This window comes from Mauremys reevesii, linkage group 1, assembly GCF_016161935.1.
Source record: "Mauremys reevesii isolate NIE-2019 linkage group 1, ASM1616193v1, whole genome shotgun sequence".
Lineage (NCBI taxonomy): Eukaryota > Metazoa > Chordata > Testudines > Geoemydidae > Mauremys > Mauremys reevesii.
The window spans coordinates 123,354,175-123,498,353 of record NC_052623.1 but is presented as its reverse complement, the minus strand read 5'-3'; the positions used below and the strand labels follow the sequence as shown (position 1 = coordinate 123,498,353).

At 42.6% G+C, this 144,179-nt stretch overlaps 1 protein-coding gene and 1 long non-coding RNA gene across 7 annotated transcripts; both read left to right on the top strand.

Moving 5' to 3' along the window:
- Positions 1-1,024: 1,024 nt before the first annotated feature.
- On the top strand, positions 1,025-24,413 carry LOC120405579. 3 transcript variants are annotated; one of them, XR_005598701.1, is made up of 4 exons: positions 1,025-1,768; positions 6,563-6,648; positions 8,701-8,714; positions 15,110-15,495. It is a non-coding gene; the product is annotated as an uncharacterized LOC120405579 (long non-coding RNA). The 3 variants fall into 3 exon arrangements; XR_005598702.1 differs by lacking the exons at positions 8,701-8,714; positions 15,110-15,495 and adding an exon at positions 24,044-24,413; XR_005598699.1 differs by lacking the exons at positions 6,563-6,648; positions 8,701-8,714; positions 15,110-15,495 and adding an exon at positions 24,044-24,413.
- A 20,992-nt stretch (positions 24,414-45,405) lies between these two features.
- UBE3A (ubiquitin protein ligase E3A) lies at positions 45,406-143,348 on the top strand. 4 transcript variants are annotated; one of them, XM_039539206.1, is made up of 15 exons: positions 45,406-45,768; positions 74,340-74,407; positions 88,615-88,761; positions 89,411-89,525; positions 90,022-90,087; positions 93,303-93,347; positions 111,566-111,876; positions 119,912-121,167; positions 131,628-131,772; positions 134,965-135,170; positions 137,185-137,349; positions 138,603-138,758; positions 138,853-138,926; positions 142,146-142,289; positions 142,606-143,348. In XM_039539206.1, coding segments are annotated over exons 6-15 (2,580 nt in total). In that variant the 5' UTR covers positions 45,406-45,768; positions 74,340-74,407; positions 88,615-88,761; positions 89,411-89,525; positions 90,022-90,087; positions 93,303-93,345; the 3' UTR covers positions 142,727-143,348. The 4 variants fall into 4 exon arrangements, with proteins under 4 accessions (XP_039395140.1, XP_039395145.1, XP_039395127.1 ...); XM_039539211.1 differs by lacking the exon at positions 88,615-88,761; XM_039539193.1 differs by lacking the exon at positions 90,022-90,087.
- The last annotated feature ends 831 nt before the right edge of the window (positions 143,349-144,179 follow it).

The following is a 144,179-nucleotide window of genomic DNA, read 5'->3' as shown; positions in this document are numbered from 1 at the left end:
GATATACCAATCTCCTAGAACTGGAAGGGACCTTGAAAGGTCATCAAGTCCAGTCTCCTGCCTTCACTAGCAGGACCAAGTACTGATTTTGCCCCAGATCCCTAAATGGCCCCCTCAAGGATTGAATCATAGAATCATAGAACTTAAGATCAGAAGGGACCATTATGATCATCTAGTCTGACCTCCTGCAAAATGCAGGCCACAAAAGCTGACCCACCCACTCCTGAAATAATTCTCTCCCTTGACTCAGCTGTTGAAGTCCCCAAATCCTGATTTAAAGACTTCAAGTAGCAGATAATCCTCCAGCAAGCGACCCCTGCCCCATGCTGCAGAGGAAGGTGAAAAACCTTCAGGGCCACTGCCAATCTACCCTGGAGGAAAATTCCTTCCTGACCCCAAATATGGTGATCAGCTGAACCCCGAGCATGCGGGCAAGACTCTCCAGCCAGACACTTGGGAAAAAGACTTTCAATATTCCAACATTGACCCTTGGTACTAATTACCAGTGGCGGCATGTTATTGACCAAATCATGTTATCCTATCAAACCATTCCCTCCATAAACTTAATCTTAAAGCCAGAGAAGTCCTTTGCCCCCACTGTTTCCCTCAGGAGGCTGTTCCAGAATTTCACTCCCCTGATGGTTAGAAACCTTTGTCTAATTTCAAGCCTAAACTTCCTGACTGCCAATTTATATCCATTTGTTCTCATGTCCATATTGAACTCATAACCCTAGGTTTCACAGGCAAATGCTCAAACCACTGACCTATCCCTCCCCCCATATTATAAGATATGTAATGCCAGGTCAGTACATGGAAGCAGAGGTGGCACTAGGCATAAGCAGATTAAGTAATTGCTTATGGGCCCCAAGCAGCTCAAGGTGGTCCCCTCTTATTAGTATGTGTTGTGGGGCACCAGGGCAAAAATATTCCTGCTTAGGGCCCCCAGTGGCCTAGCACTGGTACTGCATAAAAGGCCTAGCAGCTTCAGTTTCTGTTCAGTTCTATTCAGTCTGTGATGGGACCTTGAAGACCTAAAGACAGACAAGACAGAAGGTTTTCAGAGGGTGAAGTGAAGCCCTTTCTCAATCCTTGTATTAACAGCGGTGAAAGCAGGGAGGATCCTGGTGAAGAAAGGACTATTGAACTTGGTGCCCAGGAAAGGGCCAAGAAAGAATCTGTTTAGCACAGGGAGATCAAACTACTCTTGATATCAAACACTGCATCAGCAAGGCAAAAGCTGTCACCTGAGAAGGGCAGTAGGATTATCAAGCAGCCCTACACTAACAAATGAAGGACTGTGAACCCAGGCAGGGTTGAAGAATTGTTTCTGTTTGGGTTTTTAATTTAAAGTATTGTCCTCACCCAGCACTAAAAAACCCTCATGATTTCAAACATAATTTTGTGTCCTTTTTATTGGCCCTCTGGCTTCTGAGCCTTTTGGAGTTCAGTTGTTTCATGTATTCAAGCTTCTCAGCAATCTTGAGGACTAGAAACTTACCATTTTAATTATAGATGAGCTTCTCATGCAGTTGCTTGATTCCAGCAGCTGGGGCTTTCAGGAAAAGACCAAGATTTGTGATTAAATAGCAAGAGTTGGCAGTACTGTATTTTCCTCAGAAAGGGAGGACTCTGATTTGGCCACAAGGCAAAGTTATGTTACCAGAAGGGACAAGGAAGCAAAAATTAACCTGTTGTCAAAGGGTGACCATTTCCAGTGAGAAAACCAAGGAAGCACTAATGGGGAAACTGTGGCAGCAATGCCCAAAAGGTAAGTGTCTACTATAGTGAAATCTATTGTGTATGGCTTGCTTTTCAATATTGTACAGAGTATATGTTTCTCCCTTTCTTCTGCTCCAGTCACTTGTTATCCATTTCTAAGCATGAGCTCTTGGTGAGAATATTATTGGGAGGCTACTCAAACTATATTTTTCTTATATGAAACACCTGTAATACTTTGTGTGAGGAGGCTGAATTATCTGTAAAATTCCTTTACGTGTGGAGTTTTTCAATATATTTTGTTAGTATTCCCCTCTCTCTAGTCTGCTTTTGTCTATTCATAGCACTAAAATGATTTCACATGTATGCGGTGATCACAACAGGCACTCTCCACTCTAGATTTCAAAGTTACTGTAGTGCTAATGAGCACTCAAGAGGCTGGCAGGTTGAAGTGATAGCACAGCACTACTGTTAAATGCATGAACGTTCAACTAGGACTGAATCTTGAAACAGGTAACAACACAGCCACTCCTATACTAGCATTACATCATCTAGTAGCATAGGTCATACTAGTAGCATGACATGAGTCTTATGGTGACACTTCCATTGTTCTGAGGGGTTTGAGTCACTCATCTGTATAGTAACTAATGTGAAAAGTACTGATAGAGAAATCTGCTCTCTAGCATAGCCTGTGGGGATGTACACACCACAGGTACTGTTGCTCTACTCTTTACACATATTCTCTAGTCTAGTACAAGTCTTGCAGCACTTCCTCTAGGGTGTACTCCTCACAGGTACTATGATCTATGATACATGGATTCTGGTGTACAATCTATCTCTTCTACAAGGAAGGTCATGTTGTGGTAAAGAGTTTCTGGCTCTACAAGGGACAAGATCATAATAGAAACTTTTTGTTAAATGTTAGTGTTAAACAGTTAAGTGTGATCCATGTTAAAGGTGTTAACATGATACTGTCACCATCCACTATTAAACAGTCCTAAGCATCGTTCAAGGTTTAGTTTAGAGAGATTAGTTTGCTAAATTTCATAGTAAACACAGTAGGAAATTCATGCCAGAGTCTGGACATTTATTTGTTCCACTATACCTGAGAAATGGGGCTAACACAAGTTATAAAGCTCTTTAAAATTGAATTCTTATGTAAAACAACTTTAACCAAAACCTCTCTCTTCTATTTTGCTGGACACCCCTTTGTAGTGGGGAGAAAAGGGTTAATGGTGTATCTCAGTTCCAAGATGTGAAAAAAGTCACTTTTCCTGTTTTTGATAGAGACACACAAGGAGAGAGACCAGATAGTAAAGGTGAGGGAAATACAGCTTCTGTTGGTGTTCTCACAATTCCAAGTGGCAGGTCAGTCACAGATGGATGCTCTGGATTGGCAGGTCTGTGACAACAGCCATTGTCCTGGGGTCAGGGTCATCTCCTGGTCTGGGACATCATCTGGCTAATCTAGACCTTTAAGAACTGGGTAGAGCTGGTAAAGGAGAGGGCTGTCATCTCACTGTGCTGATGCCATATGGTACAGTTGACCTCAGGATCAAACGGAAAGCCAAGAGACTGGACAGGAGGAAAAATAGTGGAGCAGAAAGGAACGCACAAGGGAAGGGGAGATAGAGCAGACTCGTGTGTCTCTGGCTGGAGCCTCCGCTGTTGTGGTGGTGGTGGCTAATGTGCCGAGGTTTGGATTCCATGATGATGTATTGATTTTCGGGATCCATAGACAAAATACAAGTCCCTGGAGTGGAGCAGAAGCTGGAAAGCCTTCCCTCTCCTCCACGAATCCCTAAATCAGTCCACATGTTCCTGCCCCTCAAAGTCTCTTTTTAAGGGCCCCGAAAGAGGGGTGATGTGTGGAATAGTCCACCTTTTCAGTATTGGGTTCACCAGTTAGGTCTAACTCCAACATGCCAAGTTTGGTCTACAAACTTCCAGTCCCACATGCTTCTGACTTACCATGTCTGGCCTCAGCACAGTCTTTGAGTTATATGGGTAAAGACTCTTTTTGTTTAAACTAACTCCAACCTTTCTGTTTCTCACTTTTACTGATCTTTATAAACAATTCTATGTAACAGGGTGAGTTTGGACCTCTTAGCTTTTCCCATTAACATTTGTTAATATGGGTGACTGAACATTTCATATTCTTCCATCCAAAGAATAGCAGAAGTAGAAAATTAGCTAGTAAGTTACAGGCATAGCACACTGGGTATGTCTAAACTGCAATTTGACGCCCACAGCTGGCCGGTGCTGGGTGACTCAGGCTCATGGGGCTTGGACTAACAGGCTGTTTAATTGTGGTGTAGATGTTCAGGCTCATGCTGAAGCCTGAGCTCTAGCACCCTATTCCCTGGCAGGGCCCTATTGTGAGGCTTCAGCCTGAGCCTGAATGTCTACACTGCAATTAAACAGCCCCATGAGCCACGGTCAGCTGACATGGGCCATAGGTGTCTAATTGCAGTGTAGACATACCCTTAGAGGTCTGAAAACGTATCTGCTTCTAGCTTGCCTTTCTGCTCACTGCACTGTTGCAAAAAGTGCAGTTGTTTTGGCTGGCCAGACTCATTTTAGACAGACAGAAAAAAAAGAGAAGGAAAATGACACTACTACAGGTCTATTAGCAAAAACCTAAAGGTTACATCCCAGACACCATTCAAGATTTAGCCAAACCTGATGGGAGGTAGTGCTGTCATCTGGTTCCATTTCTCTCTGGCCAGGAGTGAGTATGTCTTTCAGCTACATGGCTGGGAACCTCATCCTGTTAAACTAGCTAATCAAAACACACTCCTTTTGATGATTTCAAATATAAACACTTCTCCCATTTCCCAATGCCAGATCTGAGTGAGTCGCATTACAACTTGTGTACAGGGTCATAGCACCGCTCAGGTCTGACCTGGCCATACCTCTGTCATGACAAGGGGAGTAGTCAGGCCAAAACTGAGTGAAGGTGGGGGACCCTTAACTTCCATATTGCACAGGGCACCAACATTCTCTAATCCAGCCCTGCTTCTCTTAGCTTCAAAAAAAATTTCTTTATTGATTTCTATATTTTGGAACAATAGCACCTATTCACAGAAAAACAGCAACATCAAAAGCAAGATACAATTTAAAATCTCTTCCAAAGAAGTAAGAACGAAGGCAAACATGATTTGTTGTTAACTAGCTATACATATAACTAAAATACACAGTAAGTATTTAGTATCCAGCACCACTACTGGTGGTGAGTGGCCAGTCATACAAACAAATAGGACACGTTTAAGCAAGAAGATTGAATCTGAGAGACAAATTATACTGTCTGTCTTGCAGCTGAAATAGATGACCCTAATTAAATAGAACACTGCCCCTCTTTCCTCTGTTTGTGACAATAGGTTTTTTGTTTGTTTTTTGTTTTTTTCCAAGGAGAAGTCTTTGTTTAACTAACAACCAGTCAATAGTAGTGGCAGGATGTCTTGTATTTCTAGCGTAAGATAATACAGCTCTTGATTAACTGCAAAGTAATGAGTGAATTTGATTTATATTTGTGCAATATAATACATTAAGTGCAGATAAGGGAAAAGCTGGAATTACTGGGAGGCTTGTTGTTAATTATCATTCTTGGTTGGCTTTCTTCGAGGAAAGCCAATGAAGGACATGTCTAAAGTAGAGGTGGTAATAATCGCTTTCATACAATGAATATAAAGAATTGCCTGTGGGTGGTATGATACCTTGTGGAGGGGAAGGCAAGGTTAACTTTATTTAGCACACCCAAAAGCATAGGCGCACATCTTGTGTGTGTGTGTGTGTGTGTGTGTGTGTGTAAATTTTTTTTTTGAGAGAGAGAGACTGGTTCTGCTATATTCAAGGCTTGTCTTTAGAACAAGAGAGACATTAACCCTGGCTTCCCCCTTGGGTTCAACTCACGCAGATAACGTGATAAGATACAACTTGTCCTATGTGCACTAAGTTTTAAAACTTACTATCCAACATGTTTATAAAAAATTATTTTTGCATTGTGATGCTCTTATTGAAAAGAATAAAGTTGAACAATATAAACTTAATTACCACTGTAACATATAGCATACCATAACATAGTTATGCAAAAAACATTTAACAACCTTAATGTTAAACTATAAAATATATTGTGATTGCATGAGGGCAAGACAAGGTTTTCCCGTATATCCCTGAACACTGGCAAGTGTAGCATTTGCTGTACCTGGCTGATCAGCTTCTTGGCTGCGTTCTGACACCAGATGTTAAGTGAAGGAATACTGGCCAGGACTGGTAACAATACAAATATTGGCTTCAATATGCCTGTGATAATTCTCATGGTATGCTTAAACTGTGTGTCTACTAGTCTAGTGTCCCAGAGTTTAACCAAATTGGGACACTGTATTTTCCAACTGAATAGTAGACAGTTTCTGTTCTTGATCTCTTGCGTTCCTTTCATTGGACTGGAAGGGACCTTGAGAGGTCATCTAGTCCAGTCCTGTACACTCATGGCAGGACTAAGTATTATCTAGACTGTTCCTGACAGGTGTTTTGTTTAACCTGCTCTTAAAAAAAACTCCAGTAATGGAGATTCCACAACCTCCCTAGGCAATTTATTCCAGTGCTTAGGAGTGTTTCCTAATGTCCAACCTAATCCTCCCTTGCTGCAATTTAAATTTAGTGAGATGGTATTTGTTTGTGTGAGTAACCCCTAGATAGACTGGTGTTGGATCATGTGCCAGCCACTGACCATTCAAAAAGATGTTGAACTCAAGCTGGCTCTGAGCATGATGTAAGTGGAAGCATGTTGATACAGTCTTTGATGTACTTAGTTTCTGTCTCCATTCCTTGTCATATCACTGTTCAGGGTCTCTTCGTTACTTTGGAGGTCACTGTCCCTTCAGGCCAAGCAAATATTATCAGTGTACATGAACCATCTGGAGACTGTGTTTGGTAAGTCATGTTGTGATAACTGGGCCTACAAATTTACCCTAAATGTGAGCTCAACTGTTTAATAAAAAATAAAAAAAAGTTTATACAGTGTCACCGTAACAAGAAATGCTGTTGGCTGAGGAAGTGGGGAGTGCAAAAGGGAGACAGACTGAATTAGTCCAAACAAAAAGGCCTACTGATATAATTCAAGGATTGTGTTAAGATCATGCCTGGTGGAAAAAGAGGAAGCGGAAATTAGTAAACCAAAATTGGTATGTTGGAAATTAGGTCTCAGTGGTGAACAAAATTGAGGGAATGGTCTGTTCCACCCATCATTCCTTTTTTGGGGTCCTTTTTTAAAAAAATAAATAAATAAAATTTGGGAGGGGGGGAAAAAATGCAGACAGATGAAGGCTAACATAATGCTGGCTGACTGAAAGTAGGAGAAAGAGTGAGCGTCACCATCCTGGCTGCCACCGCCACTATCCCTTGGGTTCCTGGACCACCTTTGTCCTACTCCTGAGAGCTGTCCTGAGCAGACTGTGCCAGAGAGGGAGCCAGACAACATTGCCAAGTCTGGTTAAATCCCAAATTACCACCTGGGTGTGAGATGTCTCTCTCACACCCCTCCAAGTGTCTCCTTTTTCTTCCCCACCTTTTGTTTTCTTTGCTCTACCTTAGTGTTTTTCAAACTGAAAGCCCCTGACGGGCCGGGCTGGTTCGTTTACCTGCCCCATCCGCAAGTCCGGCCGATCGCAGCTCCCACTGGCCAGTAAGTCCCTCAGCCCGTGCCACTTCCAGCAGCTCCCATTGGCCTGGAGCAGCGAACTGCAGCCAGCGAACCAGCAGGGCCGCAATAGGCCACACCTGTGGATGGGGCAGGTAAATACACTGGCTCAGCCCGCCAGGAGCTTTCCCTACACAAGAGGTGACCTCAGTTTGAGAAACACTGCTCTACCTCCTCTTTTGTCATCTATCTAATAATAGTCTGGAGTAGCCAGCCAAGACTGCATATTTTGCAACATTGCTGTAAGCCTGTAACTAGAAAGGCAGTTAAATGCAATACACTAAACAGCTCGATGCTGGTACAAGTTTGCCAGTCTTGGAGTAGTTAATAAGACCATGTGGTGTGCTTGTTTTTCCAGTAGAAAGGTTGTAACTGAGAGTCAACACCAGAGACAGAGGCTTAATTTTTTTACCTTTTTTTGTTCTTGTCTTTCCCTATGTGTGTCTCGCTTCTATATTTAGGAAATGGACTCAGACTTTAACAGCAACAGCAGGTCTAACCTATCTCAGCTAACTTCTCTTTTCCCTAAAACAATGGTTGTGACCATGTTTAACACCATCTAAAAGACTGTCAGACAAGTGGGGGTAGTTCTTCCTGAAAACTTTTCAGTTAAAGGGAAAGAGGAGAAGGAATGTTGTTAAAGTGAAAGCTTTAGTAAACATTTCAAACACTTTAACTGTTTTTTCTTTTCTTTGTTTTTAATAAAATGTTTAAAGGACATTGTTTAATGGGATTTACCATGGTACTAAGCAAGCTGAGGTCTCTGTATACCAAATCACAAACGTTATTCAAAGCTGTTGAATGTTTGACAATCCATTCTTCTGGAATCTCTAGGTGCTGACACTATGGCAAAGAGCCACCTGAAAACCTCTAATTCAGTTGCCATGACAACCTGTCTAGGAAGAACTCTTGACCTCTTGTCTAGCATAAAATTGTCAAATGGTGTCATAGACTGTTTTAAGGTAAAAAAAAAGACAGCTCCAGTTTTTTTTCTCTTATAAAATCAAATAAGTCAACTCTTTACAACTAAGGGGAGAACAACAGACAATGCGGGCGGAGGGGTGGAGAAAGAAGGGAAGGAGGTCTGGACTGGCCATTGGGTGTTCCCTAGTCAAATATTTCTAAAATTAGAGCGGTGAAAAGTGACCCTTTCATTGACCACTAAGTCAGAGGTCAAAATAACATTATTTCATTTTGTGCACTGATTTACTTTTCCACCTCTACAAAATCACTTGCTTCATGACCATGGCTGCTCTTGGGAACCATGAACACCGTGCTGACAAAAGACCAAAATTTGCAGGTAAATATCCTAATGCATAATTTTATCCTAGTTTAGGCAGGCCCTCCGAAGAAAAAGCACTTGGCATACCATGAACAGTACTGATAAAATTCAGTTGCATTGCTTTATTTTATATACTCAGGTCCCTCAAAGCCCAAAAATAGTGCACACAGGTTGCCCTTGGGAACAAATGATCCAGTACAAACTTAACAAATTGTGGCACAACTACCTCCAGAGGCTTAATAGTTCCAGCCCAGAATCTACCTTAGACAATGGCTAGCCTTGTAATAGCTCGTAAATAAAACTTCACTTAGAATGTTAAGACAACAAATAGAAAACCCTTTGTTATCCAAGCCTTATTTGGATGGGGCTAAATGTTTCATATGTATCTGAAGCTTTGGTATTAGGAGATGGCTGTTTGGTTTTATCTCTGGTTGACATGATGGTGAATGAGAAGAGGGCAATGTAGAAAATGCTAGTGCCAGCTAGGTTAATGTCATGTATTGGTGAAAACATAGAAGAGAAAATTACTTACAAATGTGCATCATTCCAAATTGGGGTCACAATGGGAGGGCCTGAGTTTATGGCCCTCATAGAAGAGGGAAAGGCAGTAGCCAAGACCTCTTTACAGGCCTCTCTGGACTCGGCAGACGCAGCAGTCAGAACGATCGCCTCAGGTGTGGTGATGCGGCTCGGCATTGCTTCAGGCTTTTGGCCTCCCACCAGAGGTCCAGAATACCCTCCAGGACTTCCCCTTTGAAGGGTCTGGCCTCTTTTCGGATCAGACTGATGCCAGGCTGCATAGCCTCAAAGGTAGTATAAGACATCAGCAAAAAAGCTAAGATGGTTGAAATGTCATTCTTCTTTGAGTGCTTGTTCACGTCCATTCCACATTAGGTGTGCATGCCCTTAGCGGCTCCCGTTGGGTCGGCTGGGGAGCCCCCTAGATTGGTGCCTCCATGCCGGTGCATATATACCCCTGCCGACCCGACTCCCCTTCAGCTCCTTCTTACTCTCCGTGTCGGCCTTGGAACCTCTCTCGCGCGCACGCAAGTGATCCCTTAGCACAGTTGTAGCAGTTACCAGTAGTTAGCCCTTCTTAGTCTTTAAATAGGTAAGCTTCTTTTGTTAGAGGTGTCTGGAAGTTGGTTCCAGCACCAGCCCCGGGCTGTGGGGCATGCCACAGGCCCCAAGGGTTTAAGGCTTGTGCCATGTGCCGCAAGCCTATGCCGGTCAGTGTTCCCCACGACTCCTGTCTCTGTTGTTTGGGGGAATCGCACCAGACTGAGCTCTGCAAGATCTGTAAGGCTTTCAAACCCAGGACTAAGAAAGAAAGGGACTTTCGCCTCAAGCAGCTGCTCATGGAGGCTGTGCTGCAACCTTTGGCCTCAGACCATCCGGCTTTGGTACCGGCGTCCTCAGTGCAGAGTGCCCCGGGGTCAGTCTGTGATCCAGCACCTGTGGGGCACCGTAAGCATGCAGTGCCGAGGCAGCAGGACAGGCCCCAGCATCACTCGACCTCTCTGGCACGGTCGAAGGGGCAACCAAAAGGCAACAGGGGATGTTCCCCTCATAAGAAGATGGCGCCTTCCAAAGGGCCAGGCACTCAGTGGGGCAGTGCGCCCCCAGGTCATTCACCGGCACCGGTGGCTCCAGTGCCGCAAGGCCCGTCGAGCCACAGGCTAAGTAGTTTAAGTGCCGATGAAGGTCTGGAGGAGATCTTAGAACAGCCCTCCATGCCAGACACCTTTGAGGTGGCAAAGGACCTCATCATGCTGCCAGCAGCAAGTCCCCTCCCTGGCAAGGAGAAGCCTCCGGTACCATCACCAAGGGTGCTGTCCAGAGGGAAGCCGGCAATGGTGCACCGCTCAAGGTCACCGCCCCAGCACCGGTCAAGCTCAGCCTCCATGGACTCCCAGATGCCCTTGACCCAGCCAGACTTGGTGGCACCGGAGCTGAGCCAACATGCAGCACCTGCCCCATCAGCTCACCACTCCCCAGTGCCGTCACTAGGCCAGCACTGAAGGGACGTAAGGCCGAGATCACCGGGCCACAGGCAGAAGGCACCGATGCCAGTCCCAAGAACATCAGTACCGATCCCAGTCAGTGAGGAGCCGTTCTCCAGCCTCCCGATAACACCAAGCCATGGCACCGCCTTGGCCATCGAGGTCGGCATCCTCTGAGTCTGAGGTCGACTCAGGCCTCTCCATCTATGTACACAGGGCACCGGTGGGCAGGGAACCCCAGGCTGCATGGCAACCCCACTGGGAACTGCCAGGACAATGGCCCTTTTGGACCCCGTAGACCTATCATCAACAGCAAGGAATCTCCTCCAGAGCTTCGCGGTCCAGCTATTCGGTGCATTGGTCCCAGTCCCCGTGCAGGCACCCCTCGACAGCTAAGGAGGCCAGGGTGTCCAGGCTCTCCAGAGCACCGGCAAGCGGAAGTGGCGCCAAGCCTGGTGCCGTCCCGGGGACAATCAATCTGGCAGGACCCAGACATGCCCCCTGCCTATGAGGAGGAGCAAGAAGGGCAGATGGAGGAGGCACAGCAGCTCCTCACCTCCTCATCCCCAGACGAGGCTGTAGTGGGCACTGCAGTGTTGGGGCCACCTCCAATCGACCACAGGGCGTACCAGGAGCTGTCCCGCAGGGCTGCCCAGACCTTGGGCCTACAGGCAGAGGAGGCAGTCAAGCAGGAGGATCCTATGGTAGACATCCAAAGCCCTGAGGGTCCCTCCAGAATTGCACTCCCGCTCATAAAGACAATCCAGACCAACTACAAGATGGTCTGGCAAACCGTGGCCTCCAGCGCACCCACAGCCAAGTGGGTAGAGTGGAAGTATTTTGCCCCTTCCAAGGGTTATGAGTTTCTCTTGTCATCTGGCCCCCTATTCTCTGGTTGTCTCAGCCATTAATGAACGGGAGTGTCATGGTCAGCAAGCCCCCCAGGCCAAGGAGGCTAAATGTTTGGACCTCTTCAGGAGGAAGGTCTACTCCTCTGGGGGCCTCCAGTTATGGATTGCAAACTAGCAGGTGATCCTGAACAGGCACAATTTTAATTCCTGGGTGGCAGCTTCAAAATTTAAGGACCGCTTGCCCCAGGGCTCTCAGCCTGAGTTTATGGCCCTCATAGAAGAGGGAAAGGCAGTAGCCAAGACCTCTTTACAGGCCTCTCTGGACTCGACAGACGCAGCAGCCAGAACGATCGCCTCAGGTGTGGTGATGCAGCGCTCGGCATTGTTTCAGGCTTTGGGCCTCCCACCAGTGGTCCAGAATACCCTCCAGGACCTCCCCTTTGAAGGGTCTGGCCTCTTTTCAGATCAGACTGATGCCAGGCTGCATAGCCTCAAAGATTCCTAGGCCACCCTCAAGTCGTTGGGAATGCAGACCCTGGTGACTCAGAGGAAGCCATTCAAGCCTCAGCCACCTCAGCAGTGGCAGTACCAGCCTCGTCCTAGGCAGGAGCCTTATCGCAAGCAGGGCAGGGATGATAGGCGCAGGCGGAACAACGTGCCTAACCAGGGCCAGGGCAAGCCCCAGCCCGGCAATAAGCAGGGGTTTCGAAGGTGCACTCGAGGACAGCGTACCGACCCAGCTCCCAGATCCTTCCCCATGTTTCTTGAACCAGTTGTCCCACTTCTACCATGTGTGGTCCCATGTCACATCGAACCGTTGGGTCTTACACACAGTACAAGTGGGATACACGCTGCAGTTCTCCTCCTATCCACCCCCTTCCCTGTCTCTCTTTAGGGACCCCTCTCATGAGCAGCTCCTTATGCATGGGATTCAGTCGCTCCTCGAGGCGGGTGCAGTGGAGGAAGTCCTTTGGGAACTAAGGCCTGGTCTACACTGGGGGGCGGGGGTCGATGTAAGATATGTCGACTTCAGCTACGGTATTCCTCGATCAGGGTGCGTCTGGCAGACATCTCAGCATTCCATCCAGGGGAATCCAGGTGTTTGGTGTTTTCTAACCCTATGGTAGTGTGGTTCCTCAAGGGACTAGAGAGAGTGCTCCCTTACTCACGCCTGCCACTCACACCTGCCACTCCCACTCTGGAACCTAAATCTGGTCCTCTGTTCGAGCCTCTTGCTCTCTCCTCCACCTCTCCTGGAAGGTGGTGTTCCTGGTGGCCATTATGTCCGCAAGGAGGGTGTCCAAGTTGAGGGTCCTCACCTCAGAACCGCCTTATACAGTCTTTTATAAGGACAAGGTGCAACTCAGGCCGCATCGTAAATTCCTCTCTAAGGGAGTCTCCCAATTTCATATGGGCCAGGACATTTGTTTGCCAGTGTTCTTTCCTAAACCACACACGGACACGAGTCACCGTAGCCTGCACACTCTGGATATCCAAGGCTCTGGCGTTCTATTTAAAGTGGATTAGGCCTTTCCACAAGTCGACGCAGTTGTTGCCATAGCCAACGGAATGAAAGGTTTTTCCGGTCTCAGCACAGCATATATTGTCATAGATAGCATGTGCGAATGCAGTCCGCAATGAGCTCACCAAGGTTCCAGCCCCGGCGATCATGGCCCATTTGACCAGGTTGCAAGCATCTTCAACAGCTTTTCTGGTGCAGGTCCTAATCCAGGAGATTTGTAAAGCAGCCACCTAGTCATCGGTGCACACATTCACAGCCCATTATGCGGTCAATCAGCAGGCTAGAGATGACTGGAGAACAGCCCTGCCGACTGCCATATCAATTGTTCCATGACTCCTACTCTCCTCCTATAGTAAGCTTGTGAGTCACCTAATGTGGAATGGACGTGAACAAGCACTCGAAGAGGAAAAAGCTACCTACCTTTTCATAATTGTTGTTGTTCGAGATGTGGTGTTCACATCCATTACACTTCCCACCCTATTTCCCCTCTGTCGGAGTCACCGGGAAGAAGGCGGGTCAGGTCGGCAGGGGTATATATGCACCAGCATGGAGCCACTCTAGGGGGCTCCCCAGTCAACCCAACGGGAGCCACAAAGGGAAAAAGTTTCCGGCGTCCATACACGTGGCACATGCACACCTAATGTGGAATGGATGTGAACAACACATCCCGAAGAACAACAGTTATGAAAAGGTAGGTAACCATTTTTTATTAGGTTTTGAGTTTTTTCTAAAATACAAAGTGATTTAACTTTAAAATTAGTCATTAAATATTCAAAACCACTGGAAAGATCTGGTGTGAATGAAACAGCAGTTAAAATTGGCATGAGCAAAGATTGGATGAACATGGATATTATACCTAACATTCTTAAGTATTACCAGCATGCATGAGATTAATCCAGTCTCTTGACCTTATGTAAGCCTGGATCAGACATTTGAACTCAGTTACATCTGTGGCTTCTATCTCCAATTTAGTCTCAGAGGTTCCTAGAATGTAGGTGGGGTTTTTTCACCTTTTTGAGTTGTTGGTTGTTTCGAAGATACAGTTAATGGACTTTGAAAATCAGCCTTTTAAAAAATATATATAATATGAGGTTTTCTAGTTTAACTCTGAGGATTACAATAAGGAAAATACTATGAGGAAATGAACACTAATCTTGTAAAATGAGAACCCTGAAGCTTTGGTTCATTGGGTCAGGATTGCTTATACCATAATCTGAACTCCTCTTTCCCCATCTATCAAAGTCTGATGACTTAGTTTGTCAATTTTACTGATGATTTTATTAACAATATTAATACAGAGTTTTTCAAAACAGAATTTGCAAACACTTTTCTCCCAAACTTAGTTACTACTATTTAACTGGTGAAAGATAAAAACACACACACACAATGTACAGACTAAGGCATACAAAGAGTACTTCTGTTGAAAAGAAACAGTGCAAATTGTGGTCTGTTGTGCCAGCTAGGCACAGTGCACCGAAGGGGCAGTGCAGAGGCACACCCACCCACCCCATTAAATGTTTTGGGGAGGAACCTGAGGCAGAGTTCCCCAGCACATAGGGGAGCAGATCTGTTGCTACACTCATTTATTGGCCTGCTCATGTGCATGGGTCCTGTTCCCTAAGCTGATGCTAGGGTGGAGTTGGGGGAACAGGGCAGTAGCCTTGTGTATCCTCTGTGCCCCTTATTTAGGGTGCTGTTCACTCCTGTGGGTGTAAGGAAGGAGCTGACCCTTCACCTTCTTGAGTGCAGTCACTGCAACTGTTCCTAGCCCTTGCAGAGGGTGAGAGGGAGGCCTCCAACATGAGTACATGTAAAGACAAGGTTGAGTCTGACACTAATGGAGACAGAAAACTCTGCAATAACATGATTCCAGACTATCAGTGTAAGATGGCGTGCGGTGGGTATGAAACCTACTTCACAGAATTCTCTAACAAATTTCAGACTTTCTCCTATGGATTCCATAAAAGAGAAATGTTCCACTTAAAAAAAAAATGCTTCACTCATGCATAGTTAATGCTTTTCTTCTGGACTTCCCAGAGCACTAGCAGTCTTCCACCTGGGTGAGAAAATACCACCCTGGCCTCTGTATGAAGATTCTTCTGATTTTTTTCCTGCATTCTGGAACTTTCTCCCAAAAGCACCTACAGCTAAATCAGCGGGATTGCATCTACCAGCAGAATTTTCAAGTTGCAAAAATGTTTGGATCAGGGATCAAATTTCAGGTGCCGTTTGAAGAATTTCTTCTCCATTCATCCCCAAATGATGCTTTTGAGTCTACTTCGCACATGACTTAGCCTGCTCAGCTACACCATGAAGCCAATGGCTTAATGATTCAACAAGCATAAACATCTCATCTCCATGAGGTCCTTGAATCCAACTTACAGCTCTACCAGGATGTGTGTATATTAGACTGTTTACCCATATTTGACCCTCTTTGTCTTTATAATGTAAAACATACAAAAATCATCTTGACGAGTGCTGCTTCTGTGAAATCCTAGAAAGAATTTAGTGACTGTTCAGCTGGGTTGCTTTACCACGTATTGGCCTAAAAGTTGTGGGTGCTCAGCACTACTCAGGATGTTTCCAAAATAATTAGTACAGTCTATCCCTATTCAAAGGGGTATATACAGGTGAATTTCATCTTACGCAGGGGTTCCGTTCCGCGGTTAGCGTGTAAAGCGAAAACCGCGTATAGTCAAAATTACATTGAGTTGAATGGCGGGCAGAATCGCCTGCACTACAGAAACAGTATTTAAATTGTTATTTTTCTCTTTTTTTGGTTTTTGCCTACCCCATAAAGCTGAAATCGCTCATGTTAAATGCGCGTAAGATGCGACAGACCTGTATTGTATCTGAGGGAAGAAACTGGTGTGATCTAGGAAGGAAAAGGAAATAACATAAAGGTAAAGTGAGTGTTTTAAAGAATAAAAATAATGACCTTGGGGCTTAATAGAAAGCAGGGAAGCTTTGAAGAAAGATTTTCAGAGGTGGCATATGGTCATAAATGGCTAGGAAGTGCTGCAGTGTTGATCTTGATTAAAGTCTTGCAGGCTGTTGCCATATCAACGCAATGTAGAAGGTGATGGAGTAGCAGCTTGAGCCATGAGCGAGAAGGAAAGGCATTGGCTTTTTATTATTCAAAGTGGATGTGGTGCTTGTGAAAAGTGCCACAATGACAAACCCAGAGACTCGGGTTCTTTCTTTATCTCTGGAACAGGTACAGGCTGCCCTGAGCAGGGGCAGTACACTTGTAATTCTACCTGTCCCACACCATCGGGGGGGGAAACCCCCTCTGGGGCTGAGATGGTACTTAGGTCTCTCTCCATTCAGTTAACAAGAATGTCTAAATAGTCCTGGCAGGATTCAATGTTGCTAAATGTTGATTTCAGCTGCCACACACTGAAATCGATGGGGGTGGGGCAGTTGGTAACAGTGCAAGCGTAGCCCACCCCCTTGCACCTGCAGGGATGAGGTGTCACCAGCCCTGTGGCAGCGCAGAGACCCCCTGCAGCTCCGCTGTCGTGGCCCCGCTCCCTCACCCCCAGGGCAGCAGGGTTACAGAGGGCTCCCTGTACTGCCGCAGGGCTGCTGACAACCCATCCCTGCAGGAAGGAGATGTGGGGAAGGCTGCAGTCCTGGCACAGAGAAGCAGAACCCCCCAGTCAGGACTGGGGGGAGGAGGAGGACAAGCTGTGGCTACATCAAGGCCATCCCACTGCCAAATGGCTCTGTCCTAGGCAAGGACCATTCAACAGCAAGGTGGTGTCCCTTGCGGCCTGGGGCTTCTCCTTCCAGTCTTTCCTGGGACTCTCTGCTCTGCTGACCAGGACCACAGCCCCCTCTGCACCTTGCGACCCAGTGTCCTGGGTCTCTCGGCTTTGTAGGAAGCCGCCTGCAGCCCCACTGCCAGCACTACCCTAACCCCAGCCTTTCCCCTCACTTAATTTCCAGCAACTGGGGGAAAACAAATAAATAAAACTAATTAAAAATCAAATCTTAAAAATAAAAATCACTATGAATCATCAAAATTAGGCTTGGCAGAGCCAAAAAATTTTTCCCCCAATGTATAAACCTGTGGTGATGGTAGGCTTTGGAATGTAGACTAGTAACCATGCTGAGATCACGTGGCTGTTTCACAGAGATTGCCCAACAGCCATAGGCAATGATTTCCAACCCATATATTTCTCCTGCCACCACAAGTGTCTAAGAGTGAGTCCACAGCTCCCAGAATACTCCAGTTTAGGGCTGAACTTTTCTTTTTAACTAAGTATTTTGTAAGAATGGACAGGATAAATGGTGGTTGTTCTTCATCCCAACTGTCTTGCCAAGAAGCAGTATATGCGTCACTCCTAGGAAGGGGCCAGTCCGACAATGCATTTCCATTTCCCCTCTCCCCCACCTCGTAGCAAGGCCAGTCACCTCATTGGTTAGGCAAAACTGTAGGTGGGAAACATGAACTAAATTAATTCTGCTTGAAATAATTTTAAGAGTGGGAAACCAGTGGGATAACTAACATGTCAGGTGTAGAGGTGGAGAATTCCACAAATAGCTTCTCCTGTAGGTAGCGTGCATCAAGTCTGAGATGAAACAGGATTTGTTTAATATAAAGGGACTTCTTTATTAAGGCTGTGTGATATAGATTCAGTGTTTTTACAGTACCTAGTACAGTGGGGTCCTGGTCCATGACTAGGGCTGCTAGGTGCTACAGTGGTGCTATCACTAGTAATTCAGCACTGTCCACTAACAGTGCCTCCTCCTCCAGAATAAGCAAAGATGGCTTGTGCTGCCCTGTGTAACTGCATAGAGTTTCCTTAAAGATTGCCTATATGGCAGTGCAAGCAGCCTGGGTAGTAAACTTGCGGACTGGACTTGCTCATCTATGAGTATAAACTCTACCTAGTTGGTATTACTGAAACCTCCTGGGATGATTTGCATGACTGGAATGTTAAAGTCACTGGGTATAATTTATTTAGGAAAGATCAAGTGGGCAAAAGGGGAGAGGGACTGGCACTTGGTCAAAAATGAGTGACAAGTCCAAAGAAAATATCTTGAATGCTTATGGATCAATAATGAATAAAGCAGAAGATAGGAAATGAGCCGGTGTCTATAATCCACCAAATCATATTAGAGAACAGAATGAACAGCTCCTTGAGCACCTGTGTGTAAGGGGGAAAACTACATGATCACGGGACTTCTGTCTGAGTGTCATATGCTGGAGGTCTCATGCTGCTAGTACTGAAAACACCTTGGAATTTCTAAACTATTATAGATGAAAATTCTATTTCACAACACTCAACAAGTGTTAGAATGCCCCTGGGTTGGATCCATTTTAGATCTCATCTTGACAGATTAAAGAAGAATTGTTCACAGAACTAAAAGTTAGTGGTTGCTTAGGTGCAAGTGCTCATGACTTGATGATTCTGTTTTTGCCCACCACAAATGTAAAATCCCAACCAATTATATATACTTGGTGCTTTAAAAGGGCCAGTTTCACAAAGCTGAAAACAATTATGAGGCAAATCAGCTGAGAGAAAAAAATTGGACATAAAAATGTGAATCATAATTGGGAATTATTTATGAATATTTTACTAATGTCCCAAAATCCGTAATCCCACAACTGAGAAGACTACATGGGTTAAAAAACTGGCTTAGAGCAAAAGTAAGTGTGTACATGTGTATGCACAAAGGGGAGAAAGAAGCTGATCGTGATGAACATAAATTGGAAGGTAGGAACTGTAGAAAGTTGATAAAGGAAGAAAAAGGACATGAAGAGAAATCAATGGACAGCAGAATTAAAGACAAAGATTTTTAATATATAAGGATCAAAGGGAACCCTAAAAATAGTATCAGTACATTATTAGATAATTCTACCCTTTATATCAATTGGAAAAGGCAAAAATATTCAATATTTATATTCTGCATTTGGGGAAAAAGCCAGACACTAATATTCATATATTTCCATTCCAGCGGCAACTCAGGAGAACACTAAACTGCAGCTTCTAAAATTAGACATTTTAAAATCAGCAGGCCCAAATAACTTGTATCCAAGAGTCTTAAGACCATGGCCAAGGAGCTCTCTGGACCACTAATGCTGATTTTTTTTTCTCCCAAATAACTCATGGAAGACTGGGGAAGCTTCAAAGGACTGGAAGGACTCTAATGTGCTAATATGTAAAGAGGATAAATGGGATGACTGAGTGTGGTGCTTCCCATGAGTACCCAGGGTTGTGAGGCACATCACTTCCACCTGTCCTTAGAGCAAGGAAGCTTTATCTGTCCTTGCTGGGGGTCTGTTCCCCAGCTCCACAGGCAACACAAGCACTCCTCTCTAGACCTCGCCGGCCCTAGTATTACTCTACAGGTTAGTTATAGGCATGCCCCAGCCCTCTGAGTGTCTCCCTGGAGTGTCCTGCCCCTGTTCTTCTGGACACTCGTAGTATTCACAGATTCATTGCTTCCAAAGAAAGAGCGCACCTCCTCTGACCCATTCCACCTCAGAGCGCAGCTCCACTTAACACACAGCACTCCGACATGTTTATAATGAAATCAAGTGTATGTTTATTTAACAAAGCACAGAGATTTCAGTAGCAGCAGTAGAAGTATTGGAAACAAATGGTTACATGTGAAATAAAATCATAACGTGCATTCCACAACCTAGACTAAATTAACTAGATACTCATGTCTTGTAGAGTATTGCCCACCCAAAGTCCTCGCAACATTTTACAGCCAGGCTTGGCTGTGATCTGCCTTTCATGAGACAGGCATGCTGTCAGCTTGTCTCTTCAGTGAAGGACCCCATAGGTTCTTTTGCCTCTACAGATATACCCTAACAATCCTTTGTCTTGACTCATAAACAGGACACCCCTGCCTGTTTGTTTTATCTTGTGAATTTCCTCTTGTGTAGATTTTGCAGTCTCTTCTTTTGCCTGGGGCTCATTTCCAGTTTCTTTTGTTCCTGAAACCTCATGCTTCAGAGTTTCATCTGGCCACCTGCAGAGGTCAGGAAAGGATTTCCCTTCCCCAATGTATTTTTAACCTTCTTCTGAAGCATCATGGATGGCCTTAGCTGGAGATGGGACATTTGGCAGGGGAGGGCAGGGCTCTGAGATGGCACTGAGTATGCTTTTTCTCAGGTGCTTGGCTGGTTGGTTCTTGCTCACATGCTCAGGGTCTAAAGGAATTTTGCTGCAGGTCAGATAGGTGAAAAAAACCCAAAGTCACTTCCATTCTTTGCAGCACGTAGGTGCAGGTCCCTTACCAGGATTATCTGTGTATATCCCATTTACTCATTTCCCTTCCATTGCAGGAGGCGGAGCTTCAAGCACTGGTGCACTTCAGTCCCTCCTGTTCTTTCCCGGCGGCCGATAATTGTCTAGTCTCCTGTGGGTCTCATTTTCTTTGGTCTCACTTCTGTGGTTGGGTTTAGTGTGTGGGTGCTGGTGGCTTGTGATCTACAGGAGATCAGCCTAGATGTCTAGTGGTCCCTTCGGGCCTTAAACTTTATGACTCTGTGTGTGTGTGTGGGTGTGTGTGTGTGTGTCTATACACACACACACACACACACACACACACACGCCTACAGTATGAGGCATATAATACCCAAATGACCAGATGGGAAGACAGGTGTCTGCTAACTCCTAACAGACAGGACCATTTCCAAGGTATGTCCTGGTGACCTGCCTTAACTCCAAGATCTTTCTGCACAATTTCCAGTATAAAAATAATGCCTTAAATATTATCCATAAATACATTTTGTAATGACTGTGAACTAGTGGGCTATTGGCTCTCAGTAGAGACTTCACATGCCACCCTTCGGTGAACTATTATGCATATGTCCAAGCTAGGGGATCCCTATACGCATCCCTATGTACTTCCTGTATTCTCTGCTAGTTGGGGCCAAGAGGTCCCTGGATCAGCTTGGGTAATTATTATGCCTGGGATTGATGTCAGGCTGACAGGCCTATAAAGGAATGGCCAGTATAGGATGTGATTAAAGAAGAGTAATATAATTAATGGCAATCTACTTGGGTTTACGGGAAATTGATATTGTCAAACTACTTAGATGTGAGGGAGCAGGCAGTCTTGGGATTACATGTTTGATTGAAAAAGGAAATGCTAATGATTATAGCACACTTATTCTTCTGTAAGACATTTGACTTGGTACCACATAACATTTTGATGAAGAAACTAGAATGAACAAATTCAACATGGCATACAATAAATGCATTAAAATCTGGCTAAGTGATAGGTCTCAAAATGTAATTGTAAACAAGTAATCATCACTGAGCGGTTGTGTTTCTAGTGGGATCCCACAGGGATTTGGTTTGGGCCATACGCTCATACCTTCTGGAGGCCAATTCATTCGAGTTACACAACACAGTGTGTACAGTATCCCCATGTCGACCCATGGATGTCGAATCAAGCGCTATGCCTCTCGCAGAGGTGGAGTACAGTCAACTTTACAGGCCACTTAGGTCGGTGGAAGGGACTTGGTACTGTGTAGTCACAGACGTTATTAGATTAACTTAACGTGGCTTATGTTGACCTAAGTTTGTAGTGCTGACCAGGCCTTAGATTCTCATGTTTTCCTTGGTTGAAAAATTCACAAACCTCCTGCACTTCACAGGAGTTTTGTGTCCCCTTGCCCATCCCCCCAAAAGTGCTTGACTTCACTGAACTTGAATTTTTAAAAAATGAATAACTCTTTTTTTGTTTAAAAAAAAAAAAAATTAATCCAGCTCTAGTATAGAGTCTGTGACTAGTCCTCTGAGGGACCACTGTGGTATTTCTACCGGGTTTTATTTAAGGAATATACTTTAGGAACAATTCCAATGGAATAACTGAGTTAATCCTATTACTGCTATACTGTAAGATTACTGTGTATTTTCTATAGCATGTTCTGACTAGAGGCTAAATTTCACTACGGGCAAGTCTCACCACAAAATTAAGTCAACCTAAGCTACAGTGATGTATAGCCACCACAGTAATTGAATCAGTTTTACACATCCACACGTGGATCAGCTCATGTCACTTAGTTGTATGAGCTTACATTCCTGATATACACTATTTCTTTTGACTACTTATATACAGGTATTACGATTTTCAGTGTATTTGGGAACAAACATTGACATTTTAACATTAACTGTGCTAACTCCAACAAAGTAATCATTAATTTCATGCATTTGCTAATTACTTTTCAAAAGGTTAAAGGTCTTCTGTTCTTCCTTCTTGAAGAGGAGCACACCCTCAGAGTTCTTTTGTTATCATAGAATCCTATTAATATCCTTTATTTGCCTGGAAAGGAATTGCTATTCAAACTACAGTAGAACCTCCGAGTTAGAAACATCTCAGGAATGGAGGTTGTTCATAACTTTAAAATGTTTGTAACTCTGAACAAAACTTTATGGTTGTTCTTTCAAAAGTTTACAACTGAACTTTACTGTGCAGAAGAAAAATGCTGCTGTTAACCATATTAATTTACAACCTCAGAAACAGTTTCCTTATCTTGTAAAATGTTTTTTTAAGCTTTCCTTTTTTTTTTAATAGTTAATGTTTAACACAGTACTGTAATGTTGGGTTTTTTTGTTGTTGTTTTTTGTGAGGGTTTGGGGTTTTTTGGTCTCTGCTGCTGCCAGATTGCGTACTTCCAGGTGTGTGGTTAACCGGTCAGTTCGTAACTCTCGTGTTTGTAACTCTGAGGTTCTACTGTATTTCCATACTTCTCCATATACTGTTTGCACTATGCATGTACTACTTTTCTCTGTCCTGAATTTATGATGTGCTATACTGTTGTTAGCCATGAATGGTGCAGTTATTCTTGTATTAACTTTGCTTAGTATTTTGCCAAACGTTGAGTGTTACAGGTCTTTAAGCAATCAGTTTTCCCTAGATGACCTCTTTTAAAGGACTGGATGAAATGCTATTACCTTGATCAGTCTAGTTATACACTCTACCTGTCTGTTTTTTGGGTAGCAAATAGAAATTATCTTTGAGTCAAACACTCATCTTCAAGTAGTTTTCCATTCTCTTGGAGATCTATTCCCTTGTTCATTATCTGTTACAATTGCTTTTGCAAATAACCAGATAATTCCCCCTTGATCCATGCACAAAGTGGACCCTCTGTATACGAGTAGACCCTCTTCCATAAAGAAGGGCAGCTCAGCTGCTTCTGAGCATGGTTTCCCCCCTCCCATTCTCAATGTGGTACAGTATCTGTGTTGAGGGAGGAAGTGGAGATAGGATAGTATGGAGGAAAAATAGACAGGCTCAGGAATGTGAATGGAGGAATGTACATCACTCTCCTTTGGGCACTTTAAAATTATTCAGAAAAGAGAACACAACTGAGGGCCACCTATTCATCCCTCATGTGAATTTTTCCATGAGAAGCGCTGGTCTGGGCCAAGGACAATTATGAAGAAGTTCATGACTTCTTTCTAAGCAATATAGGTATTGGACAATGACCAGCCCGTAAAATAGTTGTCTAGGCCTCAAGTAGATATAGAAATATTGCACTGTCAAGTGGCATGCTAATGAGAATAATGTTAAGTGACCTGTGAGCTCACTCGTGGGTGTTGCAAAATCTGATTGAATGTATATGTGGGACTTCTAAGAGACAGAAATAAGAAGACTCGGGCTGAAGTGCTATAGGTATTCTGATACTTGGCTCTCTGTGACCATTTCATATGATCTGGATGGTGGGGTTTCACTGTTTTCCTAAAGTTTGCCTGAGACTGGAGCTTGGATTAGAAACTCGGTTTAGATAAGACTGAAGTGGTCCTGGTAGATGGAGGAGATGGGGGGGGGGGGAATTTGAGGTGATATCACTTCCACTATCTGCTCCTTCTGTTGAGAGAATATGCCATCTTCTGCGACTTGGATTTGCACTTTAGGGGTCTTGCCAAAGGAGTATTTGCTATTTGGTTCTCCAGAAGTAGCAAAAATGACTAAGACTGTTCTTTTTCTATCTGCCAGAGACACTGCATATCGTCCCACTGGCTGTGGCACCGTTTGTACCCTGTGCATAATAGAATTCTCTACCTAGTAGACCGCATGATTCATTAATTAAGAATTGAGTGAGTATGTCACATGTCTAAAAATGAACCAAGCTGGCCACCCATCAGCCTGTCTCTTTAAGCAGAAAGGACGAGAAGGTGAAGCTACGACTTTGAAAACCAGAAGGCAAATATGAAGAAGAGAGACTGTAATGCACCAATTTGAAGAGAATGCTCATTGGTGATTGTGAAAAGAAGAAAACTATTTTTTTTTAATGAGTCTACAGAAAATATTGAAATTTAGTCCCTGCATCTCAAATAAATAAAAAGATCCCATTTCAAACAGGAAACTGAAAAACAGAGCTATTTTCTATACATCTCATTATCTCAATAATATCTCATTAGACTTTGGGGGTGTATCTTGGATCTGTTGAAGTTCATAGCAAACTCTTATTCACTTCATTGGGATCATAAAGTGACTTTATTTTCAAAATCAAAAGCCAGGACAGTTTTGTGACTTTTTGTGTTTGTTTTTTGAAATAGTCATAGAAAAGACAAAAATAGCCTGCTTTTTTTTTAAGTGTTTGTGCTTTCACTGCTACCACTTCTGACTCAATAGTGACACATACATATTCCTCATAGTGGAGGTGTTTCCCCCCCAGTAACTTAGTGTTCTGAATGGGTATATCACAATGACACGTTATTGGTGTCACTGCTTCACTCTGAGCAAAAGGAGATCTTTACATTGCCATTATTGTAAAGGGGCCTTGTATAAATGAGAATCAGGCCCATAGTCCATTTATGGGAGCAGGACTGAGCCTTTGTATCATGCATCCATGAAAACTGCAAATACATATCAGTAATGCGTAGAGAGATTGACCCACAAAAATCCTTTGATGTCAAAGGATGTCACAGAGACCAGACACAACAGTTGGAAAAATGCAAAGGAACAAGCTTTCTTACATGAGCGTTGCCTACTCAGACTTCTCTGCTGAAGCTGGCAAGATATTGTGCAGATTCAAAACTAAAAATGAAATGAGAAGTCGGATCTCTTTAGTTCAAGAGCTTTCTGCTGTTTGCCTGGCACCCTGCCTACTCTTTGAGCTTGGCTATGCCCTTTAGATCTGCCATGAAAAGCTTGATGTGAAAGTTCAAACTCTTATCTCTCTGTACTGGTAGGAAACTCAAATCCCAGGATCCAAGAGAACTGCTGAAACAAAATAAAATGGAGGGAGAAAAAAAACTGCTGAGTGTCAATAAGTGGATAAATAACGTCAGCCCTGGGCTGGACTAGTCTATATTAGTGAGAGGGAGAGCAGAAAAGGAAAAGCTAAAAGGAAATTAAAGAAATTTACACTCAGCAACAGTGCTGTTTTCAGACGCATAAAAGAACTGGACAGTCACTTAAGGAAATTAGAAGAACCCTCTTTATGCAGAAAGTAATTAGTATGGAACTCATTAGAACAGACAACAGGCTGCAACCACTGTGGGGAAATCCCAAACAGTGGTAAACTGGCAAAGTCAGAGGAACTCTGCTGATTTACTTTATCTGAGGATGTGGCCCTCAGAGCGTGCTAGTATGCTCTGATCAGGGGCGGCTCCAGGCCCCAGCACGTATGCTTGGGGCGGCATGCCGTGGGGAGGGCGCTCTGCCAGTCGCCGAGAGGGCGGCAGGCAGGCAGCCTTCGGCGGCATGCCTGCAGAGGGTCCGCTGGTCCCGCGGCTCCACCGAAGCTGCGGGACCAGTGGACCCTCCGCAGGCACGCCTGTAGGAGGTCCACCAGAGCCGCGGGACCGGCGACTGGCAGAGCGCCCCCCCCGCGGCATGCCGCCGTGCTTGGGGCGGCGAAATGTCTAGAGCCGCCCCTGGCTCTGACTGCTTATTGCTCTAGTAATAATATTCTCAGTGCTACCTTATGCTTCTCCATCTGTTTGTTGTATCCACCTGTGTCTCTCATCATATGTGCACTGTTAGTTCTTTGGGGCAGGGACTGTCTTTTCATTATGTGTGCACAGCACCTACCATAATGGGAGCATGATCCCTGATTGGGGTTGGGGAGAGGGTTGACGCACTACATACAAATAATAATCAGAGAAGATTCCAGCAAAAGTCACTCTCCTGTCTAACCTTAATTGACACGCAGTTAGCTTAGGCAATAACAGTGCTTTCGGTGCCAGGCCAAAACTTTGTATAGATAAGCACCTTTTTTACACGGTCCAGTCAGCTTTTAGAGAGAATTATACTGCACAGTTCACTTCTAGAGCCAGGATTTCATCTGCCGTTTCTCTGGCCATAACCTGCAAATATGTCTCAAACTTTCCCTTGTCATTTGCCACTGTTTGCAGGGGTGTGCATGTAAAGTATGTATGAAAGTTGCTCAGGTGTGAACCCGGAAAAATACAAAGAACTTTCTTGTGGTGTGTTTAGTGTTACTATGATATTTAAAAACAGAATACAATATTATGGATAGTTTATTCTAACATGTTTATGGCCACTTATATGTATATATCCTAGTTGCCACTATACTTCACATCATGACCACTTGGAACATCTTGATGCAGGCAGGGATAGAATTCAGAGCCTCCTTTTCAAATAGCAAAAACCCTCTACTACTGGATCAGGTGGAGAATTGTCTTTAACTCTTGGCAATATGGGATCTATGGCACAGAGCTGTTCTTGTACGCAGTATAGGACAGTGGCACTTGCACACGCAGTAACCAGTTCATTACAGTTTTTTTAAAATAACCAGACTTTGTTTTCCACTTAAACAAAATTACCAACATTTGAAAATCAAAAGCATGAAAGATCAAACATCAGCAAGGCCTCTACCATACTCCACTTCTGTACATGTAAAATTGCATGATCATATATTTGTTCACACACTTAACAAATTCTGATACCTGATATTCCCAGAATTTCTCCTGGGGGTTTCTGGACACCACACACTGGCATGATGGCTACATCACCTTGAGAGAGGGTGCAGAATGGTTCCTTCATTGTGCCATCCAACAAGGTGGAGATTGGGTCATGATGACCCTGGACCCAGCACCAGGCCCCAAGAACCTCATCCTCTACTTCTTAGGGCACTACATGGAGCAGGAGTCCCTGCCTCCTGAAGACAGATGGGTTAGGCTCCTCCTGTCCAGAACTCTATCTCCCCTCCCCTGTCCGATAACAACCTTCTCCTGCTGCTAGCTGATGTAGTTAGTCCTGGTTTAAACACATTTTTGTACCCATATAAACAATTTCAGTTCATAGAATATCAGGGTAAGACAGAACCTCAGGAGGTCATCTAGTCCAACCCCCTGCTCAAAGCAAGACTAATCCCCAGACAGATTTTTGCCCCAGATTCCTAAATAGCCCCCTCAAAGATTGAACTCACAACCTGGGTTTAGTAGGCCAATGCTCAAACCACTGAGTTATCCCTCCCCCCACTATTGTGTTAGCTGCAACACCCTTGCTATAAGACCCTGTGGCTTCACCCCCTGCTCCTCCTCAGTGAAGTGCCAGCCTTGCCTCCTTCCCTCCAAGGCCCCAGCCCATGGCCATGTCAGAGGCCAGAAGCTGGAAGCCAGAGTCAGGCAGGGTGAGGCAACTGCTGCACTAGCTGATGTTATGGTGCAGACAGCTGCAACAGTTCCCCATCTTGTCCTCCTGCCGCCCCAGAGCTGTGGCCACCCTTCGACTGCTTGCAGCTCATAAGAGCCGCCCAGGTGCAGGGCCTGGCTCTGGGGCCAGCACAGTCCTCTGGGAGTAAGACCCAGGAGCCCAGGCCAGAGCATGTCAGTCCAGGATGCTGTGCTGAGCCCTGGACCCTTTGCCAGCTGGTGCACACTGGTGGGCAGACACACAGGCTAAGGGCTACTCTTAGCCCCACTGCTCACGTTCTCTGAAGCAAGCCAGAGTTGGTAGAGAGAAGAACTAGAGTGGCATGACCAGGAAAGCTCACCCAGGCATGTTGAAGGAAAAAAGCTAAGGCCTGAACATCCTTGAGGTAATTTTTTAAAATGTATTTATACCATTTAGTAATAAGCACAACCTTTGATGTGGATGCAGTTATACTAGTAGAATGGTGCCTTTATACTGGTATCACTTATTCCCCTTCCCATACAGGAATAAGCTACACTGGTATAAATAGTGCAGAGGTATGAATGTGCTTGAGCCCACACTAGGGAAATTATGCCACTTTAATTATACCAGCATAGTCAAAGCAGCACAACTTTTGTGTGCAGAGAATGCATTTACTCCTGTAATTCTGGTGGTTGCAGTCTGTGTTGCAGTGCCAGAGATTCAGGTTTCAAACTTTGATGATTATTCATGATGGGGAGGTAGTTACAGTAGCAAATAGTGGAATTTTTTTAACCTTCTCTCCTTTTTAAAAAACAATACCTAGGAAATTACATACAAACCCCCTCCCCCAAAGATCTCTGACCAGGGACCAGCTTTTTGTTATGTGTTTGTGCAGCACCTAGCACAGTGGGCTCTTAGTCCACAACTGGAGCTCCATATGTGTTATTTCAGTATGAATAAAAATGATATGTTAAAGTTATTTTGTTTGCAATGTGAAGCACCTTAAGTCAGGAAATACAAGACTTATGGTTCCCATGAAACCTTAATTTTACCCCTTGAACAACTGCATTATGATACAGGTTCTAATCCACAGAATCCCTGTATCTTTCAGTGCATTGATTGGATGCACAAGGGGGTCAAATTAAAGTTGCACAGGCAACTGTAAATCTGGTATTTCCTAATTTATGAGCCCTTGACATGGTGTGCTTGATAGGGCTTTGTAGGGTTTTCATTGCCCCTTGTTAAACTTCTGCAACCAAACTGAAGAGATGGTTGTGATGAATTCTCTGCTAATGATGGACTGTATCCACTCTTGTTAGCTAAATCAGGCCAGACATTGTTTCTATCTCTGAAACTCATAAATATTTCAGAAGAGCAATTTTATTTTTTGCCTCTGGAATAAACCAGATTGCACCACGTGTCAGGTATTTTCAATACATTTTTCCATGGGAGGATACCTTTGTTCGAAGTCTAACTTCCTTCCCACATTTCAAATTACACAAATTGGACACGTTGTACTATCAATATATTACGTATAGTTTTCAGAAACAAGGTGTAAATGTTGCCAGCAATAAGTGCAGATTAATGTGTTTCTTTACCACACTGATGGCTCCTTCCTTGGTTATAAGACAATGTCTTGTTTATTTTATTAGTTTTTAATAGGCAAAAAAACCACAACAGTTTCCCCATTCCTTGACCCCTCCACACAGTCCTGAAATAAGGGTTTAATCACCAGCTAAGGTGAAAGGATGCGATGAGCACACTTTGTTGAAATACAGGCAGCACATCAGTGCTGTCCTCTGATATATTGCTCTTATACTCACACGATGACTTTCATCCAGCTGCATCCTAAAATACTTCTTAAAAATCAATTAACAGAACTACAGGCCATATCATCCTCCTTCCCATCTACAGAAGTGAAAGCAGAATCAGGCTGGTTCACATGGAAGGAAGGCAGTAGTGTTGAAATGTCATCCATTCCCCACTCTCCTTCCACCAAATCAGTACGTGACTCTCCGTGCACACACCACCGGGTTGGAGTTGTGGCTTTGGGATGAGGGGGAGTAACCGGATGGCAGGCTGATTAAGTCAGTTGTAAGAGCACTATGCAACATCATTCCCTCAGACATTCCAAAGAATTTAAATTGGAAATTCCAGCTGGAACTTAATACTGACTTTTACTGTATTATGTCCTCCTCTTTTGGAGGAAAGGGGTAAATACAGGCTGGAAGCCAGTGATAGTATGGTTGTTTTAAAAAACTTGCTATCACATGAGAAGGTGTCCTAGACAGCAGTTGACAGGGACTGATCCTTTTTCTGCATAGATGTCCTAAGATCCATGGGATTTTTCCCACAAAACCTGAGACAAATGCATATTTATGTAGACCTGTAAACCCATTTCCCCTGTGGGGGTGATGTCTTGAGAAACTCTGTGGGGGTGAAGTGCATAGAGTTCTCAAGTAACTTCTCCCACTCCTTCATCCCCCCCACCCACTGCAAGATTTCCCATAGAAAGGGACAATTTAATCATATTGTTCATGACTGAATTACAGGCAACTAAGCTGCATGAACTGGGGCCTAATGTGAAAACAAGGCCTTTGGTACTCTTACAAATGTTTGCTAATTCTCTTCCTGAAAATTCTAGTCACCTCAGTTGACCTACTCTTGCAATGTACTGGATGTGCTTTTGGCCTTGAGCCATATACCTAGGAACCATTTCTTATGCCACAGAAGATATTAGTTAACTAGATATTTTCATACCCTGCATAACGTGCTAGTAAATCTAAACTGAGGGGCCTAATGGTGCAAACCTTATTCACGGGAGTAGCTCTACTGACTTCAGTGGACCTCCTGGTGGGAGTGAGTGCTCTCCAAAGTAATACTTTTTAAAATAGCATAGAGCAATTGCAACTCTGGGTTGCTGGGGATGGGCACCAGAAATAAAAGGAAGAAGCTTGTCTTTCTTGTGTTTTCAATTACCCCCCTATGGACCCCAGGCAACGTGAGGGAGGAATATGCCTGATTCAAATGCAGAGGGGAAAAGAGCAAGACTTGGTGGAAGGACACAAGGTGGGGGGGTTGACTAGATTGGGACAAGGATCCTGGGAGGGGATGTAGGGGACATGTGACTGGGACTGGAAGCTGGGGGGGTAGAAAGATAAATGGGAGTTGGGAGGAAGGAGGAGACAAGGGACTGGGAACCAATGAGATGGGGGAAGGATGTGGGGAGGGGAAGAGACAGATCAAATGAAGAGCAGGGGCTGAAATTAAGATTTGCTGGGCAAGAAGAGTGGGGACAAAGAGCTGGGGGTGGAAAGAACTGGAATGGTTGGGAAAGGAAAAAGTCTGACTGGGAGCGGGGAAGATAAGGCAGAAGGGATCACTAATTGCAAGGAATGAGAAGAGAAGTTTGTGCACACTAGAGAACACTGTCTCCTCTGAAATCTCTGTTCCCTCCTTCTGCCAGAATCTACTTTTTCACTTCAAAGACTTCCCCTTTTCAAGCCTTTTGGTCTATTTTAGCTGTAATCAAAATACTAAACCACTCTCTAATCACAACAGGGGTTGTTATATTTTGAAAAAGCAGTGTGTTTGGGTGCTTAATAGTACATGGCTTTGTGCCTTGTGTCTAATAACATCCCCAGGCAAGCTTCCCTGCTTCATTAAAAGATTAATGTTAAGGGCATTCTGCACAGACATCATAGAACCTTAAACTAAATTATAAGGCTGGAAAAAAGCCACTTGGGTCATTCTGTCTGAACCCCTTTAAAGTCCAGGAAAATGTATGTTAGAAAGATGTGAAGGAAATACTTCTCTTACATAATCATTGCCAGCTCAGACTTCTCCACTGATGCTCTCAGGACAAATTTGAAATTTTACATACAAGCTATATCATTGCCAGGAATAATTGATCTAAGATCGTGTTTTCAAAAATGCTCAGTATTGCCCAAATTATTTTCCCACTGACACCAAATGGGAGTTTTGTTAGACCAACAGTTTTGGAAATCCCACCCCAACAGGGCCTCCCAGAGGATTCAGGGGGCCTGGGGTCTTCAGCGGCGGGGGACTCCCGCCGCTGAAATGCCACCAAAGACCCGGAGCAAAAGAAGCTCCGGGGACCCGGGCCCTGCGAGAGTTTTCCGGGGCCCCTGGAGCGAGTGAAGGACCCTGCGCCCAGGGGCCCCAAAAAACTCTCGTGGGGGCCCCTGCGGGGGCTGGGGCAAATTGCCCCACTTGCCCCCCGCTCTGGGCAGCCCTGCACCCCAATCTCTTTTTGACTATCTGCAGTGCTCCCAACTCAGCCATTGCTCTCAGCGGTCTGTTCCACGGCCCAATTGCTCTGATTATGTAAAAACCTTTTCCTAATTCTTCAACTAAATTATCCTTCCTTAACTTCATACTATTATATCTACTCCATTACTCTGAGAATCTGAATAATACCCTTCTTTGGTCACTTCTATCACATTTGAGTAAGTATAGAACAATCAACCACTATGATGTGTCACAAAAGGATGAGCAATCAAAGTTTCTCAAAGGAACAAGAGCCTCTGCTTGACAAATGGGAAAAATCAGGTGGAGTGTCATAGAGGCTGGTAGGGGCAGTGTGCTGGGAGAGAACCTGAGCCCTGAGTAAGGGGCAGGGCTTCTCTGACTAGGGGTCCTATAAAAGGTAGCCAGTCAGGCAGAGGCATAGACAGCTGCAGCGGCACAGGAGCCAGCAAACAGAGCTGTAAACAGGGAAGAAAAGAGCCGAGGATTGGAGATGCAGGTGGAAATACTGGTTGAGTTTAGAAGGGGGTTTGAGTGGATGATGGAGCAAAGACCTGAGGAGTCCAAATGGAAAAACTTAGACTTGCAGATGGAAGCAGGACCAAAGAACTCTGAGGGGAGACTGCTGGGTGAGGAAAGTGGACAGTGGAAGCACGTGACTAAGAGAACCAGGCAGAGGAAAAGACGGGCTAGTGAAGGAGAAATAGAGCTCAGGAACAGGTTTGCAGAGTTGGAAAATGAAGAAGGGGCACAGCAGAAGGTCACTGAAGGTGAGAGGGCAAAGAAGAAGAGAAGAGCAGCTAGTTCTATAAGAAGACGGGAAAAGTCAATGGAGACAACACCAAACATGAGCCCCAGGAGGATACGGGATGGGTTGCGGAGGATTGCAAGGGTGAATAGGAATCGAGAGGACTTGAAGCCAGAGGGAACAGGGGATAGACCAGAGAATCGCACTGTCACCAGGAAAAGACAGGTCTACGTGATTGGAGACTCTTTACTGAGAAGAACAGACAGGTCTGTAACCAGAGCTGATCCAGAGAACAGAAGGATGTGTTGTCTGCTGGGTGCTAAGATACAGGATGTGGACCTGAGGCTGAAGAGGATCCTAATGGGAGCGGGAAAGAATCCGTTGATTGTCCTTCATGTGGGAACGAATGATGTGGCTAGATTCTCGCTGGAACGTATCAAGCAGAGGTAAAAGTAAGCCGGTCCGGTCCGGCGTACTGGCTCCAGTACGCCGTGCCGGCCTGCATCGGCTTCTGCAGTGGAGATTTAAAGGGCTCGGGGCTCCCCGAGCCCTTTAAATCCTAGGCCGCAGCTCCGGCAGCTGGGCTGGGGCCGGGATTTAAAGGGCTCCTCTGGGCTCCCCGCCATGGGAGGGAGCCTGGAGGAGCCCTTTAAATCCCACCCGCAGCTTTGGCAGCCGGAGCTGCCGGCCGGGGCCAGGGCCAGAATTTAAAGGGCTCCTCCGAGTTCCCTGCCGCCGGTCCGGGATTTAAAGGGCTCCACCGGGCTTCCCGCCACGGCGGGGAACCCAGAGCAGCCCTTTAAATCCCAGCTGCAACTTTGGCAGCAGGAGTTGCTGGCCGGGGCCGGGATTTAAAGGGCTCCTCCGAGTTCCCTGCCGCCCGGCCTGGCTGCCGCGGCGGGCTGGGATTTAAAGGGCTCCACCGGGCTTCCCGCCACGGTGGGGAGCTTGGAGGAGCCCTTTAAATCCTGGCCCCAGCCCGGCCACTAGGCCGAGCAGCGAGGAGCCTGGAGGAGCCCTTTAAATCCCGGCTGCAGCCAGGCTGGGGCTGGCATTTAAAGGGCCCAAAGCTCCATGGTGGCTGGAGCCTTGGGCCCTTTTGTTCGCCCCAGGGGCTACCAGCCACCTCTGCAGCTGGGAGCCCCCTGGGTGATTTAAAGGCCCTGGGACTCCCAGCCACAGCTGGTGCCCCAGGGCCTTTAAATCTTGAGGCCACGCCTCTTCTGGTTTAGGCCACATCCCCCAGGACTCCAGCCATACCGGTAAGTCCTGTGAGTTACTTTCACCCCTGGTATCAAGGAAGACTATGCCAGGCTGGAGAAGACGCTTAAGGAAATCAAGGCTCAGGTGATCTTCAGTGGGATTCTGCCTGTTCCTAGAGAAGGGCAACAAAGATGTGACAAGATTATGACGATCCACAGATGGCTCAGGCAGTAGTGCTATAAGGAGGGCTTTGGGATATATGGCCACTGGGAAGCATTCATGGACAGAGGACTGGTCTCTTGGGATAGACTTCACCTGAGTAGGGAAAGGAAATAGACTTCTAGGATGGAGGCTGGCACTACTGATTGAGAGCTTTAAGCTAGGAACTGGGGGGAGATGGTTGGGAGATGTCCAGGTAATCTCCACGCCAGATTTTAACACGGAGGGAAAGAAATGAAGTAAGAAAGTATGCAGCCGTGGGAAGGAGAATGGACATATAGAGGAAGGCTAGTGTAGATACCAGTCTAATAGGTGATACCGGCAGTAGAATATCTGTGCCTAATCGGGTAAAGAATGTGAGCGAAGCCAAACAGCAAGAATTAAGATGTTTGTACACCAATGCGAGGAGCCTAAGTAACAAAATGGAGGAACTAGAGTTACTGGTGCAGGAAGTGAAACTGGATATTATAGGGATAACAGAAACATGGTGGAATAGTAGTCATGACTGGAGTACAGGTATTGAAGGGTATATGCTGTTTAGGAAAGACAGAAATAAAGGCAAAGGTGGTGGAGTAGCATTGTATATCAATGATGAGGTAGACTGTAAAGAAATAAGAAGGGATAGAATGGATAAGACAGAGTCTGTCTGGGCAAAAATCACATTGGGGAAGAAAGCTACTAGAGCCTCCCCTGAGATGGTGCTTGGGGTGTGCTATAGACCACCAGGATCTGACTTGGATATGGATAGAGACCTTTTTAATGAAGTAAACACTAATGGGAATTGTGTGATCATGGGAGACTCTTACTTCTCAGATATAGACGGGAGGACAAGCGCTAGTAATAATAATAGGGCTCAGATTTTCCTAGATGCGATAGCTGATGGATTCCTTCACCAAGTAGTTGCTGAAGCTATTGAAGGCAGGGAAGGATGCCTCTGACCCAAAGAACTTCAGGTCAATATCACTCCTATGCCATCTTTATAAACTTTATGAATGTCTTATCCTCAATCGCCTCTCACCTCATATCAAATAGAACGAGTACCAGAATGAGCCAGATTTAGACCAGGAAAGTGGCCAAATAGTAAATATCAACCAGCATATAGAAGACGGATTCAAGAGAGGGATGTGTGATGGGTTAGACCCCCGTTCTACATCTAGACCTGATGTATTGTGGTCCCACTGAGCCTGCTCGTTCCACCAGCCTGGGCTTGCTCACCCTGTCCTTCTGCGCGCGTGTGCACACACACACACACACACACACACACACACACACACACACACACACACACACACACACACACACACACACACACACACACACACACACACACACACACACACACACCCTAGCTGTAGAATCACACAAAGTCTGCAATCAGCTCTATGTGGAAAGACTCAGCTCAGGGAATTTCCCAGCACTCTGGTGCACACACCCTCTGGAGTGTAAACCCAAAATTTTATATTGTCTTATGCTGTGTAGGTCTCTATACAGTATAAGTTCATGAAATTTGCTCCTTCCCTCAATGTGGGAGAAGATATGCACAGCTTTTGCCCCTCCCTCCCCATTAGGAATTGCACAAACTGGTTATAGAATAAACAAAAATGAGTTTATTGACTACAAAAGGTAGATTTTAAGTGATTATAAGGGATAGCAAACAGAATCAAGATCACTCAGCAAATAAAACATATAAACTAAACTTATTACATTAAAGAAATTGTCTACAAATAGTAATTTTTCACCCTAAATGTTTGTTCTATGCAGTTGCAGAGTTTCTTTAAGGTAAACTTGCAGCTTAAATCTCCAGGTAAACCCTTCTCAGGCTGACCTTTCTCACTTGGGCTCAGCCCCTGCCTCCCTCTCCCCTATCTTAGGGTATGTCTAACCAGGGTATGTCTGATTGGCGGGTAGTGATCGCTCTATTGGGGATTGATTTATTGCGTGTAGTGTAGACACGATAAATCGATCCCCGATCACTCTCCTGTTGACTGCTGAACTCCAGCAGTGTGAGAGGCAGAAGCAAAGTCGACGGGGGAGCCGCGGCCATCGATCCAGTGCTGTGAGGATTCGAAGTAAGTAATTTTAATTTGATCTAAGATACGTTGACTTCAGCTACCCTATTCTCATAGCTGAAGTTGCGTATCTTAGATCGATTTTCCCCCGTCCCTTCCCCCCCCCAGTGTAGACCAGGCCTTAGTTCCTTTGTTTCTTGGAGTGTTTTCAGCAGTCTTCCTTCTTGGGTAGGGAGGCAGTGGAGAAGGGCCAAGATTAACTCACTCCCCAGACTTAAATAGGATTTACATATGGTGGGAATCCTTTGTTTTCTAGTTTGACCCACCACCCCTTTCCAGTGGAAAAATACCAGAAGTCCAAAATGATGTCCAGTACCAGGTGATATGATCACCTGACCCTGCACTGTTAAAGCAGCATCCCAGGAAACTTCTCAGGAAGGTGGGAAATTAGCATCTTCAAAGTCTTATTGTCCTTCCTAAGGGCCTATCCAGGCTGTTTGCATACTGTCTGGTGGGCATTCCCCAGGTGAAAACACAGTTGTAATTATTACATAGTCAATATTTCTTACTTCAGACACAGAAATGACACATGCATACAAATTGGATAATCACATTCAGTAAATCATAACCTTTCCAATGATACCTTGCATGATCCATCTTGCATAATACATATCTTAGTTATGCCTTATTCATATCATAAGCATATCTCTATGAAGAATACAGGGTGTAGGGTCAGAGGATAACAGCAGCATACGATACAGTCAGCCATCAAAACTTGTTTGGCAAAGGCTATGATGTGATGCATGACTACTACGTAGTGCAACTCACCCAATCACCTCTGGAGACCAGACGTTTTTACATAAAACTGTGCAAGAAACAGAGCTGCCAGAGACAGCAATGAAATAGCAGCCAAAACCCCAGAGCAGTGGGGTTCCCGCTGCTGGCCCCTTGCCAGCTGGGGTCCCGCTGCCAGTCCCACTCAGCGCCCGCTGCCAGCCTGGGTGAAGGAACCCCAGGCTGGCAGCGGGCTGAGACCCCAGCTGGCAGGAGCCAGCGGCTGAAACTCTCAGAGCTGGGGCGGGCTGAGCGGCTCCGCGGGCTGAGCTGCTCAGCCCGCCGCCACTCTGAGGTTCCCGCTGCTGGCCCCTTGCCAGCCAGCGTCTCCCACTCCAAAATCCCACTTGGGACCTGTTGCTGGCCTGGGGGAAGGAACCCCAGGCTGGCAGCAGGCTGAGACCCCGGCTGGCAGGAGCCAGCAGCTGAAACCCCAGAGCGGCGGTGGCAGGCTGAGCCGCTCAGTCACTGCTCTGGGGTTCTGGCTGCTGGCCCCTTGCCAGCCGGGGTCCCCTGCCGCAGCCCCACTCACTTTGCTTCCGGCTGGAGTTCCAGCGCAGGCCCTCTGCCAGACAGGGTCCAGGCTTCTGGCCCTGCTCAGCCCTACCAGCCGCCAGCTCAACTCACCTCAGCTGCCGATCTGGGGTTCCAGCCGGTTAACAAGTGATCACTCAGAAGCCTGTGTGCAGCTTAAAGTATCTAAATAAGTGCCAGACATTGGAAAACTCAGCAAGGAAAAGCAAGGGCAAGGATCACACTAAACTGATAAGATCTGCATTTTAATTTAATTTTAAATAAAGCTTCTGAAACATTTTGAAAACTTTTTGTTTACTTTACATATAACAGTAGTTTGGTTATACATTATAGACTTACAGAGAGACCTTCTAAAAACGTTAAAATGTAGTACGGGCATGCGAAGCCTTAAATTAGAGTGTATACATGAAGACTCGGCACACCGCTGCTGAAAGGTTTCCGACCCCTGATCTGCATAAATAGTCTATAATTAAATTGGCATGTTATATAGCTCTTGTCATGGTGAGTACACCTTTTCATTGAACAGCACAATAATGGTAATGTAGAACATACATGAATTGTCACTGGGCATCACTTACTGAGATGGTCTGTCCGCTTTTCCCTTGGTGTAAATAACACATGACGTCTGTGAAAAGGAAACAAAGGTGGTTTGCTTTGTGGGTTTTTTAAATGACTAATGTTAATGATCTTTTGTTTCTTTTATGAAAATTCTAGATGAAGAATCGTTCCATTATCCCTTCCTATCCACATAAACATGACTATTGCCAAAGTGGGACTGAGGTCAGCTCAACAACTGGGGTAAATCAGCATACCACAGATATGGCCCTGAGTGTTTAAAAACAATATTAAAATTAGTTTAAAATGACCTTCATTGCACTGAGACATTCAGTTCACGATTTCACAAATTGACCACAAATTCTGCCAATGAGTGTTCTTTCTGAAGAATAATTTAGACATGGTAGATACAGTATTCTGGATAAATATTTCCTATCTAGTAAGTAATTAACCCATATGGCTCACTTATAAATACTGTATCTATAAAAGTATTGTTGCCAACATTAAAAAGTAAATAGTATTACATCCAGTTTTCACAAGTGATTACAAGCACTTGTTATGTCAAGCAAATTTTAACTGAGAACTCCTATTTAATTGTAATTATGGTTTTGGGAAATTGGGAGCCTTGGCAAAGAAGTCAAACCAAAGCATTTTAATTCCTTGGTAAAGATTTGTTTGTGTGTACATCTCCTTTGGGTCCAGTAAGGAAAAAGCTAACTTTTTTATTTTGGGGGGGTTGTTTTTTCCAATTTCATGTTGAAGCATATAACATTATCAATGTAAACTGAATTAATCAGAATAATAATTGAGAATCAGGGAACATTTCATTTAGCAAAATAACAACATTGAATATAGAAACAGTAATTTAGATATTTTTGTTAATGAATGAACTGTACAAAAGTAAATATTGACCTGAAACAATGTATTGTCTTATTCCTCACCTATCATAGAATATTAGGGTTGGAAGGGACCTCAAGAGATCATCTAGTCCAACCCCCTGCTTAAAGTAGGACCAATCCCCAACTGGCCCCCTCAGGGATTGAATTCACAACCCTGGGTTTAGCAGGCCAATGCTCAAACCACTGAGCTATCCCTCCCCCCACCTATGACAAAAGAAAATCTTTAGCATCATCCACTTGTTTTGTTTTTAATTTCAAGTGAGACAAGATAGTTTACACTGTGGAGTAGAAAATATCAGTGTAAAATAGACCTGCATGCTGTCAAATGGATTGATTCATGAAATACATTTTTCTTGACTTTGACCCCAACAAGAAGCTCAATCAATGTTTACTTTTCACCTCCCTTCTTGTCATTACAAGCAGCAGCTTTTGGGTTCAGAATCATTCATATGTAGATTTACCAGTGCTTTGGCTGACCTTTTTCATTTTTGCAAGCATTTAATTGTCCTCATGCAAAAAACAAAAATGCTGACTAAAAATTAAATCCACCACTAAACTTCCATACAAAAACTGAAAGTAAATGGCTGATCTCTGGCAATATAATATAGCTCAGTAAGATGTTCTTCCAATGCTGGTAATGTATACATTGATTTTCAACATCTGTTTTAAATTAGTGAAGCTTCCAAATGAGGTGCTTGTTAAATCCCTGGCCACTTGTGCAGAAGCACTAGTCTATTACCTGCTGCCTCTCTTAACAGAAGGTCAACTTAACCTTTCAGGGTTATGATATAATCCCAAAGGCACAGAATCACTTCTGGTCTGAGTCATATCAGTGCAAACATGGCAACAAAGTGCTTCATATTTCTGTCTGTAATTGCTAAGCTTTAGGGGGACTGAACATTTACTGGTCAAAATTGACTATGTCACAATTAATTTTTACCATATTTATTTGGGCCTGATTCTTATTTACACTAAGACCTCTTTACAATGGTCATTTTACATCTACTTAAAGGCCCCTTTACACTTCTAGAGTGTTAATGAGTTTCAGTCCCATTTATTTCTAAGTACTGCAATGTAGGTTAGTAAAGAAGTTAGCCTGTAGGTTTACTAGTATCAGAGGGGTAGCCGTGGATCTGTAAAAGCAGCAAAGAGTCCTGTGGCACCTTATAGATTAACAGACGTATTGGAGCATGAGCTTTCATGGGTGAATACCCACTTCGTCGGATGCATCACCCACGAAAGCTCATGCTCCAATACGTCTGTTAGTCTATAAGGTGCCACAGGACTCTTTGCTGCTTGTAGGTTTACTGGTACTCTGGTCTTTAGCTACCAACTATATATAAACAAAGCTAAATCAGTATAGATTTCATATTGATTTATAAAAGCAGGCAAGAAAGCTTGGGATCTCTGAGGAAACAGAGATTGATTCTATGCATCTTTTTTAAATACAGTAACTGCGCATGAGTTCATTTCAGAACTGGACACCAAACTGAACCGAGGTACATTTCCTAACTTTAGGAAAATGTGTGCCATAACACACTAGGCAATGGAAAGACAGTGAAAACGGGGGTTGGAAGTGTCTGCAGCACTGGCATTCTATGCTAATACATATCCTCACTGCACACTGTATGAGAGAGAAGGCTGAATAATAGTGAAGCATTTACAATTCATCTGCAAAGATGTCCAAAGAAAAATTTCTGGGTAGTCAGCCATGAGACTTAAACCTTGTCTACGGGGGAAGGATTTTGAAGAAGCCATCACTCAAGGGGAAGTATAGGAAAATCTGTGCTCTGCTCTCTCAAGCAGTATTGCTGAGATGAGGTTACTCTTCACATGTCAGGTCTGCTGCCAGAGAGAGGTGGGTGTGAGCTACTTTCTCTGCCCTACCTCCCAAATGTGGTGGTATTATTTGTATTACAGTAAACCCTAGAAGCCATAACCAAGATCAGGGCCCCAGTGTGCTGGCACTGTACAGAAGCATAGTAAGGAATAGTCTCTTCTCAAGAACTCACTTCAACAAGACAAAGGAAATACTGTTGCCTCCATTTTACAAATGAGGAATTGAAGCACTGAGAGGTGAAGCGACCTACCCAGCATCAAACAAAATCGGCAGTAAACTTGGGAATTGAACCCAAATCTCCTGAATTCCAATGCAGTGCCTTACCAAAAGACCCCTTGTGTCCCTTGGGTGGGGGTGGGGGGTAGGGCAGGGTTTCTCAGGGGTCGCCGCTTGTGTAGGGAAAGCCCCTGGCAGGCCAGGCCAGTTTGTTTATCTGCCGCGTCCACAGGTCTGGCTGATCGTGGCTCCCACTGGCCGCGGATCGCTGCTCCGGGCCAATGGGAGCTGCTGGAAGCTGCGGCCAGTATGTCCCTCGGCCCATGCCACTTCCAGCAGCTCCCATTGGCCCAGAGCAGTGATCCACGGCCAGTGGGAGCCGCGATCGGCCGGACCTGCAGACGGGGCAGGTAAACACACCAGCCGAGCCTGCCAGGGGCTTTCCCTACACAAGCGGCAACCCTGTTTGAGAAACCTTGAGGTAGGGGAATAATTGTTTCTTAGAGTCGAGATACCTGCAAGAAATACATACAGGATACATTCCCTTCAATGAGACTTCAATTCTTCAAGATAGAACAAAGACACAATTAATTCAGCTACTAGGGTAAGGGTCGTAAAACTTTCTCCTGACATCACTGCTGCTGTTTCATAAGTTTCCCCTTTGCAGCAAGAAGTTAGGCTAATTGGAGGCTTATGTGACAGAAGCAAACATGCAGCTCAGTTATAGAGTCAGTACATTTTCTAGCGGATACACGTATCAGCCTTGTGTGTTCCTAGGCTGTATGTTCCTATGGTTTGTACAACAAAAATTGTAGCAAGTTGATGGAGCTTAATCTTTCTATTTAGTATACTACCATACCATCTTAAAGGTATTGGTTCCCCATATAAGAGCTTCATATGAGCAGCACAATCAAAGGGGTGTCTGATCTGATTAAATGTGGGAGTCAGAGCAAAGCTACAGAAGCTACAATGGAAAAACAAAATTAATTACAGCAGAAAATTGATAGGACGTTAACTGTTTCAAGTGGCATTAACCTGCTATTGGAAAAATCTGAATCTTGTGGCAAAATATGAATGCTTCATTGCATGTGAAATCATATATGGACCTTCTGCAAACAATGGGAACATGGGCTTCATCTCAGACTCTAACCAGCTTTGAAAAGTTAGCTGCACATTTCCTTACGTTATGGCTTCTTGCTTGTCCCAAACTTGCTCCCTCTGAGATGGAAGACCAAGGGTCCAGTCCCCCTACTCTAAAGACTATTTTATCATATACCCCAGGGGTCGGCAACCTCTGGCACGTGGCTCACCAGGGTAGGCACCCTGACGGGCCAGGTCAGTTTGTTTACCTACCGCGTCAGCAGGTTTGGCGGACTGTGGCTCCCACTGGCCGCGGTTTGCCGTCCCAGGCCAATGGGGGTGGCAGGAAGTGGCACAGGTGAGGGATGTGCTGGCCGTGGCTTCCCGCCACCCCCATTGGCCTGGGACAGCGAACCTCGACCAGTGGGAGCTGCAATCAGCCTAACCTGCCGACGTGGCAGGTAAACAAATCGGCCCTGCCCGCCAGGGTGCTTACCCTGGCGAGCTGCGTGCCAGAGGTTGCCAACCCCTGATATACCCAAAGTGGAACAGCTTCAGCAGAAGACATTGAGAAAGCCCCACAACAGAATATCCTGTAACATAGGGGTTAGCGCATGCTTGTGAGAGGTGGGAGACCCCTGTTCAAATCCTTTCTATCTATCAAGCAGAGGGGGGAATTGAACCTGGAGCTTCCACATAAGTGTGCTAATCAGTGAGCTAAAAGTTATAAAATGGGCACTACACTTCCTCCAGCTGATTTGAATGAAACAGGCACCTAACTCCTCACAAGAAATGTTTTAGGTGTCTAAAGTACCTCACTCCAGGAGAGAGTTTCCTGGCTGTAGATCACTAGCAGAGTTAGGTGCCTGGATTTAGGCACCTGATTCCATGAGAGGCAGGCCTAGAACACACTCCTTTTGTCAACATCTCCCACTGGCTTGTTTAGGTGGGTCCATGCCTAGTGTGTTGGCTTTTGGAGATCACATTCTTAGGCATCTGGCTCCCCGTGCATTGTATAAAAAGCCTAGGCACTAGGTTTTGTGGAATGCAGTGTTGTCCCCAATGATTTTTTGAGTGCATAAAAGTTAGGAGTTGTGACACTCAGCACTGCAATGCCTAAGTCCCTTTCTGGGCCTAAGACCCGGGTATTGCTTTCACTAAAGTCAATGATAAAACTTATAGCTCTATAGCTATGAACAAATACATTCAAATGGCAAGGAGCCAAAGAATGGAATCCTCATCCCTAAACTTAATATATTCAGATTATGTCTGGTATAAAGTGGTCACCATTGTTAGATGGAAATAAGGGGAAAACACGCACAAAATAAGAGACAGTGCTTTATTTTAAGGGACATTTTAGGGAAACAGCATTTCCCGTAGCATACCATGTATTTTTCTCTCAAGGATACATTTCTACTGCCCTCAAGTATGCAATGCAATTATCAGAAGCTTCAATTTAATGTTTAAAATGATACTTATAAGTTTTAATGCAACAGAACAGGGCAATTATCAAATGATCCATCTCCAGACATGCCAAACCTGTGGGAAAAAATGCAGAAATTGGACTTGTTTTTGGCTTGTCTTGTGAGTTGCATGTTGGCTAGTTTTTAGCTTGTTGCTTGTTTGGCTTGTAGCTTGTTGCTTCATTTTTTTGATGGGCTCCAGGTAAGCAGGGGCAAGAGAGGGCAAGTGGGGCAAGGGGCAAGCAGGGACAAAGGGCGAGGAGAGAGTCAGGGGTGTACAGGGGGCCCACCACAGTCCCAGACTGCCGGGAGATCTAGTCACATAGAGTGTTGAGGTTCTTAGGGATTGGCTTGTTTTGGCCTTGTTTTGAAATGGGATTAGCTTGATTTTTGGCTTATTATGAAAGTCGGGGTGCTTATTTGCTGCATGAAAGTTGGCAACTGCGTCCATCTCCTGTTGTCCAGTCCCAGCTCCTGGCAATCAGAGGCTTAGGTTATGTCTACACAGCAAAGAAAAACTTGGGTTTGGCTGGACCCCCTCAGGGTCCTAGAGCCCAGGCTCCAGTGTGAGCCTGGAAGTCTACAGAGCAATGTAGGACTGCTGTGGGTTTTTCTTTGCTGTGTTGACATACCATGAGGGACATCCAGACCATCTTGGTTAATAATCATTTATGGACCTATACTCCATGAACATATCTAATTCTTTTTTTAACCCAGTTATACTTTTGGCCTTAACATCCCCTGGCAATGAGTTCCACAGGTTGACTGTACTTTGTGTGAAGTACTTCCTTATGTTTATTTTAAACTTGCTGCCTTAACTTCTTTGGATGACCTTTGGTTCTTGTGTTATATGAAGGGGTAAATCACACTTCCCTATCCACTTTCTCCACACTATTCGTGACTTTATAGACCTCTATCATATCCCCCTTAGTCATCTGCTTTCTAAATTGAATGGTCCTAGTCTTTTTAATCTATTATGTGGAAGCTGTTCCCTACCCTTAATCATTTTTGTTGCCCCTTTTTTGTACTTTTTCCATTTCCAATATATCTTTTTGCAAGAGCTTTTCCCACTCATTTTCCACAGCTGCAGACACTACTAGGATGACCAGATGTCCTGATTTTATAGGGACAGTCCTGATATTTGGGGCTTTTTTTTAATATGGGCTCCTATTACCCCCCACCCCGTCCTGATTTTTCACACTTGCTAGCTGGTCACCCTAGACACTACGTGGCATTTCTGCTGCAGTTGGTCCCTTACAGTTACCCACTTGGGGTGGGAGGGTAGCAGGATTTGACTTCACAAAGCAGGCCAGGGTCCTGCAGACAAGTCTCCTTCACTCCAGGACCCATGGTAAAGCACTCCCTGCCTGAGCACTAACTGAGGCAGGAGGCCCAGTGGAAATAGCTTCTGATCACCCAGTTGAAGGCTGAAACCTAAGGCAGCTGCACTGCGGGGCAGGTAATTGAGGCTCATGGTTGGGTAACCTTAATCCTGGACCGTCCCTCACTGTGCAGGGATCGAGCTTGCAACCCTGTTACGGCGCCTTCGTGCAGCGCGTGCGTAACACCCCAGAAGCGCTGCCACAAGCCCGCGGGTTTTACACCCCCTCTCGAGTGGGGGGAGGGGCTGGCCCCAGGCTGAACCCTTGGGCTTGGCAGCCCCCCGGTCTCTCTTTCCCCTTCCTCTGCCGCCCAACGCCCCTCCCCGCCAAGGGGGGACTGTGGCTCCACGGGGCGGCAGGGAACTGTCCGACCCCAACATGGCCGCCAGCGCGCGCTGCCACCTAACCGCTGCGTGCCGACAGCGTCCGCCGCGAGACCCTCGGCCGCCTCCGCGCCCCGCCCAATGGGAAAGGTGGAAACTCTATGGTTCCGGGCGGAAAGTAGCGCGCCCTGCTCTCGAGCGCGGTGCATGCCGGGATACCCTGCTATGCCCGCGAGTCCTCCGAGGCTGCGCCGCGGCGATATTCGTGTTTCTCCCAAGATGGTGGCGCTGGGTTCGGGGTGAGAGAGGCGCAACGCGGCCCCTGCCCACCTCCCCGACCGAGCGCCCCCAGCCCGGACCGGACCGCCGGCCTCGCCCTCATCCACCGCCCTCCGGAGCCCGCCGAGGCCGCAGCCCCGGCCCCTCGCCGCAGACCGGCCCGGCACAAGCAGCAGCGCCGCCTCCCTCGCCCCGAGAGCAGCGCGGGCCCCGCATGAGCCCGGGCGGCAGCAGCAGCGATCGCGTCAGGGCCGCGCCGGGGAGCAGGCCGCAGCGCACAGGTCCGTCCGCGGGGGTTGCGGGGAGGCTCGGCCCGGCCCGGCCCGGAGACAGGCGCCGCCGGGCCCAGGCGCGGCCCGCCCGCGTGTCCCTGCTGGGACAGTTTCGGTTTCGCCGCTGGGGTTTGCGGGGATGGAGCGCGGGGCGGCTGCCCGGGTGCCAGGAGATGGGGGCCAGTGGTGACCCCCGAGACGGGGTAGGTGCTGGTGGGGCCTCCGTTCTTTGGGGGGAGGTGCCCCCGGGGCAGGGTACGTGGGTACTCTGGGGCACACGGTGTAGGAGGTCCCCTTAACATGGGCCCACCGCTTTGAGAGCAGGGGGTGGAGAGGAAGCATGACCAGTGCTTTGGGCATTAGCTGGGGAGACGTCAAGTCCCTGCTCTGTCACCAACTTCCTGTGTGACCTTGGACACGTCACTTAGCCTCTCTAGGTAGGTCTACATGGCATTTTGGAACCCACGGGAGCAAGCTTCCGGGCCCAGGGCAATGGACTTGGGCTAGCAGGGTGGCTCTGGTGCTTTAAAAATGGTTGTGTAGACAGCGCTTTGAAGTTGTGGTATGGGCAGGAGCTGGGGTTCTGAAACCCTGGCCTCTACCCTGAGCCGCAACTTCAAAGGGCTGTCTACACAGTTACTTTCAGAGCACTAGCAGGAGCCGTGCTAACCTGAGTCTGTGCCGAGGCCGGAAGGTTTGCTGCCCTGGGTTCCAAAACACTGTATACACTGTGCCTCAGTTCTTTAAAGTGTGGATAATAGTACTTCCCTATCTCACACAGTGTTGAGACTTACAAATATTTAAAGATTAGGAGGTGCTCCCATGGTACTGTGATGGGGGCCATATAAATGTGGTAGGCCATTCAAGGGGGTAAGCTGACTTGCATATGTAATATGTCATTCTGGTTGAAGAGTTTGACTTCTCGAGCTGTAAACAAGCTGCTCTTCAGTTCACTTTATTTAGTTAATGTTGATTGCAGGATTTTTTTGCTTTTTGTGCCAGTATTTAGCATAAAAAAACAAAACAAATAGATTGGCTGGATTCTGCTCCTTGGACTCTTTTTGATCACGTTTCAAGTTATAACATAACTTAGTTAACTATAAGTTATAACTGTGGTGAAATGTTCTGAAGTTGTACCAGTGGCTGAGGTAAATGAATGGAGCTGTGGAAATGTTTTTATTAAATTGATTAGTTGTAAGGTTTGTAAGTGTTTATAGTGTACATATGCTATCTTGTTAGGGTTGTTACAGTCAAGGAAAGCTTTTCTTCACTTTCTGTGTAATACCCACACTGCCCCTGGGTTCTAAGCATCTTTGGGCTGGAAATGTGTTCTAGGCACCATTCTTGTGATTTGATGCTTGCAAGAAGGCCCGGTGTGTATGGACTTCTGTGGGACTCTTTACAGATGCAAGGATCTTCAAGGATCAGTTTGCTGGATCTGAGTCTTATTTGGTGCAGGACATCAACCCTACTGTATCTATGGCAAAAAGTCAGTTTTAGGGAAGAGACCTTGGGTTTTTATTTTATTTTAATGAGAAATGGCTAGCACATTTTGTGTGCTACCAAAACAAATAATTTAATACATCATGTGCATTCCAAAAGCAAAAAAGCTGGGAAACAGATTTAAAGATACAGATTCTATCACTTCGTAATACTATGAACGTTAGTGTTTATTAGTGTGTGTGAACTGTAACCATATTCATCTTCTAAATTAAACCTCTAAAGTGTGTATTATAAAATTAAAAACTTTCTCGCATAACATCCATCATATTGACTTATATACCTATTCAGATTTTGATTATTCCTAGTTCTGGTCACTTTTAGCTGCACTTCTCCGTCAGAACAACTGTAATTTTGTGTCAACTGTTACAACATTAACCAGTCTTAGAAAAACTGATTATCACAGTATTAGGTAATATATGGCACTATTTATAACACTGGAATTTAAAAGAAAATACTTGTTCTGTCTACTCCAGTGTTTTCCATCATTACAATATGAGTACCTCCCAATAATTTAAAAATAAATAAGAACAGCCATACTGGGTCACACCAATAGTCCATCTAGCTCAGTAGCCTGTCTTCTGTCAGTGGTCAATGCCAGGTGCTTCAGAGGGAATGAACATAATAGATAATCAAGTGGTCCATTCTGTGTCGCCTGTTCTCAGCTTCTGGCAAACAGAGGCTATGGACACTTCAGAGCAGGGTTTCTCAAACGGGTCGCCGCTTGTGTAGGGAAAGCCCCTGGTGGGCCGGGCCGGTGTGTTTACCTGCCCTGTCAGCAGGTCCGGCCGAAGGACTTACTGACCACCACTTTCAGCAGCCCCCATTGGCCCAGAGCAGCGACCCGCAGCCAGTGGGAGCCGCGATTGGCCGGACCTGCGGACGGGGCAGGTAAACACACCAGCCTGGCCTGCCGGGGCCTTCCCTACACAAGCAGCGTCCCAAGTTTGAGAAACCCTGCTTTAGAGCATGGTTTTGCATCTCTGCCCATCCTGGGCAATAGCCATTGATGGACCTATCCTCCATGGACTTACCTAGTTCTTTTTTGAACCCTCTTTTAGTCTTAGCGTTCACAACATCCTCTGGCAAAGAGTTCTACAGGTTGACTGTGTGTTGTGTGAAGAAATACTTCCTTTTGTTTTTTAAACCTGTGTCTATTAATTTCATTTGGTGACCTCTAGTTCTTGTGTTACGAGAAGGAGTAAATAACACTTCCTTATTTACTTTCTCCAAACCAGTCATGTTTTTATAGACCTCTGTCATATCCCTCCTTAGTCATCCCTTTTCCGAGCTGAAAAGTCATAGTCTTATTAATCTCTCCTCATATGGAAGCTGTTCCATATCCCTAATAATTTTTGTTGCTCTTTTCTGTACCGTTTCCAATTCCAATATATCTTTTCTGACATAGGGTGACCAGATCTGCACGCAGTATTCAAGATGTGGGCATACTATGAATATATATAGAAGCAATATAATATTTTCTGTCTTATCTATCTATCCCTTTCCCAATAATTCCCAACATTGTTTGCTTTTTTGACTTTTACTGATATTTAAGTAAAAACATGAATCTTCATTCCTAGGTTTTAAGAGAAATAGTCTGATTTGTTTATAATTTATTTTGGGTTTTGATTTGAATGTGAGTGGGGGTGTGCACCTCTGTGTTTGAGAAAAATAGTTATAGAAGGAAAGTTAGGTTGAAGACATTAGCTTTATATTTAGCTCTGAAACTGGTAAGTTCATGGTCATTATTACCTTTTGTGGGAGTGAGTTCCATAGGATAAACCCAGTCCTGTGGAAATTCCAGCTTCGTACTGTACCTCTCTTCCCTTTAAAAAATCACACAAGTTTGTTTAGAACTCGTTCTGCTTATTGCTGCAGTTGCTAAGAGGCAAATGTCAATGATATTCCTTGTGATTGGCAATTTTTGTGGATTTTAGTTAACTAATGAAAGAAAAGAATCGGTAAGTAGTATTAAATTGGCCTTTTAAAAATAATATTTAAGGTTTGTCAAATACAAATTGACACACATTGTCACATTACCTAACTTGTCCCATTATAATGTCTATTTTCAGAAGGCTTAGGAGCTGTCTGTTTTATTTTATGTTGGGCTGAAACTTATTACAGAACTTGTTGGCCAAGATAGATATTTCTTAAGTTAATTAAAACTACACTTTTAACATGCAAAGTTTAAAAAAAAAAAGCAGTAGTAGCATTTTGGTTGATTTCAGAAGCTATTCAGTAGAACCCTTACTTAAAAAAAACCAACAGTGCTCACTTTTAAAAAGTTAGAAAGCATGATCATAATGCTATTGCAAGACATTAATAGATTTATCTACACTAGGTTATCTTCTCAATTTCCCCACTATAACTACTCCCTGGTAGTGGTACTAGCATAGACAAGCTGTTGGAGTTTTAACCACTTAGTCAACTAAACCAATACACCCCGGTTGCATTTTCAGTTCATAGAGCCCTGAAAAGCTGTGCATCTTGCATATGGCTCAATTTTTCCAGCTTCATTTTTTGTTATAATAAAGCAGAGGTATTGATCGCTTCTCTGCATCAGCAAAGTTTTCTTACCTATTCTGTCCCACAGTGATACGTTTCATGATGTATCATAACAGGCTTTGTGGGATGTGTACAGAATTTAATAGCTTAATTTAGACTTATTAATAACCTGAATCCCCAATTTATCCAATATTCTGGATAGTTGAGACACTTGATATGCAGTTCTGTACAGTTTAATGTCATTGCTTTTATTTTAACAAAGTGTTGATGTACAATGCATCATGACACTGTAGGTGGGATATTTTAATCCTGTATGCTTGTTTAGCAGCTTAAATAATCCTTGGACATGACACCTTCAATGCTTTTTTATCAACCTCAGTTCTGTATTAAACTTCTACACCGTTGAAATGTGATGTTTTGAATGCATAAAAATCAAGAAGTCTAGTTGTTGAGCAACTGCATCTCTTCTGCGTTGCAAATATATTTTCTCCTCCGTTTACCTATTTGTAAAATAGGTGTAATATTTAATTTACTAGGGTATTCTGAGATGATTAATTTATGTACATTATTCTTACATTCTGCTATTAAAGACTGTGTAAAGTATATAAATGTAAACTATTTATGTAAAAGCATACACAAACTATAGATGCACTTTTCTTCTCTCCCTTCCATCCCTCAAAAACATTCAGTGAAAACTGAAAACACTCAGTACTCATGGGATTGGGTCTGTAATAAATGAGGCTCATAATGAGTTAACATGTAAATTCTCATGATGGAGTAAGTCTTTCCTACCAGCTGGTGATGATAGGAGTAGATCCATTTGTAGTTCCCTCCTAGTAGATATTCATGTAAGTAGACAGGCAGCATATTTCTGCATAGAGCCCATACCGCATGTACTCGTTCATTAGCCCGTTCGTTTATAAGCCTACCCCCCCCCCCCCCAAGATGGATAGGTAAAAATAGCAAAAACTGTATGACCCTTTCATAAGCTGACCCTGTATTTCAGGGGTTGGCAAACTTTGGCTCCTGGCCTCTTAGGGTAAGCCGCTAGCAGGCCTGGATGTTTTGTTTACCTGGAGCGTCACAGGCACGAAGCCTCTCAGCTTCCTGCAGTTCCCAGTGGCTGGGAACGGTGAACCGTGGCCACAGAGAGCTGAGGGGCTCCATGCCTGCAGACTCTCCAGGTAAACAGAATGACAGTGTATTAGGTATTCAATTCAATGATTCCATAGAGTTTAAAATCATCAAATTTTGGTGTAGATCCGTTTATAAGCCGACCCCTGCTCTTTGACACATCACTTTTTTACCAAAAATATTTGGCTTATGAAAGAGTATATACAGTACTTGTGCTTCTTTGGTTTGTGGTAGTCTTTGGGCCATGCTTTCTGCTTTTGGCCTACATGTAATGAAACTGACTACCTATGCACTAAAGGCCTGATTTTCAGAGGTGCTGGGCACCTGCATTTCCCATTGATGTTAATTGGACTTGCTGATGCTCAACAATTTTGAAAGTCTCATCCTGAATCTCTTGATTTCCTTTCCACCACCTCCCTACAGGCCCTCTGTGCTGAAAGATGAATGGAAAGGGGTTCCATTGATCCTCTTTTTCTCTCCCAGCCTTTCATGGAGCAGGGATTTGGGATCTTCCACACACATACTTGTAACAGGAGAGCAAAGGAGAAAATAGGGTGATATTCAAACTGGTTACTTTCATATGAATGGATTCTTTATAACAAAGGAGGCAGTGAAACATTTCTGTAGGGGGCTGAGTATGGGAAAGTTTAGGTGTTTGATTTTCCTCATAGCTATGAAACTGGCCCACACTTCTCTCCAGGAATGCTTATACATGTAGTAGCTAGATCTCCTGAGGTGAGTTTGGAGAGAACTACCAATGCTTTACTGTATGTCTACACTGCAGTAAAACACCCATGGCTGGCCTCTGTCAGCTAATTCGCACTCACAGGTCTCAGACTGCAAGGCTATAAAATTGCATTGTAGCCATTCAAGATTGGGTTGGAAGCTAGATTCTGAGATTCCAGCCCAATCCTGAACATTTACAGTGCAATTTAATAGCCCCGAAGTCTGAGCCCTGCAAGCCCCAGCAGCTACCATGGGCCATCTGTGGATGGTTCATTGTAGCGTAGAAATACCCTTAATGTTTTATGTCTCTTCTTGTGCAGCAAGGGTTATCTCCCTGTGCTGTCATGGATGAGATGTTTCCCAGATCTACCTCCTGACTCTGCAACAAGAAAGGAGAGGGAAGCATTAAACAAGGGTCATGCACTCTAACCTTAACAAGAATTCTCTTAAAATAAATCAGTGAAATCCTGGAGAAACAGGAATTTTGCATTCACAAAAGTTTGAGGAGGAAGTCAAAGGTAGTAAACAGGTGTCTGGTATTGTGAAGGTAAGGGACTAAATGAAGTAGAAAAAACTTCACTTTTTTGGAAGATGACAATACTGAACATGGGAAGGCTAGATTTGAAATAGAGGAAGCTTTCAGATTCCTGAGACACTCAGTGGCATGGAAGCAGGATTGAAGGAAGCAAATGTGAGCAATAAACCCAGGTTGAGAGTTAGTACACAAGACCATAAGAATGGCCATACTTGGTCAGACCAAAGGTCCATCTAGCCCAGTATTCTGTCTTCCAACAGTGGCCAATGCCAGGTGCCCCAAAGGGAATGAACAAAACAGGTGATCATCAAGTGATCCATCCCCTGTCTCCTACTCCCAGCTTCTGGCAAAGAGGCTAGGGACACCATCCCTTTCCATCGTGGCTGACAGCCATTGATGGACCTATCCTCCATGAATTTATCTAGTTTTTTTTTTTTTTAATTATAGTCTTGACCTTCACAACATCCTCTGGCAAAGAGTTCCACGGGTTGACTGTGCATTGTGTGAAGAAATACTTCCTTTTGTTTGTCTTTAAACCTGCTGCATGTTCATTTCATTTGGTGACCCCTAGTTCTTGTGTTAGGAGATGGAGTAAATGACACTTCCTTATTTACTTTCTCTACACCAGTCATGATTTTATAGACCTCTATCATATCCCCCCTTTGTTGTCTCTTTTCCAAGCTGAAAAGTCCCAGTCTTATTAATCTCTCATCATATGGCAGTCGTTCCATACCCCAATCATTTTTGTTGCCCTTTTCTGTACGTTTTCCAATTCCAATATATCTTTTTTGAGATGGGGTGGCCATGTATGCACGCAGTATTCAAATTGTGGGAGTACCATGGATTTATATAGAAGCAATATGATATTTTCTGTCTTCTTATCTATCCCTTTCTTAATGATTCCCAATATTCTATTCGCTTTTTTGACTGCCTCTGCACTGTGAGTGGATGTTTTCAGAGAACTATCTACAATGACTGCAAAATCTCTTTCTTGAGTGGTAACAGCTAATTTAGACCCCATTCTTTTATATGTATAGTTGGGATTGTTTTCCATATGCATTACTTTGCATTTATCAATACTGAATTTCATCTGCCATTTTGTTGCCCAGTCACTCAGTTTTGAGAGCCTTTTGTAGCTCTTCGCAGTCTGCCTGGGACTTAACTATCTTGAGTAGTTTTGGATCAACTTCAAATTTTGCCACCTCACTGTTTACTCCTTTTTCCAGATCATTTATGAATATGTTGAATAGGACTGGGCCCAGTACAGACTTCTGGGGGACACCACTATTTACCTCTCTCCATTCTGAAAACTGACCACTGATTCCTACCCTTTGTTTCCTATCTTTAAGTAGTGATCAAGATAGAAAGAACTTGGTCATTGAAAGGTCAGGGAGAGAGCAGTACTTAGACATGCTCATGTGTAGGGCCCTACGAAATTTACGATCCTTTTTGGTCAATTTCATGGTCGTCAGGATTTTAAAAATTGTAAATTTCATGATTTCAGCTATTTTTAAATCTGAAATTTCAAAGTGTTGTAATTGTAGAGTCCTGACAGAAGGAGGAGTTGGGGGAGAGGGGTACGCACAAGGTTATTGTAGGTGGGGTTGTGGTACTGCTACCCTTACTTCTGTGGTGCTGCTGGTAATGGTGCTGCTTTCAGAGCAGGACAGCTGGAGAGTGGTGGCTGCTGTCTGGGAGCCCAGTTCTGAAGGCAGCTGCAGCACAGAAGTAAGGATGTCAATACTGTACAATGCCACCCTGACTTCGGCCCTGCTGCCTGCAGAGCTGGGCCATTGGCCAGCAGCCGCCACTCTCCAGTCACTTAGCTCTGGAGGCAGCAGCGCAGAAGTAAGGGTGGCATGGTGTGATAGTGCCACCCTTACTTCTATGATGCTGCTGGTCAGGCACTGTCTTCTGAGCGGGCATCCGTCCAACAGCAGGGTGGTAATACTGTGACTCCCTTAAAATAACCTTGAGACCCCCATGCAACATCCTTTCAGGTCAGGACCCCCAGTTTGAGAAACGCTGGCCTCCTCCATGAAATCGGTATAGTATAGGGTAAAAGCACACAAAAAAACAGATTTCACAGGGGAGACCAGATTTCATGGTCCGTGACATGTTTTTCATGGTCGTGAATTTCGTAGGGCCCTGCTCGTGTGAATTAATCTGTAGATGTGAGTGTGTTAACTCATATTGGTGGGTGGGGACAGGGAGACTTTCACGTGAAGAGGAGGAAGAACTATGTGGCGGATGGATTGTGAAGCAGGGAATAAAGGATAAAAAGGCTTATTGATTAAACTGTAATATAAATGAAATAGTAGAGTAAAACAATAGATTCATTAGAATGAAGAAAAAAATTTCCAGGGATAGACTTAAAGGAAGTAGTGATCTGCTTCTCTTTGAATCTCCCATAAGACTTTCTCCCAAACTATCTATAAAAAGCATTTCATATCAACTGGAGGAAAGGGAGAGTTGATTCAATATAAATATCTTCTTTTTAACCATCAATTTTTTTAAATAAGTTGAGCCTGCTTTCCCTTATCAGTTTTACAGATCCCCTGGTTGGAGGGAAGTAGTGATGGTGTCGTCCGCTTCAGTTTTTTCTACTACCTCCTTCCACCTTTCCCACCCTTTTTGCAGAATAGTGGAGAATTCAGAGGAAGAGCTGCAAATGCTCAGCTGTGTGGAACTAATTGGTGAGGTCTTTGAATTCTCACTTCAGTGGCTGAGGCAAGAGGATTGAGCCAACCACTTCTTTGAAGCATCCTGCTCTTTTTTTACTTGGAGGGGGGGGGCAGGGAATGTGTTTTAAGAGAGACTTCTGATACTCATCTGAACAGAAAACTTGGATTTTCTTTGGTGGTTGAAAGAGGCTTTATAGTCTTGATGTGTGCCAACCTAACCCCCAGTGTAGATGCAGCTAGGTTGATAGCTTCTGTCAGCTTACCTACTGTCACTCAAGGAGATGGTGTTCCTATCATAATGGAACCATTGTGATAGGAACACCATCTACACCAGGGTTTCTCAAACAGTGGTTGCCACTTGTGTAGGGAAAGCCCCTGGCGGGCCGGGTCGGTGTGTTTACCTGCCCCGTCCGCAGGTCCGGCCAATCAGGGCTCCCACTGGCCGTGGATCACTGCTCCGGGCCAATGGGAGCTGCTGGATCCTGGGGAACCCAGCCTTCCCCTGCATCATGAAGTCAAACACCTGCCACCTCGACAGCACCAAGGAACCATTCAACTACTATCTCAGCAGATTTGAATGTGCATTTGGTCGTCTGAAGGGTCACTGACATTGTTTACTCACAAGATTGGACCTCCAGTGAGAAAAATATCCCAATGATTAGAGCTGCCTTCTGTGTCCTGCACAATATATGTGGAGGTGGAATGGCTGTCTGCTGAATTTTAACACCCAGGTACAAGGGCTACTAGAAGAGCTCAACATGCTGCTGTGTAGCTCATGGAGGCTTTGAAATTTAGTGAGCAAGAGTAGTGTGTGGTATGCTCGACCTGGCCCTGCTCTTTTTGTGGCCTGGTAAGGATCGTCTGGTTACTGTACATGTAGAAATATAATATTCAGTGCACCTATTTTGCTTTGCGTGATCCTATGAGTTGTGTGTCACCGTTATTATGAACTGCCTTTCCGCCAGAGCAGTTCAGTCAATTCAAGAGAGACCAGGTGGATTTTAACCATTTCTTGAAAACTACAATAGAAGTAAGTAAACAATCTCACTCCCTGCTGGGTGGTCCAGCAAGGCATACCGCTGCAGGCAAATTAACCTTTTTTTTCTTATTTAGAGTCTGTCACTACTCCACCACACAGAGAAGCTCTTAACACCCTCCTATATATCCTAAGTTACACAGGTGCCTTGTAATGGTTACATGCAGGTTGGATTTGATTTAAATCAATTTGATTTAAATCATGATTTAAACCACTGGTCAGGAAGACTTGATTTAATCATGGATTTCTACATAAAAGTGCATTCTTGTTGGTTGTTATAACCTTAATACATATTCTTCACCACTCAGAGATAGATGTAGGTTTCATTTTTAAAGGTACACACTATATATTTGTAAAGTGATTTATTTTGAAAACTTTTCAGATTAGTTGTACAACTATATCAGAAAATGAATGATTGGTTATTTCATTTACCAAAGGTAATTGAAGCAGATATTTATGAAGTCATTTGGAGGTGAACTATCTCCAATTCAACAGGTTAATCGTTAATATTTGGAGGATTTTCTTGCCATGCTGTATTAGGAGAACATCACCAGACATTTAAATTGTTTTATTTAACTAAAACAACATCATTATGTATTCTGGATTTTTTTTTCTTCAACAGCAAACTAATAATGTTTTAACAAAACAAACATACGAATTTTTAAATTTAGTTAAACATTCAAGTTTTTTTAATTCAGTTTTGTTTTTGTTAAAATTGTTTAACTAAAATGGTTAAATGAATTTAAAAAAAAAAACAAACAAAAATTAAATCGACCGTCAGCCAGGTCAACATGAGAAACTTAAAATATTGGCTTCTGCAGCTAACTCAGTTGTCTTCACCTTAATTTTCCTGTTTGTTCATAATCTGGAAAAGAAAAACAAGCTTTCCTGCTTTTTCAGGTCCTAGGAAGAATATATTCTTTCTACACCGGCAGAAGAAGCTACTGCTCTTAGGTGAGATTATCAGTTCAACAGTCTCTGAATCCAAGTGCTTAAGTGACTTCCACCAGTTCACTGGTGTGACTTCCTTTAAAACGTCATCGGCAAACACATATTTCTTGAATGGTTCACCCTTAGCTCTGAAGTTTATTATGGTTGGCATTATGGAAGGATGATTGCTGGATGTCCATGTCCATGTCATAGCCATCTCCTCTTCTTCAGCAGTTTGACCCTAGTACTGGGTATTGAGAATATTTGCAAGAAAATGAGATGGAGATAGTGCTTGTCCCATTCATTTTTTCAATGCTTTAATTAAAATTTAATTTAACTCTATCATTGAATATTTCTCTTTTTAAGATCTCACTCTGTTCCTTCCAAATTTCAACAATATCAGCAATAAAACAGCTTTTTCCCTGCATTTTGTTCAAGGCTACAGAAATAGGCTTCAGGGCACTCAGTGTGTGTTCAATATTTCTCACGAGTCCAATGTTGAGAACTTTGGCTGTGACAGTGCCATGTCTTTTTTTCACAATTTTGTTCACAACTGTCATCAGATTAGGCCAATTCTTGATATAGTGCTCAAAACAGTCCACTACTGAGTTCCATCTCACGTTTTGTGGGAGAGTTAGCTTGGTTCCTCCAACTTTTTTCAGAGCAGCTGCTGCAAAGTGGTTGTTATGAAAGTATTTTGCAATTTCAACAACATTAGCCTTTATTTCTGGATCACTGAAGTCTTTGACTAGGAGGTGTATCAAATGAGCACTGCAACCGTTATTACCTTGGAACTTTTCTAAATAATTTCTTCTCATCTTGGCTACATTTGCAGCATTGTCTATGACCAAGCTGCATACTAGACATTTGATTTTTTTTTCAGTTTGTTATAGCTTTTACTGCTACTTCTTGTAAGTATTCTGCTGTGTGTGCATTTCCAGATGTATCAATTGTTTCTGTACGGAAGACATTCCCTTCTTCTGTTGTCTCACAAGCACATACAACAGGATCATTGTGGACATTGCTCTACCTATCAAGGCTCAGGTTAACAATTTTACCCTCATGACCAGTAGTTCTCAAAGCCAGTCTGCCACTTGTTCAGGGAAAGTCCCTGGCAGCCCGGGCCGGTTTGTTTACCTGCCGTGTCCGCAGGTTCAGCCAATCGCGGCTCCCACTGGCCTCCCACTGGCTGCGGTTCACTGCTCCAGGCCAATGGGGGCTGCAGGAAGCAGTGCGGGCCGAGGGATGTGCTGGCTGCCGTTTCCCGCAGCCCCCATTGACCTGGAGCATCGAAGCGCGGCCAGTGGGAGCCACGATTGGACGAACCTGCGGACACGGCAGGTAAACAAACTGGCCCGGCCCGCCAGGGGCTTTCCTGGAACAAGCGACGGACCGGCTTTGAGAACCGCTGCTCTAGACTTTCTGCACACTGCTCAGCTTCTCTTTCATACATTTTATCCAGCAATTTGCCTGTGACATCTGCTCTGTTGGGGGGACTGTATCCTGGTCTTAATGACTGAAACGTGTTAATGAAGTGTGGGTTCTCAGTCATACGGAATGGAGAGTTTGTTGCATAAACAAACCAGGCAATTTTTTCATCAATTACCTCTTTTTGTAATCTGCTGGTTCTTATCACAAAATTATCTAGGATTGTTTCTGGATGATGGAGACTTTTTGCTACAGGTGATATACTGTGGCTATGCGACATACCTGGTGTGACTGAAACACTGTCATTGGTAGATAACTCTGAAACAATAGAAAATGATGGTGATCTTGAAGGCGGATAGTCTTCAGAATCTTGTATGTTGAGGATGGTTTTTCCTAAATAAAATAAGTCAATGCAGTTATTTAATTATTATTTCCATACTGCTCATTTAGTATCACTCATTGCATTCACTGGCACTCAGTACTACTTTAAAGGTGAAATTATAGAAAAAAGATTTGCCTGTTTCGACTATTTTTTTATCACAACTGTATCTAAAATGATAGTACCATAGAGTAACAACTATATTTTTTGCTCACACATGAGAATGCAAGAATAGTCCAGAAGGAAGACAGGCAATCCTTAAGAAAGAAGTATGAAATAAAAAAGTTTAGCCACCTGAAGATCCTGCATGTTCCAACCTGTTCCTTTCATCTTCTTCAATGCAGCTTCCTCCTGAGAAGGAACACGTCTCATGATGTTGTGTTATTTGGGCAACCAGGCCTTGAATTTCTTTGTTGCACTATTTGCATTTTGCACACGTGCCTGTCTGACCCACAGGTAGAGGAACTAAATGAAAATATTCCCAAACTGGGTCTCTTTTATGGCCTGCTGCCATTATAGGTTTTCTCTTCTAGTGAGAGAATGGTATGGTTGATCTCAAATGAATGGAGGCTACTCTGAGAAAGACCTCAAGACTTCCATAATATGCTCTTAAACAGTTTAACTTTTGTTTCTTCTGCCTGTCCCTCCCTTCTCACATTTATCTCCAGACTACTTCTCCTTGTCCAGATCTATTCCGCCCTCAACAATCTTCTGTTCATTGAACTTTTTGAAACTTTGCACTTTCAGAGAGAGGTAAGGGATGGACTCTGTGTACACAAATTTGCAGAGGGACAATAGGGTTGAGGTCTGTTATTTCTCACCTCTGTCTATTAATAAACAAACATTTTTGCTGTTAACAAGCATGTTATCTCTGGAGACAACAAATCCACAGTTTGAGAACTGCAAAACTAAGCATCTCTGATGGTATCTTCTAGACTGAGCACTGAGTCCCATTCGGTAGATAGAAAGATTAACCAAAATTCATACATAAGCCCCTGGAACTCCATAAGATTGGGTCCCTAATCCATGAACTGTTGGAACAGGTTTACAAAACTTTTCTTAAACATTACATGAATATATTGTGTCATATTATAGAATTAGACTTTATAATTCCTATTCCATGATGAGATAGTTTTAATTAAGATACATTATGGCTCAAAGATATCTTTAGATTTTTTCCTCAAAGCATTTTATCCCCTGTGGTAACACTTTAACAGTCTTCCTTTTTGAGGTAAATATACTTGATAGAGGAAATTAGCTTATCAATAATGACACAGGGTCTCACCCAGCAGGAGAGAAGGCACGTTCCCTTTCCTTAGATGTTTTACCTTCATTTGACTCCCTACTTCAAGTTCTAGTCCTTTCTTAAAGAGAAATCCTCTGTAGTTTCCATCTTCTTTCTCCTAACTGCTGAGCTGCTCCATTGCTCGCTTTAGCAAGTCTAGTTTTCAATTGGTCCAGAAATCTATCAGCAGATACTAATGCTTGCCATTCTTCTAGAACAGGAGCATACTAGAGCTCTGGCAACTGCTTTTGTCTACCTGTTACTAATTCAAATGGGCTATATCCAGTAGAGGCATTAATTAGTAGCTGCTCAAGGAGCCATCAGAATTTGTGTAATATCCCATTCGTTTCCACTTGCAGTGACAATTTTGCTAAGGCTATGGCTACACTTAAACTTCAAAGCGCTGCCGCGGCAGCGCTAAGCAGCAGTGTGCAGCAGCAGCGCTGGGAGAAAAAACTCCAGCGCTGCCTCCTCCCACCCTCCTGTGGGAATGGAATGGGCGGCAGCGCGGGCAGCTGGGCGCTGGGCGCTGCTGTTGCTGCTGCTTTTGGCGCCGCCAGCATGCGCAGCGCTGCAGGAGGTGTGTTTTGCCCCTGTGCAGCGCTTGCTGCAGCGTGTGTAGCCAAGCCCTCAGTGTCTATTCAGTTGTGCAGTTTGACTGCTCCATGTTTCCACTAGCCTGAGTATGGGAGGGGATGTGGACACTCTGCTCGATTCCATATAGCTTGTATACTAATTGGGTTAGATCTCCCTTGAAATGGGATCCCTGGACAAATCCAAAGAATAATAGAAATTCCCCACCTAGGGCATTACATGTTCAGTGAGACACCTCGCCGCATTTAAAGCAGTGTTAGTTTTTACAGGGAAAGCATCAATCCATTTTGTAAAAGTATCCACTTATCAAGAGGTATTTATTTCCTCTACGTGTGGTAGGTATAATCGACTTGCACCTTAATCCAGGGACCATATATCCTCTGGGTTTGTTAAGGGAATCTTGCTTCTTCCCTGATCTGCGTTGACAGCAGCACATGGCAATTTCTGACATATTGGTCAATATCAGATTGTACCAAGGGGCCACCAAGCTGTTTGCAATAGACATTCAGTTGAATGAGCAATGCCCTGATGCCCCCCTTGATCACGTGCAAGATACATGATGTCATTTTGTAAGTATTTAGGCACTACTCACATCTGCTGGCTTTGTGGCTTTACTATGAGTAGACCATCCCCTTCAGGCAGTATTTGAAGAGGAACTCCTCCCTCGTTCTCTTTAAAAAAAAGATATTTCATAGAGAGATTGTTTGTTCTGCATTTCAGCAAGACTGTATTTTTTTTACTCTGATGTTTGAGTTCTTGCTACAACATTTTGTTGTGGAGATTGCCAGCAGGTTATATTTAATGCTGCCTGTTTAGCTTCAAAATCAGCCTGATTGTTTCATTCTGCTTTGGGTCCTTTCTTTTGATGAGCTTTAACTTTGCCAATTAAAGTTTCATTTCTTCTCCTTTTTAAAAGGGTAACTATATACAGCTATAAATCAGTGAGTGGTACAGGTTTACCATCTGAACTATATATAGCATTTTTCTCCCATTCTGAAACCCAGTCAACTAGAACCATGCACACCCGTTGAGAATCAGAACACAAGTACAGATCTTTTTCTTAGGAAACATTTTCCAAAGTTCACTGCAGCCAATTCAGCTTACTGAGCCAAATGTATATTACATTTGCTTGCAATCACTGTCTAATTGCCAGGATCTGTAAGTGCAAAGCCAGTGTAGGCTTTTCCATCAATGTGGTATAATGAACCATCTATAAACCACACCTGAACAGACTTTTGTTCAGGAAAAGGTTTCACATCCCATTTGGAGCCCCAGAAAGATATTTCTTTCGAGTGCTTAGTTGAAGAAATGGGCACTCCTGGGGCTTCCCACCTACCAATAATCCTAAAGCAGTTTTAGATTGTCCCGACAGGGTCATTACCTGCAAATCTCAATCCATTAAAGCTAAAGTCCAGCGAACCAGCTGAGAATTTGATATCTGCCCATCTTTAATTTGTCCAGAGAAGATATTTTAGAAGGGTGTGAAGAGTCCTAAGGACTATGTGTTTAACCCTGTAATAGATTCTGAATGGCCCAATACGCTGCTAGAACTTGTTTGGTTTTGTTTTGGCTTGCAGAAAATTTTTCCTCCACTCAGCTAGGAAGCAGGGAAGCATAGGTGATAGGTTTATCCTTGCCTAACTGAAGCTGCATTAACACAGCAGAAAGAGCTGTAGTTGAAGCTCCTACTTCTAAAATAAAAGGTTTTTGTAGGTTAGTATCAGAGGGGTAGCCATGTTAGTTTGGATCTGTAAAAAGCGACAGAGTCCTGTGGTACCTTATAGACCAACAGACGTATTGGAGCATAAGCTTGTCATGTCATCTGATGAAGTGGGTATTCACCCATGAAAGCTTATGCTCCAATACGTCTGTTATTCTATAAGGTGCCACAGGACTCTCTGTCACTTTTTGTAGGTTAGGATGTGCTCGTGCAGCTATCTGGGCAATTTTTTATTTTAAGCCCTGGACTCTTGATTGTGTTCAGACTTCCATTCCCAAATATCTCCCTTCTTGAGACGTCTATACAGCAGTTCAGCAATTTCAGCAAATGCTGGAATAAATTCCCTATTGAATCCTGCTAATCTCAGAAAGGATCTCAACTCATGTTCAGAGTACTTGGACTTACTCCTGAAGAGGCTTTCTGCTATCAGGGCCAATTTCAGTTCCCAGGAAGCATACTTTATTCCTGACTATCTGAACCTTCTTCCCATTCAGTTTTAACCCTGTCTGTCTCAGTAGTTTAAACAACCAAGTTAGGATTTCTCTGTGTGCTTCCTCAGTTTCTGAGGCAACTAATATATCGTTGTCATGTACCAATACCCTATCAGTTTCTAAAAGAGGAGCCAGAAACTTGGTTATGTCTGCATGAAATAATGTGAGAGAGTTAATAAATCCCTGAGGAAGTAGGGTCCCTGTAAACCAGGGGTAGGCAACCTATGGCACGCGTGCCAAAGGCGGCACGCAAGCTGATTTTCAGTGGCACTCTCACTGCCTGGGTCCTGGCCACCGGTCTTAGGGGCTCTGCATTTTAATTTAATTTTAAATGAAGCTTCTTAAACATTTTAAAAACCTTATTTACTTTACATACAACAGTAGTTTAGTTATATATTATAGACTTATAGAAAGAGACCTTCTAAAAACATTAAAATGTATTACTGGCACGCAAAACCTTAAATTGGATTGAATAAATGAAGACTCGGCACACCACTTTTGAAAGGTTGCCAACCCCTGGTGTAAATTGTTGACCTTTGTGCATGAAAGCAAACGTCTATTTCTGGGCTTTCTGGGGCCACAAGGACAGACCAGAAGCTATTAGTTAAATCAAAAACAGAAAACAACTGCCTTCCATCAGTTACTCGTTCTAATAGGATGCCACCACTAAGGCAATTGCAGGAGTACGCTGATTCAGTGGTCAATAATTAGTGGTTAGTCTCCAGGAGCCATCCTGTTTATGGACTGGCCAAAGAGGAGAATTGTTTGTTTTTGTTAGTTGTGAGAACTAGTATCCTTTGGTCCACTAAGGACTTAATAATTTGAGTAACTGCCTCTTCTGCCTCCTGAGGGTATTTATACTGCTTTTTTGGTGGAGGATCACTTCCCACAATTAGCACTTCTCCACTGAGCTTTCCACAGTCTTGTTTATGGGTAGCCCACAATTTAGGGAATTGGCTTGTTAATTGGTCCCATGGGGGATTCTGCTTGAGGCACTGGGATAGATTCATTGATGGCTCTCATGTAGTAAGTGCCTTCCATTCCTTCCCTTGAATCAGGATTAGTTTCTATTCCCTTTTCTAATACAGGAAATTTGTTTCTTATAATCAGTGATAGCATGGATTTCTGGAGAATGTCACTCCCAAGAATCCCTATATCATCTTCCAAATTTTGTTTCAGATTTTGTGTCGGTCTGCTCCCCAGATATTATTATTGGAATTTTACCTTTAAAAGGTATTAAAGGGAGTTGACCAGTGTATCTATCCAGTTCATGTTTCCTGAATTTTAAGGACTCACGTGCACTTGGTTCTACAGGTAAGATACTGTTTGACGCCTTGGTATCCACTAACATTTTGTATTGCCTATCATGATTTTAACATTGGGGCGCCCACAGGAATCCCAGGATAAGGGAACCTCCATGGGTTGGTGGGGAATGCTGTCCTATTGTGGACAGGGAGCATTAGGCTCCAGTCCTGGGTCACCACCCAAGGTTCTAACTGTGTTTGCAGGTACAGATTTAGAAAAAGTCTTTCCAGGTGCTATGTACGCATGTTTAGAAAGTGTCATTATTAACTTCCAGCATGGAATTCTTTACTTGACATCTTCATTTTGTTTTTTAAATGGTCCTTTAATTCAGAATAAGAAGGCCTCTTTTGATCTTTTCCTTTATCCCTTTTTATCTCTGAAGCCCTTTTCCTCTCCTTCCTTTCTCCCTTGAATGGTCACAACAGATATTATTTTTCCTTTTATCTTTAAATCCTGCCTAGCGGAGCTATCCTGGCATGCTCCATATGCAATGAAGATTTTGCCATGGGTATTGTTTGCATTGACCAGCAAGGCAATCCTATTCCTAAAACCAGGATGGAATCCTACTATTAGTGTTTGTAGACCAGATTATCACAGTTGGCATCTGGGAAGATTAAATCATAGCCTCCCCAAAAGTGAGCTTCAAAAGGCTGAGTGGTCTCATACTCCCTTTGTTTTCTATTCTACAAATTATTTTCCCCTAAGAGTGTGGCACTAGATTGTTTTTAGCTTCTCTTAATTGTGGTTTCTGATCTAGACACTTACCTATAATCTCAGTGGAAATAGCTGATTTGAGGTTGGGTGTAAGTGAAACCGCAACCACTAAACAAAAATCTTGATTTGTCCATTCATTTACTTTAGCTTCTCTTTTCCAGTTTAGAAGCCAGCTCTTGTTAAAGGTCCCATGGACTGAACAATGGCTTGAGTTGTTCAGGAAAAAGTGAAGTAGTCTCATTTACCACTTCTTTGCGGTCACCATTTTGATCGCCCCCCTTGGTGGGTCTCCATCTGACATGATGACATCTAGTGACAGGGACAATTGGATTAGGGCAATGGTTCTCAAACTATTTACCATTGTGGGCCACATCCAATGCTACCTGTATGGCCCCAAAGATGTTACATGGCCCACAGCTGTGTGCTGATTGGCTAGGTTGAGAACCACTGGATTAGGCTGACAGTCTCTCTGATCTGGATCATCAAGCCATAAATCACACTCATAATATGAGGGATATTAATCTCCCTCATTGTCATTCCTCTGAGGAGGACGGTGTGGACTCTGTTGCATTGGAACCTATAATGGAAACCATCTTACCCATCTCACTTTCAACTGGATTTGTAATTTAGCAATGGTTTGATTGCAGTGACCATGGGAGGCTGCCCATTTCTGTCCCTGGTTCTCCTGCATTAAAGCTCAAAGGACAGATCACATGTCTTCAGTTCTTTCTCTAATTCCCCTACTTTTTCCCCAAGTTGTTGGCATTTCTTGGACAGTGTCACATTTTCATTAGTGACTGTTCCCATTGTCACTGAGGAGCTCAAAATGGAGGCTTGAGCAGCCTGCAGATTGCTCTAATGCTGATGGGCATGTTAGTGTCCCGCCAATTGGACTTTTAAGTCCTTCAAGGCTTTCTGGATCTGACTCAGTCTTTCATGGGATTCGGTGATCGCCTTCCAGCATCCTTGAATGAGGGTGTTTTTCCTAATGACTCTTTTAGGCTTAGTTGCCATCAACTTTCTCCTTGATCTTGGAGCAAATCCCAAAGAGGATCATTGAGAGTCTGCCATGAAGGCATCCTGGGACCAGTAAGGCCCCCTGTTGGAGGAGATGTAACTGAATACCTCTTCCTCCCCCATCCTCTCTTCTGTAAAGACTTTTTAGCCCACTACAATCTGTCTTCGAGAGACTCTGATATCTTCCCCCACCTGGATTGCAAGGTTGCAGTCCCTGACCCCAAGTACTGTAATTTTGAAATCTGACAAGATCCACTGGTCCTCACATGGGACATCAGTTATTACGAACTGCCCTTCCTTTCATCCCCGACCCCAGAGTAATTGAGAGAGATCAAGTGGATTTTAACCATTTATTGACAACTACAGTAGAATCTAAATACGTGATCCTAAGCTATAATACAGCAAGTAAGTAAACAATCTCACTCCTTGCTGAGTGGTCCAGTGAGGAGTACCAGTTTGGGCGGATGAATCTTTCTCTCTGTTTAGCGTCTATCATCCCTCCACCACATGCCACAAAGAGAAGCTCTAAACATATATGCTAAGTTATGCATGTGCCTTCTGATTGTTATGTGCATAATAATAATTAATAATAATTGGAGATATACCAATCTCCTAGTACTGGAAGGGACCTTGAAAGGTCATTGAGTCCAGCCCCCTGCCTTCACTAGGAGGATCAGTTTTTGCCCCAGATCCCTAAGTGGGCCCCCTCAAGGATTGAACTCACAACCTTGTGTTTAGCAGGCCAATGCTCAAACCACTGAGCTATCCTTCCCCCCCATGCATATACCGCATGTCCAGACATGTCCAACCGTGGCTCCTCCTACTGCCAGAAAATGTGAAACACGTGCTAACAGATGCACCTTTACCCTTTTTGTTTTAATGTTTATCACTCCAGAGCAGTAGTTCCCAAACTTTAACAGCCTGTGAACTCCTTTCACTAAAATGTCAAGTCACGTGAACCCTCTCCTAAAAATGAATATTTCCAGGGATTTTCTCCTTTACCTGAGCATAAATTATAAAAGCACTGATCTTGGAATTATAAAATTTGTTTTTATTACATGCTTATTACACACTATTTATTATTATTTATTTATCATAAGATCTCACTTTTGTAGCTTGTATCTCTTTGAATAAGCCTGTTATAACACAAGGCTCCTATGTTTCATCCAGGAGTATCAGATGTGAAACAGCATGAAGGTATTTAAGAAGCCAACTCAGAGTTCCTCATACACAAGCATTCAGGTCTCAAGCAGTCCACGCGAACAACGGACGTTACAAGAAAGCTTAAACTTGTTCTTCATAATCATTTTAAAAACAATACTAGCTGCCTATTTAATTTTAAAAACAGCAAAAAATATCCACCTCCCTTTCCATTTCTTATAAGGAGTCCTGAAGGTTAAATCTCCTCAGTGTGATAGATATGCTTGGTTTGATCTGCTTAGCTCTTGGAAGTCCAGGAGCCCCATGCTGTCTGGAGTCCCTAGGTACAGTTCTGTCCGCCATTAGGGATTTTTTTCCTGAGAACCTCCTGTAACATTTTGCGAACCCCCAGGGGTTCACGAACCCAGTTTGGGAACCAGTGCGCCAGAGATACTGGAGTGTCTAAGGTAGAGCTTTGCCTGGGACTATTTTTTTTTTTAGTCCCTCCCTGCCCTGCAATTTCCACTCCCACCTGCTCTCGCATTGTTTCTTGCATTTTTATCCTGCTCCCACCCACAAAAACCTTAGATACCACAAATCCCTCAGGAGACCGATCCCCGCATACTATTAAAAAAAAAATCAGTTTATGTATATAAATTGAATTCAGACACAATTTTTACCACTAAAAGAATAAAAGAAATACTGCTTAAACCATGTAAAAACTATTTTAACTCCTGTTAGGAAGATTTTATGTCTATCATATCCCTCACTTAGATTTAAGTATTAAAACCTTTATTAAGAAAAACTTGGTTTATATTACTGACATTCTATTTATGACAGACTGATGAACAATTTACTGTTTTCCTGCAAATTACCACAATATGTTTTGTTTTAGTTTTGGCAGCCCAGTTCTGCCTATAACAAAGACTGTTTTACCTGATCCTTCTATTATGGCAGTGGGACCTGCAGGATCCCAGTCCCGCTGCAGGGCTCTAGTTTAAGGGTGCATACTGTATGGGAGCTCTCCAGTCCCCTAACATTAGGCAGTAACAGCTACACCTCTACCCCGATATAACGCGACCCGATATAACACGAATTTGGATATAGCGCGGTAAAGCAGCCCTCTGGGGGGCGGGGCTGCTTTACTGTGTTATATCTGGCAGCAGGGCTCCCCGCAGCAGCTGGAGCCCAGGGCTCTTTAAATCACTGTCAGAGCCCTGCTGCCGCTACCCCGGGTCTCTGGAAGTGGGGCAATTTAACGGGCCTGGGACTCTGGCCGCTGCTGGATCCCTGGGCCCTTTAAATCACTGTCGGAGCCCTGCTGCCGCTACCCCGATATAACGCGGTTTCACCTATAACACGGTAAGATTTTTTTTGTCTCCCGAGGACCACGATATATTGGGGTAGAGGTGTAATTGTTTTTAAATTACACAGGTTGGGTTTTTTTGCACTGATTTTGTTACAGAATAAAATACTACTATTTGGAACATAATTAAACTTTATTATTTCACAATGTATGCAACCAAATGCTCAGCAGTTCTGAAAGCAACCAAACACATTAAAATCTTAATAAAACTTAATAAATTAAGAGAACAGAACTTATGAAGGGGAAAGAATGTTCATGTCCATTCCAGCTACACATACACCAACTGTGGCTTTCACAGGTCAGTGCATGTGAATCAGTGATTGTCTTTCATGTCCCACAGGATAGAGTGTTAGCGGTAGTGCAGCAACCCTGATACCATGTGGAATGTTGAGGGGGTGCGGGGTGTAGGAACTTCCCAGTATTGAGTTCTCAATGAGCTGCAGAGAGGGGCGAGCCAGGGATTGTTGAACCTGCAGGTCGACCAGTCTGCAGCATCAGTTTGCTACCTAAGAAGCTCCATTATGTCCTGGCGTATTTCCCTTTCCTTCTCCTGCTTGGACTCCTGGATCTTTGTCTTCTCCACTGTTTCCTTCTCCAAGTTGTCCACAGTATTCATCCTCCAGGGCTTGTGCTCAGGGTCCAGTGCAGCATTGGCTTGCAGGATTGCATGGAACAAGTCATCCTGAGTCCTTTTTTCTCCTCCTTATCTGGCTTAGGCATTCTGCGGGTGTGGAGGGGGAGACCCTGAAGGCTGCAATGGTAGCAGCTGAAGATAAAACACTCAGAAGTACCATTGTCAGCGCATTCACTACAGAAAGTGAAACTTAAGATGCTGAACTCACTCCTCTTGCTCCCTAAAGTTTTAAGCACTACATTATCACTTCTGTTTGGGAATGTTTATGCACAGCACCAGCCATGGTGAGTATGGCCTGCCAGAGGTTGGGGAAGTGAGGAGGGAATTGCTTGGTTGCATGATTCTAGTAGTGTAGGTCAGTGGTACTGAATACTGGCATTGTTTTCTGTAGGCAGTGGTTGTTTTAGCTGATATTTCTCAGTGTCGCAAAGACAGAGAGAACACAGCTGCTGCTAGCATCCCAAAGCCACCTGAGCCTGTATGCTGCTTGCCTGGGTACGTAAATGGTGCCTGCTGAAGTTATCACTGAGTGGTGTGAGAAAGTGTCCTAATATGGAGGAAGAAATAAGGCAGCCCTCCCTAGAAACCTTCGGCAGAGGATCTCAAGGAAATTTTCATTGAGATCTTTCAGGAGGATTCCAGGGACATCCTTGTGTACATAAACAAACGGCTCTACATGGCGCCCCTACCTAACTCTAGAGGGGAATGAAAAGCAGATACAACTCTACTTCTCTTGGTTGTGCCACTACCTCTTCTAGCGTGAGTAAATTAATGAAAAGTCAAAAGATGTGTCTTGCTACTTTGGGGGGATGGGAGGGAGGCATCCCTGTAATAGAAAATTTATCTACATATTTACCCAAGGTTCCTTCCCCGGCATTGGGCTCGCCTGTGCTCAGCTGACTGGACTGCAGTGCAGTCAAAAGCAGATCCTGGCTCACTGCCCAGCTGGATCCCCCAGTTCCCTGTCCCCCATACTCTTTCTCCTCACTTTTCACAGTGCTGGAGGCGGGGCGCATCAGCAGAGTATGGCATGCTGCTCTTTGTAAAAGCGGCATGTCTGAGGCTTGGCACCAGATGTATTGTTGGCTTCCCTGGCCTTCTGGTATGTCTGCCACAGCTCCTTGACTTTCCTGCAGCACTGCTGCTGGCACCTGTTGCTTCCCTTCTACTGTATCCCCTGAGCAATCTGCTCATAGATGTTGACATTTATATGGCTGGTCCAGAGCTGTGCCCACACAGCCTCTTCTCCCCACAGGCCCAGAAGATCCAATATCTTCTGTATACTCCAGGCAGGAGTGCATGTGGAGCATGTAGCCAGCATGATCAAAACTGATCAATTGCACTGAACTATGTACAGCTACTAGATGTGCTCACCAAGCCAGGCAATCAGTGTAGACATGTGCACAACTAGGTCAACGTAAGCTGCCTTGCATCATCCTAACTTTGTAGTGTAGACTAGGCCTGAGTACACTTCCCAGGCCTGAAGAAGAGCTCTGTGTAAGCTCAAAGGCTTGTCTCTCTCTCCAACAAAGATATTACTTCACCCACTTTGTCTCTATGATTATTTCATAGCAGTTCCAGTGTCCAAAATCTTGGTGCTAAAGGAAAGGGTTAGGAATGCCATATGTTATTTTAAACTGAAGTTTATAACTGAACATTTGTTAGTCTGTTGCAGTCAGGTATCATTTTACGAAAAAGCTACTACGTATGTGATGTTGGAAAGTAGAGCCCAATGTAAGATTGTGAACATGAAATATTCCACTTGTATAGTTCTGATGTCCTTATCCTTTTGTTAGGAAAGGATTTACATGATTTGCCATTGTTGGACTACAGTGCTGCTTGTTCCAGATATCTCTTTGGAAGTTGACCACAAGGATGTTATTTTAATGTTTGTATTTTAAACTGTATAGTGTTTTTATGCACCACTCTTATGTGAACATCCATAATACTGAGCAATATGTCTATAGTTTCCTTTAAAGTAACGAAGTTTTTTCTTTAACCTCTTGGTGCTGATTGCAGTTGCGCTTGATGGTGACACTAATGCATTAGGCAGGGAATATAGACTGGTGGGTGAGTGAATGTCCTCTGTTAGTCAAGCAGGAATGTGCCAGTCAGAATGAAGTGATGTGATTTGATGCTTGGGCATCAGTTTCATTTTTTAAAATTCTTCATTGGTATTTCATGCAGTACAACTGTTTTCTCAATTATTTGGACCAGTTCCAATCAGCAGGTTTTTTTGCGATGTCCATTATGATATCCTGTACAAAGTAATTTTGTTTCTTATTATAGTAAAGATGTGTGCCACAGGAGTGCTGGTAAGACTCCAGCGACATGGTTTTTGATTCCAGTGACATGACATGGGTCAAGGTTACATAAGTCTTAGACCCCTGTCACTTGCAAGGAGTCTGTGTCCACTGAATCCAGGGCTTAGTTTACCTCACCACCACCCCTCCCCCTTCCCCTCTCTCCTCTTACTTGGATATTTTTAAAAATAGAATGGAACATGTAACCAAATCTAACATTGCCAGTTAATAAAACGCAGATAGAGTATCTTAAGATGGCGGTCATGTGGATGTCATGAACCACTTTGACAGGATTATTCTGCTTCTTATTGAACAAGAAGTATGAACTCTGAAGCTCAGTTGTTTCCTGATCATATAGCTACTTCTCAAAGATCTTCTATAGTGGCCAGTTCAGCTGCTGAGACAGATTCCACCTGCTGTTGGATGTGTCGGTGGATGTTGAAAGACAGCAGGGTATACTGCGAGTCAGGACACCTGGGTTCTGTTCCAGGCTCTGCCACTGTCTGTCTGTGTGACCTTAGGCAAATTGTCTTTGTCCCCACTTCTCCTGCTTTGTCTTTCTTTTTAGACTGTAAATTCTGAGGGGCAGGAGCTGTCTGTTTTGTACAGTGCCTACCATGGTGGGGTCTCAGTCATAACTGGGCTTTCTAGGAGTTGCCCTCTTCTAATTATGACCATAAATGTTCAGTGACTGAGTGAATTTATGGTACTTCTCTTAGCACATGCTACATTGTTCACAGCATTCTGGATGTCCTCAGACAGAGATTGTTTTCCTTAGTTTCATCGTGTATTAACTTGATATGCATGGTATGGATTTGCAGATTGCTGTTTCTTTTCAGGTTGCCAGACACTTTGTTTGATACCTGATATTCCTGTGTTGGTCACAGTATTCTTGAAATTCTTTAATGACTGACTTAGTAGCTTGTAATCCTCTTCATACTACTGCTGAAATATACTGTAGTTCTTCAGTGTCTCTGGACCTGCCAGTTTTAGTGTGTGGAGAACTTTGCTTGTTTCAGATTCTCTGCACTATCCCCTGCTTCCAGGAAAATTTCCAGATTGAGGGATTCATGTGCTTTCATATGATCCATTTTTAAAATGTATATTCTGACATGAAATAATAATGTGGGCACACTGTTGCTTGTAAGAGACTAATCTTAATTTCCTAATCCCAGTCACATGTCATGGGTGTCAGAGTAGTCGTCAAGAGTGTTCAGTAAAGTAGTAGCTTTGTTTCATGTGCCACACAGGCTACATCAGGGGTTGGCAACTCTGGCACGCAGCTTGCCAGGGTAAGCACCCTGGTGGGCCAGGCCAGTTTGTTTACCTGCCGCGTCGGCAGGTTCGGCCGACTGCGGCTCCCACTGGCCCACGGTTCACCGTCCCAGGCCAATGGGGGCTGCGGGAAGCAGTTCAGGCCGAGGGATGTGCTGGTCGCGGCTTCCCGCCACCCCATTGGCCTGGGAGGGCGAACTGTGGACAGTGTGAGCTGTGATCGGCCGAACCTGCGGACAAACTGGCCCGGCCCGCCAGGGTGCTTACCCTGGCGAGCCGTGTGCCAGAGGTTGCCAACCCCTGGGCTACATGGTTGAATAAAGTTTTAAGACAAATTTTCATGTAGCTTGCATAGCTTAAAGAGGTCACAGTTCCACTTGTGAGTACCTAATCTTTTACTGGAATAGGTGTGATGGCACCAAAGAATTGAGTGTGTATGTATGTATGTATGTATGTATTACCAGAGAGAAATCATCTTTATTAAGTGAATCTGTGTGCTAACAATATTAAGAACTATGAAATAATTGCAGATATTCATTGTTACTTGTATGGAAAAAAGTCTGGTCTTGAAAAATTTGCCATGCAGTGTGAGACTAAGGATATTGTCTACACTAGTACTTTTGACAGTATAATTTATGTTGCTCAAGGGTGTGAAAAAACACCCCTCTGAGTAGCATAAGTTGTACTGAGAGAAGCACTGATGTGGACAACGCTATGTCAGCAGGAGACGCTCTCCTGCCAGCATAGCTACCACGACTTCTTGAAGGTGGTTTTATTATGTTGCTGGGAGAGGTCTCCCGTCTGGGTAGAGTGGTTTAACATGAGCAGTCTTACAGCAGCTGTGCCACTGTAAGCTCGCTTGTGTAGACATAGCCTAAATAAACACAATCTACTTAGTGAGGGTAATTAGTGACAATTTACCTAGGGATGTGATGGATTTTCCATCCCTTGACATCTTTAAATCAAGATTGGATGTTTTTCTAAATGATGTGCTCTAGCTCAACCTGAAGTTATGGACTTGAGGCAGGAATTGCATGGTGACATTCTATGCCCTGTGTCGAAGGTTGGACTAGACGTTCGTAATGGTTCCTTTTAGCCTTAAAATCTATGAAAAAAATATTATTTCATTTTCAAAGTACCCAAAGATGGTATTTTGTCCTAAATTAATGATTTTACCATTTTTATCTATTGAACCACAGTAACACAGCTTTAAAAAACTCAGCATTAACTCTGAGTACATTTTTGTCACCAATCCCCCAAAAGTAAATTTCAAAATTAGTAGTTTAATTGCCAGTAAAGTAAAATAGAATAAAATAGGGTTGTGTGCTAAGGCAGATTTTGTTGTCAGTTTTATGCTTGATTCCATTGTTAGTTACAACTCCATAAAAAGGGATTCATTATAGCAGTGCCTTCAAACCTGAACAATTACATGTTCCGCAAAAATTAAAAAAATGTGATTTTTCTTCTTTGCTGCTGCTTTATGATGTGTAACGGCAGCCTTAAACTTTTTTTGCAGTAATACATCTCAGTCTCTCCAAAGGGTTTTCCAAGATCCTACATCAAAGAGAGGGAAATGGATATTTATATTAGATTATGTGGGTCTCTTGGGAAAGTCTTTTTACATCCTCAAGGAGAGTAGAAAAAGGCATTTTTTTGTTTTGATTTTTCACGGTTTCCCTTAACACTGCATATGTGTTTGTAAATAGTGTATCTATTTGTGAATTATACTGTTTGTTTTTGTGCACATAACATGTTTTGTGTTTGAGGATGTTCATCCAGTAAATGACGCTAGTTTTTCAAGGCTGCTTTGTTTTGTTCCAAGTTGGTATTGAACTTGTTCGGCAGTGCAAAAACTGAAATGTGATGTTTTGTATTATAGGTCCAAAACCAGTGGAAATCCATTTTATAATTTGCAAGAACAAACTTCTGAAGCTGTGGAAAAATATGGTATGTCTGCTGTATTTTCATGTGTTGTATATGCAACTTGTTGCCAACTCTCTCTTGAGTTGGAGTTGTTACCTTAACAAATCTTGTCTATAAAAATGAGAAGTTGTAACAAAAACTCCATTTAGGGGAAGTACTGAGACATATTCTTTTATTTTCAAACATTTAAGTTGTAATATCTCTTCCCTTATGATACACAGTTCTGACAGTTGGCAGTCACTTGACATTCAGGGATTCAGTAAATGAAGCACAAAATGATGTAGCCTTGATGGAACCCCCTTTTAAGTTGTTTAACAAACCTAACATATTGCTGTTACTATATATCTGTACTTATGTGGATTGAATCAGAATTGAGACAACTTTTTTAATTTTTATCTAACTGCTGAACACATTTGCAAAATTTCTAGTTGCTAATTTAAAAGTACAAAATAAGACGTACAACAGCATTCCGTGCAAAAACTGATATTAACATAGTATTAAGATTACAAATTGAAACATCAGAAAATGCAGAAATTAAAGTTCTAATAGTAATATTAATGTGGTTGTATTGCGCACGGTGTCCATTTTGTTCATGCTTTTAACAGTGTAACCTAGAATTGAAAATATTACATATGTGCAGTGTAGCAAAGTAGTTTTAATTTTTAAACTTTTAACTTTTAAAATATCATGCAACCTTTAAACTTAATGGGGAAAAAATATGGACAAGAGAAGAAAAAAGTGTTAAAAACAGTTTCATAACTATCTAGGTTTTCAATTGCACTTCTACGTAGATACAAAAAAATATAGCTGTAGAATTCTAAAATTTCCAAGTGCAGTAACCAGTAATTGACTGAAAACCTTTTTGAACTGCACATGCCCGAAATGATTTTTCAATCATTGTTACATTTTTTTTTCTAGTTTACTGAGTGACTGTCTATTAATAAAGACTAACAATATGGAATGGGAATGCGGAAGTTTTAAATTTCAGCCACTTTTGAATAGTGTGCAGAATGGTTTTTTTTTTTAAACAGTTTAAATGTCAGAAGAGGTGGTTTTCCTAATTAAAGAACTGCTGAATGCATCTGGGGGGAGGTGGGTGGGCTTTTTGTTTTGTTTTTTAAATGCAAACCCCCCCCCCCCCCCCGCAAAAAGTTTCTGTTCTAAGGTATTGGAAGGATTGGCCCAGAAGGAAAGTGTTCGTAACTCTTTAAAAACTTTGTAAAACTATTGAGAGGGGGTGAGCTTTATAATGAAAGTTGAGTTACAACCTTAACTATAGATTTTGCTTTTGTGAAGGCTGTAACTCTTTGCAAGAGCTGTGATGTTTCCTTTCCATAATACAGTTGTTTTTGGGAGACTTTAGAAATTGGTCCTCTGCTCTGTCAAGCAGGTAGCAGCTAGTGACTGCTCAGTCATTTTTGTACCCACGGCACCTCTGAGACCACCCATCTGCTTCTTGTTCTCCAGAAAGTTGCTCTTAAGTTGCAAAAAGTTTTGTGGATGGTGACCGCTCCTGTTGAAATCCAGGCCACTACTTTTATGCTGTCTTTTCTCCTGCTGGCCACTCTGCTCTGAATGATGTAACTATTTGTCGTAGTTGGGTTTTTTTTAACATAGTCCCTGAATCTGTACTAAACAATTTAGGCACTTTATAAAATAAGGGCATGTTCCTTACCCCATTTTAGAACTTGCAATCTAATTTTAGATGTGGGGAACACCAAGGATGGTGATTACAAGAACATAATCAAATGGTTATTCCGTTTTAGTATCTTCACATTTTAGTAGTTCCAGTAAGTAAGCGGGGCGGGGAGGGAGGAGGATGAGAGAGCACAATCTCATCCTGTAGGTAACATGGAGGAAGTTTGTTTTTAAGAGCGATCAGGGGATGGTGAGGATTGGTGAATAGACACTGGGAAGGTAGTCTGCATAAGAAGCAACATGGAAGAAGATAGGAGTGTGAGAAGGAAACTAATGAGGGGATCTCAGGTGGAGAAGAGGCTTGATGGAACAAAAGGTCAAACGTGAAGGCTGAAGTGGAACTGTGTACTGTCTTCATTGCAAGGACAGGAACTTTAAATTTGATACACAGGGCCAGAGGGAGCCATTGGAAGAATTTAAAAGGGGGTGATATGGTCTAATAGCTGATATGCAAGGTAATTTCAGCAGCAGCTGTGGGTATCAAAGACTGGAAGGAATTTATAGTGATGGAGATGATTAAGATGTAGATAAGTTATTTTGCTGTTGCAAAAGACAAGGAATGGATTCTTTTTTATGATGAGAAAGATGGAGCAGGTGAGAGATGGAGTTAAAATGACCCCCAGATTTTATCACTTTATGATGGATACTCATGTTGTCAGTAATGAACAGAGGTAGTGGACAGGGTTTAGGAGGAAAAATAAATGGCTTTTGTTCATGCTGAACCTAAGGTAAAAGCACCTGTCCAAAAGGAAACCTAGGAGAGAGTCTGAAATGCAAGGCTGGACATACCTCATGTAGAGAAATAAATCAGGGTTGCATCCCTGATCATCTTGGCTGATAGCCACTGATGGACTGGACCCATCCTACATTAACTTATCTAATTCTTTTTTGAACCCAGTTATAATTTTGGCCTTCACAACATCTCCTGACAATGAGTTCCATAGGTGGACTGTATATTAGCTACCCTCCAATCATCTGGTATAGAGGCTGATTTAAGCAATAGGAAACATACTATAGTTAGTAGTTCTGCAGTTTCATATTTAAGTTCTTGCAGAACTCTTGGTTGAAACCATCTGGTCCTGGTGACTTATTATTGTTTAATTTATAAGTTTGTTCCAAAACCACCTCTGTTGACACCTAAATCTGGGACAGTTCATCAGATTTGTTACCTAAAAATGGTAGCTCAGGTGTGGGAATCATCCTCATGTCCAGTGGCGTGAAAACTGATACAAAGAATTTATTTAGCGTATCTGAAATGGCCTTGTCTTCTTTGAATGCTCCTTTAGCACCTTAATGGTCCAGTGGCCCTACTAATTGTTTAGCAGGTTTCCTGCTTCTAATGTACTTAATTTTTTATTATTATTAATTGACTTATTTATTGCTGTTCGTTTTTGAGTTTTTTGCTAGTTGCTCTTCAAATTCTTTTTTGGCCTGCCTAATTATATTTTTAAATTTGACTTGCCAGATTTTGTGCTCCTTTCTATTTTCCTCACTAGCATTTGACTTCCAATTTTTAAGGATGCCTTTTTACCTCTTATAGCTTCTTTTACTTTATCATTGTTATTTGCCATAGTGGCACTGTTTTGATCCTCTTACTATGTTTTTTGATTGTTTGTTTTTAATTTTGGGTATACATTTAGTTTGAGCCTCTCTTATGGTGTTTTTAAATAGTTTCCATGCAGTTTGCAGGCATGTCACTCTTACAACTGTAACTTTTAATTTTCATTTAACTAGCTTCCTCATTTTTGTGTAGTTTCTCTTTCTGAAGTTAGTATTTTCCCTCCCATAAGGATGTTAAATTTAATTACATTATGGTCGCTATTATTGAGCAGTTCAACTATATTGACCTCATCCTGTCCATCCTTGGATTTTGTAGAAGTGCCATCTCTCTAGCTGTACTCTTCATTTGGTGGTTTCTCTTTCTCCCCACTCCTCTTTGTTGGCACCCATTACAGGGCTCTATGATTGCCCCTTTCTTGTTCCTCTGCACTATACCTTTTGCTTTTTTAGGATCCCTTAACAAAGGAGCATAGCTAACTCATGGAAAATGGGTTTAAAAGCCCGCTCCTGAGCATCCAGAGGGAGCTACCAAGCAGGAGAAGCAAACAGGAGATTTGTAGTGGTGTGTGAGAGCCAGATACACCTAAAAGACATACTTTAAACTTCAGCAAATAACACCTTTCCTCTCCCCAAAAAAAGAACAAACAACCTCTACAAGAGTAAAAATAATGCATGCTGAAATCCAGTGGCAGAGCAGGGCTATCAAGTTTCTTGCATTGAATGCACGACATACGATTAGCTCCTTTTGTAGGCAGATGGCATACATGTGCAGTTGTTACAAGCAACTCATGGCCCTCAGAGACGAATATGGGCTCTTGAGACTGGAATGGCTGAACTGGAGGAGCAAAGGGAGACAGAGATACACAGACAAAACTTTCAGGAACATAGTAGTGTGGTGTTACCCCCAGTCCATCAGCATCTGCTGTTGAGGAGGATGATACATAATACAGTTATGTCTCAAAGGAGAACATCAAAGCTGGAGGGGACAAAAACAATCCCATAGTTGGGACCCTCTTTCCAGGTGATGTCATAGTATCTTCTCACACTGAGGAGACCAGTCCTTAGGAAGGGAACCACAGTCACTAGGAAGAGCCAGGTAATAGTATCGGGGGATTTGATCATTTGAAATATAGATAGTTGGGTTTGTGATGACAGGGAGAACCACATAGTGAATTCCCTACCGGGTCCAAAGGTTGCAGATCTCTCAAAGCCTGTAGCTAGACGTACATGCAATGCTGGGGAAGAGCCAGTGGTCGTGGTAAACGTAGGTACTAGTGGCATAAGGAAAGGTAGGTCCTTGAGGCCAAATTTAGGCTGCTAGGTAAGAGATTAAAGTCCAAGACCTCCCTGGTAGCATTTTCTGAAATGCTTCCAATTCCATGTGCAAGGCCAGTTAGACAGGCAGAACAGCAGGGTCTCAATGCGTGGATGAGATGATGGTGTTTGGAGGAGGGACTTAGGTTTATTGGGAACATTTTGAGAGGAGGAAGAGCCTATACAGGAAGGATGGGCTGCACCTACACCAAAACAGAACCAGACTGCTGGCATGTAACATTAAAAAGGGTATTTTTAAACTAAGGGCAGGGGGGAAGCAGACAGTTATGGAGGGACACGGTTCGGATAGAGACATCCCTTAGGAGAGGATTTATTAAAGGGGATACTTTATATCCTAATAAAGAGGAGAGGATAGAAGTTCATAGAATCATAGAATTCAAGATCAGAAGGGACCATTATGATCATCTAGTCTGACCTCCTGCAAGATGCAGGCCACATAAGCCGATCCACCCACTCCTTAGCAAGTGAACCCTGCCCCATGCAAACCTCCAGGGCCATAGCCAATCTTCCCTGGAGGAAAATTCCTTCCCGACCCCAAATATGGCGGTCAGCTGAACCCCGAGCATGCGGGCAAGACTCTCCAGCCAAACCCTCTGGAAAAGGTTACATCATACCAGGCACATAATTGACCTATTGACTAAGCCCGTTATCCTATCATACCATCCCCTCCATAAACTTATCTAGCTTAATCTTAAAGTCGTGGAGGTCCTTCGCCCCACTGTTTGACTGTTCCAGTATTGCACTCCCTGATGGTTAGAAACCAATTTCAAGCCTGAATTTCCTGACTGACAGTTTATATCCGTTCGTCCTCGTGTCCACATTAGCACTGAGCTGAAATAATTCTTCTCCTTCCTGGTATTTATCCCTCTGATATATTTAAAGAGTGTAATCATATCTCCTCTCATCCTTCTTTTGGTTAAGGAAAACAAACCGAGCTCCTCAAGTCTCCTTTCATAAGGCCTTCCATTCCTCGGATCATTCTAGTGGCCCTTCTTTGTACCTGTTCTAGTTTGAATTCATCCTTCTTAAACATGGGAGACCAAAACTGCACACAATACTCCAAATGAGGTCTCACCAGCGCCTTATATAACGGGACTAGCACCTCCTTATCCCTACTAGAAATACCTCGCCTAATGCAACCCAAGACCGCATTAGCTTTTTAACGGCCACATCACATTGCCTACTCATAGTCATCTTGCGATCAACCAGGACTCCTAGGTCCTTCTCCTCCTCCGTTACTTCCAACTGGTGCGTCCCAGCTTATAACTAAAGTTCTTGTTAGACATCCCTAAATGCATAACCTTACACTTCTCACTATTGAATTTCATCCTGTTACTAATACTCCAGTTTACAAGGTCATTTAAATCTCCCTGGAGAATATCCGATCCTCTTCCGAATTGACAATACCCCCAACTTGGTGTCATCCGCAAACTTTATCAGCCCACTCCTACTCTTGGTTCCCAGGTCAGCAATAAATAGATTGAATAAAATCGACCCAAAACCGAGCCTTGAGGAACTCCACTGGTAACCTCCAACCGGACAGTTCCCCTTCAATACTACCCTCTGCAGTCTCCCTTTAACCAGCTCCTTATCCACCTCTGGATTTTCACTTGATCCCCATCTTTTCCAATTTAACCAGTAATTCTTCATGCATCAAACGCCTTACTGAAATCCAGATATATGAGATCCACCGCATTTCCCTTGTCTAAAAATCTGTTACTCTCTCAAAGAAGGAGATCAAGTTGGTTTAAATCCATGCTGTAATCTATCCCAGTTGCCAAACCACTCTCTCTTTTAAGATTTTTTCCATGACTTTGCATACTACAGATGTTAGACTAACAGGCCTATAATTCCCCGGGTCACTTTTTTTCCCCTTCTTGAATATAGGAACTACATTAGCTAATCTCCAGTCAGTCGGTACAATCCCGATTTATTAAAGATTATCATATCCTCGCCAATTCCCTTAATATTCTAGGATGAAGATTATCCGCCCCGATTTACTTCCGTTAAGCTGTTCCAGTTTGGCTTCTACCTCAGCTACCGTAATGTCTACCCCATATCTTCATTCCCATCGGTCCCTCTATCACTATTCCTTAGCCCTTCATTAGCCTCATTAAAGACAGAGGCAAAGTATTCGTTCAGATATTGTGCCATTCCAAGATTATCCCTAATCTCCACTCCATTTAAAGTTTTAAGCGGTCCCACTTCTTCTTTCTTGGTTTTCTTCCTGTTTATATGGCTAAAAAACCGTTTGCTATTGGTTTTAATCACCGTCGCTAGATCCATCTCCACTTTGCCTTTCTCACAGCTTCCCTGCACCCTCTGACCTCAATAAGGTAGGTTTCCTTGCTGATCCCTCCCATTTTCCACTCCTGGTACGCTTTCTGCTTTTTCTTAATGACCTCTAAGACGCTTGCTCATCCAGCTCGGTCTAAAACTGCTACCTCTTCTCGGGATACATGCCTCTGACAACTCCTGCAACTTCAACCTGAAGTAACCCCAGGCGTCATCTGCCCTTAGATCCCTAAATATGTTAGCCCAGTCCACTTCCCTAACTAGTCGCCTTAATTTAGTAAAATTAGCCCTTTTGAAATCATACACCCTAGTCTCAGATGCACTATTGATTATCCTCCCATTTATTTGGAAACGAATTAGCTCATGATCACTCGAGCCAAGGTTGTCCCCTACAACAATGTCCTCAACAAGGTCCTCGTTACTCACCAAAATCAAATCTAAAATGGCATCCCCTGTTCAGCAACCACTTGATGAAGGAATTCATCAGCTATCACGTCTAGGAAAAGCTGAGCCCTATTATTATTACTAGCATTTGTTTCCCAATCTATATCCGGGAAGTTAAAGTCCCCCATGATCAAGCAGTTCCTATTAGTGTTTACCTCCCTGAAAACATTAAAGAGCTCCCTATCCATCTCTAAGCTAGATCCCGGCGGTCTATAGCACACCCCAATCACTATCCTGGATGAGGCTCTGGTAGTTTTCTTCCCCAATGTGACCATTGCCCAAACAGACTCTGTATTGTCCATTGCAGCGCTAGTTATCTCATTACATTTTACCTCATTATTGATATACAGTGCTACTCCCCCACCTTTACCTTTGCATCGGTCTTTCCTAAACAGCACATACCCTTCCATACCTGTACTCCAGTCATGGCTATCCACCATGTTTCTGTTATTCCTACGATATCCGGTTTCAATTCCCGGACCAGGAGCTCCAGTTCCTCCATTTTGTTACCTAAGCTTCTCGCATTGGTGAACAAACATCCTAATTTTTCCCGTTGGGCTCCTCTCACTCTTTTCACCCAACTCGGTAGGGACACAGTACTTCCAGTATGACTTGTAGATCTAGAATCTGTCCCCCCACTCTTCCTTACACTTAACTGCCCCCCTCTGGCTATATCTGTTATCTTGTTGTCCTGACTCCCAATGTGAAAATTTGAGAGCACCAGGACCTCTCCCGACCGTCTCCCCCCAGTGTCTAGTTTAAAGCTCTTTTAATCAGATGAGCCAGCCTCCCTCCTAGAAGTCTACTTCCTTCCCTACTTAGGTGGAGCCCATCCCTTGAGAACAGTTGTCTGTCCCCAAAGCCTCCCAGTGCCCATACATCCCAAAGCCCTCCTTGTAACACCACTCCCTCAGCCAACTATTAACCATCACGATCCTCTCACCCCTTTGGCGCCCTTCCCTAGGGACAGGTAGAATCCCACTGAAGATCACCTGAGCCTCACTTACCCAACCGGGCAGCGTCTCCCTTGATCCTCTCTAGCGAGAATCTAGCCGTGTCATTCGGTCCCACATGAAGGATGATCAAAGGGTTCTTACCCGCTCCTCTTAGGATCCTTTTCAACCTCAGGTCCACATCCCGTATTTTAGCACCCGGTAGACAGCACACCCTTCTGTTCTCCGGATCGGCCCTGGTCACAGGCCTGTCCAACCTTCGCAGTATGGAATCCCCAATCACGTGACCTGCCTTCGCCTGGGGACAGCACGGTCCTCTAACCTATCCCCGTTCCCCTGGTTGCAAGCTCCTTCCATTCCTATCATCCCTTGTGGTTCCCCTTAAGCCATCCTGTATCTTCCTGGGCCCAAACTTGGTGCTACTTCCATCGACTCCTCCCTTTATCTATGGGACTGGCCGCCGCCTCTTTTCTTTGGCCTCTCACTGTCAGTTACCACTTGCTGTATCCCTTCCTCATTCTCCAAACCTTCAAACCTGTTCCTTAGCTCAATTTCCCCCTCACTGGCTCTCCTTTTCCTTGGCCTGCTTCTCACGGTCACATGCTTCCACCGCCCATCTTCCTCCTCTGGTGGTCCCCCTTCCTTGGCCTCAGCCCCTGCACCCCCCTCTGCCCCTGGGCGTTCCCCCTCAGGTCCTGCTTGCCATTGCTCCATCAGCCTCTCAAACCCCCTTCTATTCTCTATCAGGGTTTCCACCTGCAGCTCTAGGCCCTGGATCTTTTCCTCCAGCAGCTCTATTAGGCGACACTTCATGCATATGTAGTACTGGTCAGGGTCCCCCGCTAGGACCAGGTACATACCACAGCTGCTGCATGCTCTCATCCTCGGTGTGTCCTCTGCTGCTTGGCTCATGGCTGCTGGCTGCTGCTGTCTTGGCTCCCCTTGGTGTTCTTCCCTGGGGGGCGCGGGACCTCCCCTTCCGCCTCCCCCTGCCAACTCCCACGCTAACTCCCCTGTTGGCAGCCCTGTTTGCTGCCTCCTGTGCCGCTGCTCGCTGATAAAGTACAGGTAGGAACTGAAGAGAAATGGTCAAACGAGTCCCATTTAATCACATCACATGAAGGCAGACAACTAAATACTGACAAATTTTATAAGTTCTTGTATACAGATGCAAGAAGTCTAAATACTAAGATGGGTGAACTTGAGCACCTGCTATTAAATGAGGATATTGAAATAACTGACATCACAGAAACTTGATGGAATAATGGTAACCAATGGGACACAGTAATACCAGAGTACAAAACACACAGGAATGAGAGTAGGTCACACTGGAGGTGGAGTGGAACTATATATGAAAAAGAGGATAGTCAAATATAGTAAAAAATCTTAAATGAATCAAACTGTATTGCAGAATATCTATGAATAGAAATTCCATGCTTGAATAATACATATACCAGTAGGACTATACTACTGATCACCTGACCTGGATGGTTTTGATTGTGAAATACTCAGGGAAATTAAAGAAGCTACAAAAACAGAAAATCCACTGAAAAATAGTAATAGGGAATTTTAACTATTTCCATATTGATTGGGTACATGTCACCTCAGGATGGGATGCAGAGAGAAAATTTTTAGCCACTGTTAATGACTGATTCTTGGAGCAGCTAGTCCCTGGAACCCACAAGGGTAGAGGCAATTTCTGAGTCCTCAATGGGACTCAGGGTCTGGTCCATAAGGTGGGTATAACTGAATCGCTCAGTAATAGCAACTATAATGTAATACAACAACCTTGTAGAGGAAAAATATACTAAAGAAACCCACAACAGTAGTAGTTAACTTTCAAAAGGGGTATCTCACAAAAATGAGGAAGCTAGTTAAATGGAAATTCAAAGGAATAGTCACGAGTGCCATGCCTACAAGCTGCTTGAAAACTATTTAAAAACATCGTAATAGAGGCTCAAACTAAATGGATCCCTTCCCCCCCCCCCCCCAAAAAAAAAAAGAGTAAGAGGACCCAAAAATACTACCATGGCTAAACAGCAGAGTAAAAGAAGCAGTTACGGTCAAAAAGGCATCCTTTAAAAACTGGAAGTCAAATCCTAGTGAGGAAAATAGAATAGAGCATAAACTCTGACAGGCCAAGTGTAAAAGTATAATTAGGCAAGCCAAAAAAAAATTGAAGAGCAGTTTTTGTGTCTTTTGTGAATTAAAAGTTTACTCACAGGTTACTTTTAAGACCAATTATGCTACAGTTTATCTAATTAATTTCCTTCCCACTTGGGCCAGACACTATTCCAAGCAGCTTTACAAAAATCAGGTGACTGTCTTCACTGCTCTCCAGAAGATTTCTCTGTTTAGGCAATTAGTTCATCTTGTCCATATTTTGTTCCTGGCAGCAAACGTACATAATTTCTTCCTCGTGGGCCTCTGCTATGTTTGGAGGCAATAGTAAAAATACTCCAGAAAGGAAAGTTTTTCTAACAGACAGAATGGTCAAATTGTCATTTCTAATTAGGATTTTAAAGAAGCAAATTTCACCAACAAGAAAGTCTCACAACCTGTAGTTTGTCAGCCCTTATTCCTTAGGCCCAGTCCTGACTGAGACCACTTCAGATCATCTTCTAGTGGGTGTCGCTGTATGGAGAAGCTGGAAGCAAAACTCAGCCCCTTTTCTGGGGAAAGCCTTGGTGGCTGAACAAGCAATGCACAAAAGCAAACACCATTCTCCAGGAGCTAGACACTAATAAGCTGCAAACATGAGCCTGACAGAATCCTCAGGGCACATATAGAGACCCTCTCAGAATAAACTCTTTAACTATAGAAGGTGAAGAGTCTGCAGAGAAAAGTATTAGGGCTAGCTGAACAGCTATGAGCCCTATAATGAGTAACTCAAGTATGTCCCTATAAGCACATACCATTCAGAATGGAACCCATGCCAGTGGTGACCTATATGTAGTATGGAGAAGCCATAGTCTTTTCAGGAATCTGTTCTCTTCAGATGAGCAGAGTGAAATCGACTGTATAACACCCATTTCCATCTGCTAGGTGCCAAAATAGTTGAGGGGAAGGGCATCTAAATCCATAAATCTTCATCAGGGTAACTGAGGAGAGGAGCTCACAGTGTGCATTCATCATCCCCAAGAATGTTTTTTGACATCCTGTCCACATCAGCCCTTTAAAGGGAAGGAAAAAAGCCCAATTATTGTGAAGATGGTTAGTGGTGTTAGACCACATGAATATTGCAGTGAAAGAACCTTTACTGTTCTTTGACCCTAAAGAGAGAGCTTTTTCAATGAAGTCAGTACTCTATTCCTGTTAAAGATCCCTCAGATTTGTAGCATGGCTCATGGCACACAACTTGTTATCCAAAATAAGGGTACTGGATATAGCCAAATTAGGTTCCATTCTTCTCTATCTAGAGGCATGCCAATTAAGCTTAAGAAAAGGGGCTAGAATTCAGTTATTAATGGATTTATTTTTCATTTCTAAATGCATCCTTACAAACCTGCTTCACTGCACCCAGGCAAAATTGAATAAAAACACACAATTCAGGCAGCTTTCCTGAGAAGCAAAAAGGAAATTACATTGCTTCCGATTAGGGCTTTTTTCCTTCTCTAAAGCAAATTAAGAAGATAGGGCATGACAACCTTTAGACGGGTCTTGTGCCATTTTCGAAGGAATACTGTAAACTTTTTCATCCTGTTTTGCATCACCACCTCTTGCTTGGATCGCAGATATTTCATTCTGTGGACCACTAATTGATCCATGGACATTAGTTTTAGAATCACTACCTTAAGGATTCATATCTCTGCCATTGATGATCTTAGGGAAATGTGGCAGTCTATTCTATGGGCTTTTAAACCTTGTGCCAACTTCCTGGAAATAGTGATTTGCATTTAGATCCCCCTCTTTTCTACCATTAGGTCCCCAGCTATTTTGAGCCTTAATTTGATTTTGAAAAGGTTGGTTTTTATCATTCCTTCCTCACTCAGACGCCTTCAAAGGTATTGCAGCCATTAATCTAGATTGTTTTAGATTTCTCCTCTTTGTGGCCATTAGGTTTGCCAGAAGAACAGGGATAATAACCCTTTCTGCAGTTCCAGAATAGATTCCCCCCCCCCCAATCTTTTCACTCACCTTTCCTATTTCCCTTTCATTCAGCCCTAGATGTGGGAAGGAAATGTCATGTCACTATTTTGATATTGGTATTAGTAATATTTTCACCTTGCCCTTCTCATCTGTTGATCTCAAACTGCATTACAAAGGTAGTAAGTATCATTACTGCATTTACAGATGGAGAATTTGAAGCCCAATAGTGAAATGAGTTGTCCTTGTGAGTCAGTGGCAGAGCTGGGAAACTTGAAAAAGTTTGAAGCCTTTAAGGATGATAATGAGCTGTGATATACTTCAGTGAAGAGAGTTGGTGGCTGTTGCTAATGCTTGTCAACATTCGCTCCCTTCTGCAAGGGTCCTTGTGACCTGTTCAGCTGAAAAGGGGGGGCTTTGCTGGGTGACATGTATCGAGCCTTCACATTCACTCCCTGATTATTGACCAAATAAGTGTGTGTTTTCGTCATTAGCAGATGTGGTAGTCAGCTGCAGAATGCTGAAGCCTTTTTTTAACCTCAATAGGCCATTTACCTTTGTTCATTTGTGTGTGAAGATAGTGCGAAGACAGTCCCTAAGGTCTGTACAGGTCAGAGTGAGAGCTCACTGAAGGAAATTTCCTAGCTATTGCACAGTGCTGGACTTGTGTGGCCACTGGCTATTAACTGATCACTATTTTTAGAAAAAACTAAAATCAAATTTATTTTTTTCACTCACTAAATGCAGTAGTAACATATACATATGTTCAAACAAAAGGGAGTGCTTGTCTTGAATGAATCCTTCTGCATTAGGAGATCAACTTACCGTATATACTCGATTATAACCTGGTTCGTTTATAAGCCGACTCTCCCAAGATGGATAAGTAAAAATGGAAATTTTTTAAGGACCCGTTCATAAGCCCACCCTATAATTCAGGGGTCGGCAAACTTTGGCTCCTGGGATCATCAGGATAAGCTGCTGGTGGGCTGAGATGGTTTGTTTACCTTGAGCGTCGGCAGGCACGGAGGTAAACCTAAGTAAACCAAGTGTCCCAACAGCACAGCAACTGGTGAGGAAACTTTTTTGGGGGGAGAAGCTGGGTGTCAGGGGAGTAACCCCTGTGACCATCCTCCACATGACCCCACCCCTAGCCCCGGACCCTCACACTCTCTCCATCCCATCCCTTCCCACCTTATCTGGGGAGGGCCAGGGGAGGATGTCTCTGGCCTGGCTGGAGCTGCTCTGGCAGGCTGGGCAGCGCGGCCACAGCCTGCTCCAGCTGGCCAGACCAGGCGGCGCGGCAGCAGCATGTTCCGGTGGGCTGGCGGCACGGCCAAAGCCTGCTTTGGGGGGCCAGGCCAAGCGGCATGGCTGCAGCCTGCCAGCCCCAGAGCTGCAGCTGCTTCGGAGGCTGAGGGGAGAGCAGCGTGGACAGAAGTGGAGACTCTGGCCCTGCCTCTTCCCTTCTGGCTCTGCTGGCTGTGCTGCCTCTCCTTGCTCCCTCTGTTGGGGAGGATGGGTTGTGTCCCACCTCTCCCTCGCTATACCCGTTCATAAGCCGACCCCCTTCTCTGGTGCTTCCCTTTTTTACTAAAAAAAAAATTCAGCTTATGAACAAGTATATACAGTAGGTAAATTTCTGGTTTTTTGATTGCTTTTTGTGAGCTGACTCCATCAGAGGATATAGGATCCACTTTTTTTGTATTCTATACTCCTATCCAGTCCTGCTAGGAGTGTGGGAGTGCAATGGAGGAGGAGAGAATGGGGTGATTTTAAGTGTGGAGGATTGTTTTTTATCCATTAATTTTAGTTTAGGACAGATAATAGAAATAGGTAAGAGACTAACTGGTTCCTTTTCAGACATGGAAGTAATCAGCTGGGGTGGTCCCAGGGCGCTTTGGGCACGAGCATTGCTGAGTTATCATTGGCTGCCACCTGCCTGACAGAGTAGAGGACCAACCCTACAATTTGTGCCACTGGAGACAGATCACAGGAAACAATTTACAGGTAAAATAATTGTTTTTTTTAAAAGGAAGAAGACTAAAAAATCTGTAATATAAATGGGGCTAACACTCTAATGAGATGTCCAAACACTGTAAAGTTTATTGCTCCTGTAAAATATCAGACCGGTTTCATGCATGGACTTTGATCATTCTGCTTATTTTTAAATGAAAAACAGCAAAAAATAAGCTATACGGAAGTTCCTTGAAACCCAGCAATCTTTCTAGAAACAAATTAAAATTGAGTTATATAAAGGAAACATATTATCAAATATAGTAGTATACTGAGAACTGAACTGTAATTCATGTTTATGTAATGTTTCCAAATCTTTGAGTGTTCATTATATTGAAATGAAGTCTCTTCCATTGATCAGTGAGGTTTGTGTGTTTGTTTTTACTGAGTTAACAAACTTCAGGGTTAGTATTAAAGTTCACTTATATGGACCAGTTCTATCTGTTATAGTGAATTAAAGTAGAAATCATAGCTGGTTTTGAATGGCCCTATAATTCTCTTTGGCAGCATAGTCTTAAGTTTATTAGCTAAAACTATTTTTTAGCATCTGTAATTATTTTACCTCTTTGTGTTATGTTTATTCAGTGTACTGGCTGGAAATGTTAACTTTTAAGGACTTTTAACTGTTTTTTAATTTATTTAGAGTTGTTAAGCCTAGGTGTAGTCCAACTTAACGACTGGTGTGACAACCTGTTCTTAATCAGTGACTCAAAACTGTGATCACCCCGATGTCACCGAATGGCCACAACTTGTAAAAGGTAAACATAAAAAGATTTAATGGTATTTTTGTGAATGAACTAAATATTATCATTAGTATAATAATTTAAAGAATAGTTGATTCATATGACTTTGAAGGTAATTGTATAAATGGAATACAAGTAGCTTTTGAAAGGACAGTGTGACAGTTAGTTGAGACCTAACCTTTGACCTACACTTTTTCTTGTGTTGATGTGAAAGTCCATGTAATTCTCCCCCATGCTGCCTTAAATGTCAGCATCCTAGGACTCATGTCCATCCCTCAACAGGAAACCACTTATGCCAAAGATCTAAGAAAAGCATTGGTAAGAAGCAGATCACAATTTCAAGCCTCCAACTATTGTTATAACAGTATAAAATTTCATGATGAAAAATATCTTGCCAGCATCTTATTAAAATATGCATTTAATTAGTGAGTATTTGCTAAAAACATTAGTCCAGGAAACTTGATGATACTGAAATTCAGTAGACTTGCATACCTTTACTTTTCTCTCCTAGGGAGTTACAGTGGAGGTAAAAGGAGTGGCTTGCAGAATGGAGAAGTTGCTCCCAGTGTTGTTGGAAGTGAGCCATCATTTGAATTTGCTAGCTCATGCTGCAGTATTCAGATTAGTTGGTGTCTTGTGATCACAGTTTCTGCAATCTAATTCAAGGTTGAAAGTTGTAAGAGCATTTGCTCTGGGGTCTTGTTAAAACTGTTATTGTAAAGTAACTTAAAACTCTTCTGTTCAGATTTTTAAACAAATGATGTTGAAAGGAAACATTTCAGCATGTTATTTAATGTATTCTTAGCAGTTTAAGTATAATGTAATTGTGTCTTCAGTATATTACATATTTAGAAAAGTAGTACTATATTTTGTTAATTCTATTTGATATTAATAAATAGCTTCTCAGCAAACTAGTGAACTTCCGGTTCTGTAATAAAATTGATTTCCCAGTGTTTTAATGAGTGTTATAAGCTTAGCTTGAATTTTTTTAAACTTGATATTATTCTTACATCCTTTATTTTTTAAAAATATGTCCTGTCCTTTTTAATCTGTGATGTTTAATGAGAAAATTAATAATTCACTAAATCATATTATAAACAGGACCAATGGAAACCTAGGAAAAAATACTTATAGGGATTTTGCACTTTGTATCTACGGAAACAGTTTTGTGAGATCCTGTACTTGTTCTGAAGTTGCTTGATTTTTTTTCCATAAACCTAAAGGTCTCTATTAGTTTAAAAATAAACAAACTGGTCAGCCTGTAGGACAGCTTGGAGTTGGGTGCCTACTCTCTCTAGTGATGTCACCTCTCTGGAAGACCAAATGGGATGAATATAGATTATAGGGATATACTCTACAACAAATTGGTGCCAAAGACTGATACCTACATACTTTTGTTTTATTTTTTGTTGTTGTTGTTTGCCTGGTGTCTGCTTTCTTCTGTTTCCCTTCTCATTTTGAATGTGTTGCTGCATTTTGTTGTATTGGAAGCTGCTGATATTCTTCAATTCCCTTAATACCAGCAGCTATTTTTTGTCTTCCCATCAGTTTATGAAAATATAGGGGTGAATGGAACTGGCTTACTATAGTGTGTGTGTGTGTGTGTGTGTGTGTGTGTGTGTAATTTCAATTTAATTCTGCTAGCACATGGATATTGACAACATTGCAGCTTTTAAGGTGACATTCAGAAAAGATATTGAGGCTCTTTTCTAGAAAGCTGCTGGAGGTTCAGTGTTACAAAGGCAACTTGCTTGTTCATTGGGAGTAGGAGATTAGGAAGTTGTATTTGTCATTGCAGTGTAGCTATACCTTTAGTCATTCTGTAAATGAGATAGTGGAGAGGGATTAAGCTACAGACAGCTGTTGCTTGAAAATTCAAGAGCAGGAATGGATTAATATAAAACATCCAACTAAACCCTATTGGAAAAGATCAAACTATCCCTGCCCATTCCTCTAGATGCTACAGTTCTCCCAGTCAAGTTAACTTGTGTCTTGTTTGGACTGAGTTTTAGTCAGTGACTTTCCTGCAGGTTCTGATTTCAGTCAGATATACTTATCATCTATCTCATAGAACTGGAAGGGACTCCGAAAGGTCATCGAGTCCAGGCCCCTGTCTTCACTAGCAGGACCAATTACTGATCTTGCCCCAGATCCCTAAGTGGCCCCCTCAAGGACTGAACTCATAACCCTGGGTTTAGCAGGCCACTGCTCAAACCACTGAGCTATCCCTTATAATCATCTCCACTGGCTTTTCCTTCATATTTAATATGAGGGGTAATGAGAATGATCCCTATGCTCTATGTAAGAAAATTTAGGAGTGGAAGAGCAACCTTTATCCCCCAGAGGAGACATTAAAACATAGTTAATAATATCGAAAGTTGCTTACAGAATAAAAATCAGTATGGAAATATTTGGTTTATATTTAGCTATATGTGTACAATGTAAGTAATTAAATGCAGAATTAAAGCTATACAAAACAGTGTTATAATATTATTAAAATCAATTGTATATACAAAAAAAATTAAAGCAACTGGATGGGCTGACAGTTTTTCTCCTTGAGTTTTCCGTAACGTGGCAGATCACTGTAGTACATAAAGGCTGATATTTGTATTTGCAGTAGAGTGATTTGGCAGTACACATTTATTATATTTCATTTGCTTTATCGTTTTTTATAGTTTTAGGTGAGCCTTGCACACTATTCAAATACAAACTTTTTGTAACTAAAAATTCACTTGTGTGTTTCATGTTACAACTTTTCTCCAGGAAAAAAAAAATCTCAATTACTCAGGAATATTGTCTATAATGGTAATTAGCTAAGCCTTTAGGACTAAATCCTGTGTCTGCCAGGCTATATAATGCAATCCCAGATTCGTCTTCTCATCTGGGAAAGGCTGATTCCCACCCTCTCAGGAGCAGCTGTGAGAGTTGATAATTCTCATAGCTGACACAATGATTTTGGTACTGGAGAATGATTTTAGCTGAGGCAGTGTTTCTCCCTTACTCCCACTGGGGTGAAAGTGACCTGAATGGGCTGGGCTGGGCTGGCTTAACTATAATTAAGAAAAGGATGCTGGGGGTGTTCACCTTCTAAAACATCAATCTATTTAAGCTGGGAAGGAAGAGCAGAAAAATACATGTAACCCCCGCACCTTCCCCCAGTCTCTCACCACCAACAGCTCTGTGGGATTACAGCAAGCATAGGGCTGCAGTTCACAGGCACAGCATTGTGAGGAAGAGGTGACTAGAATCTGTTCAGCTACTGCAGGTGTTGGGTGCTTCACACTTCGCTTCTGTTGAACTTTTTCTGTTTCTCTTGCCACACAAGGTTCAACCATATGCAAGATCAGTCCATTTGGTACAGAGCTGTTTTTGTGGTGATAAAGGAACTTAAGTGCACCTTACTACAGAACATGCTGTGATGATTTGGCCCGTAGTTGACTGTGAAACCTAGAAGGGGAAAATGACCAACAAAAATCTATTATACTTTCCTGTCATATGAGCCTTGAAAACATTGCCTTTCTCACTAGAGAATCATTCCTGCCTTAATCTTATTCTCAGCCTTTGTCATTACATATTTACATAAACTATGTTTTCCCCCAGAGTTTAACTAAACTAATAAAAATGAATAAGCAAGTCATATTTCAGTTGCTTGTTTATAGTGTTTAACAGTAATATAAACATTATAGACCTAGCAATATAGATAACATTACCTTTTCTGATTTTCCTATCCAGTATGTTTTAATCTCTTAGAATAAAGAGTAATGCTTAACATTTCTTTTCTGTATCTTGCAGATCACCAGGAGAACCTCACTCTGAAAACATTGAAACTAGCCGAATGTAAGTACATTAAGCAGTAATTAGATGGGTTTTGTGTATTATGTTTAAAGCTCCTCTGAGCTAAATGCAACAGAAGCTTTTTGCAAAAATAAACCTTTAAGTGTACATTTAAAAACAAGCAAGAAAATCCTTTGGCTGTCTCCTTGCAAGACCTGTGCACTGTTGTAGGTGAGTTGGTCCCAGGATATTAGAGATACAAGATGGGTGAGGTAATATCTTTACCTCTGTGTAGCTCAGAAGCTTGTCTCTCTCTCCAATAGAAGTTGGTCCAATAAAAGATAATACCTGACCCACTTTGTCTCTGCAAGACCTATGTCTAATTAGTATTTTTCTCTAAAAGAGTAGTATTTGGTTTTCAGTCTAGAAATATAATTCTCACTGAAATAACATTTTTTTAGAAGTTTAATTTAGTACCAACTAGCAGATGGTAGCGTAATACAGTATCTGATATTTACAACCCTGCACGTCGACCTAATAGCATGTCAAATTATACTCCTGAAGAAGAGCTCTATTGAGTTCAAAAGTTTCTCCTTCACGCAATGGAAGGTGGTCCCATAAAAGGTGGTCTCACCCACCTTGTCTCCCTAAATTATACTTAGAGCCCTAACAAAATTTACAGCCATGAAAAACACGTCACAGACTGTGAAATCTGATGTATTGGATGCTTTCACCCTATATTCTATAGATTTCACGGTGGGAGACCAGTGTTTCTCAAATTGTTGGACCTGACCGAAAAGGGAGTTGCATGGGGGTCACAAGGTTATTTTAGGGGGTATCGCAATATTGCTACCCTTATTTCTGCGCTGCCTTCAGAGTTTGGCGGCCGAGGAGCAGCGGCTGTTGGCCGGGGGCCCAGCTCTGAAGGTAGTGCCCCACCAGCAGCAGCACAGAAGTACGGGTGGCAATACCATACCATACCGTCGCATCCTTCCTTCTGTGCTGCAGCTAGCCAGCCGCCCAGCTTTGAAGGCAGTACCAGCAACAGTGCAGAAGTAACAGTACCAGTACCACAACCCCCCACCCCAATAATAACCCCTCTCTCTCTCACTCACTCACACACACCACTCCTTTTTGGGGTCGGGACCCCTACAATTACAACACCATGACATTTCAGATTTAAATAGCTGAAATCATGAAATTTATGACTTATAAAATCCTATGACCATAATGGACAGTGAATTTGGTAGGGCCCTGATTATACTCCTAGAGTTTTAACATCTCATTGCACACATTTGAAAACAAGTTGATTAGTCAAATACTTAGCAAAATAGAAAACATCAAGTTTTGCATATTGTGGGAAATGGGCTGCAGAACTAGAGAGAACGATCCTTGACCTGGTATGGAAACTTGTATCATCTAGTTTGTGCTCGTTTTCCATATTGATTATTGCAGCTTGCAAGTTAGCTAATTTCCAAAGCAGCATGATAGTAATAATTAGATGTGTTCCTGTTTGTAAGAGCTGAGTAGAATCCAGGGCTGCTGACTTTATTGGCCCAGGGTGTGATTATTTTCAGGTTAACTGGAGGCATGGTCTAGTTATGCAGAAATGCTCATTCATACTTCAAAACGAAAAAGAAATTTTTAAAAAGGCTATAAAACTATTGAAAAGTAAATAAATTCTTTTGGACCTTCCTTTTCTACAGGTCAGCAAGGCACTTCTCAGCAGGACTTCTTTAAATTCTCCTACAGTTGGGAAGAAAAACTCCAGAATACAAAAAGAAACACACACATATTATAGATATAAGAGCCTAGCTGACATATGAGGAGAGATGGTCCAAAAGAATTGAATAGAGGAAGGATGACTCAGTGGTTAGGGCAGTAGTCTAGGAGTTAGGTTTAAATTCAATTCTTTCTCTGCCACAGACTTCCTGTCACATTAGACAGTCTCTCTGCTTCATATTGTCAGGATAAATGCGTTAAAGACTGCAAGGTGGTCTGCTGCTGTAAAATACCTATCATGCATAGAAAGAGAAATGAATCAAAACTGTTTTCCTTTTAACAGTTTGGCAGCCCCATTTTTGTGTTTTTCTGAGAATTTTTCCTTGTAGAACTTGGAGCTGAAAGGAATGAGAATCTGAGGCTGCCATGTTTGTTTTACACACACACTAAAAAATTTTGTTACATGAGCTAATGAGACAGTGATTGGAATCACTCTGATTATTCAGATCCCTGCACTTGGGCTAAAAATGATTGTTAGCCTGTCAGATTATGAGGATCTGCATATTTTTGAGCAATAACTATACAATGATTATTGATATTACACTTGCAGAAATGAAGAACCTGGAACTATATAACTAAGAAACCATATGGTTATGCATCACCAACTGCAGCATTTCTGCAGTCTGCCAGACACAGTTGCTCTTAATACACAAAATGGTACATTTTGTTTGTTATTCAGTTCCTGGCACTCTTGATTCTGGATATTTGATCTACATAATCATTGTACAGTTAGAAAAATAACTACAGTATTCAGTCCATGTACTCCAGCTAGTAAAGTCTGTCAGCCAGTTAAAATGCAGGGATTTTCATAACCACTTTTCAGTTTTGCTAATTGCACTGTGAATATGCAGGTTGATTTACTTTAGTTTACTATAATTTCTCTACTCGGATCCTAGACTCTGTTAAAGCTGTGTGCCAGCATCACAGATGGCCAAATGCTTGTAACTGACTTCAACTAAACAAGGAAAACTTACGTTTTATTTGTTTGATATTTTCCCCTCTTCATGTGACTGCCAAACAGCAAGAATTGATATTTAAAAAAAAAAAATTGAGTCTCTTTTCTTGGATTTCCTCCTCCCCTCTCTCCAGTGCAACAGGGCTCTTGTCCCCATAATAACTTTCATTTCTCCAAACATTTTGGTTTCATTGGATTCCCACTTCTAGTTCCATACGTCCACAGTACAACTTAATTGACTCATACTTGTCAAGTTTTTGTCATAACTGTTCTTTTCACAGACCTCATTCAAGTGCCTGGTTTGTCCCTGCTATCTTAGCTGAGTTGTCTCATCCTTCCTGCCCACTTACTAAGTTCACACAATATCCCTTTCTAATTTCCTCCTTTGATTAGTCTTACTTTCAAAGCCTGTTCCTGCTTAATTTGGGGTGGCAAGATCTAATTGCCTGCCTCTTCAGTACATCCAGATTATTCCCTTGATTCTCGCACTACATCGGATCTCCACTGATGCCTCTCCCAACCTTTTAAGGCAGGTGTCCTGTCTCTCCCAACCTTTCAAGGCATGTGTTGACAAGACATTTTGTTTCTGTGGCCCCCCATCTCTCTCCTTATTCTTTCCGGTGTCAAGACTTTGAAATGCTAGGGATTTTGAGCCCTCCTGTTTCTAACGCTACAGCTTTCCTTGTGGTTGTGCTTAGTGTATAGTTGTCTCTTTGATGCTTCATTTCTGTTATATTATCGCTTTTGAAAGAATGGAAGAAGGAAGACTCCAGCAGCTTCCAAAAATATGCCCAAACATATGCCCCTTACAGAGAGGCATGACTGTTACTTGTCTGGTCAAGGACTGTGTGGTCTTATATCATATCATCTGCTTTCAGATGTCACCCTGTGCCTTCAATCCTGAGAGTGGCCTATAGCCATCCCAGTCTCTTCCAAAAATGCAAGTAAATCCAACACATAGCTCAACACTCTGGCCATGGCCTCTGAATCAAACACCCAAATTTAATGCAAAGACTCTTCATTGGCATCAGTTCCTATCTTGCAGGTCTAAAGAGAGGCTATATCTACAGTAATACTTCCACATCAGAATCTTGCACAATCCTATGTTTCACTGTCACCAGGCTGTACTAGAAATTCCACACAGCGCCCAGGCAACACATGCATTCAAAGGAAATCAGTGCATTCAGGAAGCGACTGATTTCTTTGAAATGTCATGCTCTGTTCATCAGGAAAGCACAATTCATCTTTCCAACTCAGAGCCATCACAGCTCTTGATATCAGGTAGCAACTTCAGTAATCCTCCACTAAGTGCCTGTTGTTCTCATTGCCACAGCCAGAGGAGCTTGAAGGTCACGTCAAGACTCTCTTCAGGACTGAGCTGCTTCATTGCCAGCCTAAAATGTGTTGCTGCACAGGTTACTTGCAAAGCCACCACCTTTATGAAGCATTGTTACCCAACGTTGTCATCTGAGTAGGAATCCATTACTGGATTATCTATGTTACAGAGCCTGTTCCCCATTTAAGATGCTTAAACTCTGCTCCCTACTCCCTCCAGTAGGTATTATTTGTTCGGAAATAGCTCTTTACTCTCATTCTGGGACTCTCTCTGGCATTTAATCCTCAATTTTTCATTGTTGGAAGTACATTAGTTCCCTATTTTAAAACAGCTTGTTTTCATATTTCCAAATTAGTCCTTGGTGTAGTTTAGAGACAATCCTTGAGCCTTTGGGTTTCCAAGAGTGGGAGTTTAGTGGGATGAACATCTTTTGGAGAAAGCAAATTACTTACCTGCAGTTCTTGTTCTTTGAAAATTTATTGTGTAATTTAACATCTTGCTGTGAAGTTGCAAGAATAAATTTACAGAGGAAAACTTTGTTTTAAAATACAGATGTACAAAAATAAATATGAATATATCTGGCACACTGCATGAAATACGCACATGAATATAAAGCAAATTTAAAATATATCATTAGTTTACCTCTCACCAATCCTGTTCCATATGCACTCTGGAGGCTTATGTAATTTATTATTGGTCAGTCTTTACGTTTTTTAGTCTATAAGGTGCCACAAGACTCTTTGCTGCTGTTCCATGGGAGTTGGCCAGCAGCTTAGAGACCATCAAATCCAGTAGCTTGATGGCTTTTCAGTGATAGTCCTTCAATGAGGTGGTGCAAACATCTCCTGGGCAGAGCTGCTGTCTGGAATGCAATTCAGTATGCTTGCCTTGGGCAAGTGTAGAATACAAGTTCAATGCATAATACGAAATAGAGTCTATAATTTGATACAAACATAACTCACTTTGTCACAAGGACATAAGGGGCAATTTAGGCAGTTGGCTGAGGCATTCAAAAAGAGCACATATAGGTGTTTCGGAGGCACGCAACATCTGTGCAGTTTCCCACATGGCTTAGTGCTGCTGTAAGCTGACCTGGACATAATTCAATAGGATAGAAATTTTTAGAAAATAACAAATATAAGAATGATTTTTCTGTAATTGTCTGCATTATTTGTTTGCTTTGGGAGAATTCTAACCACCATCAGCCCAATTCAGTTTTGAACATGAAAAATATTTCTACATTTACACTGGGGACAAGACTTTTAAAAAAATCATGGAGAGTGAGGGATAGAGAGGATATAGCAGCAAAGAATCCTGTGGCACCTTATAGACTAACAGACGTTTTGCAGCATGAGCTTTCGTGGGTGAATACCCACTTCTTCGGTCTGCTTGCGTCCGAAGAAGTGGGTATTCACCCACGAAAGCTCATGCTGCAAAACGTCTGTTAGTCTATAAGGTGCCACAGGATTCTTTGCTGCTTCTACAGAACCAGACTAACACGGCTACCCCTCTGATACTAGAGAGGATATAATACTTAATATTTTATATATTTATAAAACAATATACAATATACAGACTGACTAATCCTCACGAGCCCATGACCTTAATAGGCAAATATTATCCCCTTTTTCATATGGAGACAAAGTTGATGGTGACTTGATCTAGGCCACACAGCTAGTGGCAGAGTCAGGATTAGAGCTTAGAACATTCCCAATTATCTGTCTTGTGCTCATTCCTGAAGACTTTACTAACTGAAGAGGGTGAGGAGGAAGAAAACAGAGAGAGGAAATGCTTGAAATGTTTTAAAATAACTAAACATACCTTTCAGCAGTTTGAAGCCTATTTTGATTTTGTAATCTCTTAAAGTATCAGTAAAAAGTAATAATCATTCCAGTCTTGATTCCAGAAGGCTAGTATCCCAGGTAATCAAATGGAGTCCATCAGTTGAGAAGAGTCTTCTTTCTGTGAATGCTTTCCCATGGTTGATCATCCCAAAATCTTCCACAGAGCACCAGTCCTTGAGCCATCTATTCATCTTCATTATTTTGCCACATCTTCACCCTCCTTCTGTAGGGACTGAAGATCATTTGAGATTCCATGTCTTTAAGCATCTTACCAACCCTACTGTAATTATCCTTGATCTAGTCCATTGGGAATCAAGCAAGGTCATTCATTCTGACATGCAGCGCAGTCAGTGGATTTTTTTCCCCCACTCCCATCAGGATCCTTTTGCGCTTCACATCCACATCTTGTATCCTTGTTCCTGACAGATAATGAACTCTTCTGTCTCTATTAGGTCTAGTGACAGGACTGTCAATTCTTCTTAGTATGGAGTCCTTGGTCACATAGACATGTCTCTTCCTGATGTTGGTATGAATCTCACATTCTTCTGCAGTCCTCTGTACATCATCTTCATTTTTCCTTGGGCTCCAGTCCTTGGCTATCTCCATTCTCTCTTCTGCAAGGACTGACTGCCCTTCTTTTCTTCCTCGACATCCCATCTGCCTGTTTCTTCTCCTCCTCCAACTCTCTTTCACCTCCACTAGCTGGTCTTTTCCTTGTCTTCATGGTCACATTCTTCCATTGATCCACCCTCCTCCTCTGGCAGTCTGCCCTCCAGATCCTTTTGTGGACACCTGATGAACAAATATTTAGTTGTTTGTGCCACCTCCTCTTTTAGATTAAATCATCAGCTCCCCATCTGAATTCTGTCATCTCCAGTCCTTGAATCTTTTCTTCCATGAAGGCTCTATCAGGTAACAGTTTATGCATAAGTAGCTTCCATCAGATGTACATACCACAGCCGCCACATCTGACCATCTTCTTTGTCTCCTCTCCTCCTTGGGACACTTCTAGTGTGCTGCCTCAGCAGTCATCATTGTCTTAACTTTGTAGTCCCTACTTCTATGGGGGGGGGGGGGAGAGGACAAAAATCCCCCTAAATGCCTGCCTCCAAACTTCCACATACATTTCACTGTTAGCTGCTAGTTGTTTGTTTCAGTTGCAGTTGTTTCCAGAAGTACATTATAAAAATACTATAGCTGTATCAGTGATTTAAAGTTTTGTCTTACAAGATCTCCTATTTGCCTTTTATTATATAAAAAATAAATGAAACAGTAATTCATGAATTAAAACATCAACATTTTAAATGATTTTTCTTCCATTTTCTATATAGAAAATGGGTACTATTTTCCTTTTACTTCCATAATTTCCACGTGATGCCTGTTGACATCATTCACTTGTTGGTGATAATCTAATGCAGATTTTTTTTTCATTGTGCTTGTTAAAGAAAGGAATTAGATAATGATAACGCTGCTGTGGTACTTTGAATTCCTACTGAATTAATTAGTATAGGAGATTGTAAACTTCAGTGAACATTAATGTATGTTTTTCTAAAGGCATTAAATAGTGATGCTGCTCTGTGCAGAAAAGTATAAAAGTTAGCATGCACATAATGTGTAATCCTTTTTTTTAAATACCCACCATACTCTATACTGTTGTTGTGCTAAATTACTACAAAATCTTTTATGTTTCATTCAAAAATGTGTTATGTAAATTGAACACTTAAAGGTTGGTTTTTTTGCACAAGTTAATAACCTAGGCTAACACCAGATAACACAATTTTGGAATTTTACTTGTGAATTCCTTATTCAAAACAAAGCAGTAGACAGAGATGTGGTTTTAAATTTCTTCTAAAGCTGGTAAAATGTTTATGTAGCTCTCATTTGCTTGGTTGCCTAGTTATGTATGTGTTGCACTTACATGTTTAGCTTATTCACCATTTCTGTGCAAGTGTTGAGTTATTTGAGAAATGCAGATTCATGTGCTATCATGTATTTAAAGTATATACTCTCTCTTTTTATTATGAAGAAACTGTTCTTGAATTGTTCAATAAAACAAATAATCCCCCATAATCTATTCCACAATTTGCATATGAGCCTTGGACATGCTATATGCTATGATCTTGCAACCCAAATTATACTGCTGAACAGACAGACAGAAACTTATGAGGCTAGTGCTTAATAAAAATTGAAACACCTCTGAACTTGTGGTTATTTGTAATTGAATTATGGCATATTTATAAAGAGATGTCTGTAAGCATTCTCCATTATTCTACAAAAACAGTCAGTGTAAGTTAAAGTTTATTAAATAAAAACCAAGATTTCAGATATTTCTTTGTAATATCTAAAAGCAAAATTATGTCTCTGATTTTGGGGAAATTTACACACACATTTCTGGAAGAACTAGACGTGCCAGGAGTACTATGCTATGAAATTATTCTGTTTCATTCAAACAGTATACAGATGTAGATATTAGTATATAACACTTCTTCTTCGAGTGATTGCTCCAATGCATTCCAGTTAGGTGTGCGCGCCGTGCGTGCACGGCATCTCGGAACTTTTTACCCTAGCAACCCCGGCGGGCCGGCTGGTGCCCCCTGGAGTGGCGCCGCCACGGCGCTAAATATATACCTCAGCCGGCCCGTCCGCTCCTCAGTTCCTTCTTACCACCCGTGACGGCCAGTTGGAACTGTGGAGTGCTCTCTGTCCTCCACAACCCTAGCTCTCGCTACTTTTTCTTGTACATAGTTTGTTTAGTGTTAGTATAGTTAGTTCAGTAGTTAGTTAGTTAGTAATTTAGGTAAGGATAAGGGGGGTAGTTCCTCCCTTTCCTTCCCCGGTGCGGGCTCATGCCCAAGGCACCGGGCTTTAAGCCCTGCGCAGCGTGCCAGAGGCCTATGCCGGTTGGTGACCCTCACGGCTCTTGCCTCCGTTGCCTGGGCGAAGGACACCGCACGGACAAGTGCGCTATCTGCTCAGCTTTCAAGCCGCGGACCCGTAAGGAGCGAGACATTCGCCTCAAACAGCTCCTTATGGAGGCGTCCCTCCAACCCCCGGCACCGTCCGCGCCGGCACCGAGGGCTTCATCGGTGCAGAGTGCACCCGCGCACTGAGCCGCCCGCACCGCTGCCCGTACCTAAGCCGGGCGCCAAGAAGACCAGCGCCGCCGCTTTCACCTTCAGACAATCAGCAGCTGGTGAAAGCAGTGGCAAAGCCCGCACGGAGGACGCCGCGAGTGGCTGCGGCCGCGGCGTAGCGTGCCCTGGGCCTCGACCGCACCGCAAGCGCCGTCGAGTCCGGCATCGCCGCGCTCCCCGGCACCGACCGTGGTGGAGCCAAGGCTGCCATCGACGCCGGAGACATTCTCCTCCGCGCGTGAGCTAATCCGGCTCATAGAGGCACCGAGCCTCCAGCCCCCGGCACCGCCGGTGCGGGCTGTTGCATCAGTGGGGAAACCGGCCAGAATGACACGGCCGCCCTCTCTGGACGAACGGCACGGAAGGCGCTCCCAGTCCCGGCGCAGGTCACCGTCCTGTCGTTCGGGATCCCGACGCCGCTCCTCATCCCGGCACCGAGCACCATCCCGACGCCGGTCTGAGTCTCGGTACCGGTCGCACTCCCGGCACCGATCCAGCTCCAGGTCACCACACCGTCGGTACCGCCGGAGATCTCCATCCCGGCACCGTTCACGACACCGCGACTCGCGAAGTCATTCCCGGCACCACAGATCCCGGTCCCAGTCGACCTCACGGCGCCGCGGTGGCCGACGGTCACGATCACCATCCAGCCGGCGCTACTCGTATCGACCCTCGGCTCCGTCGGCGGAGGGACTCCCGTCCTCAGCGGTTCAATCCCTCGGCGCCTCAGCACCGCCTTGGCCATCCCGCCCAGCATCGGTGGCCTCCGGTGCGGATGATACCGCCCACCAGTTGCCAACCCCGCAAGGACTCCATCAGGAACAGTGGGGCTACTGGGTCCCCTGGGCGCATCATGAGGCGCAGGGCACCCCTTTTCCTTTGCGGGATGTGACCACCGGGACCAGGGTCCCCGAGGCGACAGTTAGCCGGCCGCCTCCCTCTCCTCCGCATGAGCCCTCCGCTCCTCCGGACCGTCAATTAGCCACACCGCACAACAAAGCGGAGGCTCAACCACCAGCCCCGGTGCCAGAACCAATCGGGCAGGGCGTCTCTTCATCGTCCTCGCCGGACGAGGCGGTGGCAGGTGCTGCGGCCAATGAGCCCCCACCCATTGACCTTCGGGCCTTCCAGGACCTGCTTCGCCGAGTGGCGGCGGCCATGGGTCTCCCCGTCGCGGAGGCCCAAGAGGATGAGGACCCGATCACCAATGTGGTGGGCGCGGACACTCCCGTCCGAGTGGCATTGCCCTTCGTGCGGACAATTCAAAAAAACACCACTATGCTCTGGCAGACCCCCGCTTCCATTCAACCCACAGCACGCGGGGTCGAGCGTAAGTACTCAGCCCCCCCCAACGGGCTATGAGTACCTCTACTCCCACCCAACCCCGGACTCCCTGGTCGTTCAATCCGTTAACGACCATGAGAGACACGGCCAACCTGCCCCTGCGCCCAAGTCCAAGGACGCCCGACGCATGGACCTACTCGGCCGTAAGGTCTACTCCGCAGGGGGCTTACAAATGCAGATTGCGAACATTATGGTCCTTCTCGCCAGGTACGTCTTTGACATCCTGACGTCCCTGGCGAAGTTCACGGAGCTCCTGCCATCACCATCTCGCCAGGAGTTCTCGGCCTTGTTGGAGGAGGGAAAAAAGTCCTCCAGGTCCTCTATCACGGCTGCCCTCGACGCCGCGGACTCCGGGGCTCGGACCTTGGCATCCGGCGTGACGATGAGGCGCATCTCCTGGCTGCAATCCTCCACCCTGCCGCCGGAGGTGCAGTATACTCTCCAGGACCTCCCTTTCGACACCCAGGGTCTGTTTTCCGAAAAGACGGATTCTCGGATCCAGACCCTGAAGGACGGTCGACGCCATCCGCACGCCGGGATGCACACGCCGCGACGCAGCGCAGACCCTTCCGCCGCAACCTCCCGCTACCAACAGCGCTTATCGGCCGTATGCTAGCCGGGCGATCGCCCAGAACCGCCGCCGCCTGGCCGGGCAATCGGCGGAACCAGGGCAGGCCTCGCCCAAGGCTCCCCAGGGGCCAAGTCCGCTTTGATGGGACGCCGAGGACGGCCCATCTCTCTCCTACCGGATCCTACCCCTTGTTTTACAACCGCTTTCCCATTTCTTTTTCGGGCGTGGTCCCATTTGACATCGGACAACTGGGTGCTGCAAACAGTCCAGTCGGGATACCGCCTTCAATTTGTTTCGCCTCCGCCTTCCCACCCACCCTCCCTGTCCCTCTTCAGGGACCCCTCTCACGAGCAAGTCCTCTTACAAGAGGTCCAGACTCTGTTGAGCGTGGGTGCCATAGAAGCAGTGCCTCAAGACAGGCGGGCAGGGATTCTACTCCGTTATTTCCTTATCCCCAAAGCGAAAGGCGGGCTACGTCCTATCCTGGACCTTCGCGAGCTGAACAAGTTCCTGCTCAAGCCCAAGTTTCGTATGGTCACCTTGGGGACCATCATTCCCTCTCTGGATCCGGGAGATTGGTTTGCCGCCCTCGACATGAAGGACGCTTACTTCCATGTCGCCATCTATCCTCCTCATCGACGTTACCTCTGATTTGTGGTCGGCAACACCCACTACCAGTTTGCTGTGTTGCCATTCGGTCTCTCCACCGCACCGAGGGTCTTTACCAAATGCATGGCGGTGGTCGCCGCAGCCCTCCGCTGTCGTCAGATCCACGTGTACCCGTATCTAGACGACTGGCTGGTTCGCGGACAATCTCGACAACTCGTGATGGGCCAGATGGCAGAGATCCGGTCCCTCTTCCGGCGGCTCGGCCTCCTCATCAACGTCGAGAAGTCCACTTTGATCCCTTCTCAGCGCGTGGAGTTCATCGGAGCGGTCCTCGACTCCACCATAGCCAGGGCATGTCTCCCTCGCGCCCGCCACCAAACAATGGTCACCCTCATCATGGACCTAGTCACCTTCCCGACCACGACGGTGCGCTCCTGCCTCCGCCTCCTGGGCCACATGGCGGCTTGCACGTATGTGACAGCGTACGCGCGGCTCCACCTCCGCCCGTTCCAGTCCTGGCTCGCGTCGGTGTACCGGCCGCATCGAGACCCGATCGAGATGGTGGTGACGGTCTCCAGAGCGACCCTGGAGTCCCTCCGATGGTGGCTCGACCCGGAGATCGTGTGTGCCGGGATCCCATTCCACCCTCCGCGCCCATCCACCACGCTCACCACGGACGCCTCGGCACTCGGTTGGGGGGCCCACCTGGGTGATCTCCACACCCAAGGCCTCTGGTCGACCCAGGAGCTCGCCCTGCATATCAGTGTCCGCGAGCTGCGAGCGATCCGTCTAGCCTGCCAAACTTTCTGTCCCCACCTGCAAGGCCGATGTGTGACAGTATTCACGGACAATACGACAGCAATGTTCTACGTGAACAAGCAGGGCGGAGCGCGCTCTTCCCCCCCTCTGCAGGGAGGCGATGCTCCTGTGGGACTTCTGTGTGACCCACTCCATTCACCTGCAAGTGTCCTTTCTTCCGGGAGTGCAGAACACGCTGGCCGACCGGCTCAGCAGGTCGTTCCTCTCACACGAGTGGTCCCTCCGTCCAGATGTCGTCCACACAATCTTCCGGAGGTGGGTGTTTCCCCAGATAGACCTATTCACCTCCAGGGAGAACAGGAAGTGCCACCGGTTTTGTTCATTCCAGGGTCGCTCGCCAGGCTCCCTGTCCGATGCCTTTCTCTACCCCTGGACGGATCGCCTCTACGCCTTCCCTCCAGTTCCGCTCGTGCACCAAGTGCTCCTGAAGTTTCGGAGGGACAGAGCCCACGTCATTCTCATAGCGCCGGCCTGGCCGAGGCAGCACTGGTACACCCTGCTGCTCGAGCTCTCCGTTCGGGACCCCATCCCCCTCCCGTCGTGGCCGGACCTCATCACCCAGGACTTCGGCAGACTCCGCCATCCGAACCTGCAGTCCCTCCATCTTACAGCTTGGTACCTGAGTGGTTGACCCACGCAGAGAGGGGCTGTTCCGCGGCAGTTCAGCAAGTCCTACTTGAAAGTCGAAAGCCTTCCACTCGCTCCACTTACCTCGCGAAGTGGAAGAGGTTCGCGCTTTGGTGCGATCAGCGATCTCTGAATCCATTCGTAGTTCTGGTACCTACCATCCTCGACTACCTTTGGTACCTTAAGGAGCAAGGTCTTGCAGTCTCCTCATTGAAGGTTCACCTGGCAGCAGTGTCCGCCTTTCATCCGTCGCTGGAAGGTCGGTCCATCTTCTCCAACCAGATGGTTTCCCGCTTCCTTAAAGGCCTGGACTGCTTGTACCCGCCGGTGCGGCGTCCTGCCCCGACCTGGGATTTGAACCTCGTCCTGGCCAAGCTGATGGGTCCCCCCTTCGAGCCCTTGGCCACGTGTTCGCTACTCTACCTCTCCTGGAAGACAGCTTTCCTCGTCGCCATCACATCCGCGAGACGAGTTTCTGAGCTTCGCGCACTAACGGTGGGCCCACCTTACACCGTCTTCCATGCAGACAAGGTACAGCTTTGGCCACATCCGGCCTTCCTCCCTAAGGTGGTATCGGCCTTCCACCTCAACCAGGAGATCTTCCTCCCGGACTTCTTCCCGAAGCCGCATGCCTCGCCTTGGGAACAACAGCTTCACACCCTGGACGTCCGCAGGGCGCTTGCCTTTTACGTCGAGCGGACGAAGCCTTTCTGGCGTTCGACCCAGTTGTTTGTCGCCGTCGCCGACCGCATGAAGGGTGAGCCGGTCTCCTCCCAGAGAATTTCGTCCTGGGTCACTGCATGTATTCGGACCTGTTACGAGCTTGCTCGCGTGCCGCCATGCCGCCTCACCGCTCACTCGACAAGGGCGCACGCCGCCGGGCCGCCTTCCTGGCCAATGTTCCGCTCCAGGACATCTGTCGAGCGGCCACCTGGTCTTCGGTCCACACCTTCGCCTCCCACTACGCGTTGGTGCAGCAGTCTCGAGATGACGCAGCCTTCGGCTCTGCGGTATTACACTCCGCCACGTCTCACTCCGACCCCACCGCCTAGGTAAGGCTTGGTAATCACCTAACTGGAATGCATTGGAGCAATCACTCGAAGAAGAAAAGACGGTTACTCACCTGTAGTAACTGTTGTTCTTTGAGATGTGTTGCTCCAATCCATTCCAGACCCGCCCTCCTTCCCCACTGTCGGAGTAGCCGGCAAGAAGGACCTGAGGAGCGGACGGGCCGGCTGAGGGATACATTTAGCGCCATAGCGGCGCCACACCAGGCGCCAGCCGGGGTTGCTAGGGTAAAAAGTTCCGAGATGCCGTGCACGCGCGGCGCGCACACCTAACTGGAATGGATTGGAGCAACACATCTCGAAGAACAACAGTTACTACAGGTGAGTAACCGTCTTTTTTAAACTGAGCGGAGTCTATATAGGATTTCTACTGTCCTGCTTGACTTAGGGCTTGTCTATATGTGGAAATTTACTGGTGTTCTTATACCACTCTAGTTGCACTGATATAATTCCTTGTGTGGACACACATTCTGAAATAAGAGGGCCTCTTTCTGTGTTTAGTTTGTCATTTCCACACACTTGTTTGCACAATTTTAACTATATGGGTTTAGATACAGAAAAATAGTTGAAATAGAAAAATAGAAGTATGTTTAAATTGGTACAAAAATAGTGTAGATCAGTCCTTAGTGTCAACATTAATAATTTCATTGCTGATCTGTCTCCAAATAGGTATTTATATTGCCCCTCCATTGTTATCAGATTTTGTCATTATACTTGCAATAACTCTGAGATACGCAAGTATTAAAGACTAAAACCCTATGTATACTACATATTCTTCTTTGAGTGATGGTCCTAGATGTATTCCACACATTGTAGTAGTGTCCATTGACCTGCATGTGCGTGATGCGTTCCTTCCTGCTCCCAGCCAAGGGTATAATAGGTAGTGCAAATCAGCACCACTCCAGTTACTTCTTACTGCTGAGTTGGAACCCCTGTTCCTTCATGCTCTTAGTTTTGCTCTGAGAATGACCACTCCTTGTTCAGTGTACGTAATTTTAGATAGTTGTATTTTGTTATTTTAGAGATAGATAGTAAGTAAGTTGTAGTTCTCCTCTTCGGGGAACATTCCCACCCAGGGGAACTATGCTCTGGAGTCCAGGATTTACAAATTTTCTCCTGCCCTTTCTCACTCTCTGAGCGATGAGCACCAGAGATGCCTTTACTGCCTTGAGAAGGCACATATCACGGCTCGCTGCTCCATCTGCAGGTTCTTCCCACCCCAAACCAAGGACACTTGAGAGCTTTGCCTCCATAAGTACTTGATGGAGGAAGCCATAAGACCAGAACCACTAATACAGCGTCCGTCTCCAGCAGTGAGCATCCCTGTGAACATGTCCCATGCCCTGGATCCATTGGTACCAAAGAAAAAGGACAAGTCCCAACAGGAAAGTAAAAAAAAACTTACTCTCACAGGCATAAGAGCAGATTCCCAATGCAGACTGCTCCTAAGCATAACATTTCCTCCCAAAGTGAGATGTTGTGCATGGATCTGACCGGACCAGTGCCCAATAATTGCCCTGTTTTGTTCATTCCCTCTGAAGCATTTGACATTGGCCATTGTCGGAAGACAAGACACTGGGCTACATAGACCATTGCTGTGACCCAGTAGACCATTCTTATGTTCTTAATTGGTCCTTTCCTCTACATTTAAATATATAAGATGCTAACCTACACTTGAGTCTAAATAGGCTGGATCTAAATGCTCAGAATAAGGAGGATTTATACTGGTGTGTATAACACCCAAAGAAATACTAGGCACTTTATAAAAAACAAAGATTACGCCAGAGATCTTGCAGTCTAAATTTAGACATGATTAAATAAGTGAGCATAACATTGCAGGGAATGGTTTAAGGAAGGCTAAATGTTACAGCAATAATATTATGTGGCTATTGTTGGACCATCACAGTTTTATATAAAAAATTATCTTGTATGCATCATGGAAAAATAGTCTTAAAGAGGGGTATGAGATATGAAAGAAGTAGTGGTTTGGACTTCATTTGGGTACGTGTTCCATGGTGGGAGGTGGTAAAAGTAATGCATTGTAGTAATCGCAAGAGAAGCAAACAAATGAGTTGTCAAGGCAAGCTCTACACTTTCCTTAGTAAGCTAAAAGCAGCTTTAATGTTTGGTTTTAAAAGAACCACATACACTATGAGAAACAAAGATCAGTTCTAATTTCATGTATATCTATCCACTTCCAAACATCAAAATCCCCTACTTCTAACCATTAGGGTCTCCCAAATAAATATATCTAAATTGTGGACCCGTTTTTACAGTTTTATATTTAAGGTTTGCAAAAGTGGGGGAGGGGTGGCTGTAAAAAGTTGCTTTAATTTTGTAATGTGAATGGATACAAGGTGGAAAAAAAATTAAATCAGTGGTAGGTTTTCCAATGTTGATTTTTTTTTTTTTTGACTGGTAGTTAAACATTTCTAATCTGCTTCTGGCTTATCTATCATCTGCAATAGTTGACTTGATTTTGCTGGCACATCTCTCTTTTTACTTGCTCATTTAGGCTCTGTGTGATGTATCTGGGATGTTTTGTATATTCTCTTGGTTCTGGGCTCAAATTGGGCTTTCAGAAAATCAAGGTGACAAATTGTGAATACACTTGTGTTATAAAATGAAATATTTGAAAAGTCAGTCGTCTTTAACTTGTATAGTGCTTGTTAAGCCCTGAGTTCAGTATTATGTTTTCTCTACAAAAGTTGAAGAAAACATCTAAAAATTTGCAATAAAATGTTCCTTATTCAGTTTTAAATATTTGTCATCAGCTATTAAATGGGGAGGCAGAATTCTGAACTCGGGACTTGATAGATAGATTAAATATTTATAGTTTGTAACCCGAATCTAAACATAGTTTTTCATTTTCACATGGATAATGTTTTATCTAAATCTTGTTCTTAGACAAGTGTAAAACTCTAGGAAAGGATTATAATGCCTTACAGAACTATTTGAAGGCATAAGTAGAATTAAATAGTAAAATATAAAATAGAACCTTGCTCATTCACCCTTTGATGAAATGCAGACATGCCGTGGAAGCAGATACTCAAGTTTTTAGTTCAGTGTAGAGCAGTGAGGTTCTACAGCTGTTTTGGGCGCACAGCCAGTGCTGGTGACAACATATTTCCACTGTCATCTTTGTATCTAGATGTATCTGTATCATTCATTGCCCAGTTACAGGATTTTTGTTACTGACAGTGCTAGGCTCAGATGAGTTTCCTCTTTGCAGTTTGTCACTTCAAAAAGAAACCAGGGAGAAGGAAGCAGCTATATCTTTGAAACAGTACATGGCACTAGGTTAGTATCTATTTTAGAAAGTACTGCACCACCAAATATAATCAGAAAAAAAAAAAGAGAGAAGGGAAGATCTGTTGAAAGGATAGTCAGGGGTTCAAATGCCTTATTTGAGCCAGGGGAAATAGCTTTTTAGGCTTCAGCTCCACTTTTATTTTCTTCTCAGCAGTGTAATTGCCCTGAGTATTAAGTAAATAGACATAGGACAGGGTTCCATTTTTGCTCCTGGAATGCTGTAAAACTGGAAATGTAATTTTTAAAGGATCTATATCTCGCTGGTGTCAATGGGAGTAGAAGGTGCTCAGCACCTAACAGGATCGGGTTCTAAATTAATTAAGGGGTGCTTTTCAGCTTGGACAGACTTAATGTCACTCTAGCATTTTTATAAAAGAAAACATAAACTTACAAGACTTTCAGATTGTGTGACAGTGTCATGCAAGTGCTTATGCAAGGTGTTGATCAGCCAACCAAGTGAAATGTTGCCTGTAACGTGACAGAAGACTAATTCTAAATTTGGAATATCGAGATACTTAGCTTCAGTTAATTTATACCTCAGTTTTAACTGAGTGACTTAGTTTCCCCCAGCAGAATTTTCATAGTAAACTTAAGTATTACATTTGAATGTAGAACTGAGAACTTTTAGTGCTGGAGAAACATGGTAAAAACTTGCGTCTCTTTCAGTTTACATATGACCTGCAACTAAATTGTGCATTAAATATACTTTCTTTTGTCAAAATGAGAATCCTGCATTTTCAAAATCTCCTAATGAGTGTCCTTTGATTCAGAAGTGTTTTATTTCATGTCTGACTAATCTCTGCTTTGATGATAATTTGAATGAGCTTTGTATGTGAAAGCCATACTAATCCTTATGCTTACTGTTTGAATGTTTGGTACAGGAAGCGAGCAGCTGCAAAACATCTAATAGAACGCTACTACCACCAGTTAACCGAGGGCTGTGGAAATGAAGCCTGCACGAATGAATTTTGTGCTTCCTGTCCAACTTTTCGCCGTATGGATAACAATGCAGCAGCCATTAAGGCCCTCGAGCTTTATAAGATTAATGCAAAACTCTGTGATCCTCATCCCTCCAAGAAAGGAACGAGCTCATCTTATCTAGAAAACAATTCCAAAGGTGCCCATAACAACTCCTGTACTGACAGAAAAATGAACAAGAAGGAAATGCAAGGCCCGAGAGATGACTTTAAAGGTAAGGCATTATAGAATCTTTATAAAATAAAAATCCCTAAAAACGATGGTGTTGGAAGCTTGTAGATTTCTTTCTCATGTCCAGTATATAGATCTAAAATTACAACTCTAGGTATCATCTGTGAACAGTTATACAGGATTCTGGGTTGGAAGCAGATACTGTAATTAAAAACTAGTGATTTGATTATTAGGATGTTCAGAATTGTTGGATAGCAAGTAGTGGTTATGAATATCCAACTACTATAACATTGGATACTGGTAGCCTGTATGGAGGAAGGGAACGAGAACTGTACTGGAGTAGGCTAGATATTGCGGGAAATTGGATGGAGATTTCTGGAGAAAAAGATGGGGTTATATATGGAAGGAGAAGGCACTGAATTCAAGCACTGTGGATAAAATGCTGGAAAGGGAACCTAAGGCTCTCAGTGGAAGAGAGCTGCAGGTTTGGTGTGGAGGGGAAAGAAGCCAGGCCATGACTGTTGCTACATAACTGTTTAAGTATTCGGTAATTGGGCTGCATTTTAGAATAAGATTTTTACAAATACTACAAAAGGGCTGGATTCATGTCCAGAATTGATTTCAAACTGGGTATTCATCACATCCCTGCTAAAATATATGGGTGGGTTGGGTTATTATGGAAACATTTTTTCTTTTGTCTTAAAATTTCAAAAGTTAGTGTTGTCATGTGCTAATGTAACAGGTGCTTCAGTACTACCAGTTTACTGCTCAGTCACATGACTCCTCAGTTGAATAGATTCTCAAGATTGCACTTTTCATTTTTGGCCTCGGAATTGTGTTTGGGAACAGACAGGTAAAGGAGGAAAGGAACAGCAAAAGGGCCAGCTTGGTTTAATGGTTTTCAAGCTTGGGTGAGGCAGAGCCGGTCAAAATAGAGTCGATTCTAGAGTCTGGGTTTGAATTGTACCTTCCTTTGGTACTAGGATGAGGAGGATTTATGGCCAAACTCCAGAAAACCAGCCAGTTCTTACACTGTGGCTTTTTTGCTGAGCCTGTTGATATTCCACACACGCAAATCATTAACTTACAGATAAGGTTGCTACAGTAAACACAGAAATTTGCTGGCTTAATGTCATAAATAAAAAGAAAAAAAAACAACTAAGGAAGTATAATATTAATACCTTGGTTGTTAACGGAAAAAATACCAGTCTGTGGAAAGATCTTGTTTAGACCTACATCTATAAAAGCTAAAACATATATGCTAAGACAAATTCATTTGTAAGTTAGAGATCTGAAAAAAATACAGCATCCCATAACTGTCCCATAAGTGTTTTTTGAACACTTAAACAGCTGAACCTATTTACTTCTGGCTTTCCAGAAAATTGCATCTGTACTCCGACAGACTTGTGTAACTTTGGTTATGACCAATACTTTACTTTCATCCCTAGCAAAGACTGAAATCCCACATTAACTGAAAAACCCAAAGCCTTTAACTGTGGAGCTGCCCAACACATTTCCAAAATTAGTATTACTAAGGTACTGTTGCAACAGGTTGTGCAGACATGCAAGTTGGGATTCACTAACAATTAAATAAAAGGAAGGTATAACCTTTTTAGCAAAGAATAAAGGGATGTATTGCACCTGTAGTGTACCATCCTGTTTGTTTGTAATATTACAACAACACCTAGAGGCCCCCATCAGGATTGAGGACCATTTGTGTTAGGCACTATATACAAAACATAGTGAGAGATGGACCTGGCCCCTAATTTCTTACAGGGGGGGGAAAGGGAACCAACATTGAGACAGAGTGATTGTTGCAAGTGTCATGTTCTGCATTTTTGTTGTGAGGGAATTCTGTCTAATCTATATCTTTAATCTTTCTATATTTAACAGTGTGTTTTTAGTTTCTCTACTTCTTCACAGCTATGTGCATAGATTCTAGACAGTGGTTTCCTTGGAACTCTGGAGGCAGACCAATCCTGTGAGTCGCTGCTTCAGGCTAGGCCCCAACCACTGCAGAACCTGCCAGTATTGACCTGTCTCCATAGCTGCTTGGACAGACTGACCATCCTCTGCAGAGCATTAATGCCTAGAGGAAAAAACTTCTGAAGTCCGTTTGAGGCTCCCAACTAGCTTTGGAACCAAAATTTCCTTCTGAGGAATTTGAAATCCTGAATTACTGCAGTAGTCCTTCTGCAGCTACAGTTGCTGGGGAAACAGCAATCAAATTTTAGAATGCCAAGGAAAAGGGTAAGCAGCTTGCTATTACATTTGATTCTGAATGGCAGTTTTGAAGCGACTAAATCGAAAAGCTCAACAGCTTCCCCAAACAAAGCCCACCAAATCCGTTGTTAAACAACCATATGGGTTTGCCTTAGCCGTCTGTGCTACTGACCCTAAACCCAACAGTGAGCTTTTCTCTAACTCAGGGCAGTCTCAAAAAGCTGCAGCCCCAATTCATAGAAGAAAGTGGGGGGCCTTTGTTTCATTTGCTGTTAAGGAGACAGACCATTTCCTTTTGGTCAGGTCACTTCAGGAAGGGAGTCACATCAGCCTCTGTCTCTTCAGTCAGCCCAAGAGAAAGGAGCAACCCTCCAAGGAGTTAGCAGTGCTCCAAGAGCAGCCAGGGGAGCAGTTGTGGCAACTACTGCTAGAGCTTCTGCTGACTCATTGCCGAAAATTCTCTGTGGGGTGCATTATGCTGCTGCTGCTGACCATGGCCATAGCACCATGCTGTTTCTGCTCATGGACAGTACAGAACATCTAGCACAGATGACAGAGTAGAAACAAATGGTCAGTTTTTAACAAGGCAAAAGATTGGCAATGAGATATCCCAAAGTTCCATGTTCTGTTGTTCTTTAATATGTATACCTTCAAGATCTGGAAAACAGGATGAATAATGAGGTGACAAAATTTGGAGATGACTCACAATTGTGGAAGTTAAATGAGACAAATATCAGAAAGATGTAATAAGACTAGATAAATGGGTAAATAGTAGCAAATAAGTCACTGTTGAAAATGCAAAGTAATGTACTTTGGTAGAAATAACTTGAACTACTCATATTGTGGGGTCCTAAAAAGTGTGACCATGCAGGAAAAATATCTGGGTGGGGGGTCAAGAGCTCAGTGCAAATCTCTGTGCAACGTTTAATGACACTCAAAAAAGCAAATATGAAGATGTATAAAGTATGCGCTAGAAAATATTTCTGAAAACAATATAATGCCACAATATAAATAAACACTCTCATCTGGAATGCTGTATTCAGTTCTGATCACTCTCCAAAAAAAAAAAAAGGCAGAATTAGATGTCCAGAGATGAATGACAAATAGTTAGAGGCCTGAAAAAGCTTCCATATAAAGAGATTGAAAAGATTGTTTTGTTTAGGGAAACTCCTAAGAGGGGACATGATAGAGACAAAATAACAAATGGTGCAAAAGTGATGGATCTGGGGATCTTATTTACCCTTTTCATAACACAAGAACATTCAGTGAAATTGAAAGGCGCAAACACTTAATGATAGAAGGAAATACTGTGCATGACACATAAATGGAACTCATTGCTATAAAACATCGAGACCAAGCGATTAATACTTTTTTTTAAAAAGCGTCATCTTTTTATATGGGTAATGTGAACCATCCATAATTGCATGAGAGAAGGTGAAGGTGAAAAAAATTGGAAGGGATATATAACCTCATATGTCTAGCACTAACTGATAGGAAGTGCTAGACATACTTTCCTGTGGTCATTTTATTCTGTAATTGTTCGCTATGGGAATTCTTGCATCTGGTGCTGATAACTATTGGAGACAAGATATTGGACTGGCCTGGTATGGTAGTTCTTATGTCACTAGTAATGTTATCGATATATAAACAGATCCATTGGACTGTGCTTATAAGGTATGCAGCTATAAAACTTGTGTTAAATGCCTGGAATGCAAGCGATTTGGTCAGAAACATGCATTAGATATGGGTTTTTTTATGATGTTTTTCGGATGTTAACATAGAAGAATATTATACATATATTCTTGTTGGAAGTGGGTGAGATTTGACATGCAGTATATTTCAACAATAATCACTATCATAAAATGATCAATTTGTTATACAGTACAGCTAATAACCTCTGTAGTCCAGAGCCAGTGAATTTAGTACTTCATAAACATGGTTTATGAGACTTATCGTGTGGCATAGAACCGAAAATGTTTGAGATAGTTGACTATCACTTTCTTTTTATATCACAACTTGATTTCTAGATATATGCTGCAACAAACCTAAAGTGTACTAGAAAGTAATTCCATTAACTACAAGTATATTCAGTACTACAGCTTTGTATTTTAGCAATAACATTTTTATGCAAATGAGTGGAGTCTGCTTTTTTCCACATGGACAAGAAGTTAAAGATCGGAGTCCTTCCTCTATTTTCAGGAACATAGTTCCTATATGAACTTCCATGGATTATTAGAAAAATTAGAGTTTTTGGGTTTTCTGCACAGCCACACTTCTGTAATCCTTATATTTTGCCAGTTTTCTTAAATCTGCAACATATTCCTTAGAAATTTAATTTTCCATTTTTCTTTCTCTGATCATAGAATATCAGGATTGGAAGGGACCTCAGGAGGTCATCTAGTCCACCCCCCTGCTCAAAGCAGGGCCAGTCCCCAGACAGATTTTTGCCCTAGATGGTCCCCTCAAGGATTGAACTCACAACCCTGGGTTTAGCAGGCCAATGCTCAAACCGCTGATCTGGTCTGTCTCACCTGAGCTTAATCCCTACCTCCCCCAGCTTAGTTCCTTTGTTTCCTCAAGTGTTCTTAGTCTTCCTTCTTGGGCAGGGAGACAGTGGAGAAGAGCCAAGATTAACTCACTCCCCAGCCTTAAATAGGATTTGCATGTGGCAGGAATGCTTTGTTTCCTAGTTTGATTCCAACCCCCTTCCTGTGGAAAAGTGTCAGCATTTAAAGATGGTAACCTATACCAAGTGACATGATCACAAGACCCTGCGGTGTCAAAGCAGCATCCCAGGAAACTTCTCAGGAAGGTGGGAGATTAGTACCTTCAAAGTCCTATTGTCCTTCCTAATGGCCTATCCAGGCTGATTGCATACTCTCTGGTGGGCATTCCCCAAGTATACAGATGGTTGTAATTATTACATAGTCAATATTTCTAACTTCAGATACAGAAATGATGTATGCATACAAATTGGATAATCACATTCAGTAAATCATAACCGTTCCAGTAATACCTCACATGACCCGTCTTGCATAAAACATCTTAGTTATGCCATATTCATATCATAACAGTATTTCTATGAAGAATATGGGGCATAATATCACAGATGTTAAACAGCAACTACTAAAGTTAGACATTTTAAAATCAGCAGATCTGGATAACGTGCACCCAAGAGTTTTAAAAGAGCTGTCTGAGGGCTTTGCTTAACTGCTAATGTTGATTTTTCACTACGTCTGGGAACCCTGGGGAAGTTCCAGAAAACTGGATCAAAGCTAATGTTGTGCCAATATTTTAATAGGATGACCCTGGTAATGATAGGCCTGTCACTCTGACATTTATGCTGGGCAAGATAATGGAGTGGCAGATACAGGACTCGATTAATAAAGAACTAAAGAAGGATAATGTAATTGATGCCAATCAACATGGGTTTATGGAAAATAGATCTTGTAAAACTAGTTTGATGTATCTTTTTGATGAGATTACAAGTTTGATTGATAAAGATAATGGTGTTGCTGTAATATACTTAGATTACTGTAAAATATTTGACTTGATAGCACACTATTTTGATTTAAAAAAACAGAACAATATAAAACTAACACGTCACACATTAAATGGATTAAAAACTTGAAGTGATAGGATGTTCTCAAAATGTAATTGTAAACGGGGAATCAACATCAAGCAGATGGGTTTCTAGTAGGATCCCACAGGGCTTCGTTCTTTGCCCTATGCTATTTAACTTTCTATCAGTGATCTGGAAGAGACCATAAAATCATCACTGATAAAGCTTGCAGGTGACTTAATATTGAGAGAGTGGAATAATGAAGAGGACAAGTCACTGATACAGTGTGATCTGGGTCATTTGGTAAGCTGAGCATTAGCAAATAATGTGTGTCTTAATACTGTTAAATGTAGGCTATAATTACAAAAAGGGGCACTCCGTCCTGGGAAGCAATAATTCTGAAAAAGACTTAGGGGTCATGGCGGCTAATCAGTTGAACATGAATTCCCAGTATAATACTTCGGCCAAAAGGGCTAATTCAATCATCGGCTGTGTAAACGAGAATCTTGAGAAGGAGTGGAGAGATTATGTTACTGCTATATTTGGCACTGGTGCAACTGCTGCCAGAATACTGTGTCAGGCATCCACAATTCAAGAATGATGTTGATAAATTGGAAACGGTTCAGAAAAGAGCCATGAGGATTATTAAAGGTTTGGAAAACATGCCTTATAGTGATTGATTCAAGGAGCTCAATCTGTTTATTTTAACAACGAAAAGGTTAAGGGGCAACTTGATTATAGTCTATAAGTACCTACATGGAGAATAAATATTTGGCTCTTCAGTCTGGCAGACAAGGGTATAACAATATTCAATGGCTAAAAATTGAAGCTAGATAAATTCAGACTGGAAATTAAGTGTAAATTTTTAACCATTGGAACAGTTTACCGGGGTTGTTATGGATTCTCCATCACCAGCAATTTTAAATCAAGATTGGGTGTGTTTTTTAAAAAGAGATGTTCTAGTTTAAAAGTAATTATTTCGGGGAAGTTTTCTGGCCTGTGTTATACCAGAGGTCAGACAAGATGATCACAATGGTCCCTTCTAACTTTTGGATCTATTAACCTTTTTTAGGTTCTGATCCTATAAACATTTAGGCATGGTAGTAACTTTATGTGCATAGGTAATTCCACTGAAATCAATGAGATTGGTATAGGTAAAGTAATTTATAAGCAACTTACAAACAACTTAACTGTTTGCAAGATCAGGGCCTCAGAAAGGCTTCTGAAGGAATTGAGAGAAAAGCAGCAACAGTAAAGAGGAAAAAGGATAAATCTTAAATAAATCTTTCACCAAAATAAGATTTTTTTCATATCTATGAGAATGACAGTTTGGCACCCACTGAAACTACCTTTTTAAAAATCAACTTGTGTAGACTTAAATTAACATTAGTAGGCAACCTTAAGAATATCTGTTAGTTTGTTTAACTAATAAAGTGGCCCAGCACATACAGAAGAACCCCTTTGATTCAAGACCAGTTATGTATGTCAGATACACTGCAGCATGAATTTCTGAGATTGATATTGATTATATATTTTTGAATGCTTTTCAGACATGTTTCATATTCATGAGATTTTTTTAAACTGTTGCAGAAATTACTACTATAAATGACTATATTATCCTTCATTTACTGTATCACAAAATAAACTGACTAGCTCTCTTGTGAAGAATCTATTTTTTAAAAAGTTAACATTTCTTATGATACCTTAAAATAAATAGTTGCTACTGAGCAGTGACCATACTTTTAGTAATTTTCAGCTTAGTTACTTTAATGGGCATTTGATCAACAGATGTTTAAGGACTGTGAAAAGATGAATTAAAGACAATAGTATCCTGTCCTGTAACATCAAATGGAGGCGGTTTTACCAAGTACGTTGATGGGTTGGTCTTCATGCTTTAAGGTTTTTAAAGTTTTACACATTTAAACATGTTACTGACTTTGTTTCCAGGATATAATACCATTATATATTACCAAATGTATTTCATCTTTCCTACAATTCTGTTGCAAAGCTATCTCATTATTGCAATTGACTCCTAGGTCACAGAGTTCATAGAAGTAAGGAATAAAACATTCAAGTACAGTGAATCTACTGCAAATAGATGAGTTTGTTTCTCCATGTTAATGAAATTACAAAGTAAATTTGTCTTAAACTCATTCAACAATGTCATAGTAGGAGGTATTAGATGTGAGGTGATGGTAAAAAAAATTGTGTATATCATTGCAACTTGATAAAAAGTGAATGTATTTACTGTATCAAGTAAATTTCAAGTGTGGTCTCTTTTTTAACTTTATAGATGTGACTTACCTAACAGAAGAGAAGGTAGATGAAATTCTTGAACTGTGTAGAGAGAAAGAGGACTATTCTCCTCTAATCCGTGTCATTGGGAGAGTGTTTTCTAGTGCTGAGGCATTGGTACAAAGTTTCAGAAAAGCCAAGCAGCATACCAAGGAAGAGCTGAAGTCTCTTCAAGGAAAGGATGAAGATAAGGATGAAGATGAAAAAGAAAAAGCTGCCTGTTCAGCTGCTGCGATGGAGGAAGATTCCGGAGCATCATCGTCATCTTCATCAAGAGTAGGTGACAACACACAAGGAGATAACAACCTACAAAAATTAGGCCCCGATGAAGTATCTGTAGATATTGAAGCAGTCAGACGGGTCTACAGTAGATTACTTTCTAATGAAAAAATAGAAACTGCCTTTTTAAATGCACTTGTGTACTTGTCACCTAATGTAGAATGTGACTTGACTTACCATAATGTGTACTCTCGGGATCCTAACTATCTGAATTTGTTTGTAATTGTTATGGAGAATGGTAATCTTCATAGCCCTGAATATCTGGAAATGGCACTGCCATTGTTTTGCAAAGCAATGAGCAAGCTACCCCTTGCAGCTCAAGCAAAACTAGTCAGATTGTGGTCTAAGTACAGTGCAGAGCAGATTCGGAGAATGATGGAAACATTTCAACAGCTTATCACCTACAAAGTCATAAGCAATGAATTCAACAGTCGCAATCTAGTGAATGATGATGATGCCATTGTTGCTGCTTCAAAGTGCTTGAAAATGGTTTACTATGCAAATGTAGTCGGAGGGGATGTGGATACAGACCACAATGAAGAGGAAGATGAAGAGCCCCTCCCAGAATCCAGTGAATTAACTCTTCAAGAGCTTCTGGGTGAGGAAAGAAGAAATAAGAAAGGGCCTCGAGTGGACCCACTGGAAACTGAGCTTGGTGTAAAAACTATAGATTGCCGAAAACCACTTATCCCTTTTGAAGAATTTATTAATGAACCACTGAATGATGTTCTAGAAATGGACAAAGACTACACTTTCTTCAAAGTAGAAACAGAAAACAAATTCTCTTTTATGACATGTCCCTTTATATTGAATGCTGTTACCAAGAACCTGGGATTGTATTATGACAATAGAATCCGCATGTACAGTGAACGACGCATAACTGTGCTCTACAGTTTAGTTCAAGGACAGCAGTTGAACCCATATTTGCGGCTCAAAGTGAGACGTGATCACATCATAGATGATGCACTTGTCAGGGTAAGTCATGCAACAATGTAAAACTTAAATATGCTATACTGTAACAGTAGCCAGAACCCTTCACTACCTCAAAAGCAAAAATGTACTTATTAGTTATTAGGTTTCTTCAAGGTGAAATGCATCGTACAAACTTAAGGTCCTATCCTGCACATGCTATTGATGGTACAGCATCATGGGACTACTTTGGATAGTAAGCATGACCCCTCTGATGTTTGCAGACTTTGAACCTAAACTGATAAACATCTTGTCCATTAGTAGTGTGGTATCCAGTACTGAGTGCAGCCCTTGCTACTGGACATTGGCATGCCAACTCCTTTCATGTCTATTGAAGCTCCTTATTTTCCCTTGAACAAACTTTCTTTAAATTATCCTTTGGGGCTGAAATGTTCTATACTTGACCTTAGTCAAAAAGTGAATTTTATTTTTCAGGAGGGAGTTTGAACAAAAGTCATTACATTGTTTTGAGTTCCACAAAAGAGAGAAGTTTCTCGTTCTATTTAAAAAAAATGTTTTTTTTGAATGCACACACAATGAGCAAAACTTACATTTTAAAATATTCCTGTGGCTTCATCTAAGTATATTAGTAAACCACAGCTTGTAGGGCAGAAGGAAGAGTGGCTTCGAGCATCTGAAAACTGCACCAGTAACCTGCTAATATGTACTCTGACAAGCCTTATTACTCTAGGGATATGGCTTCTTAAATTAAAACTCAGTGTAAAAACAAAAATTGCTAGAACCACTTTTGAGCACAAAGGAATTAGTGGGTTATGCAAGTCATTCACTATGAAAAATAGTACATAGTAAATAAATAACATATAATGGAGAGAAGTTATATTTTCTCGTATGAATATAACAACTTAACTTTTTAGGATTGGGCAACAAAGAGATGAGGTGGGTAGTACTAAAGCCAACTGTAAACAGAAAGGGAGTAGGCAGGAGGACTCCTATCTACCCAAGGTGAAGATCTGTGACAGAACCTTCATTAACACAGCTGTGACCTTTTTTAAGGTTCACTTGTCTCAGACCACTTCTCCCCTTCCAAGTCTTTCTGTGTGTTCAGCTACTGTTTACCTATAATTTCTGTTACTAACTAACTACATTGGTGATACTAAATTTATTTAGTTTATACTGTTACTGAAGAAACAGAATTGAGAGCCCCCAAGTAAGCTCCTAGTTCAATGTTGAGTACATTTTAACTTTCAAACAGCGTGGCTGCTTCTTGGGTGGTGATAAGTATGACCAAACTGGGAAGAGTCCTGCTTCAAGTACTAGTGCGGAACTTGTGGAGGGAAAATGGCTTTTTTCCCTTTGAACTCATCTGAGACATTCAGCACCTGAGAAACAGCCAGGTTGTTGTAAAGCTTAACTTTACTCCATGTACCAATATTTTATCATTTGAGTAAGAATGTGCTTAGTGATTTCCCTGCTTGTCTGGTTTATAGCTATAACCAAATATGTGGTGTTGTGTTTAACCTAATGGGTTATTATATAAACTCCAGGTGGCTTCTAGATGCTTAAATTCTGAGGGACAGCAGGAAGCAAAGTACACTTTTTCTGTTTATAATACTCTGAGAGAATGGGCTAAAACTAGGTAACAGCCAGTTTCAAAGGAGTATTAAACGTTGTAAATTCATGCAGGGAGGACTGATTGGGGAGGAATAAAATATGCAAATATGTGAAAAACACTTACAGCGCAGCAGCGGCACAGTTACACTGGTGAAGATATTGCCTACGCTGAAGGGAGAGCTTCTCCCATTGGTGAAGGCACTCCACCTCCCTGAGAAGCAGTAGCTATGTCCACAGGAAAAGTTCTCCTGTTAACATAACTGGTGGTTGGGTTGGTATAACTGTCACTCAGCAGTGTTAATAATCACAGCACTGAGCAATGTAGTTGTACCAACATACGTTGGTAGTGTAGACCAAGACTTAGAAGGAGATTGCTTATTGTGGAAGGAAATTAAAATCTTTTGACAAGAACAAAAGAACTGATTTCCCTGCCTACCAATGTTAATCTGAAGAACATGTGCATTTTCAACTGGCTCAGTTTTGATTGCTTTCTAATAAACCTGATCTCAGTTAAGACCAGCGGAATTGAATTGTGGTGAGATATGAATGGCACCAAATCCCAGTTTTTTTCCTCTAAATACTAGATAACACTGCTTTCCTGGTCCAGGGTTTCTACCTTGGTCCATAACAACATAAAAACCCTGGACCAGGAAAACTGTGTTATGTAGTAGTTAGAGGGGAAAACTGGGATTTGGGTCACCTGGGTTCTATAATATGCTTAGCCATTGTAAAGCATTTTGAGGCCTTTTGACAAAAAGCAATTACATGAATGCCAACCAAGTATTAAGTATTCCAGTCAGTATGCAAATATTTATAGGACCCTTGTTATTTCTCTGTCCACACTGGTATTCAAAACAATTTGTAGTTTAATATCCTTAACTTCCATAATGATCAGGGAAATTTGTAAAGTAAGACTAGGGGTGAAATTTTAAAAGCACTTGAATGATGTAGGTTTCTAAGCCCCATTTTCAAAAGTGACTTAGGCACATACAAGCTTGAGTATGATTGAAAGTATTAGTAAATGGATATCGTTTAAAACAAAAGGAAGTTCTTCTTCACGCAGTGCACCGTCAACTTGTGGAACTCCTTGCCTGAGGAGGTTGTGAAGGCTAGGACTATAACAGCGTTTAAAAGAGAACTGGATAAATTCATAGTGGTTAAGTCCATAAATGACTATTAGCCAGGATGAGTAAGGAATGGTATCCCTAGCCTCTGTTTGTCAGAGGATGGAGATGGATGGCAGGAGAGTGATCACTTGATCATTGCCTGTTAGGTTCACTTCCTCTGGGGCACCTGGCATTGGCCACTGTCGGTAGACAGATACTGGGCTAGATGGACCTTTGGTCTGACCTGGTACGGCCGTTCCTATGTTCCTATGTAGGATCACTTCCCCGATTTTCAAACTAAAATTTTCAGATCTGACTAGATTAATAGTTAATTTGTTAAATACTTTATATATAGTGTTTAGTTCATGGGTGAGTTACTGCTGCTGTAAGAATGTTTTTAATACTTCGACTTTTATACATTCAAATTTGCAACTTTCATGTTAATTTATCTTGGAGTTTTTGCATATTATGAAACTTTTATTGCTATGAACACTAAGTGTCTGAGCAACAGTAAGTCATTACATACTCAACAGTCAATAAATGTACAGGTCTAGCTAATTTCTTCTTTATTAATTCAGTTCCATATGATGATTCACTTATATGGAATAACTGCATTTGAATAATTAGTTCCTTCAACCAGCTGCCTCATAACATCAGTTGAGACATGCAGTAATCATCCCCAAATGTATTGCCTGTGGTTTTATTGATTAGATTAAAATTGAGTTAGGAGGAGTATGTCCACTTAAGTACATAGAATTAGTTACCTGAAAAAATCTCCTGCATAATTTATTAATAAGTAGCATAAATAACTTTGTTACACATTTGAAAAAACAGACTGTTAGCCACTCCATGATCCACACTACTTGAGTACTGTCAAGTAGTATAAAAATAAAACTTTTCTGACCCACTGTTGTATTTTAATATATTAAACTAGTAGTTGAGATACTTCCTAGATAGCTGCTTTAATTTGCTTCTTGGTGGAAGGATGGAAAGGTGGTAGTGATTGTTGTTGATTAGACATACCTTTTATACAAAATTTTATTAAGGTTCCATCTCTTTGCTCAGTCTACTTCCTTATGCCTGTAGAGAAGCTGTTCCACTTTTTTCATCTGTTGGATTAGAATGGACCACCTCAGAGTCATTATAGCTATGAATGAGCAACCTTAATTCCTCTCCAGTTTATACTCCCTTGAATGGAATTAAGTTCCACTTGCAGAATCTTTATTGCTGATGGTCGCACACCAAAGAAAGAACTCAGCTTGACTAATTCCAGGCTGAATTTGGAGGATTGGCAGTTAAGAAAACTATCCTTATTTGTAAATAGAGCAGATTTGACTGGAGTCATTAAGGGATAACTATGAAAGTATGCAGTGACACGGTCATTTTTGGAGTGCAAGTAACTGCACTTCATGCAAGTTATACTTAAGATGACCTATGCCACCAGACTCTGATACTACTTTTCCTTCAAACTCTAGACCCACTGTGATTGTGCAGCTTCCTCCTTATGCTGGATGTGCTCCCACAATCATTAGGCAGAGAATATTGATACTCTGTTCCAAGTTTCTGAATTTTCTTCTGACAAACCATTTTGATTTTTAAAAAAATCTAAAAGTAATAGTTATTAAAATAAAACTAATTGTAAACATACTTAATTTTCTGTTTCCAAAATTAAGGATTTGAATAATTTCTATGTTGTGATAAAAAATACAGGTCTAGCGTATAAATTGTGCGTCTGAGAGCCCAAAATGTTCTTTTACTATTGCATGTCAAACAGTTTTTCCTTTGCCTCCATTGCAGTTTAGATATAGTTCACTGACTGCTGTTAGTGACTGCAGTGGTCTGTTATCTATGCTTTCTACTAAGAGCTGTTTTTCCTGCTAAGCAGCAGTTGTCTGAGGGACAAGGTTGACCCTAGAAGCAAATAACCCTGCAGACTTGAATTGAGCTGCCCCAGGAACCTTGCCTAAACCTAACCCAACCTAACCTTGCTCTAACCTAGAGCATATCGTGGAATCAGGTCAGTGACTCAGATGAGCCCACCTTTTTTGGCACTTCTACAGCTGACCTCCACATAGACCTTCACTGGATATGTCTAAACTGCAATGTAAGCCCAGGGTTTCTGGGACTCAAGTCCTCTGGCCCGTGTTAGGGAACCCTGGTCTTAAGCATCTCCATTATATTTTAACTCTTTTATGTTAAGGCTTTTCTAAAATGTGCTCGAACCTGCAGTGCACAGGCCTGAGTCAAAGTAACCATATCCCAGAGTTCCTAGCCCTCTCCCCTTCCCCACCTCCCCCACCGAAATGTGGCTGTTCTAGTCCTAGGACCATGGGACATTGTGGGAAAACTGTACTGCCTGCCCTTCATGTTACCAGAAAGCAGCTCGATTTGTAAAAGGCTTGATCGGTTCGCTCTGCATTGCAAACCTAGGAGTCAGTGACAGGGTGCTTGCAGATCATTGATCTGAAAAGAATGAGTTAATGCTGACCTGAGCTGCTGCTGTTCACAATGTAGGGGTGACTTCATTTTCAGGAGAGTGCATTACATATTGTTGGGATAGAGAGAGGACTAAGGAAGTTGTCACATGGAATTGTAGGCTACTTCCAACTAACTCCTGGCACCCGAGTCAAGAGGGGCTGTGTCTACATTGCAGAGCAATAGGGCCAATGTTCCCTCTAATTTTTTCCATCCATGTATGGAATAAATTTTCTTATGTGCACTGAGGTATGTGCACCACCAGTAGAAACAAAAAAACCTAGATATAATTTATAATTTTTAAAAGTTACCATAGGGATAATTACTCCAGCCAGGACAGGTTAGGGATTTTAGAACTCACTACTCAAAGAATTAAACGTAAGTGTAAGCAAAATAAAAATTACAAAATGCATAGATCAGTCTAAACACTAAAATAATATTTTGGAAGAATAAAATTACAGAGAATATATGTGCATTGCAGGAGGTACCAAGTAGTAACAACAACAGTAATACAAGTACACCTCTACCTCGATATAACACGACCCGATATAACACAAATTCATCTATAATGCAGGAAAGCAGTGCTCCGGGGGCGGGGGACCTGCGCATTCTGGTGGATCATAGCAAGTTTGATATAACGCGGTTTCACCTATAACGCAGTAAGATTTTTTTGACTCCCAAGGACAGCATTATATCGAGGTAAAGGTGTATGTATTGGGAGGTGAGTGAGACAGAGACACTGTGTGTGTGTGTGAGAGAGAGACTGACTGTGTGAGCTGGCTTCTGGGGATATCTCAGAAACAGTGCACTGTCTCTTTAAGAAAGGCACTCAGCTGAGAGCCACTCACCATTCAGACTGCAGCACCTCTGAGTCCTTCTGAGCCAGGCTGTCCCCTCTGCCCTGCTCAGTGGTTTGAGCATTGGCCTGTTAAACCCAGGGTTGTGAGTTCAGTCCTTGAAGGGGCCATTTAGGGATCTGGGGCAAAAATCTGTGTGGGGATTGGTCCTGCTTTGAGCAGGGGGTTGGACTAGATGACCTCCTGAGATCGCTTCCAACCCTGATATTCTATGACCTAATTCCTCTGCAGGGAAGAGGGACACCCTGACATCAGCACCCTCCCCCCATCTCCTGCTCTGCACAGCGAGCAGGAGGGTCCCAAGAGCAGCTTCAGGACAAAGCAATGAGGAGCACCTGAACACATGCTGCTGGCTCTGCACACTCTGCTATCAGCTGGGCGGCATTTAAATCTCTCCTGTGCGGCTGCCAAGCACATAGCTTACAGGGAACACAGAATAGAGCTCACATCCTGGGTCCTGTCTTAACTTGACCTCAGACCCTCCCGCCCTGCAAGACCCTGGGTCCAAACCTTGGACAATTGCAGTATAGACACAAGGAGGAGTTAGGCTTGAGCCTTGGCTCAAGCACAGACTTGCATTGAAGTGTAGACATACTCACTGAGGACTTCTAATTTACTTTATCCATTGCTGTCCAGCCAGCTTCGCTCTAACAGTGTAGTTTTAATTACTACCTCAGTCTGCAGTCTCCTTAGAAATCAGGCTTGTTGAGAAGGCCAATCTGAAATAACATTTAACTTTCATATCAGCAGATTTAATCACTCATTTAATATAAAATCCATTAATATGACAAGAAAATCCCAGCACCATGCCTGTGAAAAGATAGTGTTTTGAAGGAAATTATTCGGAAACTGTGCATTGTTCCTCGTAACTTCTGTGATTTATAAAACTTACAATACAGTATTTATTGCCAGCAAGTTTACTCCAAAGCCAACAATACATCATGATTAGCTGTCAGTGAGAAAAAGGATTGGGCAACAAAGAGATGAGGTGGGTAGTACTAAAGCCAACTGTAAACGGAAAGGGAGTAGGCAGGAGGACTCCCATCTACCCAAGGTGAAGATCTGTGACAGAACCTTCATTAACACAGCTGTGACCTTTTCAAAGTAAGGAAGTAGCATCTGTGATATTGACTCTCTAGTGTTCTTAATATAATATTATGAAAATCATTGCTGCATACGATTCATACTTGGTTTAAATATTTATTCTTGCTATGTATTGCAGTAGCATATATGATCCCCGATCAGGACCCCTTACACACATCAAAAAAAGATTTTCTTTTGTGAAAAGTTTACAGTCCTAAATTTGAACTGAGACACAACAGGTAGATATAGTGTAGTTGTGGGGAAAACCAATATAAAACTAATATAACTCTATGGGATTTTGCTGCACAAGTACTGAAAAAAAATAGTATATTTCTTACAAGAATATTTTGATCCTTTGAGACTAAATATGAATTAATTTTTACTGAAGATATGGGAAGTCAAATGGGCAGTCCTTTTCAGCTAAACCACAACTATGTGTACCCTGGGGTCCTGTAAATTTTATATAAAATTTGATCATTCCTCTTTTAGTTCCATTAACCTCATTGCTTCACTTTTAGGACCCTTCATGGCTTAGCTCTTCCCCTTCACCACCCCCTTGTATATGGTATGGAGCCATCCGTACCCATCATTGCTCCACCAATGATGCTTGCCTTCATTGCCAGTTAGTCAAATTATCTAGAAAACACCTACATACTTTCATGCTGCCCCTTTTGCATGAGAGGAATTCTCCATAAAAATCCTCAAAGCCACTACATTATGCTCCTCCACGTTGTACTCCTGGGGAAATTCTGCACCGCTGCGCACGTGCAGAATTCATGTCCCCCAGATTTTTTTTCTCTGCAGAAAATACATTCTGTCGGAGAGGAGCTGCAGTTACGATTTTTGCCCACCAAGGGCTGCTGTGGCACCAGAACAGAGGGCAGCCGGCTCAGCGGCCATAGTAGCCAGCAGCTGATAGGGAAGAGGAGAGGCTGCGTTCCTCACAGCGCCCTGTCCATTAGGCCAGGTGAGGAGGCACAGGATACTCGGGGAACAGACAGAGAGCAGGGTATACAGGGGTCACATAGACTGGGGTTCAGAAGGGCTTGTGGGGGGACAGACTGGGGCGGGGGGCTTAATGGGAGTGGGAGTGCAGAGACACCAAGAACAGGGGGTGACACATGGGGTACAGGGACACATGGGGATGGTGGGAGGTGGGTGCAGGCACACATGGGGACAGAGTCAGAGGTGCCTGACTGAATGGGAGAGGCTAGGGATCTGCATGGTGGAGACTCCCCAACAATCCCTTTCCCCCACCCACCCACCCCAAAAAACTGTTCCATACTTCTCCCACCCACACGCAACAACCTTCAAGGTTCACACCCAGGCTTCTTCCCAGCAATTACTTCCCTCTCCCTCAGCTCCTCCGTTAACCCTGACTTTTCCCCCAAGCCTTTGCACTGCTTCTGAGGGGTGCAGGGAATACGGTTCTATATTGTAGTTTAAATGAATTATTATTCGAAGTTCTGTATTAATATGCCTACTAATGAATCTATTTGTCAAAAATATTTCCTCAATCTTTTTTGTTGTCAGTATTGTTACAGACTTACTTGTTGACAAGTATTTTGAAATAAATGACCAAAATAATTGAAACTGGCATGATTACATTGTTGTTTTCACAAATAAATTTGCAGAATTTTAAAATATTGTGGGCAGAATTTTAAATTTTTTGGTGCAGAATTCCCCCAGGAGTAACATTCATCTCTTCTGTGATGCCTAGAAAACATTTGACAATGGCCAGGCAGTTCTTAAGCTGTGATCACAGTACACTTGTAATTTTCTCACTGTTACCTAGTCCTGCCCCCCCTCCCATCTTTATGTAAGTTTATAGGGACTGGGAAGGTGGTCTTGGGTATATTTGGGTCGGGGTGGTTGGCATCAGGGAGGGGAGGCTAGCACAGTTGGGCGAAGGCCTCTAGGCACTACTACAATGTAAATAATTTCAATAATAATTAAATTTAGGATTTTTTCCTGTGGTTGATCAGCAAACTGAATGACTGGTGTAATTTGGAATATCTGGGATTATAGGCAAGTATTACTGGCATACATATTTCTGTTGTATGGCAATGGATACAACCAGAAAAATTAAAGTAAGGGCTTGTCTATGCTGAGCTTTTCGTAACAGCGTTGAGAACCTCAATATAGTTGCACTGATGCAAACCCCCAGTGTAAACAGTGATTTATGCAGGTGTGGAAAGTACACTAAGATGTACCACAGCAAGCTACTGCTTACTTTCATGTGTCTGCATAATGGTGTGCATCCTCTGCTGCAAAAAACTCTAGTGTTGGTAACCCAGAAGACTAAATATTGTTTTTCTCATGCCAAAAGAGTACTCCTGATTGTGCAATCCCATCAAATATCAGAGGGGTAGCCATGTTAGTCTGGATCTGTAAAAAGCGACAGAGAGTCCTGTGGCACCTTATAGACTGATTCTTGCCTGCATATTTATACCTGCCTCTGGAAATTTCCACTACATGTGTCTGATGAAGTGGATATTCACCCACAAAAGCTTATGCTCCAATACATCTGTTAGTCTGTAAAGTGCCACAGGACTCTTTGTCGCTTTGTACCATCCCATCAAAGATTCTTGTGTAGAAATGACTGGACATTTCACAAAGAACCAATTATAGGATTAATGAATTCACACATGTATGAAAGCAATGCATTAGTTTTGTTAAAGAAATTAGTCCAAGAGATTTCTAAGGGTTCTCTGGTAGGTTGATAGGAGAAGCTGGTGAGCCTGATACTCTCAGTTCTTCCCTTTCTGGTTTTGCTTTTATTTTCCTTTTTTTCAGTTTTCATGCAGCTAGATATAGGTATGTCAGACTGTTGAATATAATGATTCCTTTCACTGAAAACTGATCTAAAGGGGAAAAAGTGTTAATAAGGACATTTGTTTAAATAATTCTTTCACCAAACTTTTTTATTGTGAAGAACAATGAGTTACTCCTATTCAAACACTTAAATGATATTCAGTTGACTCTAATGATAATCCCAATTTTTAGTTATTCCATTGATAAATTTTGTAGTTTATTTGTATTTTATTCTGTTTTCTATTTACACTGTCTTATTTTATCTATCTCAAAGACAAAAACTTTAATAAAAATACTGAAAATAAGAGACAGGGCACTAATGCATTTGTGCTATTGATAAGATATGATAGTCCTCACTAGATACCTCTGCCCCTTTGCCCCCAAATTCATGGCTTACCGAATGCATTTAGTCAGATTCTGGATTTCATTACCTTCCATATTTACACTTGTGGGTGACATCTACCTGCCTTTCTGTTTCTCAATTTTTCTTGTATTCTGTATGCATCATTTTTTCTAGTAAAATGAGTATACTAATGACATGTTTGTATTGACCCAATAGCTAGAGATGATTGCCATGGAAAATCCTGCAGACTTGAAGAAGCAGTTATACGTGGAATTTGAAGGAGAGCAAGGGGTAGACGAAGGAGGTGTTTCCAAAGAGTTTTTTCAACTGGTTGTGGAGGAAATTTTCAACCCTGATATTGGTATGCAATTTAATAACTCCCTCATCTCTATGAAGTGCATGTACACACAGTTTCTCTCCATATCTACTTCCTAATTATAGGTACTCTTTTTCTGAGGGTCCTCTGTATCCCTTGTTGAGCTAAAAGGGCATCTGATTCAGTTTGGGATCCTGCATCTAACAGAGCCACCATCCCAAGGACAACTGGAATGACTGCAATACTTTTTGCCACAAGTGAATGTTACCACTTACACATTTAGATCACTGACAAGTAACGCAATATTTTTATTTTTACTCGCTTCTGAAAATGTGAATCTAAACCTTCTCTCGGCTTTCCCCTTGGCTTCAAGTTTTGCTTTAGGGCTAGTAATCAAACCTGAGAAATAAAAATATCTCTTACCAAGTGTCCAAGGCAAACCTGTTTAAAGTGGTGGTTTTTTTTTTCAAAAATGGCAATATGAAAAAGGGTTAACTTTGTTCGCAAGTAGTGATGCTGATTTAAATTTTTGTTGGAAGTTTAGAAATACTGTCAAATGCAAATCAATTACAAACAAAAGTTAGCAGTCGTTTCTGGTATTACACCTGCTCCTGAGTTCCCCTACCAGTTTTTGTGGTTTAGCAATCACATTTTCCTGGTGTGTGGGTTTTTTTAAATGTTTTTTCTGTCCTGTTCTCCCTTCACTTTCCGCTGCTGTGTGAAAGAGCCACTCAGATAAGAGAACTGACTATAGGGAATACAATGAAACCAATGATACACAGTTCTATGCCAAAAACATAAAATGAACTTGAAAAAAGTCTCTAGTTTCTTATAATTATAACTTTTAAAAAATTCAGACAGGTATGATTTATCAGGTACCAGTCCCCTTTAAAATTGAGTATAACAGAAGGACATTGTTATGTAGGGATGAGGAGGAGGAAGAAATGTTAAAGGGATACTTTGGTCCAGTTTGTCCCCAGATTTAGTCTTTTAGAAAAAAGCTTATACAAAACTTAAAAGATCCCTAGAGACTTTCCCAAAATCTTCTAAAAATTGTAATCAAAATAATTTGTGCTATAACAGGAGAATATTTAGGTAATGAATCATTGCATCATTGTGCTACAGTATAAGAACTTGAAAGTGAAATTGAATAGAAACAAACGTGAAATTGGCTAGTCTGTTTTCATTGGCAAAGGTCAGAATAATGAAATATGTAGACAACATAAATAGAAAATAAAAGTTTTTTGAGTGCTTTAAGTTTCACTATTATAGTGCATAAAGTAGGAAAGGAATTAATGTCTCAACATACCACTTACAATTTGAACTGTTGGTACGTAACCACTTTTTTACACCTATTGTGCACAAAGTTTTAAAATTAAAACATTTCAGGAAGTCTTTCAGTAGCTTACGTATTTCAGTGGACTTTTCATGCCCTTTATGACCCATTCAATGAAGATACATATTTGAGTGTTAAAAATCTTCCTCTGAAAGGATGTCTTGTTTCCTTAAATTCACACTTTTGAAAAGTAAATAGAGCTTGTTTTGAAATCCAACTCTTCCCCCCCCCCCACCCCTTAAATGGAAAAAAAAGTCCCTGCCTTTTAGTTAGGCGGTTGTCTACACAATCAGCGTTGATGGGGTCAGCAGCTAAACTGCCTGAAAACAAGCTTCCAGTTCCAGCAGCAACCCTAAAGGAACCTCAAGGAGGGAAGAATGCATCTCTAAGTCGTTACTAGCCAAGTCAGAAGGGCAGAGAGCACACTGCTGTTGGGGAGCATTTGGGTTTGGCAGGCATCAGAGCTGGCAGTGAGATATCTAACTTTCCCTTTTTTTAGAGGTGTCAGCCTGGCCCGCCCACCACTAAGTGAAATGTGTTTTCAATTAATGTGTCATATTCCATGTTGTACATACAGTAAAACTACAGTAACCAAAAAGGATCACATTCATATCACCATCACGTATACATTAGATTGAAGATTTTCGCCTGTCTAATCTTGAAAGTTAATTTGGATTAAGGAGAGTCCACATATGGAGTTATTCCTGAATAGCTGTTCTGGAGTAATTCCACATATAGACAGTCCCTTAAAAACTGCTTCTCTCTCTATGCACCATTCCACTAGTTGAGATCTACTAAGATACTTTTATAACCCTAAATTCCTGCAGACAGGCCAACTTTTGTGAATGGGCCTCAACCCTGGATTTGGAATTCCCTTACCCTGTTGGCCCAAGTGAGCTAGAATTTGTTGGCCTACAGCTTTTGTCAGCGGGAGGTTGCTTGAGTGGGATATCTTATGTTGTGATTTGGGGAATGTAATGGGGTCCACTAGGCCCAGAGGCTCTTGCTGGAGGCCTCAGGGTCCTACCGTACCCCATCCCAGAGAGGAGCAGAAGAGAAGTCCTCCAAGCAGCCTAGAGTGGTTGTGGGGAAGCAGCCAATCAGAGCCCAGCAAACTCACATAAAAGGAACTGCAGGGCCAGAGTCAGTCCATTGCTGCCTGGAGCTGTGTTCCTGGCTGGCTGACTGAAGGAACAGCAGGACCACAGACAGATCAGTTGCTGGCAGGGACTGGGGGAGCAAGAAGGAGCCCCTGGTTGGCTGCTGGGACTGAATAAGGACTGAGCCCAGTGAGGGCTGCAGGAAGACACTGTGTCCAGAGAGCAAGCCCTGGGGGTATGGCCACATACCAGGCCTGGGACTATTTAAGGACTAAGTCTTGGGAGGGCTACAGAAATACCAACAGATGGGTACTGGGATAGGCACCTGTTGGACTGTATACCCTGGAAGAGGTCTGTTCTGTTTGACATATAGACTGTGTGAGAGAGTTGGCTTCAGGGCTGAGTTGTTGAAAACTCTCCTGAGAAACCACTGACAAGGGTCAGCACAAATTAAGAGTCTGCAGGCACACATACTCAACCAGGAGGCACTCGCGAGAGGTGAGTGCCATCCCATTGCAGGGAAACTTTTTGGGAGATTGGTTATAAATGTGTGGCTTTATAACTGACGTACGTGTTCCTATAGGCCGTGAGCATCACAATTTATAAAACCCGAAACATTAATTCATGCTATGAATATGTAATGTTTTTGGTAAAGTATACAATTCTAAATTTAAAATGTAATTTTATATGTATATCTGGTACAGATGGATTTAGAAGGTGGATTTTTAAATTTCATGTTTGCTCGACATTTTTGTTGTTTTTCTAAATATAAAAGTAATCATTTAAATTAATTTCTTATAGGTATGTTCACATACGATGAGTCTACAAAACTGTTTTGGTTTAACCCATCCTCTTTTGAAACTGAGGGTCAGTTTACACTGATTGGCATAGTACTGGGTCTGGCTATTTACAATAACTGTATACTGGATGTACATTTTCCCATGGTTGTCTACAGGAAGCTAATGGGCAAAAAAGGAACTTTTCGTGATCTGGCAGATTCTCACCCTGTAAGTTCATTGTGTTCCTTACATTTTCCACAACCTGTAGTAATAAATTCATGTTCATTTAATTAAGATTTGATTTCAACACAAGCTTACTATCAGAATAGGTGAAAGTGAAATGCCCTGTTAGGTTAGTGGAAACATTATAGGGTTATTTGTTAAAATGTGTGGATTGGTACATGGTGCTACCACTACATCTAATTTGGAGGAGTATGCATTGGCTAGCAATAGTATGTGGGTCCTGTTTCTGCCTCGCAGCATGAATGTTGGCAAGTCACTTAACCTTCTGTGCCGCAACAAACTAGTCTGTAAAATGAGAATATTATTGACCAATCTTTAGTACAACACTTTTTAAAAATTCCCATGGAAGTGCTACGCTGTAGTGACTCTAAGTTCTTTTAAGTGAAAGGCAGTTGTAGCAGGTGGAGATTATTCACAAATTCTTGAAGCAATTATGAGTTTTCTCATATGCTTTTTATTGTCTCACCTTAAAAACTATAGAGAGAAAGGGGAGGGGGAGGGTTCTTTTGCTGATGGCTGTAAAATAGCAATAAGCCACAATAAATATGTGTGAGTTAACAGTTAAAGCACATCTCACGTATTTTGGTCCTGTGCCTTCAACCATCCAAAAAACACCAATAGCTTTCTAACATGCAACCTAGTGTGTTTTATTGCTGTCAGACTGATTTATTTAAATTAATTTGGGGTATTTTTTCCATTTTTATTTGTAAGAGCTATGCAATAAATCCTTCCACTGTCACAAATGGTTCAAAGAAAGTGAATAGGATAAAGGTTATTATAAATGCCTTTTATTTTACTATATTAGAAAAAATAACTTATTTTTGTATAGATTCCCTGCTCTGTTTAAATTGCTTTTCATGACAACAGTATGCCAACTCAGGCCACTCTTTCAGCTGTAGTTTGAGGGCTAATAGCTACTTTAAAGTCATTTTTTATTGTAATAACAAAATTGAGCTGTTTCATATTCCCAGTTTAGTTTTATTTTTAGTAACAAGTGAATTCAGACTTGTCAAGAGGCTACAAAATGTGTGGGGCAACCAGTCTCATTTTTGTGGGAAGAGAACAGGTGGATTTAAAAGTTCAGTTTACCTCTTACCTCCATTCCTCTTCCACAGTTGTCTTACTCTGCCACCTCTACTTTAAAATCACCCTTCATAGACTCCATTAAACAGACCAAGTTATTTAAATGCTGATTTGAGAGTCTTAAAACTGTATAAAATTCAAAGTAGTCAGGCCACATAAGGCATTGTTGAGTACCACAGCGAGAATTCAGAGGGCAAGAGAGCCAGATCTTGTTTAAAAGGTAGTGGTTCCTAAATCGGTGTTTACTAACATGGTACCTTTGAAAGTGTTTGTGGGGCATAGGAGGAAGACAGCTGGTGAGAGGATGAGGATTGCAGCTAAAACTTACAAGAAGTATATGGGGAAAGTTCACTATACTTTCTCTAATTAAAGAGCACTCTGGCTTTCTCTGACCTTCAGTTTGCATCCCTGAGCGGCTCATACCTCTGTCTCCTAGTGGGAGCCCTTAAACTGCTGCTGCCTGCACATCATCTGCTGCTTCTGGGCGGTATTACTAGGGGACGCCTCAGGGGTGTGGGGACTCAGGGGTCTCCCTGAGTACAGGGACTCAGAGGGCTCCCTAAACCCCTTCAAACAACTTGCATTCATTTTTTAAAATTCCACCTATACTGCACAGTTACTGACCCTAACTTGTGCTTGTTTTTCAAAGTGAGGGTCAAATATTTAGCAACACTTTAACTTCCTCCTCTTCACATTATGTACACAAACATTTTCCTGGCACTTCTGGTGATTACGTCCCAATCATGAACAATTGGGCTTTGGTACAAAGTTGTGACCTCACCCAAAAGATATAGCTGACCAATTCAAGTATGTTTTTGGACAGTCGGTATCTAAAGCCGTACTCTGGTTAACATTGGTGATATATAGTGGAACTTATATTTTACAACTCTATCATCGAATGTTTTTATTTTATTAGGTTCTTTATCAGAGTTTAAGAGACTTGTTACAGTATGAGGGAAGTGTGGAAGATGATATGATGATAACTTTCCAAATATCTCATACGGATCTCTTCGGCAATCCAATGATGCATGATTTAAAGGAAAATGGAGATAAAATCCCTATTACAAATGAAAACAGAAAGGTAATTCACATGGCACTCTAACGGTGGAATGATCTTTGTCATTACTATGTATCTCAGAATTTCAGTCAGTATTCTCTAGGCATGTAACTAAAACATTAATTTCAGCTAGCAATAAAGAAATAGTTAAATTTAAAATTCTAATAGTCCAATTTGGTTAAGAAGCAGAAGAAAACACTTTTCTAAAATTCTCTTGCATGTATGACTTTGAGAACACCAGTTGAAGATACATTTGCTGTAACATACACGTTTATGTATAACAAATCAGAAATATTTGACTCCCTTTTAATGTTTGCTGTTTACAAGCAACTGTTCACAGAATCCTGAATAGATATCTAAGTTATGTATATGCAGATTGCTGAGTAAATTGGCTATAAAACTAGTAAATTGAAATGTGCATACCAGACTTCACATTGTATATCTCCCCAAACATATTTTGCACTCAGCATCTGAGCATAATCTTATAGGAAAACGTGACAGACCAAAAGATCGTCTACTCTCTCCTTTAGTTGTAACTTGCTGCTGAATGGGCTTAGGTTTAATACAAATATAGACTACACAAAATTTTGATACATGTAGAAGTAAGCTTTTGTGTTAGATTTTGAATCCTACCATTGTTTGTGATGGCTTAAACTTTATTTACTGCTTGCTGTGTCCTACCAGAATCCTCCAGATTGGTGGATGTTTGTGTAGGAGGAAGAGAATTTTTCCTTGCTCATAAACTTGGTTTCTCAAATGAAGTTGTCCACCAACTGGGAGGAATCCACCTGGACTATTTTGTGTGTGCATGTGGATACTTGCTGTTTGAAAATTTCAGTACATGTGAAGTTGACAGAAGTGTCCAGTCATAGCTCAGCTGCCTCTGAAATTGGGGGGGAGGGATAGCTGAGTGGTTTGAGCATTGGCCTGCTAAACCCAGGGTTGTGAGTTCAGCCCTTGAGGGGGCCATTATAGGGATCTGGTGCAAAAATCTGTCTGAGGATTGGTTCTGCTCTGAGCAAGGGGTTCAATTAGATGATCTCCTGAGGTCCCTTCCAACCCTGAGATTCTATGATTGATTGTAGGTGGGCCAAGTCCAGCAATACACTCTGGCTTGGTTCCAGTTATGAGAAAACAAATGTATACAATGCCATAAAATACTTGCTTTTCCTAATTAAAACATTAGACGAAAATGTCTTGTTGGGTGTATCTTGTTTTTTGAAGGGTTGGGTTTGGCTTTTAACTATTAAATAAGTTTTGGGGTTGTTTTCTTACAGGAATTTGTCAATCTGTATGCGGACTACATTCTCAACAAATCAGTAGAAAAGCAGTTCAAAGCCTTTCGGAGAGGATTCCATATGGTGACCAATGAGTCTCCACTGAAATATTTATTTAGACCAGAGGAAATTGAATTACTTATTTGTGGAAGTAGGGTAAGAAATCTGGAATGTGCAACAAAACAAATTGCTGGGTTTTTTATCCTAAAGATACAATTATGGGTGGTGATAAAATGTCTTACATTTACAGAATCTAGACTTTCAAGCACTAGAAGAAACTACAGAATATGACGGTGGCTATAGCAGAGACTCTCTTATTATTAGGTAAGTTCTTTAACTTTTCAAGGGATGTACAAGAAAACTGTAGTTTACTAAATTTATGATGAAGCAGCATCTGTAATGTGAGGTTTGTGGTTTTGAAGTACACACTGAAGTCCAGCAAGAGCTAAATATCATTTATTATTGTTACTGAATTATCTAGAATTTCACTGAGTATTTGAATAAAGTCAGCAAATGATAAGATGCTTAATATGCTGTTATAGAATAAACTCTTTAAACAAATGAAAAGTTATCAAAAGCTGTTGAAGAAACTGAAGGGTAAAAATGATGGTTACTTTGCACTTGCTCTTTTTTACTTGTGTGCTTTCTTTGTTGAGAGATGGAAGAGACTCATTAGGTAACCCCCAACTGGGCAGGATTATTTCTTACATTATGCTACCTATTATTTGCCTAGTTTAGTAAAATAGTCTCTAAGAAATTACCTGGATTACTCCCACATATGGGAAAGGAAATTCCACATCTTGTTGCTTGCAGAATTTCCAATTAATTCTTCTCTTAGTGTGAGAGAATCTGTAGGAGCCATGCTGATAAAGTTCCCCTGTAATTTATTAGCCAACCCTTCAAGGGAGAAGTTCCTTAGTACACAGCAAGGGAAGCAGGTAGATTAATGTTCAGAGTCCTTTGGGGTTGCCCTTAGGGGATGTGTGCTCAACTACATCCTTCTCACTCACAGAGCCCATGTTGCACAGATGGGCTTCTGTGGGGTCAAAAGTGGAATAATGCTATGGAGGGTTTTCCTATCCTCCTCTGGGAGAGGATGGTATAGTTCTTGTCATCTTTGGCTGTCTGCTTTTCCTCCAGGCCATGGTTGTCTTTCTCTTCTAATCCCTCTCCAGTCTATCTACATCATTCTAGTATAGAGGTTCCCAGTTCTGAATGAAATAGTCTGTGTGTAGTCTCTCTTATAAGTCTAGAATATATTCAAATGATCTTCAGGACTATGAAATAAGAGATGGCGATGATTTTTGCTCAATGATGAATTATCCTAATAGGATTTTGTGATGGGTGGAAGTGTCATTATTTGTTCTGATGGGCCATTAGTGAGTACATTCATTATCACATATAATCGAAACAAAAGGCCTCCAAGCCATGCCATATGTCAAGAATAAGGATGTGCAAAATATTGTGTTTACCATAGTTACGATTATAGAAAAATGTAGGGGCTGCAAAAACTCCTGCTCTGATTATTTTACATGTAATCAGGCTGACACTTTTTTGATGAATTACTGTTTTTATTCCTCTAATATTGTAGAAGCCACCTTTTCTGATCTTTATTTTCACCTCCGTTTTGATCTTAACACACAGTTGGTAATTGACACGCGACTTGAACTATTTAGTCAAACTAATATTGATATGTTTGGTAATACGATACGAGGAAGAGAGAAACAAGATTATCAGAGAATAGACAATGCATTGCAATAAAGATAATTGAAAAATATAGAAAATACGAACAGTATAGAAAACAAATGGACAGCATCTGCAAATTATTTGCTAATTTTAGAGTAGTCTGAAACAGTTTTAAAAAGTTAACACTTTAACCTTCAAGGATTTTGAAATACTTCAGCTGTAGCTTCAAAACTTCAGTGGTTAGCAAATGTTTGAAGGAGGTTACTAGTGAAGTTCCTCAGGGATCAGTTTTGGGACCAATCTTATTTAACCTTTTTATTACTGACCTTGGCACAAAAAGCGGGAATGTGCTAATAAAGTTTGCAGATGACACAAAGCTGGGAGGTATTGCTAACACAGAGAAGGACCGGGATATCATACAGGAAGATCTGGATGACCTTGTAAACTGGAGTAATAGTAATAGGATGAAATTTAATAGTGAAAAGTGCAAGGTCATGCATTTAGGGATTAATAACAAGAATTTTAGTTATAAATTGGGGACACATCAGTTGGAAGTAACGGAGGAGGAGAAGGACCTCAGAGTATTGGTTGATCACAGGATGACTATGAGCCGCCAATGTGATATGGCCATTAAAAAAGCTAATGCAGTTTTAGGATGCATCAGGCGAGGTATTTCCAGCAAAGATAAGGAGGTGTTAGTACCATTGTACAAGGCACTGGTGAGACCTCATCTGGAATACTGTGTGCAGTTCTGGTCTCCAGTGTTTAAGAAGGATGAATTCAAACTGGAACAGGTTCAGAGAAGGGCTACTAGGATGATCCGAGGAATGGAAAACCTGTCTTATGAAAGGAGACTCAAAGAGCTTGGCTTGTTTAGCCTAACCAAAAGAAGGTTGAGGGGGGATATGATGGCTCTTTATAAATATATCAGAGGGATTAATATCAGGGAGGGAGAGGAATTATTTAAGCTTAGTACCAATGTGGACACAAGAACAAATGGATATAAACTGGACACTAGGAAGTTTAGACTTGAAATTAGACGAAGGTTTCTAACCATTAGAGGAGTGAAGTTCTGGAACAGCCTTCCAAGAGGAGTAGTGGGGGCAAAAGACATATCTGGCTTTAAGACTAAGCTTGATAAGTTTATGGAGGGGATGGTATGATGGGATAGCCTAATTTTGGCAATTAATTTAGCAATTGATCATTGGTTATCAGCAGGTAAGTATGCCCAGTGGTCTGTGATGGGATGTTAGATGGGATGGGATCTGAGTTACTACAGAGAATTCTTTCCTGGGTGCTGGCTGGTGAGTCTTGCCCACATGCTCAGGGTTTAACTGATCGCCATATTTGGGGTCGGGAAGGAATTTTCCTCCAGGGCAGATTGGCAGAGGCCCTGGAGGTTTTTTTGCCTTCCTCTGCAGCATGGGGCACGGGTCACTTGCTGGAGGATTCTCTGCAGCTTGAGGTCTTCAAACCACAATTTGAGGACTTCAATAACTCAGACATAGGTTAGGGGTTTGTTATAGAAGTGGATGGGTGAGATTCTGTGGCCTGCATTGTGCAGGAGGTCAGACTAGATGATCATAATGGTCCCTTCTGACCTTAAAGTCTATGAGTCTGAGTCTATGAATGCAATTTTGTTCAACTCCTGTATGCTCGGTTTGTATGCTGATGTGTTAAGAGGATCAAATATGGTTCCATATTTGATAATGTGTCAATTAACAGCTGCAAATTGCATAATTGTGGCAGTTGGGAAAGTTACATACAAGTAGGGGGAGGTCTTGTCTGTCTCAAATATTCTTAACAATATTTTTCTCTTGCTTTCTCAACTTTTTGTTTTTAATTTCCCCTCAAAAGGGAATTCTGGGAAATAGTCCATTCATTTACAGATGAGCAGAAAAGACTATTTTTGCAGTTTACAACAGGCACGGACAGAGCACCTGTGGGAGGACTTGGAAAATTAAAGATGATTATAGCCAAAAATGGCCCAGACACAGAGAGGTAAAATATTGACCTTTTGTTTGGTAAAAATTTTATTTTGACTTCCTAAAAATTAAGATGAATTCTGCAAAGTGAAAATACCAGCAGCCAAACCTTAACGTTAAGGATTTTTAATAGCATTTTAATAATATTTTATAATGCTGTGACCTCAAGGTTACGTGAAAACAACAGGTATAAATTGTAAAGCAAAACTGGAGTATTGTTCTTGCATATGTAAGCAGATGAAATAGCAGGGTATTTCTCAAAGATGATGATGCTTATGTGCGTGCGCTGTGCATTCCGATGACTGAATTCTTCCTCTTCTGTTTTTCCTCAGATTGCCTACATCTCACACATGCTTTAATGTCCTTTTGCTTCCGGAATACTCAAGCAAAGAAAAGCTTAAAGAGAGATTGTTGAAGGCCATCACATATGCCAAAGGATTTGGCATGCTGTAATAAATAAATAAATATAACAAAAGGGATTAAAATTGGTGGTGGTGATGTCCCTGTCCAAAAAAGGCCATAAGATAGTGAGCTACAGTAGTCACCTGTGTTTGTGCCTCCCTTCTTCACTGGGGACACTGGGCTGGAACAGCAGATTTCAGCTGCTTATATGAACAAATTCTTTATTTTTTCTTTTAGCGTGAAAGTATTACATATTCTTTCACTTGTATGTACAGAGAGGTTTTCCTGAATATTTATTTTAAGGGTTAAATCACTTTTGCTTGTGTTTATTACTGCTTGAAGTTGAGCCTTTTTGAGTATTTACAAGAAAACAAACTGTACTCTCCCAAGGAAAATATTGCCATCATTTGTAGCCCATGTAACCTTCAAGTATGTGCTATATTTTTGTCCCTGTATCTAATCAAATCAGGAACTGTACTTTTTTGGAAGAGTTTGCTTTTGAAACTTGAAGTCTTGGAAAACAGTGTGATGCAATTACTGCTGTTCTAGCCCCCAAAGAGTTTCTGTTCAAAATCTTAATCAATAAAGATGGAAGGGAGAACTTGGAATGTTAAACTGCAGCCTTGAGAACTTTACTTTAGTCACAGCACAACAATTAAAATTCATTTCACTATGTGTTGTCTTCACATGTCTTGTAATATATTGTCTTTTAATTAGCAAAACATATTTCTTAGTCTACGAAAGGGTAGGCGTTTTAGTTACATTGTTGAAAAAAAAAAGTTTACTGGGGAAAGTGCATTTTCAGCCAAACAGCTTTAGACTAGAGAGTGAAGTTTGTTTGAAAAAAGGATAGGAAGTTGCTATATTATAAACAAAAAGCATGTGGAAGTGCACTTAAAATGAAGTTTTATTATTAATTGCCTATTACATTGACATTTTAAATAGACAATCCAAAGTCTTCCCTACATGTTATGTCATCATCCTTATTTAATGAACTGTTGTTCCTTTATCAAGGCACATGATCAGTGTTGCAACATAATCAAAAGGGATGGCTACTGTACGGTATATTTTTCAGCTGACAATAGACAGAAATTGAAAATGATTAAAACAAACTTTTAAGGCTTACTTTATATTGTTTATTCCCAACTATTTAATATGCTGTTAGAAAGGAAATACTAAGGTTACTTTCATCTGCTACATAAAATATACAGTAGGGTTTGAATTTAAATCTACAGATCATATCAGAAGTAAATCCTTTACCTTTCGTAATCTGTATATGTAATGTTAACTTCTCCTGTTGCAATATAAAATAAAGGGATTATGCATTTTTAACTGAGGACATAATTGGCATATCTCGTTTTACTGCAAGCAACAGCTGATGTGCAGAGCTGAGCTTGTGCCTTGACAATTGCTATAACTGACTACTACAGGTCAAATCCATTTGATGATTTGTGTGAAATTGGCATTAAAAGGCATAGTTTTGAAATCATTGGAGGGAGAAAAG

Coding starts and splice junctions, on each gene's coding strand:
- UBE3A (XM_039539199.1), top strand. CDS start 89,506: ATGGCCACAACTTGTAAAAG. Junction 89,526..93,302: donor ATGGCCACAACTTGTAAAAG/GTAAACATAAAA, acceptor TGTATCTTGCAG/ATCACCAGGAGAACCTCACT. Junction 135,171..137,184: donor ATCTGGCAGATTCTCACCCT/GTAAGTTCATTG, acceptor TTATTTTATTAG/GTTCTTTATCAGAGTTTAAG.